Here is a 137,564-nt window from a genome sequence, read left to right as displayed (position 1 = left end):
TTTTTTCCTGTGTGTTGAATGATTTTCTTTGCTGAAAACACAGATGTAGTCATGCAGTATAATTTTTAATTGGAAGAGAATAGAAATATGAACTCATATTAATAGATTTGTTTTGTTTTAATTAATTAATAGACTATTTTTTAGAGCAGTTTTAGATTTACAGTAACGTTCAAGGAAAAGTACCAGAAGTTCTCACATGCTCTGGTTCACCCCCTGCACCCACAGTTTCCCTGTTGTTAGTATCTTGCATTGTCGTGGTGTACTTGTTACAATTGATCCAACTTTGATGCATTATTATTCACTGAAGGGTTCACATTATTTACATTAGGGTTCACTCTTCTTGTCGTACATTCTATGGATTTTGACAAATGGATCCATCATTATAGTATTACACAGAATAATTTCACTGCCCTAAAAATCCCCTGTGTTCCACCTATTGTACATAGATTTTTTAAAGGAAGATTTTAGATTTAAGTGATTTTCTCCTCCACGTTCTTCTAGAAAGTAGAAGTTATATTGTGTCCCTTCCCACGCCATGTCCATCCCCTCCCCATTCTAAGAAGCAGGTCAAATTGGTTCCTCACTGACAGCCTCAGAAGAGGTGGCCAGGATATGCTCAGCCCCTCAAGTCCGTATGGCCACAGGGTGGCCCCTGAGGAACTGAGAGGATATTCACATGATCGCCCTCTGATGTTGTAATGGGAGATAGTCACCCACCCACAGTCCCAGCTCAGGGGCTCCTGGTCGGACTCCACTCAGCTCATCTACATGCTGGTGTCGCTTTTGGTTGAAAGCAACAGAAACCCAACCCAAACCAACTTAAGCAGCAGAAGAAATTTAAGTACCACGCCATGGACAGGACTTAGAGCTGGTTCTGCACCGGGTAAACTCTCAGTGGTGTCAGACACTTAGGGATCCATCTCCCAATGGCCCCTTGATCTTGCTGAGGTGATACTGCCTTTTATCTTTCATGATTTGGGGGGTTTGTCTTAACCTAGGAGAGCTGCATGTCTCTCTAGTCGGGTTTGCCTTGAGGTAGCAAAGTCAGGTTCTCACGTCCCTCCTTCCTTCTGTACCTTTTCTAGTTGAAGATGCAGTTCCCTTACCTAATCTCTGTTAAATGGCAGCTGCGTTGTCTTGCAGGGAACGGCTGGCTCAGTATGCTATCTCCAAGAGCCCTGGTGGCCTTTGACCCAAGGGCCTCATACTTGCCACAGAGATACATTTAACTGTCCCTGTTAAGCTGAATAAGCAGGTCTCCTAAGGAACAGTCCTTCTAAAGCAGCTTTACTGTGGTTTCCCACCGCCTCTCAATCCTCCCAGGCTAGCTCTACCCGCCTTGGCTGAAAACCAACTCTGACAACTCTGGTCATCCTTTCTCCACTCCCTTCAAGTCACAAAACTGTCACTTTAGTCACTAAAAGGTCAAATTCCACAAAATAGTGGACACATCAGTCTTTCTTCTAAGGAGACTTCTCTCCAAGCTGGGGTGAAATCTGTGTCGGGAGAGAAGCAGGGCCACTGGCTTCTGCTTCAAGCAAGGACTCGCTGCCCCTGCTGCTTGGCGCCCTGTCACCTCCCTCAGTGTTCGCCTCGCTGCCCAGTGCTGCCTCACCAGGAGCAGCCCCCACGCCTGATGTCTGTAGACTTGGGACTGGAAGGACTGGCCATGGGCCAGCTGAGAGGCACCACGCCCACCCAGCCCCTCTGCCCACTCTTGCTCCCTCCCCTTCCCTTATTCAGGTGTAGGCCAAACTCCACCTCAGTAATAAATGCTGGAGAGGGTGTGGAGAAAAGGGAACCCTCCTGCACTTTTGGTGGGAATGTAAATTGGTGCAGCCACAATGGAGAATAGTATGGAGGTTCCTTAAAAAACTAAAAGTAGGGGACTTCCCTGGTGGTCCAGTGGTTAAGACTCCGTGCTCCCAACGCAGGGGGCCTGGGTTTGATCCCTGGTTGGGGAACTAAAATCCCACATACCGCAACTAAGCCCACACACCACAACTAGAGAAGCCCGCGTGCCGCAACTAGAGAGCCTGTACACTGGAACTAGAGAAGCCCACGCACCACAACAAAGACCCAGCACAGCCAAAATAAATAGATTAATTAATTAATTAAAACAACGAAAAAAACTAAAACTAAAACTAGAGTTACCATATGATCCAGCAATCCCACTCCTGGATATCTACCTGGAAAAGACAAAAACTCTAATTCGAAGATACATGCACCCCAGTGTTCATAGTGGCACTATTTACAATAACCAAGACGTGGAAACAACCCAAGTGCCCATCAACAGATGATTCGTTTAAGATATATATATGTGATGGAATACTACTCAGCTGTAAAAAAGAATGAAATATTACCACTTGCAGCAACATGGATGGACCTAGAGAATATCATACTAAGTGATGACAGAGAAAGACAAATATTATATGATATCACTTATACGTGGACTCTAAAAGACAATACAAATGAACCTGTATACAAAATAGGAACAGACTCACAGATACAGAAAACAAACTTATGGTTACCAAAGGGGAAAGAGAGTGGCGAGGGATAAATTAGGAGTATGGGATTAACAGATACAAACTACTATACATAAACTAGATAAGCAACAAGGATTTGTTGTATAGCACAAAGAACTATATTCAATATCTTTTTTTAAATTAATTAATTAATTTTATTTTAGGTTGTGTTAGGTCTTAGTTGTGGCACGCGGGATCCTCTGCTGTGGCGTGCAGGCTCCTCATTGTGGTGTGCAGGCTTCTCTCTAGTTGTGGCTCGCATGCTCAGTAGTTGTGGTGTGTGGGCTTAGTTGCCCCGTGGCATGTGGGATCTCAGTTCCCCAACCAGGGGTCGAATCTGCGTCCCCTGAATTGGAAGGCAGATTCTTTTTCTTTTTTTAAAAAATTTATTTATTTAATTTATTTATTTTTGGCTGTGTTGGGTCTTCATTGCTGTGCATGGGCTTTCCCTAGTTGTGGTGAGCAGGGGCTACTCTTCGTTGAGGTGCGCAGGCTTCTCATTGCGGTGGCTTCTCTTGTTGCGGAGCACGGGCTCTAGGCGCGTGAGCTTCAGTAGTTGTGGCACGCGGGTTTAGTAGTTGTGGCTCGTGGACTCTAGAGCGCAGGCTCAGTAGTTGTGGCGCACTGGCTTAGTTGCTCCGCGGCATGTGGGATCTTCCTGGACCAGGGCTCGAACCCGTGTCCCCCACATTGGCAGGCGGATTCTTAACCACTGTGCCACCAGGGAAGCCCCGGAAGGCAGATTCCTTTTTTTTTTTTAATTATTAGCACCTTTAATTATTATTTATGTATTTATTTGGCTGTGTTGGGTCTTCGTTTCTGTGCGAGGGCTTCCTCTAGTTGTGGCAAGTGGGGGCCACTCTTCATCGCGGTGCGTGGGCCTCTCACTATCGTGGCCTCTCTTGTTGCGGAGCACAGGCTCCACACGTGCAGGCTCAGTAGTTGTGGCTCACGGGCCTAGTTGCTCCGCAGCACGTGGGATCTTCCCAGACCAGGGCTCGAACCCGTGTCCCCTGCTTTAGCAGGCAGATTCTCAACCACTGTGCCACCAGGGAAATCCCTTGATATCTTGTAATAACCTATAATGGAAAATAATTTTTAAATATATATATATCTGAATCACTTTGCTGTATACTTGAAATTAACACAATATTGTAAATCAGCTATACCTCAAAAAAAAAATTCACTTACGAGACTATTTGCCTATGGCGGGAATGGGGTAGGGAAGGGTGGGCGGTGGCAAATTGCAAAGGGGAATGTGGATAAAAGGGAATAAACAGATGCTTAAAAACAGAAAAGGGGCCTGGCATGGACTAATGATGATAGAGTGCCATGAACAATAGCATATGATTAACTCAAATTTCTGCACCTGAAGTTTAAAAACGGGGGAAAACAAAAGCAAAGGAGGGAGGAAGGAGGCAAGGAAGGAAGAAAGCTGGTCCAGGAAGGGAACAAGTTGGTGTGTGAGCCGGAGCTGCCCAAGAGTGCCCAGTCTCTGGTCCAGGGGGGCCCAGCCCAGATCGGGAAGGAGTCATCTCAGGGGGCTTCTCAGAACCCTCCTCATATTTTTATGAAAATGAGAGATATGTCAAAAGAATGTACAAGGTCCTCATTTCCCAAAAGGATTCCAGAATTTTAAGGCCACTAAACTTGACACCTTTGATTTTGGAATGAATTCAAGTCCAAAGACCCAAACCAAACCCAGACTTTGCATCCAGCTGGGCGTGAATCATCCAACAGATGGTGAGTGCACATTTAGAAATGAGTCCGGTGAGCCCTCGGAGCTACAGAGGCTCTAAGATGAGCCCTGCCAAGCTGAGCTGCCATCCTCTTTCGGGAGTGGCTGAGGGACTGGGGAATGTGTGGGTTCCACTCTTTCTGGCTGCAGGGAGAAGATGTGACTCTGCAAATTCAAGTAATATTGGGGGAAGGTGGGTTAATGCAACTGTCAGAATATTAAAGCAGACACTGGGGTCTAACTCTGCTTTTCTTCCCCTTCCTGGGTCCCTCATAGTCTTCCCAAGCACCCTCTTTTTGTGTCTCTGCTTCTCACCTTTGACCTTCTCAAAGAGAGGCTGTCACAGGATAGCTCAGTTAACATCCACAGTATGGCGGCTCCTGATGGAATTAGCTTTTGGCTCAGCCATTGTTGGCTCATCCAGGCAAATCATTGAAGCACATGGTTCTTTTCTTTTCTTTTTTTAAAATTAATTAATTAATTAATTAATTTATTTATTTATTTATGGCTGCATTGGGTCTTTGTTGCTGCACGTGGGCTTTCTGTAGTTGCGGCGAGCAGAGGCTACTCTTCGTTGCAGTGCACAGGCTTCTCATTGTGGTGGCTTCTCTTGTTGCGGAGCACGGGCTCTAGGCGTGCAGGCTTCAGTAGTTGTGGCTCTCGGGCTCTAGAGCGTAGGCTCAGTAGTTGTGGCGCACGGGCTTAGTTGCTCCGTGGCATGTGGGATCTTCCTGGACTTGGGCTCGAACCTGTGTTCCCTGCATTGGCAGGCGGATTCTTAACCACTGCGCCACCAGGGAAGCCCGCACATGGCTACTTTCTTATGCATGGATGTCTGGCACTGGGGCTTCGCGGTCTGCTCACGAGATACGTGATAGATATGATGGGTCTTAATTTACTAGGCATCTCTCTGTATTAGTCTTGTGCCAGATGCTGGGACACCACCTAACCGATGTTGCCCAAGCCAAATGCCTCTGGAGCTCCAGTTAGTACGAGATGAACATAAACACTTGCCCCATGGCTCTGCCCCAAGATGGCCATGTGTCATCGCCTCCTGCCTCTGGCCTGTCTCAGAGGGGAAGGCTCTCAAGTGCATCTACCTCCTGGTCCCCACTTGCGGGCAGAACTTTAGTGGCCAGGCCCTTCTACTTTAACCCCCTCTGGACTGAACCAGACTGTTCAATCTAATGTCTCATATTAGTAAGTGTTCAGGTTTTATTGATCTCCAATACTCCCTTCTGATCCCCTAAGGGAAGGAGAAAAGTAGAATAAGACACAGATGATGGAACCAGTGCTGGTGATAATTTTGCCCAACAAAGTCCAGAATAACTTGGCAACCAGTGACCTTCTGACTGGTCTCCCTCATGGGTACAAGCATGGGGTGGGGGGAAGGCAGATCTTCCCTAGAGGGCCTTGGGGCTTGATGAGGCTTTCTAACCCTGCCAAATGTGTCACCCTCCTAAGGACAAAGGATAGGACTTCCAGGACCATGTTAAATCACAACAGGGAAAATGTCCCCTTTGAATAGGTTTTCAAAGGGATGAGATTTAGAATGTTGAGGAGGGGGCCTTCTGCTTTTTTTTTTTTTTGGCCACACCACTTGAGGGATTTTAGTTCCCCAACCAGGGGTTGAACCCGGGCCCTCGGCAGGGAGAGCATGGAGTCCTAATCACTGGATAGGCCAGGGAATTCCCTTTATTTTGTGACTGTTAGAGGTTACTGCATCCACGTCAGCTGTCCTATGTAATCTCTGTCGTTGCCCCCATGCCAATCTTGCATTCTCTTGCATTAGTGAGCAACGTGGATTTTCCTGAATACTTCACAGAGAAAACCGAGCAGGAGGTTTTCACATTACTCGCTCCATAGCAAACTCTTCAGATTCTTCCTCTGCCATGTCTTCTTCCCAGGCTCTCATCAGTGGGTCCCCAGGATTCTCTTCTGAGCCTCCTCAGGCAGCCCGCAGCAGTGCTCAGCCCCCCAACCCTGCTGCCTTGGTCCTGACTCTCGCTGCATCTCTCTCCATTGCTCGTCTTCCTTCTGTGGGATGGTCTGGCTTCTCTCTGGGTTTCTGACCACAATCCTCTGCTTTCCATGGCAATGCTTAGGAAACTCCACCTACCAAGACTGGCCCTTGGACCCACCCCTTAAGCCTTCAGAAAGAAGGCCTCTGATTGGCCAGTCTTTTTCACTTATCCACCTCTTGGAACAATCACTGGATCCAGGAGGATATACTGCTAAGTTGGGCCCAGCCTGAGTCACATGCCCAGCCCGTTGCAGGAGTGGGATGGGCTCTGTGACTGACAGTACTCCCACCAGGACTACAGGGAACAGGGTGCATTTGCTCCAAAAGAAAGGGGTACCGATTGGCACACAAAATCAATAGTTACCCCAGCCCTCAAGGGTCCCCTTGGAAGTGGGAATAGGATATGGGGGAGGGGGGGAAGAATTTCCCTTCTAATTTTGTACAAAAACAAACATTTTTGGTTATTTCAATCCTGCAGTGTCCTCTATGCTGGATTTCTATCACATGCAATCAAAAGAATCCCGACTGTTATAGAAGCATTGCAGAAAAAGGCATTTATTTTTAATATCCATGTGCTTTGCTAAAACTGTTTTTAAGAATTTTAAACTATTTTAAGGTTGTTCAAGTTGACCCTTAAACAACACGGGTTTGAACTGCGTGGGTCCACTTATACACAGATTTTTTTTCCATAAGTATGTGCTACAGTACCACATGGTATGGAACAACGGCTACAGGGCCCACTGTGGGACTTGAGCATCCCTGGATTTTGGCATTTGGGGACAGGTCCTGGAGCCAACCCCCCCACAGATACTGAGAGTTGATGGTACTTGTTTTGAAATTTAACAGGTTAACTCTTAATTTGACATGCATTTAAAGAGATGCTTTCGGACTTCCCTGGTGGTCCAGTGGTTAAGACTCCACGGTCCCAATGCAGGGGGCACAGGTTCGATCCCTGGTCGGGGAAATAAGATCCTGCACACCACCAGGTGCAGCCAAGAAAATAAATAAATAAATAGATGCTTTCAGTGGTTTATATTTTATCTCTTCCACATAAAACTTTTGAATTACTTATTGGTAAATGTGACTTGTTTAATGAGTTAAGTTAGTGGTTTTTCAGGATGCAGATGGGGCATGACAGCCTGCCAACAGAGAGCCGGAGAATTTAGGTCCTTGTCACTCTGACAAACACGTCCTGGCCCGGTTCCCACAAGGAAACTTCTCATTTCATCTGATGACCTTGCTTCTATAGTTTCTTTTTAGCTTCACGTACTTGTCTGAGCAAGCCTGTTTTTTCATAGATGACTAAAAACACTCTATGAAGAGGTACCGTTCACAAGAGTTAATAACAGAAAGCACTGTGTCAAAATCCAAGACATGAATATAATTAAAATCACATTGTATTTCCCGTTGGTCGCTGAAGCAGACATTTAGAAAGTCTTATCTTCAATAGGACATTTAGAATGCCTGTCATAGAAAATTATCTTTAAATGATAGCTCAGAAAAGAAATACAAAAAGCTCTCGTGCCATTTATTATTAATCTGATTTATGTTAAGCGTCTCAGTGGAAAGCTGAAAATGTGCCAATAAATTAGTTCAAGAAATGATGCAAAATTAAATATTAATGAAGTGCTCAAACAAGCACCAATTAAACTGCAGTATAAGCTTGTAAATATTTCCATAAGTAATTCCCACTCCATATTCAGGTAGCATTGAAGTTCAAAAAAAAGAATCATCATTAATTTATACAGAAACCTTTTTTTATTAATAAATTTTCCAATTCACAAATTTAAACCTAGCTTCTGGTTTTTAAAAAGGCAATAAATTGTTAATATTTGTGCTTGGATTCATAGATCATGGATATTTGTTATGTTGCAAGTGATAGAAAGCCCAACTCACCTGGCTTAAACAAAAAGGAGAATCTGCCTGCATGCGTAACTGAAAAGTACAAAGGAATGTCGCTGCAGGCAAGGTTCCAGCCAGCAGCTCAAAACATAGCACAAAAAACCTGGTATCTTTCTGCCTCTCCTCTCTGCCTTCTACTGCATCGACCTCTTCCTCGGGGTGATGGATACTGGAGGGCACTACCCTTCTCTCCCCTTCAGGACCAAAGCACTTCATTCCCCCAGCTGTCGGGAGGACTGGTTGTTGATGGCTCGCAGCTGAGTCCTTCAGGCATCAGCTCATATTAGTAAATGCTCAGCCTCTATTTATTCCCCTCCAAATACTATCCTCTGTCTCTCCCAAGGGTACATGGCCTCCCAGTGACTGCTTAGTACAGGGGTACAAAGGCCAAGTCCTCTTGCCTAAGTTAGAGACGACTCTGAAGGGTCGCCTCAGCTTGAGCTCCCTGTGGGACAAGCTGTGGCCTCTGGTACAACTGCATCGCTGTTCACCTCCCTCTGCTCCATCCTGCTTCATTTACCCTCTTACCGTTTTTCTGAGACCACCATCTTTCTGAGACCACGCCCCAATAAATTTCTCATGTGTAAGTCTCCACCACAGAATCTATTTCCAGGGACCCAGGCCTATGACGGTTGGGGCTAGGAGTGATTTTAGGGAGCGGATTCTAAAAACAGGAGTTTGAAGCTGGAAGTGGAGCCCCAGGAGCCCCTGGCATGCTGAAGTGGTGCAATTGGTCAAACTTTCACTGGGGATGTGCTGGGATGGGAGACTGATGGAAGGGAAGGCACTGGTGGAAGCAAATTCCCTTGTATGTGAGAGGTTCAAGGGAAGTAGTGATATAAGGACTGTGGAATCACACGGCTGGGGCTATCAACACTTGAAGAAAGACAATGAAAGTTTGAGGATGCTTAATCACCAGTTTAAGGCAAAGCGTGAAAGTCTCCTTGGCAGCATGTAAAGAGAGACTCTCATCTTCTGCAGCTGGAGGGCAGAAAAAGCTGGGGTCAGGACCATTCCTCTTAACTATAAGAGGAATGGAGCGAAGGAGGTCAAATTCTCCATCAAGACAAGTCTGCTCTGCCAAGGTCATGCCCTGATAGAGAAGGAGCAGGACTCAGACTTGGAATGGGAACATCTGGGTCAATGCACTCAGAAATCTTGAATCTCCAGGTTCCACTGAATCCTCTGGACCTGCAGAAGTGCCCCCTCCTCCCTGTTAAGGGCTAAAGCTCCCTCTTGCTTGAAAGTGATGCAGGATCCTCTGCTTTGTAAGACAGGAGACATCCCCCTCCTGCCCACAACACAAAGAACTAGAGTCAAGTCACAACAACATCCAGCCCGGGAAGTGTTACAGGAACTTGCCGGCAGGTGCCAGCAGGAGTCAGAGAGCAAATATGGGACTGGATCCTGAGGATGAAGATCAAGGGGGCAGAATATAAAGTTTGATTAGAGAGAACTTATTAATATGGAGCAGTCTCCTATGATACAGGATTTCAATCCCTGGCAAGAACCCCAGGAGAAGGTGCTAGGATAGCTAGCTCTTGGAAGCCTGTGAACAGCAATGCCCCACACTAAGTGAAGTAAAAAAGCCCCAACTGCCGTGGCTGGTGGTAGAACAAGGGGTCAAACGGCTCAAAGGAGAGGGCCTGCTAGACAGGGTTATCCTGCGGGGGTCTGCAGACTCCCCAGCTGACTGTGTTCTCTGGGAGAGCACACAGGACACTCTTAGCCAAGCTGGTAGAAGGAGCCCCAGTATCACTGAAAGTTCATGCTGGCTGTATCCTCCATAGGCCAGGGCTGAGGGTGGGAGATGCTGTTATAGATTGGGGCTCCCTGATAGTAATGGGGATAAGAGGAATCTAGAACAATAGAGGCCAGACGGTAGTACTTACCTGTCAGAAGTGGCCATGATTCTCATAATGAGCAGCAAGGTCAGAGAGGCAGCCGGAGGCCCTGACTCTCAGAGAGCCGTAGAAATGGTTAATAGGACGTGGTATTCCTAGAGACAAGATAGACGTACAGCCAGAAAGAGCATTGTTTACCTTATTTTTTTTTTAAATCAGCCACCCCAGTAAAAAGCCATAATCCCTTGTCCAGCTCCCAACTTAAGCTAAGACCTAGAAGCTGCTGAACAAAGAAGGACCCTCATCTCCTGGCAAATGTGCAGAGTAAGGTTCCCCTAGCCCTTCCCCAGGAAGACCTTGGGTGATTACTTTAGTGATCATGCACTGGGGAAAGAGGACGACCTGGACCTTTTTTGAGAACTGTTGGACACAAAGTCCAAGTTGACATTGATACCCAGGGATCTGAAGCATCATCATGGCCCCCTGTTGGAGTGAGGACATATGGGGTCAGGTAATGAGTGTGGTCCTCACCCATGGCCAGCTTTACAGTGGTTCCTCCAGGTCCACAGACCCCCCTGTAGTCATTCTCCTGGTCTCTTAATCTATAATTGGGACAGGCACAGCTGAGAGTTGGCAGAATCCTTGAACCGGTTCCTTGCCCTGTGAGTTAAGGGCCATGATAATGAGGCAGAAGAAAGGGAAACCTCTCAAACTGCCTCCACCCAGCCAACCAAAAACCATATCTTACCCTGGGGAGAATGGCAGAGATTAATGCCACCAGGAAAGACCTAAGGGGCGGTCTTCATCATTTCTCCCATTTAGTACCCTAGTCTGACCCCTCTGTCACCTGCCACTGCTGAGTTGTACCTCCCCCTTAGATGGCATCTATAGCCACCTTGGGGTGGAGGCTGGGGCGCTTATAACCAGCTGATGGAGGAAGAAAAAGACCAAGTTTGGTTCGTGGGTGAGTTGGCTTGTTATGTGGGTGAATGGACCACTGCTGCCCTATAGCTGCAGGCAGGAGTGGCCCTGGAAGAGCAAGGGGGAGAAATCTCAGCTTCAGGGGTAAATCTAGTCGTCCACTTTGTGTACAAACAGAGTGACCTGAAGTAAGAATGTACATGGACTCAAGGGTAGTGGCAAGTGGTCAAGGACCTAGAAGGAGAAACATTGTAAAATTAGGGAAAAAGGAAGTCTGGGGGAAAGACCTGTGGATGGACCCAAGGAGGGGGCACAAAGTGTGAAAATTTTGTATCACATGTTAATGTGATCAGTGAGACCCCCCCACCCCCACCCCAGGGGGTGGGGTGCAGCCGATCCCACCCAGGCCAGAGGGAGCTCAACAGCAGAAACAGCAGATGTCCACTAGAGTGACAAAGTTATTTTTGGAAACCAGTAACCCAGAAAAATTTCCCTAGATTTGTACTTCTAAGACAGAGTTGAGAGATCATTTTGTCCAGGTTCTCACCAGAAAGGTAATTAACCAGCCTTCACTGAACACTTTCAAACAGGTTGCTCGTTAACTCTCTGGGTGACCTGCCTCCCTTTAGGACAGTGCAGTGCTCAGCAGTTTCTCCTTCTGTGACAAGTTGGGGTTTTCTCCTCCTACCCTCCAAGGAAGGGCACCGCGCCTCCCCATCTTTGGCTCCATGCCAAGCTAGGATCTAAAAGAAAGTATTTTGGTAAGAGAAGTGACATACGCTTTGTTAGCAGAATAACCCAGGGAACTTATGCTGCAAGAAATGATTCATTTTAGGACTTCCCTGGTGGCGCAGTGGTTACGAATCCTCCTGTCAATGCAGGGGACACGGGTTCGAGCCCTGGTCAGGGAAGATCTCACATGCCACGGAGCAACTGAGCCCATGCACCACAGCTAGTGAGCCTGCACTCTAGAGCCCGCAAGCCACAACTACTGAGCCTGCCTGCCACAACTACTGAAGCCCGTGTGCCTAGAGCCCGTGCTCCGCAACAAGAGAAGCCACTGCGATGAGAAGCCTGTGCACTGCAACGAAGAGTAGCCCCCGCTCTCCGCAACTAGAGAAAGCCTGCGCGCAGCAACAAAGACCCAACACAGCCAAAAATAAGTAGATAAATAATTTTTTTAAAGAAAGAAATGATCCATTTTAATAAGAGAAAGAATTGTTTGACTGGTCAATGTTTCCCTTGGAGGGAAGTAAAACCCTCTCCCTTACACACAAAACACCTCCACTACCATTGAGAGAATAATCAGAAGCAAATGACCCAGAGGCTGGCTGGGGACAGACGGTGGAGGGAGAGGAAGAAAACAAGGAGAAACCAGAGAGGGCGAGATTTCGGATGCCCACAGGTTTGGCTTCAGTGGAAAAAGGAGTAAATTTTTCTATAACATTCTGGAGGTTCTGACTGTAGGGTTGATTGTCTAATGACAGTTTTACCTTCCCACCCTTTCAAATTTGAAGGGTTATACTTACCTTTAGCTTAAACCAGCACTAATTATTTCCGAGTATAACCCAAACATCTCTTGGTAGAGCCAGATTAAGAGGAAGGCCAGCACGGCAGTTGCCTGGGGTAAACCCTTGGCATTAATAAGAAAAGTGATACCAGTTAACTCAGTTTTCTGTAAGTGATGCCTTACATAAGAGGCAAGATGTAAATTATCCCCACTCCTGCCAGAGTGGGCAATGCCCTTGGGTGCAAATTTTAAAATACTGTTCATCAGCCCCAAACAGTTTCTATTTTTTTTTTTGAATTTTATTTAACTTATTTTTTTTATATAGCAGGTTCTTATTAGTTATCCATTTTATACATATTAGTGTATATATGTCAATCTCATTCTCCCAATTCATCCCACCACCACCACCGCCCCCCCCCACCCCGCTGCTTTCCCCCCTTGGTGTCCATACGTTTTCTCTCTACATCTGTGTCTCTATTTCTTCCCTGCAAATCAGTTCATCTGTACCATTTTTCCAGGTTCCACATCTATGCGTTAATATACGATATTTGTTTTTCTCTTTCTGACTTACTTCACTCCGTATGATAGTCTCTAGATCCATCCACGTCTCTACAAATGACCCAATTTCGTTCCTTTTTATGGCTGAGTAATATTCCATTGTATATACGTACCACATCTTCTTTATCCATTCATCTGTTGATGGGCACTTAGGTTGCTTCCATGACCCGGCTATTGTTAATAGTGCTGCAGTGAACACTGGGGTGCATGTGTCTTTTTGAATTATGGTTTTCTCAGGGTATATGCCCAGTAGTGGGATTGCTGGGTCATGTGGTAATTCTATTTTTAGTTTTTTAAGGAACCTCCTTAGTGTTCTCCATAGTGGCTGTACCAATTTACATTCCCACCAACAGTGCAAGAGGGTTCCGTTTTCTCCACACCCTCTCCAGCATTTGTTGTTTGTAGATCTTCTGATGATGCCCATTCTAACTGGTGTGAGGTGATACCTCATTGCAGTTTTGATTTGCATTTCTCTAATAATTAGTGATGTTGAGCAGCTTTTCATGTGCTTCTTGGCCATCTGTATGTCTTCTTTGGAGAAATGTCTATTTAGGTCTTCTGCCCATTTTTGGATTGGGTTGTTTGTTTTTTTAATATTGAGCTGCTTGAGCTGTTTATATATTTTGGAGATTAATCCTTTGTCCGTTGATTCGTTTGCAAATATTTTCTCCCATTCTGAGGGTTGTCTCTTCGTCTTGTTTGTAGTTTCCTTTGCTTTGCAAAAGCTTTTGAAGTTTCATTAGGTCCCATTTGTTTATTTTTGTTTTTATTTCCATTACTCTAGGAGGTGGATCAAAAAGATCTTGCTGTGATTTACGTCAAAGAGTGTTCTTCCTGTGTTTTCCTCTAAGAGTTTTATAGTGTCCGGTCTTACATTTAGGTCTCTAATACATTTTTAGTTTATTTTTGTGTATGGTGTTAGGGAGTGTTCTAATTTCGTTCTTTTCCATGTAGCTGTCCAGTTTTCCCAGCACCACTTATTGAAGAGGTTGTCTTTTCTCCATTGTATATCCTTGCCTCCTTTGTCATAGATTAGTTGACCATAGGTGAGTGGGTTTATCTCTGGGCTTTCTATCCTGTTCCACTGATCTATATTTCTGTTTTTGTGCCAGTACCATATTGTCTTGATGACTGTAGCTTTGTAGTATAGTCTGAAGTCAGGGAGTCTGACTCCTCCAGCTCCGTTTTTTTCCCTCAAGACTGCTTTGGCTATTCGGGGTCTTTTGTGTCTCCATACAAATTTTAAGATTTTTTGTTCTAGTTCTGTAAAACATGCCATTGGTAATTTGATAGGGATTGCATTGAATCTGTAGATTGCTTTGGGTAGTATAGTCATTTTCACAATATTGATTCTTCCAATCCAAGAACATGGATTGGAAGAATCCAATCTCTCCATCTGTTTGTATCATCTTTAATTTCTTTCATCAACGTCTTATAGTTTTCTGCATACAGGTCTTTTGTCTCCCTAGGTAGGTTTATTCCTAGATATTTTGTTCTTTTTGTTGCAATGGTACATGGGAGTGTTTCCTTAATATCTCTTTCAGATTTTTCATCATTAGTGTATAGGAATGCAAGAGATTTCTGTGCATTAATTTTGTATCCTGCAACTTTACCAAATTCATTAATTAGCTCTAGTAGTTTTCTGGTGGCATCTTTAGGATTCTCTATGTATAGTATCATGTCATCTGCAAACAGTGACAGTTTTACTTCTTCTTTTCCAATTTGTATTCCTTTTATTTCTTTTTCTTCTCTGATTGCCATGGCTAGGACTTCCAAAACTATGTTGAATGATAGTGGTGAGAGTGGACATCCTTGTTTTGTTCCTGATCTTAGAGGAAATGCTTTCAGTTTTTCACCATTGAGAATAATTTTTGCTGTGGGTTTGTCGTATATGGCTTTTATTATGTTGAGGTAGGTTCCCTCTATGCCCACTTTCTGGAGAGTTTTTATCATAACTGGGTGTTGAATTTTGTCAAAAGCTTTTTCTGCATCTATTGAGATGATCATGTGGTTTTTATTCTTCAGTTTGTTAATATGGTGTATCACCTTGATTGATTTGCATATATTGAAGAATCCTTGCATCCCTGGGATAAATCCCACTTGATCATGATGTATGATGATGTGTTGTTTAATGTGTTGTTGGACTCTGTTTGCTAGGATTTTGTTGAGGATTTTTGCATCTATATTCGTCAGTGATATTGGTCTGTAATTTTCACTTTTTGTAGTATCTTTGTCTGGTTTTGGTCTCAGGGTGATGGTGGCCTCATAGAATGAGTTTGGGAGTGTCCCTTCCTCTGCAATTTTTTGGAAGAGTTTGAGAAGGGTGGGTGTTAGCTCTTCTCTAAATGTGTGATAGAATTCACCTGTGAAGCCATCTGGTCCTGGACTTTTGTTTGCTGGAAGTTTTGTGTTTCTTTTAACATCTTTATTGGAGTATAATTGCTTTACAATGGTGTGTTAGTTTCTGCTTTATAACAAAGTGAATCAGCTATACATATACATATGTTCCCATATCTCTTCCCTCTTGCATCTCCCTCCCTCCCACCCTCCCTATCCCGCCCCTCTAGGTGGTCACAAAGCACAGAGCTGATCTCCCTGTTGCTTCCCACTAGCTATCTATTTTATGTTTGGTAGTGTATATATGTCCATGCCACTCTCTCATTTTGTTACATCTTACCCTTCCCCCTCCCCATATCCTCAAGTCCATTCTCTAGTTGGTTGGAAGATTTTTAATCACAGTTCCAATTTCATTACTTGTGATTGGTCTGTTCATATTTTCTATTTCTTCCTGGTTCAGTCTTGGAAGTTTATACCTTTCTAAGAATTTGTCCATTTCTTCCAGGTTGTACATTTTATGGGCACAGAGTTGCTTGTAGTTGTCTCTTAGGATGCTTTGTATTCCTGTGGTGTCTGTTGTAACTTCTCCTTTTTCATATCTAATTTTAATGATTTGAGTCCTCTCCCTCTTTTTCTTGATGAGTCTGGCTAATGGTTTATCTATTTTGTTTATCTTCTCGAAGAACCAGCTTTTAGTTTTATTGATTTTTGCTATTGTTTTCTTTGTTTCTATTTCATTTATTTCTGCTCTGATCTTTATGATTTCTTTCCTTCTACTGACTTTGGGTTTTGTTTGTTCTTCTTTCTCTAGTTCCTTTAGGTGTAAGGTTAGATTGTTTATTTGAGATTTTCCTTGTTTCTTGAGGTAGGCTTGTATTGCTATAAACTTCTCTCTTAGAACTGCTTTTGCTGCATCCCATAAGTTTTGGATCATTGTTTTTTCATTGTCATCTCTCTCTAGGTTTTGGGTTTTTTTTAATTTTTATTTATTTATTTATTTATTTATTTATGGCTGTGTTGGGTCTTCGTTTCTGTGCAAGGGCTTTCCTAGTTGTGGCAAGTGGGGGCCACTCTTCATCGTGGTGCATGGGCCTCTCATTATCGCAGCCTCTCTTGTTGCGGAGCACAGGCTCCAGACGCACAGGCTCAGTAATTGTGGCTCACGGGCCTAGTTGCTCCGCGGCATGTGGGATCTTCCCAGACTAGGGCTCGAACCCATGTCCCCTGCATTGGCAGGCAGATTCTCAACCACTGCGCCGCCAGGGAAGCCCTCTACGTATTTTTTGATTTCCTCTTTGATTTCTTCAGTGATCTCTTGGTTATTTAGTAATATATTGTTTAGCCTCCATGTGTTTGTGTTTTCTACGTTTTTTTCCCTGTAATTCATTTCTAATCTCATAGCTTTGTGGTCAGAAAAGATGCTTGATATGATTTCAATTTTCTTAAATTTACTGAGGCTTGATTTGTGACCCAAGATGTGATCTATCCTGGAGAATGTTCCGTGCGCACTTGAGAAGAAAGTGTAATCTGCTGTTTTTGGATGGAATGTCCTATAAATATCAATTAAATCTATCTGGTCTATTGTGTCATTTAAAGCTTGTGCTTCCTTATTAATTTTCTGTTTGGATGATCTGTCCATTGGTGTAAGTGAGGCGTTAAAGGCCCCCACTATTATTGTGTTACTGTCGATTTCCTCTTTTATAGCTGTTAGCAGTTGCCTTATGTATTGAGGTGCTCCTATGTTGGGTGCATATATATTTATAATTGTTATATCTTCTTCTTGGGTTGATCCCTTGATCATTATGTAGTGTCCTTCCTTGTCTCTTGTAGCATTCTTTATTTTAAGGTCTATTTTATCTGATATGAGTATTGCTACTCCAGCTTTCTTTTGATTTCCATTTCCATGGAATATCTTTTTCCATCCCCTCACTTTCAGTCTGTATGTGTCCCTAGGTCTGAAGTGGGTCTCTTGTAGACAGCATATATATGGGTCTTGTTTTTGTATCCATTCAGCAAGCCTGTGTCTTTTGGTTGGAGCATTTAATCCATTCATGTTTAAGGTAATTATCAATATGTATGTTCCTATTACCATTTTCTTAATTGTTATGGGCTTGTTTTTGTAGGTCCTTTTCTTCTCTTGTGTTTCCCACTTAGAGAAGTTCCTTTAGCATTTGGTGTAGAGCTGGTTTGATGGTGCTGAATTCTCTTAGCTTTTGCTTGTCTGTAAAGCTTTTGATTTCTCCATCGAATCTGTATGAGAGCCTTGCTGGGTAGAGTAATCTTGGTTGTAGGTTCTTCCCTTTCATCACTTTAACAATATCATGCCACTCCTTTCTGGCTTGTAGAGTTTCAGCTGTTAACCTTATGGGAGTTCCCTTGTATGTTATTTGTCATTTTTCCCCTGCTGCTTTCAATAATTTTTCTTTGTCTTTAATTTTTGTCAATTTTAATACTATGTGTCTCAGTGTGTTTCTCCTTGGGTTTATCCTGCCTGGGACTCTCTGAGCTTCCTGGACTTGGGTGGCTATTTCCTTTCCCATGTTAGGGAAAATTTTGACTATAATCTCTTCAAATATTTTCTTGGGTCCTTTCTCTCTCTCTTCTCCTTCTGGGACCCCTATAATGCAAATGTTGTTGCATTTAATGTTGTCCCAGAGGTCTCTTAGGCTGTCTTCATTTCTTTTCATTCTTTTTTCTTTTCTGTTCTGCGACAGTGAATTCCATCATTCTGTCTTCCAGGTCACTTATTCGTTCTTCTGCCTCAGTTATTCTGCTATTGATTCCTTCTAGTGTATTTTTCATTTCAATTATTGTATTGTTCATCTCTGTTTGTTTGTTCTTTAATTCTTCTAAGTGTTTGTTCTTTAATGCTTCTAGGTCTTTGTTAAACATTTCTTGCATCTTCTCAGTCTTTGCCTCCATTCTTTTTCTGAGGCCCTGGATCATCTTCACTATCATTATTCTGAATTCTTTTTCTGGAAGGTTGCCTATCTCCATTTAGTTGTTTTTCTGGGGTTTTATCTTCTTCCTTCATCTGGTACAAAGTCCTCTGCCTTTTCATTTTGTCTATCTTTCTGTGAATCCAAACAGTTTCCATTGAGTGTTTCTGCAAACATGTAAATCACAAGATGCAGCCACAGCCATGACACCAGCTCAAAACCAGCCGGCAACTCTGATATGCTTCCCTGAAGTCAGCAGCTGCAGTCAGCTGAAATTGTGAAACCAAATCACAGCAGGGGAAGACTGCTTACCCAGAAGGAGAGATTTATTTTATTGTCTAATATTTAAACAGTTTAATATGCTCCCCAATAAATTGTTTGAATGGTTCAGAAGAGAGCATGTAACAAATATATGCAATAAATCCCTCATTTTAACATAAAGGAATATGTATAACAGAGCATCTGTTTCTCTCCATCTATAATTAGCAAGTGTTTAGAGGATCCTGGTTTGAAGGGGCATCCACATCTCTCAGTCCCCAGGCCCCTGGCCTCAATAGCCTGTGGGTACGAATGAGGCCACATTATCATTAATGCCCAAACCACAAAAGCTCTTTGCTCTGCCCAGCAGCACCTCAGAGGCTTGCCCCCCCCTTCCCCAGAGTCTCTGAATGAGGGGCCTCTCTGTGCCCAAGGACAAGCCTCCCTCTCAGGCCTCCTCCGCAGCCAGCCACTGCCCACATGCCTCCTCACTGGGGGCCCAGAACTGCACTGCTTCTGGGCTCTGTGGTGACTGAGGCCTTTCCTGATGCCCTCAGCCAGCTGGTCTTTGCTGGGGTCCCCAGAGCCCTCAGGCCATGAAAGTTGGAAGCCAGGGGATGGAGGAGCAGAGGGAGAATGACCCCCTCCATCTCCACACCATGTCCTGTCACCTGGACTTCAGAGGGGCAGAGAGGTATCCAGAGTCTCCCCACATCCTTGAGCTTCTGGCCCTGCACCTGTCTCCACCAAGGTCCCAGACCAGTTCCTCCTGCTGGGCTGGGACACATGGCCACTCCATTCCTTCTCCTCTCCTCCTCCCTCACTTCCTCCCTCTCCTGGATTTTCATGTGTGTGTGTGTGTGTGTGTGTGTGTGTGTTCCATGAGGGCAGGGATTTTTTGCCTGTTTCATTCACCATTGTATTTTTATTGCCCAGAAGAGTACCCAGCAAATAATAGACGCTCAAGAAACTTTGTAGACTGAATGGGAAAAAAGTGAATCTAAGAAACCCTCCTGCCTCCTCCTTCAGCACAAAAGCCCATGCCCCCATGTGTATCCTTTCAGACAGAGCTCACAGGGATGAGAGTCCACCAATTTTACAGCTCAGCTAGGCTCAGCCAGGACATGCACTGCATGAGGATGTGGGATCATAGCTGTGTTATGAGCATGCACTGGCCTCAGCAGCCTGGGCCCACAAAATGGGCACATGTCACAGGGGCTCCAGTTCCTGTTTCACTTAACAATAGGAGGTCCATCCTTCCCAAATACTCCGGGGATCCACAGGGGATGTTGAGTGTTTCCTTATGCCATCCTGTGCCCCTTGCGGCCTCACCTGGCCTTCTGCCCCTATGTCTCCTCTGCTCTCTCTACCCACCTACTGCCTGCTCTGTCGCAGCCTGTCCCTAGCCTCCCTCAAGCTAACCCTCCTAGTGCCCAGCACTGGCAGGGCAGCTGCCCTCAGGTACATGGCCTGACCTTGGCCACCACTCCTGCCTCATTTCCTCTTTTTTGCTCATCAACCTGCAGCCCCTTGAGCCTTCATTCTGTTCCAACAATGAAGCAGGCTCATTCCCGCCGCAGGATTTTGCTTATCCTGAGACACTCACCTTCAGGATCTTTGTTGCCTGGCTGGCTTCTTCTGATCTTTACTGCCTTTCCTAATGTTGCTCCAGGAGACCTTCTTTAAACACACCATCTACAGGAGGCCCCAGCTCCTCACTGTCACCTCAGCCTGTTTTATGGTCCTTATAAGATCTATCACTATCTGAATTGCTCTTGTTCATTTATTTTTGCTTGTGTATCCTGTATCTCTCTTCAGTAGACTGTAAGCCCCATGAGAACAAGGGCTTTGTTCCATTCACCACTGTATCCCAACTTTTAGAATGTTGGTGCTCAATTAAAATCCACTGGATGACTACTGGGTGTATACCCAGAGAAAACGATAATTCAAAAAGACACATGCACCCCAATGTTCATTGCAGCACTATTTACAATATCCAAGTCATGGAAGCAACCTAAATGCCCATCGACAGATGAATGGATAAAGAAGATGTGGTACATATATACAATGGAGTATTACTCAACCATAAAAAGGAACAAAATTGAGTCATTTGTTGAGACGTGGATGGATCTAGAGACTGTCATACAGAGTGAAGTAAGTCAGAAAGAGAAAAACAAATATCGTATATTAACGCATGTACGTGGAACCTAGAAAAATGGTACAGATGAGCCGGTTTGCAGGGCAGAAGTTGAGACACAGATGTAGAGAACAGACATATGGACACCAAGGGGGGAAAACTGCGGTGGGGTGGGGATGGTGGTGTGATGAATTGGGCGATTGGGATTGACATGTATACACTGATGTGTATAAAATTGATGACTAATAAGAACCTGCAGTATAAAAAAACAAACAAAACAACTAATACTAAACTTTCATTGGGTTATTTGTATGGAAATATGTTAATATAAATGTTTCAGACATTAAAAAAAAAAAAATCCACTGGATGTTAAATGTTGAATATCCTCCCTACTTGGAGTCCAGGTACAACAACCACCAACCCCAGACAGGAGAGGTTTCCCTCCTCCCAGCTTTAGGCCTAACTCTGAGGCTGTGGTATTCTATGATGGGATCTGGCTCTTCCCAGCCTGCCTGATGGTAGAACTGTTGACCTCCTCAGGGGAGACCCCCACAGAGGTATGGTCTAGCCCTTAGCCCCAGCCAACCCAGACAGAATTCTCCAACTTCAGGACATTTCCTAGTGATGGTCATTAGGGTTGAAGACTGCTCTGTGAGGACATTAGCAGTCTGGTCAAAGTCAAGCCCTTCCAAATCCAGGCCAGTTTCTTTTCAGTCAGTCAGAGTGAAGACAGGGCCAGACCTGTGAGCTTCCTCAGAGTGTCAGTGACCTGATCTGTGGGCGTATGAACCACACACACACACACACACACACACACACACATACACAAGACACAGACCATCAAAATCCATTCTGAGAAACTGAGGTTCAGCTCTACGCAAACATGCACCTCATTAACATTTGGAAGCAGACCACCTACTTCACTCTGGGCATGGATTGGTCAGTGACTCACGGGGCCTCCCCTGGAAGGACAAGTGGAAATTTGCTGGTCATCCATGGTCATCCATGTAACTCATATCTCCTCTCGGTGTTTTGCCCAGAATATCAATCAGCCTTGGCACAAAGGTGAATTCAAGTGTCCAACTCAACTGCTTCTACTTTTCAAAAGGCGATGTTTTCAGGTCTGGCCATCAAGGTTTCACAAGGCCTCCAGGCCTCCACGACACCCCGTTACAGTCCTGCCCTGGGCCTTCCTGTTGTGAAGTGCTGCATCATCTCCTCTGGTGCACAAACATCGGGGACACTTGATGACCTGGGAATAATGGCTTTAGCTGTTTTAGCCTCTCTATGATAATTATTAAAATGTTATCAATAAAAGCACAGACGATGACTCTTTAAGTGTTTTCACAGTCAGAAATCAAAGGGGAGAAGGAAACCTTTTAAAATCAGAGCAGACCAAGAGTGGATCACATGCCGACAAATGAGTGAGGAATGCAGGCTGGGTGCGGGGGCCCTGCAGGTGGAGGGGGGACATACGATCACTTCTGCCTGCAGAGGGGAGGGCCCGGGTAGTGTTCACCAGTTACCCAGGCCTGTGTCTCTTCCATCTGACACTATTTTCAGTGTCTTTAATCATCAGGAAATTGTATCATGGTAATTGGGGAAAAAGGGATCCAAAAAGCCTGGAATGTAGAATGAATAGGAAAAAATTGAGTTTCCTTGTTTTCAAGTATTAAGGTAGACACAAGAATTGTGAATAAATGAGAAGAACTTAGCTGGAAATTCCTGCAGGAGGGTGGCATACACAGTGCTATCTGGATAACATTCTTGGCCTCCCCTCCCTCCTGTGAACAGAACACCCCTGAGACGGCCATCAGCAAAGGCGAAAACTCGCATCAGCCCCAGATATCAGCCATCCACACCAAGGGAACTTGAGGACTTTCTGCCAGACTGCGCTCTGTGGGGCCAAACAGAAGGCGTCATTGAGAAAAGGCAGGCTGCTACCCCATCCGTTAGGGACCATGGGTTTGGGACAAAGTAAGAGATGCTGGCTGCCCAGGGAGTCGTCCCCCCGCCCCCGCCACTCAGCAGGCAAGGGCTGGAGGCCAGGGTGACCCAAGGGATGATGGAGTGAGAGTGCTTCCCTGCAGTTTTCACACCACCCTAAGTGCACACCTGGGCTCAGCCACCCAGAAGCCCTGAGAAGCAGCTGGTGGTTCCATGAAGCAGAAAAGTATGCCAGCACCCTGCCAGGAATTCCCTAGAGCCTTTTTTTTTTTTTTTAACTTATTTTATTTATTTATTTATTTTTGGCTGCACTGGGTCTTTGTTGCTGCACACGGGCTTTCTCTAGTTTCATCGAGCGGGGGCTACTCTTCCTTGCGGTGCGCGGGCTTCTCATTGCAGTGGCTTCTCTTGTTGTGGAGCATGGGCTCTAGGTGCGCGGGCTTCAGTAGTTGTGGCACACGGGCTCAGTAGTTGTGGCTCGCGGGCTCTAGAGCGCAGGCTCAGTAGTTGTGGTGCATGGGCTTAGTTGCTCCGTGGCATATGGGATCCTCCCGGACCAGGGCTCGAACCCGTGTTCCCTGAATTGGCAGGCGGATTCTTAACCACTGTGCCACCAGGGAAGTCCCCCTAAAGTCTTTTATTAACTTATTTGCAGTGGTTATGTCCTCCTGAGAATTTAAAAACAATAAGACTCCATTTTTCCCCTTTTCTAAAAATCCATCAATGGAGGAGGCACTGAGTCTCCAGGAGTGGGAGCTCAGCTCCTGCTTTCTCCCACTCCTCCAGAGCTTCTGACGTCTGAAATGATCATTCCCACTGTGTGCCCTGTCTATTTTCCTTCATTCCTTTGATCTGAGCCTGAATGACCCTCTGGGAAAGATTCAGGCAGGAACTCTTCCACATAACGTGATTCATTGTTGGATAGGCAAAAAAAATGGTATCCATTTCCTCCCCTCCTGAGTACAAGGTCATTTGAGGAAAAGGTCACAGGAATTAAGCAAGTGGGTATGAAACGGTCAGGTTTCTCACTGACAAAGAGGACCGGAGAAGGTGGCGTTAGCTCCTTAGGCAAACGGGCTCCCCAGTCATTCACACCCGAGCTAGACTTTGCCATCAGGCCCTGACACACTGCTCCCTGCAGGGCCAAGCCGATTATTGCCAGGCAAAGAGCAGCCCAGAAAACACTCTGAGAAGGAGCTGAGCCACATTTACCCATCAGATTCCTCTGAGAATGAGTGGCAGACACTGCCCCCCCTCACCACCTAATATCATCCCACATGGAAAAATGAAACAAGGGAAATCAAGATTCCACCCTCACAGCCACACTGGGCAGACAGACTTTCCTCTGTAAGGATGAGGCAAAGAAACCCCGTAGGATCTGGGTCGATTCTGCAGCTCAAAAGCTAAACATCCCCCAAAGGTTCTGAGGAAACTGCCTCCCCTGGGGGAAAAAAAAAAGATTTACTGCAGCGCAAGTTTTTTTTTAAAACATCTGAATATCTGGTTCAAATTCTCAATAAGATTCCAGGGGACTCTGGAAAAGATCTAGAAAGTAGAAAAGATCAGAATAAAGAGGCAGAAATCTGAGAGCAGGAAGTACAGCAGGGAGACAGAAACCACAATAGCTGGGTTAAAACCCATGATGAAGGCTGTAAATAGCAGACAAGACACTGGAGAAAATAAAATTAACATGGTCAAGGGTAAAATGGTAAAGAGATGAAAAGGAAAGGGGCAGGCAGTCAGACACAGGGGATATAACCTGGGGGTAATAGGAATTCTGGAGAGAAAAGAATAGATATAGCAAAAGCAGTAATCAAAGACATGGGAAGAGGAACATTTCTCTGGTACACAGAAAGAATTCAGTTGGAAATGAGAGCATGTTCTGAGTCCTGAGGAAAGTTTATGAAAAGAGGACCACATTTAGACACACCATGGTGGAATTCTCAAGGTAAAAAAAGTTAAGAAAATTTCTGGAACACACACACACACACACACACACACACACATACACAAACACACCCTTGGAACAGGAAATTTCTGAAGGGAGAGAGAGAGATTTTACTTTTCATATCCTTAGCTCTGTTGTTTGTTTGTTTGTTTGTTTTTTAAAACACCATGTCCATTTAAAAATAATTTTTAAAAGAAGTTTAAATTGGGGAGAGGGGTGGTAAATAAGGATCTTATAGACAAATGGGAAATAAAAACAAAGAGCCTAAATTAAAATGATCTCAGATTTCTTACAACATCCAGAGAAATATTGATAAATGTCAATTTTTTAACCTCAACTTGTTAGAAATACATTTTATTTTGTTAATATATATAAATATTATATATAATATTTTAACAGGATAAAGGATATAAAATATTTAAATTTTCTTAGATCTTCAGACATTCATGATGCATGATAATTACCTTTACTACATTCAATGCACTCTAATGTTTTCTATCCTTGTCTATATCATTTTATATATTTTTAAAAATGCACTCACAATCTATTAAATGGAGTGGGTTGTGACCTGTAGTTTGAAATCACTGATCTAGAAAAACCTAAAGGAAAAGCCATGTTGTCATTCATGACGAAGGCAACGAAGAGACCTTCTCAGATGTGGAAGTTGTTAAAAAAATAATCCCTTCCGAGTACTCTTCTTGAATAAATCACATACTCTTCTTGAAAATGTATGCTAGGACACAGGAAAAAAATCAGATGTAAAAACTCATAAATGAGAAAAAACAAATCCAACTTGAAGCACCTGCTTAGAGGTTTAGGGAAAAAACTTTCATATATTCTCCAAAACAATGTGAAAATGTGAATCTACCATCTTTTTTGGCAATATCTTTAAAAATTTAAAATGTGCATACTCACCTCAATCTTGGAAATCCAAAAACAAAGACACCAGTATATAAAGATATATGAACTATGATGCTTCCTGCAACAATATGTATAGTGGCAGAATAACTAACAATGACTGACATGTCCAACAACAAGTTAATGGTTTAATAAATTATGGTGCATCTATGCTAAAGTAATAACCATATGTAGCTATTTCTAATAAATTAGCTATCATCCCATTTCTGTAAAGCATAGAGGGGGAACTTATTAAAGGGTTCACATCTGCATGTATTTATGTGAGCAGAGAGAAAGATGTGGAAGGAAAAAAGCAAATTGCCAAGGCTGGTTAATTCTAAGGGGTGGGAGCAGTAAGGAAAGAAAGGGCGTTCACTGGCTGCTCTGAAACACTTTTCAACTGACTTGTTGCAGTAAATATGCCTTACTTTGAAATTTTTAATCCAATTTAAAAAATTATCCTCTTGTTAAAGGGCATTAAACTTAACCTAAAACTTAACGTTATAAGTTTAGTTATATAACTTAAAGTTAATACATATGCATTACTCTAAATAATTATTTTTTAATAGTTTCAAATTGAAGATTCAAAAAAGGTATTTTTCCTTCAAAGATATCAGCTATTATAGATAAAAATGATGATGTTTACAATCCCAGATAAAATTAAGAAAAAGTGGGAATGGGTGGGGGCAAATTTATTTTCCACAACAGGGAGCAAAAAATATAGTTCTATATGGACTCTGATCATTGACTATCATATCAAAAACCTCTGAAAACCTTTAAGGTAAATAAGAGTAGAATTAATAAAGAATTCTAATTCTTGCTTTCTAAATTATTAAGGATTACAGACTAAAAAGAAAATTAAGAGCAAAATGTGTTAGGCCTAAAACTAAGCCCCAATATTTTTTTAAATTAATTAATTAATTAATTTATTTTTTGGCTGCGTTGGGTCTTCGTTGCTGCGCGCGGGCTTTCTCTAGTTGCAGCGAGCAGGGGCTACTCTTTGTTGCGGTGTGCGAGCTTCTCATTGCGGCGGCTTCTCTTTGTTGCGGAGCACAGGCTCTAGGCACGCGGGCTGCAGTAGTTGTGGCTTGCTGGCTCTAGAGCTCAGGCTCAGTAGTTGTGGTGCACGGGCTTTGTTGCTCCACGGCACGTGGGATCTTCCCAGACCAGGGCTCGAACCTGTGTCCCCTGCATTGGCAGGCAGATTCTTAACCACTGCACCACCAGAGAAGTTGTAAGGCCCAATATTAAGTGTTGCTTTGATACGTGGTGAAACTGGGAGGGCCTTGAATGGCCTAACTATAAGTTCTCCTCCCCACTCTCCTCCCTCCAGTAATGTCCCCTAGCCGAACAACCCTCTTTATCAAGGGGACCAGGAGAAGGTCCTTGGGTTTCAGTTCCCTCTAACCTGCACGATTATTCAAATAAGCCAATAACATCCTCCCATGAAAACCAGGGTTTATCTCACCCTTTTGATACTATAATGCTTGCCTCCCACAGCCCCTGGTTGTTCGCTCTGAGTGTAACCCCCATATGGCCCTGCATAGTGTGCTGTGCCCTCCTCCCCTGGACAGTAGGCATATGTGACTAATAAACTGCCCAGAATTGGGTGTCATGTGTTCAGCCATGAATGGTAATCCTTCCCTCACCAATGGGGCGAACAGGAGGTGATTAAAACACAAGAAGATATAAAAAAGCAGAAGGCATCAAATAAGTTGACAAGAGCTGTGCCAACCCTTGTACTGCAGAGAGAAACAGAAAATAGAAGATTTTATCAATTCAACAGAAGGTAGAAAAGGAGAAAAAAAGTGGAGAAAAAGGATGATGAGCAGAAAATATAGCATAATAGTAAAAGAAAGGCCAAATAAATAATTAATAGCAATAAATGTGAACTGCTTAAACACACTTAGGAAGACACACATTATCATATTGGGTAAAAACTAAAAACTCTATTGTATGTTATTAATTTTTTCTGTAATTCTGGAATAATCTCAGCTATCATATCTTCAATGTTACTTCCCTGACATTTTCTTTATTCTTTTCTTCTGCAAGTCCTATTGGACATATTTCAGGGTCTCTCAAGCTATTCTCCTGCTCTTTGAACTGCTTTCTCTTATTTTTAATCTCTTTATTTCTCCTTGCTGCATTCTGTGTAGATTCTTTAGAACTATCTTCCAGTTCACTACTTTTATCTTCAACTATATCCAGTCTAAAATTCATCCCATCTTTTGAGATATTTTTTATTTCATGACTATATTTTTATTTCTGAGATTTATAATTGCTTATATTTTGTATCTATATGTTCATTTCATTTTCATCTGCATTGACTCATAATTTCTTGTTTGTCAAATGTTGTCTTCATTTATCTCTTTGAGCATCCTTATTTTCAAATCTTTGCTAGGTTAGTCCAAAAAATAAATTTCATCTGTGAGCTCATTTGTTGAGTTGGTTGTCTTTTTTGGTATTTGATTTCTTCATTTGCTCATATGCTTTGGGATTTTGGTTTACAGGCTCATTATGGCTGGGAGTTTTTGATTTTGCTTTGTGCTCTGTTTTTCTTTCTTCTTTCTTTTCTGGTGGATTTAGTTTTATGGTCATATCCACAAGATTAGTCCAGAACTGGTCTTTTGATGGCCACTGTGAACTTGTGCTCTTCATTGATTTGGGGGTCTTGCAGACTCAGTCACAGGGTTGACTCACTTCTTGGTTGTGAGGCTGTCATTCCTCTGCTGCCTCCTTAGGCTTACAGTTTTGGCCATAGCTCCTTAGAGCTGGTCAGTTGTCCTTTTTTTCAGTCTCCTTTCACAAGTAAGGTGGCCTCACTCCAGTCCCTGGTTTCAGCCAGAGAGTCTGGCTCTATCCTCTATTCCATGTGCAACATTTTAGCTCCCACTAACCCACAGGCTTTTGGCTTTGGCCTTAACACCAGTTAGTTTTCCTTCTTGTCTGCTGAAATGTTTATCCTGTTTTTTGGCCTGTTTATGTCTTATTAATGTCTTTTGAAACTTTTTCTCTCATTGTTATATGTTTGGAGCATACAGAGGGTATGTCAAAACATGAACTTTCCAGCCTTCTTCTTGGAGATGGAGTTTCTACTTACAACGGAAACATACCCGCAGATACAGTTTGGGGGTGAAAGAGCAGAGCACTGAGACTGCAACCCTGGGAGTCCAAGTAATGGGCATTTTGTCTGGGCTTAGGGGGCTGGGCAGGGATGTGGACCAGACCAGTAAAACCCCATCTGGACAACTTCTATTTACAGACCAGCTTCCTACGGAGACCCCATGTGGCAGTAAGATGGTTTGCAGGAGCAGAATGTTCTACCCAAAGTGCTTTCCTACTCCCCTGCTCGGAGCCGGGAGCCTAACTGACACCTCCTTTGTGAACTGCATGTGTCCACCCCAGGCTTTTTAGACAACTCAGAGGACCAAAGAGAAAGATAATACTGCATATGGGCTCTCAGCTGGCTAAATAGAAAAATGAAAGAGCTATGGCTTTTTCATTTTGGAATAATCCATACTGTTGACACACAATATACACAAAATAATGGAGAAAGAAAAATAAGAAAGATATAGTGGAGCATTTAAATTCTTCTCCAGAAAAAGATTCATAAATTTCAATATTGACCCAAAAAAGAAGCACAAAATTCTGAATAGATCAATAACCAAAAAGAAAAGAAAAAAAAAAAAGTTACTGAAGAAAGCTCCCTAAAGGACCCTTGGGTTCTGTGCTTTTGTTGACAAGACTTTTCTAATGGTTAAGGAACAGCAGTGTCAATTGTTGTTACGTACAACAATTCCTACTGTTGTATAAATTATTTCAAAACACAGAATAAAGAAATAATGCTCCTCAATTTGTGATGTAAACTCTGATTCTTAAGTCTACAAAAAAAAAACTAAAGAAAGCCATAGACCAGGGGTTGCAAACTCAAGTGTCTGTAAGCGCCAGAAACTAATATAAATGGGTGAAGTTGACTGGTGTGTGAAATGACTGGGGAAAGTGGGAGCTACAGGAACAGGAGAGTGTGCACCTCTTATTCAAGAATTCAAAATCAAATGCTTCAAAATCCTGTGCTTGTCGCATAAACAAGTCCCATGAGTCACCAGTTTGCAGCCTCTGGTATAGGTTGATCTTTGTTATAAAATAGATGTAAAAATCCTAAATAAAATACTAGCAAGTTAAATTCAACCTACACTACAATTTTTTAAAAACCTACTAAGACCAAGTTATATTTACTCTAAGGGATGCAAAAACGTTTTAATATGTGGAAATTATTTAAAAAATAATCCATCATCTCACATTGGAAAAACCTATATGATCATTTCAATAGATGTTGGAACTTAATACCTGACAAGGGGAGGCCCGGGAATCCAGAGCTGGGTTGGGTGTGAGCTGGCAAAGGATGTCCCAAATGTAGCATCTAGGGGTAAAGCCAGGACCAGGCCCAGCAGACAGACGGCCCAGTGAAGTGTCGATCCAAAGAACTGGACACAGAAGCAGAAATTAGATAAAGGCAAGAAGACAGGGCCTGCAGAGATGCTTGGGAAGCACAGCCTGGGGACTTTACTGCAGGAGCCTCTCTGTCATCTGGTCCTGAGCCAAGTTTGGACTCTAGCTGCTGAAAACACATTTGAAAACATTCAGCATTCACATATCATAATATTTCTCCTAAAACTAAGGCCTAAGGATAACGCTGTCACATGAGAAAGGACACATCACAGAAGCAGCCCACTTAAAACTAAAAAATGCCTTCCCGCTCTGATTTTCTGAGGAGCCATTTTGTATTTTCAAGACTTCCTACAATAAAAGAAAAAGAAGCACAATGGAAGTTATAGGGGAACCTGAGGGAAGAGGAGACAGCGGGGATCAATGAACCTTGCATTTTATATGGTCAAATCTAAATCAATCAAGGCAGGTTATACCTCAATAACCAATTTATTCTACTTTTTTAATTTTTAATTTTTTAATTTTTTTGGCTGCACTGCGTGGCTTGTGGAATCTTAGTTCCCTGGGCCCCCCCTGCAGTGAAAACATGGAGTCCTAACCACTGGACCACCAGGGAATTCCCAATAACCAACTCATTTTAAAAAATAGTAAAATCTAAGTGGGTACTGATAGAGTGACAGGGAATAAGTGCTAAGTCAGGACTCCACACCTCTGCCTCATACCATACACACAAAAAATTTCAGATGGATTAAAGACTTAAATGTAAGATGTAAAATAAATATAGTAGGAGAAAATATATGAGACCATATACCTCATCAAGGATCAGGGAGCTCTACCTAACCAGAAGAGAAAATGAGAAGACATAAAACAAGAGGAACATAATTGATTCCAAAAAAAGTTTTAAATTTTTAAAAGACCTTAAAAAGTCAAAATGCCGTGATAAATTGAAGAAAACTTTCAATTTCAAAAGGATGAAAAAAAGTCTTAAAATTGATAAGAAAAAGACAAATAATGCAATAGCAATAGATAAACTCATGAAGATTATGAAGAGGCAATTCTGGGAAAAGAAAACCCAGTCAGGAAACCAACTGAGACACTCTCCAGCAGAAAATCACAAATTGAAAACCAAGGCATTCACTTCTCACCTATCAGATTAGCAGAAATGCAACAGTGGTAACTGCTGTTGGAAGGGATGCAGGAGAACCATACTCTCATACATTGCTGTCAGAAAAGTTGAATTGTCTTTGAAAACACAATCTGGCAATAGCTATTAACATTTAAAATTCCCCTTTCCCCAGTAATCCCATTCCTGGGAAACTCTACAACAGAAATGAACACATTAATGCATAGGGATAAGGGTCAAACCACATTATTATAGCCTTGTGGTAGTCACAAAAACTGGAAACCAAGTGAATGCCCATTCAAGAAAGGAGTGGCATATTATGCAGCCATTAAAAAAGAATGGGTTAGACCTGTCCCATCCATTCTGGGGGAATTTCTACTATGTGTTTATGTTCAAGGGAGAAAAGCAAGATACAAAGTGTATGTAAATAAAAAACCCGTGTGTGTGTGTGTGTGTGTGTGTGTGAAAATTGTTACAAAGGTGGAAGGAAGGAAGGAAAGAAGGGAGGTAGGAAGGAAGCCAGACTGTTAACATGGAGGAGAAGGGGAGAGAAATACTTAAAAGTAAGTTTCTATATTTAAAAACCATGTGTGTAATGTGATGCCGTCCATGCAAAATCTATACACATAAAGAGATGGGGAAAGGATCATCACCAAAATATTAATGATGATTATCTCAGGGAGTGGGATTGCAGGTGACTTTTTCTTTTTTCCTTATTTTTTCCCTATGTTTTAAATGTTATATAATGAGTATAGATTATTTATACAATCAGTGGAAAATAAAGTTATTTTCATTGTTGGGTACAGGGGAGTATGGGCAGGTAGACAGTCCCTAGGGGACCTGATTTAATGACACACAAGGTCAATATTTAATTAACATATCAATTGCTGGCATGCCAACTGATGTTTTCCAAAATCTTGAAGTGTAGTTTCTCTTAAGTAGCCAAACTGTCATCTGAAACATTGTTTATAATTCTCCCACTTAACTAATGCTGAGGAATAGAATGATTACAAATACCAAAGGGGCAGGAGATGATTAAAGGAGGTTTTATTTAAGTGCCATCAAATAACTGCATCTCCTGTACTCATCACAGCTTAGAATTTCCTCATCAAGCTTATCTCTAGGCAACTTCCAAACCCTTTTATCATCACTTTCAAGCTTTTTCTTTTCTCTTTTTTTTTTTTAACCATTTTTTTCCAGACGTCTGTGTAGTGATTCTTAACATCTTCATTATAAATTTTCAACCTTCGCTTTGCTCTTCTTATTGCTTCCTTCTCACGGAGCTTGGCTTCACTGCTGGGGATGCCCCTGGCTATGCTGGGCACTGCTCTCCCTCTTCTCCCCTTCCCTCTCTCAGTAGACCTGCCAGGTTCAGGGGAGGGCTGCAGGGGTTCAGGCCTCGTCTATGTGGTGCTTGAATACACCAGCCTCTCCAAAAATGTTAGGATCAATTGATGGAACAGGAAGTTGGGCTTCATTTGATCTTTCTTTCGCAACATTTATTGAGCATTGCTGGGTGTCCATTGCCGGCCTAAGGATTCAAAGGTGAAGAAGGCATGATTCCAGAGAAATCACAACCAGATATGCAGACAGTGCTGAGTAAGCACTTGGGAGGATGCCACCGATGGGAAGGGGGAGAGGAGCAGGGGAGCAACTGCTAGGGCTGGGCACAGCGAACGGCACGCGCAAAAGTCTGGTGGTTCTCCAAGTGTGTTCCCAGACTAGTAGCATCTGCATTACCTGGGCACTTGTTGAAAATTCTAATTCTCGGGCCCCACTCTTGACCCACCAAGCAGAAACTCTGAGAGTAGGGACCAGCAATCTGTTTTATCAAGGCCTGCGGGTGATTCTGACATACCCTAGAGTTCGGTAACCACGGCTCTAGTTGAGGTCTGAGGATGCCTAGGATAAGAGAGAGAAGAGAGAGGAAACAAGGCTTTGTGAAGCGCCTCAGATGCCAGTCAAAGGAGTTAGACTTTGCCCCGTAGGTGAGGCCTCCATGGTTTTCAAGCAGGGCTTGTGGCACTTAGACAATCTCTCCCAACTCGGCGTTTCTGGGAGCTCTAGCATTCTCTGCTTGCACGAGGGCGGAGAGCCAGCTGATCTCTGCGGGGCTGAGTCCCCCACCCCTACCCCCGACCCCAGGCGGCGAGCCAGAGAGAGGTCGGCTGCAGACCTCTCTGCACACTGGTTCCATGGGCTTGCCGTCCAGGAGGAGGTGAGCACACGCAGAAGCTGGGGCACTGACCAAGACGGGGAAGGGACCACCCGGGAAGCGGACCCGGCGCGAAAGGCCCGCAGTCCGCCCGACGCGCTGGGCAGCGGAGGCCCACCGCTCTGTAGGCCCAGGCTCCGCCCCTGGCCCACAGGGCGCAGCGTTTCGGGCCTGCGGGCCCCGCCCCCGCCCCGCCCCGGCGCGCGCCAGGCGCTCCTTGCTTGGGGGAAGCCGGCTCGGCCCGAGCCCGTGCGCGCGCCCGCGGCCGGGTTGCAGGGCTGGGCGCGCGCCCCTCGGCCCGGGCAGGAAGATGGTGGCGAGCGTGCGGGTGCAGAAGCTTGTGCGGCGCTACAAGCTGGCGATTGCCACGGCGCTGGCCATTCTGCTGCTGCAGGGCCTGGTGGTGTGGAGCTTCAGCGTCCTGGAGGACGACGAGCCGGGCGAGGTGCTACGACGGCCGGGCGGGCAGGCGGGCAGGCCGGGCGCGGGGGCGCGCGGGGTCCTGGCGGGGATGCGGGCGGCCCCGGCCGGGGAAGTGGGGCACGGGCCGCTTGCGTGTCGCGCGCGGGCGGCCGCCTGGGTCGGGGCCTCGGACCCCTGGAGCCCGGTTCCCAGGCGGGCCCGGGGGCCTACGCGCGGCGGCTGTGCGTGACCCGGAGGACCGGGCCGCGGGCCGGCAGGGGCCCGGGGCGGAAGGAGCGGGTCTTGGTGGGGTGGTCTGCAGCCCGGGGAGCAGTGAAGGTCAGGCGCGGGTGCGGGGGGAGCGGGGCCGGGAGGCGGGGCTGGGCCCGAGCTTGCTCGGAGGTGGGGAGCCCCAGGACAAACTTTCTGAAGTTGGGAGGGGGCGGGAGTGTGCGCGCCGTGGTCGGAGGACCGGGGCCGAGGGACCCCGGGCAACCGCGCCCAGCAGCCCCTCAGGGGCAGTAGCCAGTGAAGAAGTGGAGCCTGGGGGTGGAACTCAGTGTGGCAACTGAGGAGAGAGGGAGTGACCCCGAGGGAGAGAACTGGAGTGTCCCTGAGACGTGGCTTCCTCAGCCAAGGGTCTGAAGAACCTGCATGGGTCTTCAGGAGAGGATGGCAGGGGAATTGAGCTGGTGAGGGGGCCTCAGGACATTAGGGAATTGGGGACTCGCCCCCTCTGACTCTAAGGGAATGGGGACAGCAGCAGCTGGTTTAGCAGAACCCCAGGCCCTGGAGCAGGGGCAAACCCCATCTTGCTTAATCCCCAGGTCCTTGCTCTGAGGGTCTCACTCACTCTTGGCTGATGTGGTTTCAGCTGGAGGCCCAGACATGTCTTCCCCAGTGTGGTCAGGAGGGTCCAGTGGTGTCTGAGACCATCCTGGAAGGTTGGAGAGGATAGGCCAAACCCTGGCCCTAAGCTGTGGGCCAGATGACAGGGCTTCCCTGCCCCCACCCCTTGGTTCTGGTGCCTCTAGGGCTCTGAGCCAGACACTCTGCTTGCCCCGTCCTCTTGGGCCTCTCCACCTGGCAGGGTGAAGGCCAAGGGAGCCCTGATGTCCTCCTCCCCTTCCTGCATATGGGCGGTCTGGAAGGCCTGGTGTGGAGACTGGGAGAATTGCTGCTTTTGCCTTTTTTTGGGAGAACCAAGAGACTCGGATGGTGAAGGGAGCTGGGACAGAGTCACATGAGACCATAACTCCAAAAGGAGCTGAGGTTGGGGTTGGGGGAGGCTGGCTCTGTGACATCCGAAGGGCGTGAGCTTGTTCTTTGTGGTCCAGTAAGTAGCAGGAAGGGGAAGAGAGTGTATGAAGATTTTTTGGGCAGATGAGACATTCTAAGATGGAGAGGGCTGCCAAGGAGTTAGGGAGCCCTCTGACCCTGGAATATGTGAGCAGAGGCCAGTGAGCACTTTGGGGAGGGGCATGGCAAAGCATCAGAGGCTTCCCAGAAACAAATCTCTGGATGGGATGAGAGATTGTCCAGGCCTCAAGGTCCCTGCTGCCCTGCCTCCAGCCTGGGGTGGAGAACTGGTGCAGTAGAGTGCTTAGGATCCTGCCTCCGCACCTCCTCCTCCAGCTTCCTAGCAGAACCTGATAGGGGAATCCCTGGACTAGAATGGGAAAAAGATCCTTGATGACCTAAAGGCTGTGTAGTCCAAGCAGCCATTGGGGCTTGGACCCCTTCAGCAGCCACCTCAGTTGGACCATCCCACTTCACCATCCTATGTCCTATTCCAGCGCTGCTACTGGTAAGTGGTGTGACCACTGGCAAATCGCCTAACCTCTTTTGCATCCTCATCAGTATCCGCGCCCCAAGGATGGGGGCAATAATAGCACCTCTCTCGTTGGGTGATGCCTGTGAAGTATTTGCAGGAGTTGCTGGCCCATGCTAAATCATCAGTAAATAACTCTTATTATTATTTCAATACTGCACAGTGGTAACAGGGATTCATTCATTCAGTCAGTCAGTCATTCATTCAACAAATATTTATTAAGTCCTCCTTCATACCAGGCACTGTGCTAATACTGGGGATACAGAAATAAATATACCAGACGAGGTCTCGGCCCTCGTGGGCAGACAAGGAGAGACTGACAGTGAAAAGGAAACTCAATAACAAGAGGGCTGGTTTAGATAGGTGGTTGGGGAAGGCTTCTGCAGGAATGGGCCTGTGAGTTGAAAGACCCAGTCAGCCTGGGGAAGAGGTAGGCAGAGTTCAGGCAGAAGGCCCTGAGGAGAATGGGCTTAGCTGGGTGCCTTCAAGGAATGGAAAGGAGGGTATGGTGCGATCCCTGGAAGAAGGTTCAAGAGTTAGTCCAGGGCACATCCTAGAGCCCGCAGTAAGGGGCTGGGGTTTTATTCTAAGTGGCTCTAAACTAAAGGGGTCTAAGCAGCGATGGGTGAGATGTGCATTTAAGAGGAACACTCTGCCCATCTGTGAGGGCTAGACTGGAGACCAGAGATGACCATTAACATCCAAAGAGCCATTTTATGGTTTTCAAAGCTTTCACAAACATTGTCTCACCGCTTACTTTAAACGCAGTCTGAGAAGTCCAAAGTGGTGGGGTGTGGGATAAGCATTGCTGTATTCTCTGTCTCCATGGCCCAGAGAAGGATTCCAAGGAGAAGCTGCAGAGCCAGGAAATGGCAGAGAACTTTGAATTCCTCCTCAGTGGGGAGAGGGGGCCTCGGAGGCCAGACTTCCTCCAGGCAGGTGTCTTAGGGCCAGTCCCCATCCTCAGTAATTAGAGGGGACTCTGACCTCAGGGGTGACTGGGGGCAGCTCCTCTAGGGGCACAAATATGGGACCTGCTGCTGCACATATAAACACTCTTGGGGTGTTTATATGTGGTGGGGGCTGGCCGACCACCAGGAGCCCCCCTCCCAGTTCCTCACTGCTGCCTTCTGGTCCCCCAGCCCCCTCTGGGATTGTCCTTCTCAGGGTCAGCCAGCTCCCTGCTGCAGTGCAGGGCACCAACATGCCCATCTCTTCCCACATCCTATCCTCCACCACAGCGGGCCTGGCCCTGTGCCCTGCCCTCCTGACCAGCTTCCTCACTCGCTGATTCTGACTTCCATCTTGAGAGCCCACAGCTCCTCTGCCATCTCCACCCACCTAAGCGTGAGAATGTCTTCCTCTGCCCGCTGTGTGGCCAGGTCCGACATCACCAGGCTGATGTATGCTCAGTTCAGTGGGGCTGCAGCCACTTTTCCTGAGGGCTTTCCAGTCCAGGGTGCCCTCCCCAATGTGGGTAACAGATTGGGATCTGCTGGTTCCTCCCCACCTGCCCTCGCCTTTGCAGATATCTCTTCTCAGATGGAGATAGACACCCCTGGCTCTCACTGGGCACCTCCCAAGAGGGCTGGTTGGGTGCCAGGCACAGAAGGCTGGGGTGCCAGGGTAGGGGTGGGGCCCTGGCCCTAAGGCACTTGCCGTGCTCTGACAGAGGAGGAGAGGGAGGTCCTAGGGAGGGGAGGGACAGGGAAAATTCAAACCGATGGTCCAAAGTATCTGAAGGCCTTTGCTTCTCTCCTGACTTCACGTTTGACTCTTTCCTATTCTCCTTCCATTAATAATAATAGTAAGGATGACAGCATTTACTGAATGCTGAGCCTATGCCAAGAGCTTTTCATTCATTCACTCATTCATAAATTCATTCATTCAACAAATATTTATTGAGGGAATTCCCTGGCGGTCCAGTGGTTAGGACTCTGCACTTCCACTGCTGAGGGCACAGGTTTCATCCCTGGTAGGGGAACTAGGATCCCACAAGCTGCACGGCGCTGCCAAAAATTTTTTAAAAAGAAAATATACATATATATATATCGTGTCTCCCATTGCCAGACATTCTTCTGGGCTCTAGGAATACATCACTGAACAAAACCACAAAAAGCTTTGTCCTCGTGGACATTACATTCTTGTAACGGGAGAGACATAGAATAACACAATATACATTTATACATGTAAATACATTATAGGATGAGAGAAGGTAATAAGTGCTATGGGAGAAACAAAGTGGAGGCTGAGGGAGAGCTGGAGTTGTAAATACAGTGGACAGGGGGGGCCTTCCGGAGAAGATGCCACCTGAGCAAGGAATTGGAGGCAGGGGCTGTGGGGACATCTAGGGGAGAGCATTCCAGGCACAGGGGACAGTGAATGCCAGGTGGGATGGAGAGACGTGGAGAAGGCCATTAAGGCTGGAGGAGAGTGAGCCTGAGGAGAGGGTAGTAGGTGAGGTCAGAGGAGGGAGGAGCAGAGGCGGGGGAGCCAGACACAGCTCACATCGCCTTTGTAGGTTCATGGGCTTTGTCCTCAGAGGGGGAACTGTGGGTGGTTTCAAGCAGAGGAGTGGGGAGATGGGACTTGTTTTAAAGGAAACACTGGCTGCTGTGATGAGAGTGGACCCTAGGAAACCAGAGTAAGAGCAGGGCTTCCAGGCAGGGGTGGTAATGATGGAGGCAGTGAGAAGTGGTCAAATTCTGGATGTGCTTTGAAGGGAGCCCCAACAGGAGGTACTGATGGTGGAGTGTGAGGGAAACAAGAGTCGAAGTGACGCCCCTAAGTTTTTGGCCTGAGAGACTTGAAGGATGGAGAGGTCATTAACTGATATGGGGAAGACTGAAGAAGGAGCCTATCGGGGGAAGATCAGGAGTTCGCTTTTGGATTTGTGGGTTGATAGGTCTGTCAAGCTCCCAAGGGAGGCATCAAGAAGGCTGACATTTAGACATTTGAAGGTTCAAGGGAGCGCTCCAGAACAGAGAGAGAAATCTGGGAGTGGATGGAGTTAGGAGACTGAATGAGGTCACCTGGGGACCTAGGACAAGGCAAGGCCCCAGGGTGGCCTTGGGAGATAAGGAAGGGTCGGCCAAGAAGACTGATAAGGAGTGGCCACGGAGGCCACACCAGGGAAACACCAGGAGGGCATCCTGGAAGCTGAGGGAGGAGGGTGCTTCAGAGGCTGTGGGCCAGTGAGTCATGCTGCTGGAAGGCCAGGCCAGAAGAGGACTTGCACAGAGAGTGTTGAGAGAGGAAGGGGACAGCTGGTGGCGCCAGCTCTTTCTAGCTGCACTATCTCATGCTCTATCTCATTGGACACTCACACTTCCCTCCTGTATTTTAAAGCTGAGGGAACCTGCTCAGAGAAGGTAGGTAACTGTGGGGGAGTGGCAGAGCTGGGCAGGGAGCTCTGGTGACTTCAGAGTAGTCACACAGTGCCTTTCACTCCTCCATCCTTTCCGTGTTTCATCCACCTGACACCAACCAGACATCCTATGTGCCAGCTACTCCGCCGGGCACTGGGGTAATGGGGCTGAAATGACAGCCTCTCCCCAAGGAGTTGGTTGGGTAGAAGAACGTCCCACCCTGGAGCAAATGGGATGGCTTCACACAAGGAGACTCAGGGCTGGATCTTGAAAGATGGATGGGATTTGGTCAGGCAGGGAAGTTGGGGGGGGGGGCGTCACAAAAGGGGAACAGGGAGAGCTGGGAAGAGGGTGGGTATACACACTTTCAAGTGTGACCGGACCGTTAGGGAAGTGCCTGGGTTTGAGAAGAGGCTGTAGGAGCCAGGAAGCAGGGGTGGAGATACTGAGGCGCAGCACTCAGCTTTCCCTTCGAGAGAGACCCTGCCACAAGGAGCAGTGAGTTGCCAGCCTGCAGCTGCAGGTGCCTTCAGGCTCTGCCTCAGCCGTCCAGCCATGGCCAGGCACCTCCTGGGCCACCCCCAGCAGTGGTACCACGGCTCCCATCTCTAGGCTGTCTTTGCCCTGGAGCTTCCCACTAGATGGGAAGCCGAGCTGTCGTCTCAAGCTCTTCCTTCCCCCTCTTTGCACAGATGTCAGGCCGGCTTGGCTATCTGAAGGCTTTCCCTGCTGCTTCCTGCTCCTGCTTCCTCATCATCCAGGGGTGACCCCCCACCCCCCAGTGAATCTCTTGCACTCTGACTCTCTCTTGGTCTCTGCTTCCCAGAGAACCTGACCAGTAATGGGGTCTCAGATTTCACCTCTTCCCTCCCCACCAGGCAAGACCCCTTTGCTCTGTTGTGGCCTCAGCACTCCCACGCAGTAATACTGTAGTCAGTAGAATGCTTTCCTTCTGAAGAGCACCGTCTCTTCCCAGTCAGGCCCGGGTGGGAGTGCTAGGTGGACACTCTTGTCTGCAGGGTCTTTGCATGTTTCTCTTATGATATATGTGGATATTCATTTTCATAGTTGCTGAAAAAGAAAGTGGTATCTGAATCCAAAGCACAAAAGAGATTCAGTGCCCTGTGATCTGTGTGATCGTGGGGACGTGGGTGCGATGGTGCCTTGCGGGAGGGCGACATTTCCTCCGCTGGCTGGTCAGGGAGGCCTCCCAGCAGAAGTGCTGTTTGTGCAGAGTCCTCAGGCAAACAGTGCTTTTCTAGATCAAGGGTGGCAGGGGCTTCTAGGCCTGAGGCCCAGCAGGAAGCTGAAGGAGCTGGAGGAGAGTGACTGTCCCAGTGACTTGTGTCTGCCTATCTTTTACAGAAAGGAAGGCAGAAGAAGCCACGGCCGCTAGACCCCGGTGAGGGCTCCAAGGACACAGACAGTTCAGCTGGGCGGCGGGGCGGCGCGGGCAGAAAGCATGGGCGCTGGCGGGGCCGTGCTGAGAGCCCCGGCATGCCCGTGGCCAAGGTGGTACGGGCAGTAACCAGCCGGCACAGAATCAGCCGGCGGATCCCCCCCACCCCGCCCCCAGAGGCCCCAGGCCGCCAGAACCTGAGTGGGGCAGCGGCCGGGGAGGCGCTGGTTGGGGTGGCTGGCTTCCCACATGGAGACACAGGGAGTGTGGAGGGCGCCCCCCAGCCCACAGACAACAGCTTCACACCCAAGTGCGAGATCGTGGGCAAGGACGCTCTGTCTGCACTGGCCCGGGCCAGCTCCAAGCAGTGCCAGCAGGAGATTGCCAACGTGGTGTGCCTGCACCAGGCCGGGAGCCTCATGCCCAAGGCTGTGCCCCGGCACTGCCAGCGGCCTGGTAAGAGACAGGCATGGGCAGAGAGGTGGCAGCCCGGGAGGGGGCATGGCGTGGATCCTCACCTCCATTTCTCAGGGATGAAAGCTCAGAGGGGCTCACCTTGCTGCCCAAGTTGGGTGACGAGTGCACTAAGTGGCAGAGGTGGAGCTGGGGCCTAGGAGCAGCGGGCTCTAAGTGCAGGGTTCCTCCTTTGGAAGGCAGGCAGCCCCCTCTTCCCGTCTTGCCTCCACCCTGTGACCTGGGGCCAGACCTTACCGATGCCCCTGTTCTCTGCTCTCAGGGAAGATGAGCCCCGGCATCCAGTGGGACGACGTTCAGGCCCAGCAGCCCGCGGATGGCCCCCCAGTACGAATCGCCTACATGCTGGTGGTCCATGGCCGCGCCGTCCGCCAGCTGAAGCGTCTCCTCAAGGCTGTCTACCACGAGCAGCACTTCTTCTATATCCACGTGGACAAGGTACCTACTGTGGCCGGGGAGACCAAGGGCATCTGAGCAAGTAGAGCAGAGACTCAGAAGGTCATAGACAGACAGTGTCTCAGACCTGCTCGGGTGCCCAGAGGTAGGGGAACAGGATGGGGGAGCAGCCAGCACCAGGTGACATGGCTGCTTCAGAGCTGGAGCCCTGGCCTGTGCTCTCTCCATTCTGTGACACTTGTACTGTGCTCTGGGGTGGGGCGGAGTGGGAAGGTTGTCATGCTGGGGGTCCATCTTCCACTGCTGAGTTTCCACCACCACCTGCCCACTTCCCACAGCGCTCCAACTACCTGCACCGAGAGGTGGTAGAGCTGGCCCGGCAGTATGATAACGTGCGGGTGACGCCCTGGCGCATGGTCACCATCTGGGGCGGGGCCAGCCTGCTGAGGATGTATCTGCGGAGCATGCAGGACCTGCTGGAGGTGCCCGACTGGGCCTGGGACTTCTTCATCAACCTCAGTGCCACTGACTACCCGACCAGGTGTGGGGTGGTGCTATGAGCCCTGAAGATGGGAGGGGGGCACGTCAAGGCACTCGGGGTTCAAGGGTCCTGATGGACTCCTTCCCTCCCCCAAGCCTCATTCTGGGATCTGCATAGCTCAGGCGTGGTCCCTTGGCCCCAGCAATGTTTTAGGGGAGGAGTTGGTGAAAGATGATGTGAGGATTGAGAGTGACAAGAGATGGGGAGGAGGAGGAGCCAGAGGTCTGTACTGGGGGTCATGGGTCAGACAGCAAGGGGTGGAAGAAGGATGGGGAGGTCTTCCTCAGGGGCCTCAGATGCCCACCACCCCAGAGCATCAACCTGGAGTAGGTCACTTGGTCAGGACGACTCTCGGTGAGAAAGGAAGGGGCCAAGGAGTAAAGTCACTCTGGGCCAGTGACTGAGCCACTGTCACACACACTACCCACATCCCATTTCCTCTCCAGGACCAATGAGGAGCTGGTAGCTTTCCTGTCCAAGAACCGGGACAAGAATTTCCTCAAGTCGCATGGCCGGGACAACTCCAGGTGAGGGGGTGGAGGAGGAGGCCCTGGTCCTGGGGTCTTGCCACAAGCCCTCCCACACAGGGGGGCTCTGTGGCCCCAGCCTTGGGTTGCAAAACCTCCAAACCAATCACAGATTAAGGAGCGCTAGTTCCTGGAAGGATGAGAGCCTGGATCCCACCCTGCAAAACCCTCAGCCACGGGCCCATCTGCCTGCCACAGGTTCATCAAGAAACAGGGCCTGGACCGGCTCTTCCATGAGTGCGATTCGCACATGTGGCGTCTGGGCGAGCGGCAGATCCCAGCGGGCATCGTGGTGGATGGCGGCTCTGACTGGTTCGTGCTAACGCGCAGCTTTGTGGAGTATGTGGTGTACACAGACGACCCGCTTGTGGCCCAGCTACGTCAGTTCTACACGTACACGCTGCTCCCAGCCGAGGTGGGTGACCGGGCCCGCACCCAGGCCAAGAGGGCGCGTGGTGGGTGCCCCAGCTCACCCTCCACCCTGCCCTGCCACCCGCAGTCCTTCTTCCACACGGTGCTGGAGAACAGCCCAGCCTGCGAGAGCCTCGTGGACAACAACCTGCGGGTCACCAACTGGAACCGCAAGCTGGGCTGCAAGTGCCAGTACAAGCACATCGTGGACTGGTGCGGCTGCTCCCCCAACGACTTCAAGCCACAGGACTTCCTGCGGCTGCAGGTGCTTCCCTGTGACCCCCAATCTCTGCCCCGTGATAGGGCCTCACCCCAGCTTTCGCCAGGTGCTTTCCAGTCAGAAATGATCCAAGGTGGTCCAAGCAGAGAATCGGGGGGCCCCTCGCTGGGAGCAGCCCTCAGGGGTCGGGGGCTACACTGGCAGCAGGAAAGGCCCTGGGAGGCTGATCTCCAGGCAGTGCCGGGAAGGGCGCCTCCCCTGCTGTGCTCTCTGGGACCTCCAGACCCCTTCACCCTCCTTCCCTCTTCGCTCCAGCAAGTCTCCAGACCCACCTTCTTCGCCAGGAAGTTTGAGTCGACTGTGAACCAGGAGGTACTGGAAATCCTGGACTTCCACCTATATGGCAGCTACCCCCCCGGCACTCCAGCCCTCAAGGCCTACTGGGAGAACACCTATGACGTGGCCGATGGCCCCAGTGGGCTCAGTGATGTCATGCTCACTGCTTACACCGCTTTCGCCCGCCTCAGCCTGCGCCACGCCGCCACCGCTGCGTCCCCACAGGCCAGCCCACTCTGCAGGTGAGACCTCCTTCTGACATTTTGCAGACCCCCAGTGTGTAGTGCCTTACGAGGAGGCCAATCAGAAAGAGACAGCCCCTGCCGCCAGGGAGCCCCCAGTCTGAGGCAGGGAAAAATGCAAACAAAACAAAGGCGGCAAAAGCCAGGCACATAGGCTCTGTGGGTATGAGATCTGGGGCAAAGAAAGCACCTGGGGATGGGACACCCCAGCGCCCCCTCCCTGGGACTCCAGGCCAAGTCAGGTGTGCTGATGGCATCTCCCTTTCTCCCTGCTGGAACCTTCTTAGGTTTGAGCCCAGGGGCTTGCCGACCAGCGTGCACCTGTATTTCTATGACGACCATTTCCAGGGCTACTTGGTGACGCAGGCGGTGCAGCCCTCAGCCCAGGGGCCGGCAGAGACGCTTGAGATGTGGCTGATGCCCCAGGGGTCGCTGAAGCTGTTGGGGCGCAGTGACCAGGCCAGCCGGCTCCAGAGTTTGGAGGTGGGACAGGTCCTCCCCTTGCTTTCTCCTGTCCCCCAGCAAGACTCGGGGTAGTGGGGAGAGAGGGACAGACACTAAGGGAGGGCTAAGGACTGGGTTAGGCCTTTCAGAAATGGATTCACGGGTCCTCTTTCCCAGTGATGGCAGCCTTGGGATGCACAGAGGACATGCAGTCAGCAGGGAGGGGACTTTGGTTCCACTACAATGCAAGCCCAGTCTTCTAAACTCCAGGGATTCTCTGCTAAAGGGACTTGGACATTCCATTCGGGCCAGAAGATTAGGCTTCTGAGTGTCTCCTTAGCGCGGGGATGGTCTCTGGGCAGGGCTTCGAACCTCATCTCTGCCTTACTGCCCCCAAAACTTCAGAGCAGGTCAGAACAGGAGCCTAGAACGAATCTCAGAGCTTAGTAAAGAAATCCTAGTCTGAGCCCATCATTTTGCAGAGAGGGAAACTGAGGACCAGAAAGAGACAGTGACTGGCCTGAGGTCACACAGGAATTAGAGGTAGCAGCAGGTAGAGAGGACTTTACCTCGGCTCCTGCCCAGCTGCCTCCTTTCCTACAGGTTGGCACCGAGTGGGACCCCAAAGAGCGTCTTTTCCGGAACTTTGGGGGGTTGCTGGGGCCGCTGGACGAGCCTGTGGCCATGCAGCGCTGGGCCCGAGGCCCCAACCTCACAGCCACTGTGGTGTGGATCGATCCCACCTATGTGGTGGCTACATCTTACGACATCGTGGTAGACGCGGAAACCGAGGTCACGCAGTACAAGCCCCCACTGAGCCGGCCCCTGCGGCCAGGGGCCTGGACTGTTCGACTGCTTCATTTCTGGGAACCCCTGGGTGAGACCCGCTTCCTCGTGCTGCCCTTGACCTTCAACCGCAAACTACCTCTCAGGAAAGGTAAGGATCTAGTTTCCAAATGATGCCCAGGAGCCAGGCCGAATAGGATTTGCCAGACAGGTGACCCCAAGAAGCTGACCATCAGAGTAGGGGAAGGGGACGGGTTGTGGCCTTGATCATTCATCGGTAAGCATCCCAGGGCCTTGCACTGTGGTATGGTGCTTTGGAGTTAGGCAGACTTGGCTCTTGAACACAGCTCTGACACTTTAATTAGGCTTTTATCCTTGGCAAATTACTTGGCCTTCCTGAGCCTCAGTCTTATTACATGTAAAGTAAGAGTAATACAACTGTTAGAGGCCTCCTGGGTGCATGGAACACAGATCCACTCAAACTAGCTCCAGTGAAAAAGGGGAAATTATTGGAAAAATGCAGGGCTCTCCCCCACAGAACCTAGGAAATGACTCAGGTCCCAATGGGACCCAGAGGTGCTTTCTGTCTCTCTGGGGCCACCTTGTCCCTCATCCTGTGCTCTGTGTATCAGCCTCAGGTTCTGGTTTCTCAGTATATTGATACATGGCCTCTCAGTACAACAGAGACTGACCAGGGTCTCTTGGTCTACAGGTTCCACATTCTTAGGACAGCAAATCTGATTGGCCATCCTCCCAGTCCATCGGTAGCCAGGTGGGCAGGGTCACATGGCCCTCCACCCACTTGGCTGAGGATAAGAGAGCAGACTCTGAACACAGGCATAGGCTGCAGGCTCCTGCAAGGGGGCCCTAGTACAAGTAACTACCCCCTGGGAGATATTAGGAATGAGTATGTGGGTAAAAGTGGCTGGTATATAGTAGGCGCTCAATAAGTAGGTAGATGTTTCCTTCTTCCAGCCACATCCTATCACAGAGAAGGTGGGTCAGAGCAGAGGTAACCCAGAGGAGGACGGGGTGCAAGGGTGGGGCAGCGGCTGGGGCGGATCAGAACAGGCAAGCTGTGCCCTGCTCTCCTAGGACTCATAGCCTGATGGAGGAGACGGGGCGGGAGAGGCAAGCTTGACAGCAGGAGGGTATTGGAGCTGAGCCTTGAAGGAGCTGGATTTTTATAGACAGAGAGAAGGGTATTCTAAACTGAGGGAACAAAGTTAGCAGGTGTCTGGTGCGTGAGGGGAACAGAGGGTGGAGGGTAGTAAGATGCCAGGGGGTGGTGGGAAGGAAGGCTGGCAAAGTAAGCAGGGCGCCACAGCTGGAGAGCCTGAGTACTAGGCTTCTGAGGGCTCTGGGAACCACTAGAGGTGGTTGAGAAGGGGCATGGGTGACACAAACCAGACCATTACCAGAAAGTAACCTTACTTTCTAAGGTGCCTTGAACCCACTGTTTTATTTAATCCTCAAGTCAGGAATTCAGGGATTACTGTCTTGATTTTATAAAACTAAGTTTTACAGGCACAGAAAATTCTGTGGATTAGCCCAAAGTCACTCAGCAAGATGCGACTCAGTGGTAGAGTTGGGACAGGAACTGGGGTGCCCAGACCTGACTCCCAGGGTCTGGCCTTCATGGAATCATTTGGGCGGGGCATGCTTACTCCTGCTCTATACCCCCAGATGATGCCAGCTGGCTGCACGCTGGGCCGCCCCACAACGAGTATATGGAGCAGAGTTTCCAGGGACTCAGCGGCATCCTGAACCTGCCTCAGCCAGAGCCCGCAGAGGAGGCTGCCCGGCTGCATGCGGAGCTCACGGGCCCTGCGCTGGAGGCCTGGACAGATGGGGAACTAGGTGGCTTCTGGTCTGTGGCCGGACTGTGTGCCATGGGCCCCTCTACCTGTTCCTCCCTGGAGCTCTGCAGACTGACCAGCTGGAGCTCTCTATTCCCTGACCCCAAATCAGAGCTGGGGCCTGTCAAAGCAGATGGACGACTCAGGTAGCAGGGTCCCGGCCAGCGCCTCCGGAAGACCCAGGGAATTGCACCTTACAGACGATGGAGGGATGTCCCCTTCATATGCAAGAACCAGAGGCCCAGGCAGTACACCTGTGTCAGCCATCAAGAACCTGTAGACGGCAGGGAAGGTGGGCTTAGTATTTACCACCGCAAATGGCTCTGCTGGGGACCAGGATGTTGGCAGGAACATGGGGCGAAGGGCTCCAGCTTCCACAGGCCACTCTTCCTCACCTTCCCCTCTAATTTTTTTTTTTTTTTTTTTAAGAAAAATGGGTAGTGGGGGGATGAACTGGAAACAAAAGATGTGCAATAGGGCTCGGAGCAGCCCCAGGAAGTGGGCCATGGCTCTGGGGAGCAGGGGCCTGACGAGCCCATCTGCTGCTGCTCTGGAGGAGGCTGGGCCTGCCTCGCTCTCCAGGGCCTCATCCCCCAGCCTTGGCCTGTGCTGCTCACTGCTGAGGCTCTGCAGGGGTCCAAGTGCTATGCCAGGCTCTGAGGCCTGGAGAACAGGTGATTTAGGGGAGCACTGCAGAGCTGGAATCTAATGGGTCAGCCTCTCCTCTTGTAGCCAGGGGACCATAGAAAAGGGGGTGGGGTTGGCTCTAGGGCTTTCCAGCATCCCCTGCCCCTTGATGGGAAAGCAGGGCACCAGGGCCTACTGAGACCATTGCGGAGTCTCCCAGGTACCCAGAACTGCAAGCAGGGCCTGGGGCGAGCCCTCCTGAGCAGCATGGGAAGAAGACTCTGCCAGGGCTCTCAGAAGAACCTGGAGTAGCATTGTGCCTGAAGCTCAGTGTGAAGTCTGAAATATGCAACAGAAGAAATATATCTCTATCTCTCTCAACTGAGCCTCTGTGTTTTTCCTCCTGGGTGTCAGAGAGCCATCACTGTTAGGCCCTCTTCTCCTAAAAGTCTTGGCTGGTACTTTGGCAGAAGGTGGAGGTCTCATTCCCCCAGAGTGGGAACAGTTTAGAATCCATCAAAGAGCTAGAAGGGACACAAGAACCCATCTAATCCAGATCCCTCTTTTTCTGAGGGGTAAACAGGCCCAGAGAGGCTCAGAGACTTCCTCATTGTCACCCAGTGGGCCAGCAGGAGACAGTTCTTCAGAGTCCTGACCCGGCACTTCCTCCCTTGCTGCCAGGCCAAGGCAGAGGCTTGCTTCTCCGTCTTTGGAGTCACCAGGGCCCATCCCAGAAGCCCTCGCTGTTTCCTGCCCGGTTCTGAGTTACGGGGCAGCCTCAAGAAGGAGGCAATCCCAGCCAGGGCCTGGTAGTTACCATTGCCCCATTTACGAGCAGGAGCAGTGCTGGCGTGGGTTCCTAGCCGCTGCCTTAGGACCTGGGAGGGCCACGTTGGAAAGGTTTGTCCAGCCTCCCTCCATTTCTCAAGGCCTTTCTCCCCTCCCACTTTTCCGCCGTTGTCAGCCATGGCTCAGTATCAGTCCTTCACACCTTACTTAATGTGGGAGCAAAGGTAAAGGTTTCTCAGACCTTTAAAGTCACCCTATCAGCCAGTCACGCTGGCCCGGTCAGCTCAGCTTGGGAAACAAAGGGCTCAGTTCCAGCCCAGGCTGCCATGTGTCAAGTTTTTCAAGTTGCCAGGAGAGGGCACCCCTGACCACCAGTGGCAGCGTTGGGGTTTCGGTTTGTTCAGCCACTGTGCTGACCTTGCATGGAGTATCTCATTTAATCCTCACAGCCCTTTGAGGCAGGCAATTTTATTATTTTCCTTTAGCACACCAGGAAACTGAAATGATGAACCCAAAGTCAAAGCTGTTAGTTGGTGGCTGCAGGCTTCAGGTGGAGGCAGGAGGACTCCACGCCACTCTCACTACGTTCTCCTGCTCTCCTAAGGCAGGTAACGAGGAAGGAGCTAACAGCAAGCACTCCAAGGAAATAGTGTTTGGGTTCAGCAAGCACTCCAAGGAAATAGTGTTTGGGTTCAAGGGCTGAGATGATTGCTTTTTTCTGGCTCCTATTTTATAGAACATCTGAAGTTCTAATCTGGCTCTCTAAAAGTTTTTTGTTTTGTTTTACATCAGCCTTTAGATCGATTAAAAAAAAATTAATAACTGGGTTTAGCATATCAGGCACAGGCAGTAAATAGAGCATTTAGACTCTGGTGACTAAGGATTCACAGACCAGCCAGCAGGTTTAACCCAGGCTGTGGCTATGCTGTTGTTGGGCTAGCACGACTGTTTCCAAAGTCTTATTTTTGGAACTTAGGTGGGACATGCCCTCTGTTTCAGCCCCTGCCACTCCCATCCTATTATACCAGGTCCCAGTCACCTGCTGTGACCATTTTGAGCTTAGCCCAGTGGATGGGGATCCAGACTGAGGGTTCTGAGTTAATTGCTCTGAGGTGGCAACCCAACACTGGTGTGGGTTCAGAGCTCCCTCAGGCAATTCTAATTTGCAGGCTGGCAGGAAAACTAAAGTCCAGCCCCAGCCCCACTGCTCTGGCTGGTTTGTCTTGGCCCCATGAGTTAGAAGCAACGTGGGACCAGGAGTAGGCTTCACGACTCCATCCTCTTCCCTGTCCAGGTCCTGAGGCAAGTGTGAGTGCAGCTACTCGGACTGAATTCCTGGCTGACAGTGTCCCCTACCCTCATCTCTCTTTAGGGTTAGCTCAACCTGGAGGCTTGAGCTTTTTGAGGCTTTGAAATCCTCCCATGGCTGGGCCCCTGGGGTCAAAACCGGGATAACAGCCAGGCGGAAGTGGGGTGGGGGCAGGGGGCCTGGGCCCCCAGAGCTGCCCAAGAATTCCTTTGGAGGGAGGGGAAGAGCCTGGGGAGAGAGGCTTTTGTATTTTGTGCCTGGTTTCCAGGACAACCAGGGACACCTCAGTTCCGTTAGAGATGGGAGCAAAGACCAGAGGACAGTTGGCACTCGGAGTCCTGTCACCTGGGAGCCCCCCTGGCTGTCTTCTGGGTTTAGCAGAAGCCTAGCCTGTTCCCGCCAACCCCTTCTCCTGCAGGTTGTTGAGGGACCCTCGTGGCTGCCAGGCCTGCAGAGTGGAGTGCCATCTGTGGGACACTAGGTCCTGGCATGGTACTGGCCAGGACAAGCAGGGGCAGAAGCTGAGAATCTGGAGAGCTGCTCACAGATACCATGGCTCTGAATGAAGCTGCTCCTCTGGGCCAGGGATCCTGGGTTGAGGGTTGGCCCTGTGGGGATGGTGGGTGGGGCCGGCAGAGGGGGTGGGAGCCCCTCCTGTGGCTGTCTTCAAGGTCATTTAAGGCCACTGCCCTTTCTTGGCACCGCTCTGCCACTGCTGTTCCCTGTGCAGAGATCACCGCAGAGAACAGCCTCCTAGACATAGTTGTGGCCACTGGTGAGTACCCACTGCTGTCCCAAGTTCAGAGTTGGGGCAGATGCACACTTGGCTCCTCACCAGAGGCCAGAAGTCCAGCTTCTTCATCTATAGGGTCACCTAAAGCAAGCCACTTGGGGAGAATGCTGTGTTTGGCTGGTATATGAACCCTGAGGTCCCTTCCCTGCTGTGTTCTATGATGCTACAGTCTACGATAGCAGAACAGAGTCTGGGCACCAGGAGTCTGACTTCAGACTCGAGTCCTCCCTCCCCTGCCTCCTCAGATCCAGTTTCTAAGGGTGTCTGCCCCGCCACAAGCTCCTTCTCCTCCCTGAGTCTGTCCCTCTGTAAACTCCCTTACACACATCACTCCTTCCCTGGGCTGAAGGAAGATAGGATATAGCTGCTCTGTCCTCCCTCACAAATCTCTGCCACAGGGAATTGATGCAGCAGCAAAAAGGGAGCTCCCTGCCCCCGTTTCTCCTGCATGTCAAGCTGATACTAGTCCCAGCCAGGTCATTCCTGCTCAACTTCTGGAGTGGAATTTCAGTCTGGGGAGGTGAGATGGGTCTGTGCCTGCCAGGCCCAGGCTGAACCTCTGATGCCTGGTGCCTCTGGGGGGAGGAGAGTTTCATGCTGGTTTTTATCATGGCCATCCTGTTGTGCTGCTGTACCAGCGAAGCCCCAGTGCTGCCACGTCCTCTGCTCTCTGCTCAGTATGGAAGGGGCCTTTGGATCTACTCTATGGACCCGCAGCTTCCAGTCTGGGTTCCCTCTGGACCAAGGAAGTAGTGTGGAAAGGGTGAGCAACATCCTGGCCAGCCTCCTCTCTGGCCATTGTGAAACAGGACCCAGTACTGGGAGCTGCTGGTGAAGACAATGGTCTTCCCAGCTCTCCAAGCAAGGCCCACAAGCTCCTAGCTCCCAGGGGAAAGCCCAGAGCCAACTTCTGTGGGTGGTGACTACCGTACTGTCAGTCCTCTTCCCAGGGACGGGGTACCACATGGGATGCTGGGTACAAAAAGCAAAAGAAATCTTCAGACCTGCAGCCTCCCCAGGCTCCAACCCCAACTCTGAGCACCAGACAGAGGATGGAGAGGTGGGGACAGAAGGTGTTCTCTGACTCTCCCACAAGGGTCATCAGAGCTGGCTGCCAGATTGTGAAAGAATGAGCTAGTGGCCAGAAAGGGGTGGAATTTCTTTATACCCGAGTGCATTTCAGAAATGCTAAGGGTCTGGGCTTTGTGCCTTGGACTGGTGGAGGGAGAGAACAAGATGGGGAGAGGAGGACATGGGGACAAGAAAGGTTTGGGTTCTGCTCTCTTGCTCGCTGACCCTAAACCCTGAGCTTCACTCTGAGTCATCCTTCATGATCCCCAGGACTGCCCCTCTCCCTGCTTCAGCACCATGGGATGCCCCACCGAGGTCCAGGCAGTGGAAAGGTGCTGAGAGTCCCAGGGGATGCGGGTGAGGGAGGACCGTGGGGGAGAGGTGTGTGCCAGGGCCTAGTGTGGCTAGGGGAAGAAGGCGAGGAAGCCTAGAGAGACTCCTTGGAGAGAAGTCTGTGTGGTACCCTGATCTTAGGCTCATCCTGGTGGAAAGGGTCCAGACGGAAGCTGGAGAACAGCTGCACAAGCCTGCCTGGCTCCCTTAGTCACAGGGCTATCCCCAGGGGGGTGAGGTATTGTGTGGGGCTACGCAGCAGCCGCCAGCTATCCCTATGGGAGCCAGCTTGCCTGCCCAGCTATGAAAGTGCTCAAAAGAAGGACCGGCGGCAGCAGATGCACCAGCTGACTGCACAGCGCTTCTGGCTCTGGGCCTGCAGAGAGGTAGGTGAATGTTCAGCCCTCCCAGCCTTGAGTGGGAGAACTGAGTTTTTTTCCTTATTACTTTTTTTACTGTATGTAAATGCCTAATCAGAGCCTCTGGGACAAGGAAAGGACTACGGATGGCGAGCCCCAGGATTTGGCTAGAGGCCTCACTTCACCTCTTTGGGTAGAGGAAAGGATGGCAGACCCCAGTCCAGGGAAGCGATTTAGACTGGGCAGAAGAGCTTCCATGGAACCAACAGCTCTAAGATTCAACTTGTCTCCAGGAAGGACCATCACTGGGGGAGAGGACACACAGAAAGCAAAGTCCAAAGAAAGAGCATGGGGGGGGGGGGATGGGGGGGGGTTGTGTGTAAGGGAATGGGTAATGTCTTCGCTCTACCTCTCCCAGCTGCCATCCAGCTATGAGGAGGCCCTAAGGTCACTGCCTGCACTACCACCCAACCATGGCTCTGCTCACCCACCCCAGGAAGCAGCCACCTGCCTGCTCAGGGAAACACTATAGGAGGGAACACGCTCTTCCATCTTGCCCTTTCCGCCTTCTCCAGGGGACTGGCGGGGACTGGCGGGGACTGGCAGGGACAGCGCTTAGCCTATGGAGACGCTTCCAACAATCTCCCCGAGCTGGGCCTTGGTATAAGACCCTACGGGAAGGAAGCCAAAGTGCACCTCAACAAACCCTGGGCCACCTTTGCAGGAGGTGGGAAATCTGGGGCCATGCCCTGAGAATCAAGGTGACAAATTCAAGGCAGACCTCCATAATTAGACTTCTCTGCCCTCAACCCCTGGAGCTCCTGCTTTCAGGGCAAAGAAGAGTGCTTGGGAGGAAGGCACTAACTCTGTAAGCCCTCTCTGGGGCTGCAGCCAGCATCGCCTACCTCCAACAGCCAGGATGTCTGTCCACTCCTGCTGAGACTTCCTTCCTCGCCCTTGCACTCGAAGCCAAGCTTCTAAAGGTCTTGGGTTGACAATGAAGGCCTGCCCCCAGCCCACTCTAGGCCCAGACTGAGTACTCCTGAAGCCAGATTCTTTGCTGCAGTTTACGGTTTGAGATAAACCAAGAATCGGGAAAGAATGCGAGCTAGGTGTCTCCCTGGGTAACAGGAAGAAGCCCATCTGTCACCCATTCTGCCTCATCATTGGAAGGACCCTGGTATTCCAGGCCAGATGGGGCCTCTCTGCTCTGGACCCACAGAGGCAGGAAGGGGTCTGCCATGTGGCCATTTCTGGGGCTGTCGCCCCAGCTCCCTCTGAATGTGGCTCCAAGAGAGGAACATGACGACGCTGGCTTCCTCTATTGGCCCCTTGGTCGCCCCCCGCCCACTCTTCCCCAGCGACTTCTGTGGGATCCAGGAGGGGAAGGAGCAGGAACACCCTCAAGCACAAGCACTCCTCTTCCTTCCCCTTTGGGGGATGGTGCTAAAGGGATCCCCTCCTCAAAATGAAGTCCCCTCTTCTCATTTCCTCACTCTGACAGGCCTCTTTCCTGCTTTGAGGCTCCCCCTTATGTGCACCTGAGAACATGGGTAACAGATCAGTAAGCCACTCCATCCCAGTTTGTCCCCAAATAGCAGAGACTCACGACTCCAGCTAACTTTATTTTTGGCCCCAGGTCAGGTCTCCCAAAGGGCTTCCCAGCCAGTCACTTCATAGTCTCCTGCAGTCACCACCAAGCAGACTTCTTCCTTGGGAGGCCTTGTCGTCACTCCAACCCTTGATGACGTCTGGTACCACCCTCTCCTGTCACCTGGGCTCCAGTCTCTGTCCAAAGGCCTCAACCAGGAGGTCAAAGCATAGCTACCAGTTTGAAGGTGCCCTCAGGCTTGGCAGGAACCACGTGGACAAAAGTCTTGTAGAGCACAGCCCCCTCGGGCAGCCTGGTGACCAGATCCACAGCCTCCGAGTTGCTGGGACTGGGCACGTAGACCTCCTTAGTGTAGCGGACTATCCCCTCCTCCAGAGCATACAGGTACTTCTTCTTCCCCAGCCCCACCTGCAACACACAGACCTGGTCAGCTGGACAGTCAGGGGGCCCATCCCAGGGCTCTAGGATAGACTCTTCACAAGGATTCAGGCCCTGGGGCCAAAGGGGAGGATTCAGAAAGCTCCATCTCAGGTTCCCTTTCCCACTGCTTGGTAATTACTCCATCACAAAGGCGGGAAAAGAAAACTCCAACAGCCAATCCTGGTGGTTACTCAGTTCCTGAGGGCTGATACCCGGACCCATATCTGTGCAGCTGGCCAGAGGCTACACTGGATAGATGCCCAAACCAGGCCCAGGAAAATGTCACTGCTCCTGGGAGTTTGCTTCACTGAGGCTTAACACAACACTAGTTTGACATACATTTTCATCTATATGGTGATCTATAAAGTTTAGGCTCAAAGCTATATGGATAATGCATACGCTAATTAAACAAAATGATATCAGCTAATACTTATGTCACGCTTACTGTGTGTAAGCACTGTTCCAAGCCCTATTATATACATTAACTCACTTGATTCTCACCTTGTGAAGTAGGTACTATCGCTAACCCTGATGTTCAGGTGAGAAATATGAGCAAAGAGATTAAATAAACTGTGTATTATATATTTATTTTCTTTATTTTTTTTAAACTATACATATCATAGCTTTTTTCTTTTAGAACTTGAGATTGCATGTGTGGCAATTTTTACACAGCATTATTCAATATCTCTCTGATTAAAAGAACAGACTGGTTCAAATCCCAGCACTACTACTTACTATTGTGTGATCTGGGCAAGTTAATTTACTTCACTGTATCTCACTTTTTTCATCTGCAAAATGGAGATAAATATTAACTATTTCATAGGGTCATCTTGAGGATTAAATGAGTTAATAATCAGAAAGAGCTTAGAATACTGCCCAGGTCACAACATATTAGCTTTTATTATTGTTGTCATTATTTTATTAAGTCTGAAGAATTAACACAGCCACATACTGAATGTCTCGAGTTCTAAAAAAATATTGTACTACACATACAATCAATTCACATACAAATTAGCATTTTTGAAATAATTATAGGTTACTATCAGTCTTTCTGTGCCTACTAAAATTGCCAAAAAAGAGGTAAGAAGGCAGGAGGAAACTGATTACAGAGGAAACTAATATTTTAAATAATGTAAAGAATATAGTATAGATCTGTGTTAAAGAACTTTCCTACCTCAGCAAGTAATACCAACTTGCTGAAACTGAAATCCCTGCCTGGTATGGACCTAATTTCTGGCCCACAAACTGAATTCTATTTTATTAAATTCAAGTTATCTTTCAGCCATCTAGTAATAACTTTAATCAAAGGAGGAATTCTTAAAAATAAGGAAAAAAATGAATAAATTGAAATTAGTTTCCCAAGATTAAAAAAATATCTTAAATCACTAGAAATATCTTCTTCCAAGAACTGGGGGTTAGAAAGGAGACCCCAGAGAACCAAGCTAATGCTATTACCAAAGCGAAAAAGTGATTTGGGAGTCAAGCAGACCTGGTTCAAATCCCAGCTCTGTCACTACCCACCCCGCCTTCTAAGTTTCTGGCATCCTACCTGTAAAACAGAGATGACACCTACCTACCCTAGGGATGGGGGTAAGGATGAAATGAGATAATGCAGGCCCAGGAATCAGCATGACACCTGGCATTTGGTAAGCACCCAATAACTGCAACTGTTATAATTACTATGCTCAGGAGCACGGAGAGGTGAAGAAAAAACGGCGGGGGGGTGGGGGTGGGGGTGGGTGGGACACAGAGCAACTCACATGGGCACCTGGGTGCCAGCGGAAGTGGCGCTGAGTCGCAAGGATGTTGCCAGCATGAACATAGTGACCTAGAAGAGAAGTCCATAGGTGTGCTACCTTTGGGCCCCCACGATGAGGCAACACAGCGAACTGCTAAGAAACCACGGCAGCCCTCGCTTTCCTGGCCCAAATGCTACATACCAACCTCTAAGCCTGCCCCTGGATAAGACCAACTCCCGGTCTGACACAATGAGCCCCCTGTCCCCCACCCGGCAGCCTCCTCTGCAGTCGCATGGCCAAGGTTCCCACCTATCTGCTCTTCCTCACCCCCTCCACCCTGCCTCAGGTCTTATCTGTTTCTTTAATTTGGAACTAAATGTTCTGGTGAGCAAAATGGAGAGTACAGGACAGGGCACTTGTGTGGTTTGCCCGCTCTTCAAAGGAACGCCGGGACAGCAGGGTAGGGTGCTAAGTGGAAAGTGGAAGCCAGGCCACATCCTTACCCTCCATTCTCTTGATGCCAAAGCGTTTGCCTGGTGACTTTCCACCGAGGTTCTTAGAGCTGCCACCTGTCTTTTTGGATGCATATCTGACGGCAAAAGCTGTAGCCTGAGGGGGGCTCAGCAGGGCTGTAACTGCAGAGAGAACAGAAATGTTGTTCAAACAGAGCAGCTCCCCATCAGACTCCTTCTCTGCCTCAATGGGTCACTTGCTAAGCTGAGAGGTGGCAGGGGGCAGTGTCAGGGGAGGTGAGGAAGGTGTGTGAGCAGAAATGCCACTTGACTTCGTGGGTTGTCAGGGAGTGTCTGAGGTCCTTGGTCTTCCCCCACGACAGGGGATAAGTCATTCTTGTATTGTCCATGGTGTAAGCACTACATGAGCTGTCTGTGTGTGGCCTAGGGTTGAGGGGAGGGAGTAAAATATTAATGGAAAAAAAATAAACACCATGTGCCCTTGGTCCTGACACATCCAGTCCTATTGAAGGGAAACAAAACCACAGAAACAGAAGCCAGCAAGAGGACACCACAGAGCTGCCTGTTTCAGCCTCACTCACCATTATGCCCTCAAGGCTCAATGCACTGTGGAGGGGCCAGACCGCAGAGCCCAGCAACGGGACACCCAGAGAGAGGCTCCTGCTTTGACCTCACCCACCACCTTCTTAGCCATCACCCATCCACTGCACATCAGATACTTGTAAACAAAAAGGGCAGCTTCTGTGAGGGTGACTCCCACAGGCTCCTGTCCATTCCAGAAGGCTGGACCCTTCCTTTGTTCGGCAAGTCCATCAAGCACAGGTCCAACCAAGAAGACTGACACCCTGCCCTTGTTAATCTGACCTCTCCATACTCATTCCAAACTGCTCAATGGCATTTATTTTAAAAAGGAAAGTGAACTAAAATTCATACTGACCAGGATGGAAGCCCTGTGCTATATGACAAGCCCAGGAATGGCAGTCCCGGCATTCAGGTCTCCAGATACAGCTATGGTTAATCAGGGTCATGCCAGAGTCTTTAGAGAAGGCTTGTGGGTCCTGGAGTCTATAAGTTCAGAGTTCCTAAAACCTAGGTTTCTGAAGTTTTAATGAGAACAGAGACTAGCTGGGGCAAAGGACCAGAGATAAGGACTTCGAGAGACAACATGTTAAATGGCCAGCACCAGGATCTACCTACCTTTAAACACCTATTCATTTATTCACTCAATTTCAGGAACTGGACTTTGCTTTACCTAACTTATCTCACTCACGAATCTTTGCCCTTCACCCTATTCCCCATCCTCCTCAAAGTAAATGATGCTACCACTTACACAGTTGCTCAGGCAGAAATCAAAGAGTCACTGCAGATTCCTTCCCTTTGCTGATCTCACATATCCAGTTCACCAGTAAGCTCTGTGGATCCTATTTCCAAAACGGATTTCAAATCCTCCCATTGCCCTCCAAAGTTCACTGACACTAACATCCTGACTAAATCATCTCTCCTCAGGGCTACTATTACTGCTTCCCATCTGGTTTCCTCATTTCCACTCCTACTCCCTTTAAATTCACACAAGAGCAATAGTTTGCTTCTCAAAATGGAAAATTGGGTCAAGTCATTCTCTTGCCCCTCACTCTCTTACAAAGCCAGGCCTCCTGTCATCCTTTAGGTCTTAACTTACATGTTACCTCCTCAGAGGGCTTCCCTGACCACCCAACCTAAAAAAAAGACACAGACACATTTTTCCCTTTCTGTCACAGTAGTTGCAACAATTCACAACTATTTTATTTACGTGCTTATGTACTGGCTTATCTATTAGAAGTAACCGTCCTGGGGGTAGAGACTATGTCTTCATCTTCTCTGCTGAGATCCTCAACACCTACCACAGTGTCTGGCACAAAGACCTCAATCTGCTGAATGAATAGATTAACTTTTTGAGCGCCTATGTGCCAAAAGCAGTAACCCATTTTTGTAGATAATGGGATCCAAACAAACCTAGACAGGGGAAGCGGAGAACCGTCACCCACCCCTAGGGAAGCTGTATTTGCACGCCTGGCAGGGAAAGGTCACGTGCTCCGCGCCCTAGGTGTCACACGACCAGCGACTACCGCCCCTCAAACCTCGTGGGCCCCACACACTCCCCCCAGTCCCCTCCCGCCCGCAGGGTCATCCGTGGGGGAACGACCTCCAAGCCCCCAGATCCCTGCAAGGTCTCCACTCCGCCTCCACCCCTCGCCCGGCGACTGCCACGGCGTCCGTTTACCAGCTGTCCGCGTCCTCAGCGCCAGCACCGCTAACGCCATGTTGGCCTCACACTCGCTTCCGGTCTGAGAAATCTGCTTCCGCTACCGGAGATCTATTTCCGGGTCCTGCGTGGCGGATGAAAGCGTGACGCGAGAAGTTGCTGGTGAGCGTTGCCGGGCGGGCGGACGGGGTAGGGCTTTCTTCCTGAGCTCAGCTCCGCAGAGGCTTGGTGGCCGGGGCGTCCGGCGCTTCTGCCGCGGTGTGTGGGCGAGCCGCCCGCCCTGGTGTCGGCGGGAGAGGCTTGGAGCCCGCTCAGCAGGGGCCCGCTTGTCCGACCCCCGCATTTTGCCAGACTCTACCGAGGCCCGTGCAGGGACAGGGATGAGGTCTGTCCCTATTCGTTCAGCTTACCTTACTGAGCTCTGTAGATGCATGATTTTTTTTTTTAAAACTTCTTACAATCTTGTAAAGTAGGTAATGTTACTATCCCTATTTTACTAAAAAAGAAAGCGAGGCTCATCTTGGGTCACACCTATAGAGTTAGTGAATATTTGTTCAAAGAATGACTCTTGTGCACGACCCAGCAATTGGCAATCCTAGGTCTGTCTGCAAGAGAATTGAAAACATCCCCACAAAAACTAGGACATGAATGTTCATGGCAGCATTATTCATTCAAAATAGCCAAAAATGGAATCAAACAAAGTCCACCAGATGATGAATGGACAAACAAAATGTGGCGTATCTAAACAGTGAGGTGTTATTCAATCATAAAAAGCAATGAAGTACTGACACATGCTACAACATAAATGAACCTTGAAAATATTATGCTGAGAAGCCAGTCACAAAAGTTCACATACTCAGTTAAAAAAGAGTGACTCTTGGTATCTCCATTTTACATGCAGAGATCAGCAAAGAGGTTGTGTTGAGTCTTGTTCGTACCTCATTAACATTTTTTAATAGTAATCTCCACTTTGTTTATACCTCACCTTGACCTAGAAAGGATTTGAGAAGGTTTCCTGTTAGACTACAGACATAGCTGTTCTGAGTTCCAGATTGACTGTGTTGGGACCATATCCTATTTCTCTGTGTATCATTTATTTCCTTAAAGCTTGGCCATAGAACACATCAAGTGGACTGAATTCAGTGCTACAGTCTGTGTCTCATGTCTCTTTTCTTTTTAGGGAATTAATCTGATAGCACATATTGATGGCTGTAGAGAAGTTATCACTCTCACTGGAATCCAGTGAGAGTGACTCTGAGGAGTTGCCAACATTTGCCTTTCTGAAGAAGGAACCGTCTTCAACAGAGAGGAGGCAGCCTCAGAAGGAGGAGAAGATTGTAGTGGTTGACACCTCAGATTCTGAGGCCTCCTGTCCTCCATCACAAAAACTGAAAGATCCACCACCTGTTCCAGAGGCAGCTGAAACTGTCCCACAAACAGAGCCAGTCAGGGTGCTAAGCAGTGGAAGTGAGGATGAGGAAGAATTTGCTCCCCTGGCTGAGAGACTTACTTGTAAGTTTTTGACCCACAAGCAGCTGAGCCCTGAGGACTCCAGCTCCCCAGTTAAAAGGGTTTTAGATCATCAAAATAATGAAGGAGCATCACGTGACTGGCAAAACCAGCCCTTTACAAAGATCCGTGATATTGCTCTCTGTGACACCTCAGAGAGGCATGCATCAAATAATAAGGACCCTATGGTAGACAGTCCATGCCATCAGCTGCCAGCCTACCAAACTACCTGCTCTGTCCAGAGCAACAGCTTGACAGTAACTAAAACAAATGCTGAGGTACCCCCACCTCAGAAGAGGACCAAGCATAATCAGAAGGTCCAGAAGAGAGGCTCACAGGGATGCCAGCAGCGGGGACAAGCAAGCCAAAAGGAAAGCACCGAGAGGCAACAGGAAAGGAAGAAGAAGGCAGCCCTGGTTAACAGGCTGAAAGCTCAGAGGCCAGAGGAGTGCTTAAAGCATATCGCTGTGCTGCTGGATCCAGGTCCTGCAGGCATCTTTCTTTACCTCATGCTGGGTGAACTGCTTTCTGGGCCCCACTGACAGCCCCTCTCCCATCTGTTGCAGTGCTCTTGCAGATGGAAGGTGGGGGCCAGCTCCTCGGAGCACTACAGTCCATGGAGTGCTGCTGTGTGATTGAGGCGCCGGCCGTGCCTTGCAGCATCACGTGGCGGAGAAGGGCTGGGTCCACTGAGGTAGGGGTTTTCTGGCTGCTGTCTCTCCTCCTTAGAGTTACAGGATAAATGTGCTTTTACTCTAAAGGATACATTATCAGTCAAGGCTCCATCAGGAAAGCAGATAGCACACTCAGCTTAGTATAATTTGAGGAGGATTTAATAAAGGGGCTGTTTTCCCAGGTGTGGGCAGGGTGCAAGGAAACTACAAGGGACAGCGCAGTACCTCAGGATAATAACAGCTTTGACTTGGTTTCTCCACCTCGGGTACTGCTGCCATTTTGGATTGGTTAATTCCCTGTTGTGCTGGGCTGTCCTGTGCCTTGTAGGATGTTTAACATCTACCTGGTAGATGCCAGTAGTTCCTGTCCCAGTTGTGACAATTGAAAATGTCTCCAGATATTGCCAAACGTCCCTCAGGGGGTGGGAAATCGCCCGTTTCTGTCGCAGTTATCCTATAAGGAAGAAATTCTTATCCCCACATCACAGGTGGGGAAACTGAGGCCCTGAGAAGTTGAAAGCCTTGTTAAGGATCACAGCTGAGTAGTGGCTGGGGGGTGGGAGGGACTAGAACCCAGAGCTCCTCCCACCTGTGCTTTGCAATATTATGGGTCTTGGCTTTTGCTTATAGGGACCTAATCAGAAAACTCCGCACAAGTCCTGCTCATGGTTACTCTGTAATACTGTACTGCTGTAGGATTGTGGACCATGACGTGGCCTTGGCTTTGTTTGATTATGCCCTAGTATGGCGAAGAAGAGGTGCTCTCACAGACTGAAGTTTCCTTGGTGATTCTTTGTCACACAAAACCTGTGTAAGGGCCACTCAGCTTAGCATCTACCCTCAAAGCCCAAGTTACTTATTTGTTCCAAATCCTTTGGAAGAGTTTCCTTCACTCCATTCCCCTATTCAGAATACACAGAAATACTGGCATTTACTTCTCAGTCCGTTTCAACTCACTGATGCTCCTTTCTTATTCACTGCCTCAGAGGTGCAGTACACCGAGGTTGAACAGTTGAGGACTGGGAAGGACAGGATTATGGGTTACTATTTCTTGCCACCATGACTTCATTCCAGAAGGAAAAGGATAATGCAAAGTGGACTAGGCTGATGGGGATGAAGTCATTCACCCGGAAGGCCTGGGTCTCTCTCGCAGGTGCTAAGCACCTGCTGACCTGCCTCCCTCTGCTGGGCTCCGCGCCCTTTGACAGGATGGAGAGGAGGGCTGGGTGGAGGAGCCGACGATTCTGGTGCTGCTCCTGGCAGAGGCGTTTGTGTCCATGATCTACAACTTCAAGCAGGTGGGCACAGCAGAGGGGTAGGCGCTGAGGCTGGGACAGAGGGCTGACTGCCGGGAGCAGGCATTCATGCATTTCTGCCCCTTCACGTAGGGAAGTCTGGGCAGCGCCGAGCAAGGGAAGGAAACGCTTCGGAGCTTTGTAACTGACATCACAGCAAGGACAGCTGGGAAAGCTCTGTCACTGGTGATTGTGGATCTGGAGAAATGCTTCAGGTTTGGATTTGTCCTCGAGACTTAGCATTAAAAGGAGCAGCTCTTAGGCCAACAGGGGTGAATTTATTCATCCCAGATCTGGGTCCCTCTGCAAAATAGCATCCCTCCTAGCCCTGTGGGACTCTCTGGTCCAGTCTTCTCACACCTCTTCTGCCCGAGCTCGGCCTGGAGCTGCCGCTCTTTGATTTCCTCCCCTGCTCCAGTGCTCCGAATCCTCCAAGGAGAAGGAAACAGGGAGTGGCAAATGGAGAACAGGCCAAGGAGAAGAAGAAGCAGAGACAACCGGAGGCCAACACAGCGGCTGTGGTGACCAGAGTAGACATGGAAGAGGTAAGAACTTCTGTTGCCTGAGTCATCGTGGGTGCCCACTCTCATCTAACCCGATTCACCATTGATAAAGAGTAAAATGCCTGCTGGACGCTACTTTCTACCTTGGCACTAAGTAGGAGAGAAGGGGCCAAACGGGGAGCCAAGGGGCTGGGGTGCAGCTTCAGTGAACAGTGAGAGGAGAGAACAGTTTCAAACTAGCCTCTGCATACCCTTCCAGTGCATCTGCTTTGGGGTTTCTAGGCATTGGTAGATCTGCAGCTACACACAGAAGCCCAGGCTCAAATTGTGCAGAGCTGGAAAGAGCTGGCTGACTTGGCGTGCACATTCACAAAGGCTGTGGCTGAGGCGCCCTTCAAGTGAGTGCCCCCGTCAAGTCCTGGCTCGGTTGCTTGGCCTTGTCTTTTACAGTGATTCTGGTACCCAAAGAAGATGTCCCTTTCCCCTAAACTCTGCTGCTAGTCTGTTGTCACTCAAGTTTGAGGCAGAAGGAGTTGACCTAACCCTGGGAATTCTTGGAAAGAGCCCCCAAGCTCAGTCCCTTTAAAATGTTCTCCTGTAGCTTATGTGTAAGTTTGTGTTCTGCAGGTTGGTACTGGGTTATCAGTGGGCCAACTTACCAGAATTCATTGCAGGTCAGGTCACAATGAAACAAGCCCTTGTAAAACAATTTTTTAGCCTACTTAGCTCAAGGGCTGTTCATAGTCAGAATTTAAAATCAGTGATTCCTCAGAGACAATCCAGTCCAAGTCCCTCATTTTATACCTGAGGGAACTGAGGCCTAAAGAGACCGACTTGTCAAAGTTCCTAGCGAATCAGAAGAACCAGAACTGGACTCCAAATTGCCTGATACCCAGTGCTCTGCGCTAACCCCCAGCACACTGCCTCCCCGATCAAGACACCCCAATCTCATTGCAAGCAAGAGTCTCGTACTTTTCTGTTAACTTCTTTTTTGATGAAAAGGAACAGATGTCGTTTTTACGGGAATTGGCAACTAGCACTGCTAGGGGACAGAAGGAGCATTCAAATTGGCCAGGTAGAACATCATGCCCACCTCTTCCGATGTCAGTGGAGGGTTTTTAAGTTCCTAGTTAAGGGGACAGGTGCAGCACAGTAACACACGACTCGCAGCTCAACTGTGCTGTTTGCAGGAAGCTCCGAGATCAAGCTAGTTTCTCCTTCTGCCTGGAGAGTGACTGGGCTGGAGGGGCAAAGGTGGACCGCTCTGGCAGGGGGCTTGCAGTGGTCTGGAGGAGACAGATTCAGCAGCTGAACCGAGTCAGCCTGGAAATGGCCAGTGCCGTTGTGGACGCCTACCCCTCCCCACAGCTCCTGATCCAGGTATGCCGTTCCAGGGGTCACTGCCCAGTGCACTGTGGCCTTAGTGGACTCCCAGTTTCCATGGACAGCACTGGTGAGGGCCCAGGAATGCCTTGTAAGTCAACAGTGCGGGTCTGAGATCAGAGTCAACACTGACCAGGGAGGGAGGACGGTTCTCATCCCTCAACCCAAGCTTCCTGTCCCTTATTCACGGATGAGGAATGACCGTGGGTGGTATGGTATTAACAGGTCATTTACCACTTTCAGGCTTATAAGCGGTGTTTTTCTGAGCAAGAACGCCAGAATTTGCTTGCAGACATACAGGTGCGCCGTGGGGAAGGCGTGACAGCCACCTCCCGCCGTCTTGGACCAGAGCTCTCCAGGCGTATCTACCTTCAGATGACAGCTTTGCAGCCAGATCTCTCTTTAGACAGTGCAGACTGATGCCAGCCCTCAGGGACAGGGATGAAAAGCTGATTTCCACCCCAGCCCCCCGACCTCAGAGCATGACTACAGTGCAGGGATTAGAAGCACCTCCTGCAGCACAAGCCTGGGTCCTGCCCACAACAGGCTTTCCTCGGTGTCGCTGTTTGCGATAGTGTCCCTACCTGTCAACATGGGGCAGAGGCTGAGATGCTCACATTTGCCTTCCTCTCCTAGCAAGTCAACTGCCACGTACAAACCACCCCGACCCCTGCCCCAGCCAGCCCTCAAAATACAAAGGAACAAAGACAGACCACTCAGACACGTATTTAATAATTGTAAAAATCCAGAAGAACCTCAGCGTCAAATCTCGAGGTCACAAGTGAACTGCCCTCGGCGGGTTGCTTGACAAGGCTGGGTGTGCTCCTGCCTTCCTCCCATCCACTGAAGCTGCCTCAAGCAGCCAAGGAACGGGGGGAGGTCCGATCACTATGCTGACTTCTGTATTCTCTTAATCTCATTTTATGTACTATGTGTTTAGTTTCAATAAAGCATTTGTACCAATGGCTCTGGAGCTTGGAGGAAGACTAAAGGAATGTGTAGTGATTCTGAGTAAGGTGTGGGCCTACGCAGCAGAGCTCTCCCTGAGGGAGAAAAGAAGAAGTCTTTTCTTCCACTATCAGGACGGTCACAAGTGTCAGTGTTATCCATGGGCCACTAGTGCTGAAAAGATGGACTCCACTCTGTCTCTGAACATGGCAGGTTCTTGCTCTCCCTGGGGAGAGGCAGGAACTTTCAGTCGGGAGTCTTCTGTGAATGAGCACCGTGACGGCCATTTCTGACCCCTTCATCCAACTGCTGTGAAAGGAGGCAAAGGAGGCCACAGAGCAAGAAAAGGCTGAGTCTGGCAGACAAGAGAATGGACAGTTCTGCCTTTATTCATGCTAGTCGTTAATGTACCACTTTTAAACTCCATGATGCTACTTATTTCCCTTCATTGTGTAGGTGTAGTTATGTCTAGAATCAATTCTAAACCTCAGTCTCTTATGAAGCTTTAGTTTTCAGGTTGCCTATGAGGTATTTAGTCACACCGATTATGTAAGAGAGCTGTCATAGACAATGTGGCTTTGCAAGGGTCCACCTTCTTGTTTATTGGCAATCGGAATTAATGCTCTCAAATTGAAGCAAGGAGCCTGGACCATCCCCATTTTATAGAAGCCACATAAATTGCCGCAGGACTCTACAAGAGCTGCCCAAGACCCTCATGGCTATGCGATTTCTATTTGTGGGTCATGAATCTGTTTCCCATGAAAGAGTCTATACTCCAGCCAAGAGACAATTCTGGTGTAAGTTTTGTTCTCTCAGTACATTATAAAGGAGGCAAAATGATGGAAAGAAAGGATACGAGCGTGGGAATCCAGTTCTGCCTCAAACCAGCTAGGAGACCATAGGCAAGTCATGGAAGGCCTCAGTTTCCCTGTCTACAAGTGTTACATTGGACTGGATGGTCTGGAAGTCCTGTCACAGCCTGAGATCTTGTATGACTGTTAAAATATCTGAATGTCTGAGGTCCTTAAGAAATAGGTATGCCCCTCCCCCCCAATTTAGACTAGATTTGCTGAGTATGGTGTTCCCCTAGTCCCCACTAACACACTGCCTCCTGATCTGCCCTGGCTCCCCAGGGAGGAATGAAAGAAAGGGTTTGTGACATACAAAAGTATAAATGTAGTGACAGCTGACCTTTAGTAGAAATGACTCTTGCCTTTATACAGCTTTGTATAACAACTAGAAAAGGCTATGTTTTTTCCTCTCCCCACCCCAAGCCTATTCTTTTAAGCATGCAGGTAACTGGCCCCACCTCCTATTTCTCCTTATTCCACCAGGGAACCCTGACTAAGGAACAAAGAAGTCTTACAAAGAGGAGGTCTCAAGTACCAAACGGCAGCCATGTGATGATGGCAGGTAGGTCTGACACTAAAAAGAGGTTGTGTCCAACAGAACCCAATTCCATAGGAATCCAAGCTCCAAGGCTGGGAGGCAGCAGGCGTGGAGGACAAGCTCACTGCTGAGAATCGGTCTGCAGGACCCACCGGAGGATGTCGTGGCTGCGCAGGCCCCGGAGCGCGCTGTCGTAGAGGGCGTTCACGCTGGTGCAGAGGGGCTGCTGCTGCAGCTCCGTCACCCGACAGGCGACCAGCCCGCCAGCCACACACAGCAGCAGCAGCAGCAGCAGCCTCAGCACAGCCCAGGAGCGAGTGTGTTTCCGGGGTGGTGGCTTCCGGGCCCGAGAGCCGGACTTAGATTCTGGAGGGACAAAGTCACAGTAGGCAAAAAGTCCAGTCAGTTTAAGGACGCACACTCTGCAGTCGGTGCTAGTCTCCATGCACGTCCACTTACACCCCTCTGCTCTGATGAAGACTCCCCCGGCCCTGAGGAGAACACATTTTCTAGAACATCTGAGCTCTTAAAAAACTTTGCTATGCAGAGATTGAAACATGAACTCTTTCTCCCTTGGATCTCAGGGAGTAGAGTCAAAACTGGATCTCATTCTGGATGTTTCACTTAGCACACAGTCCCCAGGGTCCTAAGTTCTCCATAACATGCTGATGATCCGGGCCCCTTAGGACCACGGGGAGGGGCTCATCAGGAGGCATCAAGCGTGGGTAGAGTGCTGCCCATTTGGGGAAACAGGTTCAAAATTTATGAATATTGTTAATGTTTTTATTATAAAAAGAAAGCCTGGAAGAAAGTATACCATATTGGTAACAGTGATTACTGCTGGGAACAGGGGATTACAGGTGATTGCCATTTTCCGATATATATAAAGAAATTGTCTGCAGTGAATATAATTATTGAAGAAAAAAAATGGTTTTGAGATTTTTAGGCAAATTTTTAAAAAACCTGAGTGAACACCCACATTCCAAGAACTACATGATCCTGTCATAGGTTTTTCTCACTTAATCCTATCACTAATCTGTAAGGAGGTATGATCCTCATTTATACGAGGGAACAGAAAGGTGGTGAGGTTGGGCGACTTGCTCAAGGCTAGCGGGGGCAAGCAGGGACAGGCCCTGCAGGCCTCCCTCCCCACAGAGCTTCCCTGCTCAGGTTCCTCTCCCTCAGGTGTCCCGTTTGGCCCAGAGGATATACGGTCCTCCCTTATATATGGAGCCACATTGCTGCACAAATCCAACGGGACATATTCAGGCAAAACACTAACGTGTTTTACATACGACATGGCTCCACGAATGCAGGCCAAGTGATTCCCCTGGTGTTCACCAAACAGAGTGATCGGGTCCAACTGGGAAAGAAAATCACAGGCAGTGCTGGCACCACTGAGACGGCACCACACACTCAAAAGTTCAGTCCACTTCCTGGATGATCAGGGACTTTTAAGAGTAATGTGACCATATGCAATCTTCACCTTTCTGGGTGATTTTAGAATCTAACCCTTACAAAAAGTGCAACTCCCTGTTCTGGAAATGTTCTAAGCTACATCTGACCCAAATACCTGCATATAAGCATGTGACACTGGGGAAACAAACCATTCGGGGCAGTAGGAGGGTCCCCATTCCCCGTAAGTGGACCCTCTGAGTTACTCCCAGGCCTTAAGAGTATACTGTACCTGACGAGGTCTGCAAGCTTGTTTGCTCGCTCACTCACTCAGCCATGCCTGGAAACCTAAGCCATCTCCCCACCACACCCTCCTGGAACCCTGCAACTGAGAGAAAAACATACTCGGGGCCTGATTTGTTTCCTTCTTAGGTTTCTTCTCCTGCTCCCGCTTGGCTGCTTTGAGGGCGTCATACTCCTTTCTCCGGCGCTCCTTCTCTTCCGCCTTCTCCCGCTTCCGCAGTTCCCGCTCCTGAGCCTCCTTAGCTCGCTGCTTGGCCTCCCACTTCTTCTCGGCCTCTGTGAGAAAGTATACGCAAAAGTGGCTTCTCTCCCACAGACCTCCAGTGTGCTTTCTCAAGTGATTAATATGGATTCAGGCTCCCTTCCCTTATGCTGTGGATCACATAAGATATATTAAAAAGCAACAGCTGTCTTTCTGCTCTCTGGGAAGTAAGCCCTCCCTAAAATACAATAAGCTCCTCTCAGGGTTTGCTCAGTGGATTCTTATTAAGGGGTTCCTAGCCACAAGCAGCAGAGATTAGGGTGATATAACAAGGGGGGGCATAAGAAAGGCATGGGTGATGAGTCTGGTGCTCCTTTAGAATTAGGTACTAATTCAGAAGACACAGCCACTGACAGCCTTGCACAACTCAACTATGAGAAGAGGAAACAAGGGAGGTGTTGATTCAGTGGGAGTCCCATCTTCCCAAGCTTTGGAAAGGAATGTGGCATGGGGAGGGCAGAAAGAAAAAGGGAGCGCTTAGGTTCAGGGTTACAGAAGATGGAAATGTTTTCCTGAAAAAACAAGACTACTAGTTTGTCAGAGGGTACTCTAGACTTCAACTCAGGAGTCTATGTAACATTCCGATTTATTCCACAGCTCAAGTATGTTTACATACAGCACCCACCTTACAAATTACTGGTTTCTAAAAATGCATTCCCAAATTAGTTGGAAGACTGAAGCACATTTTTCCAAAGCCAGAATGCCACAAATGGTGGTTAAATGTCCTTTTAGGGCTCAAAAGCCTATTTGAACTATCATGTAGCTGAATAGTACTATTCTTATCACTGTAGCTTTCCACTGCTTTGCTACATACAAACAAGCTCCAAGTTCCAGCTAAGCACCAAGAATGCCAAGAACACACTCTGCCCAGCCTCAGGAGAACTCATGTGCCATCCAGAGGCGAAAGCAGCAGTGGTCACAGTAAACATGGGCAGCACAGCGGCCATGCGTGTACAAGGAATGGTCACAACTCAGGGGTTCCAATCTCAGGGGCCGCCTGTAATCAGTACTACACGTGTCCCTCTAACCATGGGAGTCCTCCAGCAAGCGGGCTCAGAAGTCAGCCGGCTCGTCAACAGAGCACCTACTGTGTGCCGGGCCTTGTTCCAAGTGCTCGGATACAGCACTGAAGAAAAGTCAAGCTCTAGTGCCTAAGTCATCTGCTTTCTACAGAAGGAGACAAACAGTAAACAAGTGAACAAATAGTGAAAAAGACAGTGATGTGTGCCATAAAGGAAATAACTGAGGATGTGACAGAGAGTGGCAGGTGGGTTGGCTCTTCTGGTTTGAGTGGTTCTGAAACGGTTAAGGTTAACCTAAGGCAACAGATGAGGACCACACAAAGCCAGTCGGCAGCCAGTCGGCAGCCACATAAAGATCTGAGGGAAAAGGAAACCAACAAAGCCCTTAAGATGAGACAGTTCTTGGTGTGTTCAAGCAACAGAGAGGATCGTGTGGCTGAGCGTAACTGCACTCTCTCCCTGGTGTGTGGGACGAGGCCGGAGAAGCAGGCCTGGGTCATGGCGGGCCTTGTTGGCCATGTTACTGAGTTTGAATTTCATTCTAAGTTCAGTTGGAAGCCATGAGAGGGTTTTAAGCAAATAGCGGCAGAACTGATTTGTGTTTTGAAAAGATCTCCCTGGCTGCTGTGTGGAGAGGGCACAAGTGTGGAGCCAGGACATGGCGCTAGGAGGTACTGTGGCAGTCCACCGGCTGGAGGCTTGACTGCGGTGGTGGCACTGGAGTTGCCACTGCTGATAAACTAGACATGGGAGTAACACAAGAAAGCAATCACGGACATCTTCCCAATTTTACGCTTGAATCCATAGGGATGGTGATTTCCCATTATGGGGGGACAGCGGAAGGTGCTGAAGGGGATCTGGTTAGGCACGTTTAATTTGAGATACTTATTAACCCTCCAAGCAGACAGAAAGATAAGCAGTTGACTATGACTGTGGGGCTCAGTGGAGAAGCCAGGACTGGAGAGATGCTGCCATCTACCACCACGCTGTTCCCCACTGCTCTGCACGGCTCCTATCCTGGATCCTAGCTCCTCAAGCATGAGACGGGTGGCCACCTACCTCGGTCTATTTCCAGCCGTCGCTGCCTCTCTCGCTCCTGATCCACCTGCACAGCCTTCATGTGCTGTAACACCTGCAAAGGGAGAGGAGGGTGCTGAACGGCTCAACGCAGCTGTCTTCACTGCGGGGAGTCTCAAAAAAGAGACTGCTCTTTTCAGGAGCCCTGATCACCAGAGGCCCTGGAAGCTGTGCAGAGCTAATGAAGTTAACCTTATGCTGTGTCCTCACTGCACCAACCTTAGCCAGAGAAGAGCCATATAAGCCCAGTTCACTAAAGCTGTCAGGAAAGAAGTCTGTGAAACACAATGCCAACTGGAATCGAAAAAGTCCTGCCATTTACAATCGCTTCATGTAATTCTCCCAGCAACTTTTGTGTTAAACAGGGACAGCACTTCCTCTAAGACACTTTCCTGACCTCTTTTGGCTGCCTCAGGCTCCCCTCCTCCCACTCGTGGGGAGTTTTCTTATCCATCTCAGTCCTAGACTGTAAGCTCCCTAAGGGTTAGGGACTACTGTCCTTAGCTCTGCAGGTGAGAACAGCGCTTAGCTAGTCATAGCACTCAATACAGGTGTGACGAGCAACTGACTGGATGCCCATTGTAAAAATAAGGAAGAAAACCCAGGCTCTGATGTCACATGGCTAGAAAGTAGCACAGCTGAGAGTGTAGGTCTCCTGAGCTCCTAGGCCAGAGTTTGTTCCTCTTACATATAGTGCACAGAGGCAGGAGGGCTGTAAGAGAAAGGCATTTTATGTGCTCAATGAACACTGTTGCTTGACTGCATTAATAAGAAAAGAAAACCTCAAGTATTCTAAATGAAGACAGCAAATTGTCTTAATTTTCTGTTTTGCTACTGCACTAGACAACCTGTAGGACAGACATGTATTCAAATGTAATTATTTTACTTCATGGAAACTTCAGACATGCCCACATCTATCATAAGAGGGACACAGGAGCAGGTCTGCAAAAGCCATTCCCTCCAAGAGCCTGGCTTAAAGCCACAAGGAACCCTGTCCTGAGTAACCCAGGACCTGCACCAGCTGGCACCTCTCCAAAGGAGTCAAGCTTACTAAAAAATGGCTGCTAAACAAGGGGCTGCAGGATCTGGAGGAAGGTCAAGCATGATGTGGAGAGGGGGCCCAAGTTCAAAGTCCCTGTCTCACCCTGAACTCTGAATTTTATATAAGCACCAACCATTCAGTTGGCTTTAGGGGGTAAAAACTGGCTAAATAAAGAACCTGGACGTTTAAGAGCCACCCCTCTTAGCTTGGCTACAATACATCAGGAGTTAGTTATCTGACAACACAGCCCAGTCAGAAATGGGAGAGGCTCTTCTAGAGCCTCTAGAGGGTTGCTTTTGTCTACCTATCCCAGTCCACAGCATGTAGTAAGCACCTGATGATTACTGTTGAACTAAAATTATTTTTAAAAGGTGCTTTACTATGTGCCAAGCTGATTAGTTACTATGCACCCACAAGGTCAGAACTGACGAGACCTAAACTAACTCCTGGAGACAAGTGACCTCCTTCTGACTGGCCCACGCCACTCCTGTACGTGCCTAAAGGTGTGCGCAGGAGACAGCTCTGGGCGGCGGTGCCGGAGCATGGCCTCTCACCACATCCCCAACGCACCGTGCTCCCCAGAGCTTTGTCCGGAAAATATCTGTGAATACTAAAGACCTTTACACTCAACAAAAGTTATTTTTGTAGGTCAAAAACTAGAATATCAGCAACTTTGGTTTAATATAGTATTAGTTGAATGAATAAATGGATAAATGAAAGGTGTTGCATACTGAGGCTTTCTCGGGTCAGAGATACAGAAGTAATACCTACTTCCCAGGTTTATGAGGGTTATGAGATGAAACATGCAAAGCATGCACAACAGAGGAAGAGCAGTCAATGGTAGCTACTGTTAGTCTTCAGAACAGACAACATTCTTAAAGCACCAAGTTTTCAGAACAGGAGTCACTGATCACTTGTACTGTTCCCAGCTGAGGGCAAACTGTTGCCTTGGCTTCTTGGATGCACTGATGCTGTGCTTGGTTTCTTGTAACAGTGGGTGACACAGATGATGAGACTATCTAAGAAGCCCTGAGCTAATGATAAGAAAAGAAAGGCCATTACTCCCAAGATTCACAGAGACCCATCATACACACATTTCGCTGAATCTAGAGTTTAAAGTTAACTCTTTTGTGTTCACAACACCCCCTAAACATAGCCAAGTAAGTCATCTGGTGCTCAGCTGAAGCAGCAGCAATCTGTTCTAAAGCTGGAGGGAAAAAATGACTATAGCTAGAGTTTTTGAGAGATGGGTACAGTGCTGTTCTTAAGAAACAATGTAAAGCACCTTCAAGGTTATTGGCAATATTTGCCTTCCATGCTGCCAGTTAGTTCCTTCCTCCTATGTCAGATGACTCAACTGAAATCAAATGCCAGATGTGCCCAGGATGTGTCTGTTTATAGGTATAAACTTACAAATACTAACAACACCTTTATCATCAAAATTCAGTAACTGTGACTCAGAAAGGCTACAGTGCCTAATCCTCTTGTTCCATATAAACAACTGTCAACAGTGCAGTGTTGGATCATGCAAGGTCCTGGTTTCTAAGAACAGAAGTAGTGCAGTAGAGCAGAAGACAGTATTGTTCTACTGCTTGTAAAGTAAAGAGAGAAACAAAGCTGCCTTTGCCTGACAGGTTCAGAGTAGACATTTTCAGAGACCTTCATGCTTTAAAAGACACAGCTATGGGTGCCCTGGGAGGGGAAAACAAGAGGCGACAGAGGCAAGTCCCAGGGGAATGTGTGAAGGAGCCACTGGGGAGCCTCGTGCTTACCTTGTTGGCGCACTGCTTACACTGCTTCTCATCCAAGCAATCCCCTGCCACCTTGGCCAGGACAGGATCCAGGGGGTTATCCTTCAGGTCCAGCCACTTCAGACTCTAAACAGATGGGGCAGAGAGTCTGGTAAGCCCGAGTTCACATAAAGAGCCCCTCAAAGTGGAACGAAACGAGCAGGAAGAAAGCCCTTCTCTGTTCCAGCCACAGGGAAAGCCATCTGAGGCTGTGACAACAAGGTGGTGTTCCTGTCGGCCTCTCTCACAGCCGCACTCCCTCAGTCCCCGAGCCCTCTGCCACACCTGGCCATGAAACATTGGGTCATGAATTGTTACCTTGAGCTGAGCAAAGCTGACAGGCAGGGTGACCAGCCTGTTGTTGAGGAGGTCCAGGTGCTGGAGGTTGACCAGGCGGCCGAAGTCTGCTGGCAGCTGCCGCAGTTTGTTCTTACTCAGGTCCAGCTTCACCAGGTGTGTGAGGCCACAGAAATCCGACTAGGACCGAAAGAGAGAACACCTTGGCCTTGGGCTCACACACTGTGATGTAACAGTCCAGGAGGCCCCAAGTCAGAGGCACCTATGCGCAAATCCTGACTCTACCTTTTACTAGCTGTTCCAGCTCGAATGAAAATGGAGATAGCAGGCATAGCTCCTGGTGGTGAGCAGTGAGACGTGTGTGCAAAAGGGCTTAGCCCTTTTTAGTGGTATCCTGCCTGCAGGCCTATCCTGAAATTATGCCTTATGACACCACTCCCCCAGACAGGAAGGAGAAGCATCAGGGCTCTAGAAGGAATCAGGCTTGCTTGCCAGTCTTACCGGTAAAGCAGTCAGTTTATTGCAGGACAGATCCAGTATGGTGGCCTTTGGGAGGGCAGCCTAGGAAAGGGAATGAGAACAAAATGTCAGATCAACACATGGAACAATTCAGTGACATCTGCTAATGAAGCATTTTCCACAGAAAGTTCCCATGATTAGAAAAGGCCTTTAACATGGACATATATACACTACCAAATGTAAAATAGCTAGCTAGTGGGAAGCAGCTGCATAGCACAGGGAGATCAGCTCGGTGCTTTGTGACCACCTAGAGGGGTGGGATAGGGAGGATGGCAGGGAGATGCAAGAGGGAGGAGATATGGGAACATATGTATATGTATAGCTGATTCACTTTGTTATAAAGCAGAAACTAACACACCATTGTAAAGCAATTATACTCCAATAAAGATGTTAAAAAATTTTTTTCAACAAAGGAAAAAAAAAAGAAAAGGCCTTTAAAAAAAAAAAAAAGCACTGAAGTATAATGTTCCTGGAGACACAAAAGGAAAAATGAGCCAGTCAACCACAACCTACAGAAGAATGCAGAGTAGATTTGGCTGTGGAACATCCAAGGAAAAAAAACCAGATTCTTAGAAATTCTCCATAGCACTTTTAATATTCTCTCTAGCACTGCTCCTTATTAGGTTTCAGGGCAGGGACTGTGTCTAATATAGCTTTGTGATTTCCATATTCTCCAGTTCAGGGTCTTCCAGGCACTCAATATACCCGTTGGCTGATTCGTAACTGAATGAATGAGTAAATGAGTGAATGCAGAGTGAAATCAAGGCCCTACCAACCCAGCTCTGTTTTCCCATGGGGTTTGGGATGGAGAGGCTCAGCAAAACTGACCTTTCCGTTCTCCTTTCCCTCTCCTGAAATGGCCCTGCCTTCTCCACCCACCTTCTCTCCCTAGCTAATTCCTAGTCCTTCGGGGCAATGCTGCACCAACCGGATGCCTGGGGTAAAAGGTTTTGGACAGCAGTTCTAGGGCCAGGCTGAAACATGGGGCGGGGAAGAAGGCAAATATTCAGTTAAGGACACTGGGCCAACGTGGACTTTCCAAATGTCAAAGTCCCAAGCATGAAGTTTGACCACCTAAAGTTTGAGATATCATAGTGGGAAGCACACCGTGGTAATAATTACATGCATCAACATTTGCTACCTGCCAAGTATTTTACATTACAATCTTATTTAATCCTCCCAACAACCCTATGCGACGGGAATAATTACCACCATTTTATACATGAGGAAATCTAGGCTTAAAGGATAACTAAGCTTGTCAAGGGCACTCAGCTATTAAGCAATAAAGCTGATATATGAACTGGGAATCCCATTCTAACCTCCATACTACACAGCCAAGGCAGAGGGAAGACTGGGCCAAGTGCCAAACGCAAATATAATTCGTTGAAGGCGGTGACGAAAGTACAGGTCATCCAAAGGGAGGCTACTGTGGGGGATGCGGGTGGGGAACCAGGTGGGCAAAGCAGGGATGTACCATCTAACTCCACTTTGGCAACAAACTAGTCTTGTAACGTCCCTGGGGCCTCAGGCTTGTTTCCCCGGTTGGGGGTATGGGAGTAGGTGGGTGGAGGGGTGGGCCATGATGGTGCGGATTCCCACCAGTTTCAGAGTTGGGAAGAGACTTTGCCAACCAAGCAGTGAGATTTCACATTCTTCAAGGAAGCACGCCTCAGGGCTGGGGCAGCCAGCTGGGATTTCAGGCTTCCAAGAAAAGCCAGGTCTGGGCCACACCCAGGTCTAACAGGAGGCCTACTTGGACCAAGTCATTCATTCATCTGTTCATTCATTCTCTGAATACACCCAGCAACCGCGCTCCGAGGGCTCCTACTTTGGGTCGGGCAAGGAGCTGAGCGCTGTGAAAGCCCCTGAAACGGGGGGGGGGGGGGGGGGGGGGGAGGAGATTCACTCCTGACCCGTAAAAAGCCCATAGCCAGAGAAGCAGCTCCTTCCCATCTTCTGGAACTGTGCCAAAGTGACACGTGTACATCCCAAGAAGAAAACTGGGGCCGGACGCGGCCTCCCCCGGGGAGTTAGTCCCACTCCCCCCACCTCATTTTAAGCCATGGAGACTGAGGCATGGGAAAGAAGGCGACCAACGCAGGGGCCAGCGCCAGTCGCGGGTGGGCGCCTGGGCCTTGAGGGACTGTACTAACCAACTCCTTGACCGGGACCTCATTTAGGTCGCTGAGGCTCAGATCCAGCTCGTGGCCATCCAGCTTGTCGCGGAGGTTCCCGCCCTTGCTACCGGCCTTGGTCATGGTGACGCCGGCTGAACGAGTCCCGGCTCCGACGGGCAAGAGAAGGGCTGAGAAGCAGCTCGTCGGCTCAGCGGACTCGCACCCAACCTACAAAGGCTGCGTCCCCGGCCGCCGCAGGTGCGAGACCGCCGCCGTCCGTCCGCCCGCCGGCCGCCCTCTGAGCCCTGAGCCCCGAGCCCCGTTCCCACCGGTGCAGCCGCGACGACGACCACTTCCGTGTCCACGTCACCTTCCGCGGCCACTGAGACGGGCTGGGCCAGAGCGGCCTGAGCGTGTGCGGGAGCGCCCTCTGTCGCCCGCCACCGCCGGGAGCGTGAGGTTCCGTCTCTGAGTTCCGTCGCCGGCCGAGCAGCTGTGTTCCCTGGTGCCGGGAGGGCACGCCCGCGGGCAGTCGTCGCTAGCAGCGCCAGGAGGCGAAAAGACTGGGGGCCAGAAGACCTGGGCTCCATCCAAAACTGACCTCATCAGATCTCCCCCATCCCCCTGGATTAGCAGCAGAAACGGTGTCCTTCAAAATTGCTCTCTGTCCTCTAACAATCCCCAAACCATCATGATCCGGAAAACTTTGCCTCTCTCTCTCATCTCCTCCTCACTGCCCCAAGCCCTGGTCCAGGCGACCATCAACTTGAGCCTGGATTACTATTCTGAGTCTCTCTCCCTTCCATCCACCTCCACCCAGCTGCCCAGATGATCTTTCTAAAAATCTAGCCAAGTCTCTCCTCTGCTTAAAACCCTTCAAATAGCTACCTGTAGGATATGGACCACTCTCTTTTCTACACTGAGCCCTGCGTGCTCCTGCAGCCTCCTGACCAGCCCCTGCCTGGGACGCTGTGGAGGCTTCCAATAAGTGGCCTCCAAACCTTTCCCTCTCCTGAAATGGCCCTGCCTTCTCCACCCACCTTCTCTGCCTAGCTAATTCCTAGTCTTTCAGGAAAACTTCCCTGAGGTTTATGAATCCTTAAGCAATCACCATGCTTCATCTATGGATACATGAGAAACATGCATAATAATGGTACCTGGCTGATAGAGTTTGGGGAGGATGGAAGGAGTAAAACACATGAAGAGCTTACAGCTGTGTCTGGCACTTAGTAAGTACCCAGTAAATACTAGCTATCACTTGTAATCCACCTTGTGTTATACTTACCTTTATGTCTCTTTCCTCCATTCTGGCTTGTGATGGCAGGGATTTCCTTTTTGTATCCCCAGAATCTGCTGCAGGGTAGTTGCTCATTCAGGGGTCTGTTGAATGAATGAATGAGGCACTTTACCCACTCCAAGCTTCAGTTTGCTTATCTTTGAAATGGGGATATTAAAACTTCTCTCAGAGGGGAATTATGAAGACCAAAAGAAGTCAGTGCCATGGCCTACTCATTTAAAAAATCATTGTGTGCACCCCTCCCCATCCCCCGCAAGGCACTGTGCTCTAGGCTTCTGGGAAATAGACAAGAGCAATTGGGTAACAATACATTAGCACTTGGCAATCTCTAAAGCCCTTGACCATCCTTTTTTTTTTTTTTTAACATCTTTATTGGAGTATAATTGCTTTACAATGGTGTGTTAGTTTCTGCTTGATAACAAACTGAATCAGCTATACATATACACCAGTCTTATTTTGATAATGTATTGATACATGAAGAGACTACGAAGCACATTTTTTTGTTATCTCTCTTTTATGAAGGAAGAAACTCAGGGAGGAGAAGTAAACTTGACCTCAGTCACACAGCTGGTTGAGGGGAACACCCAAATTTTTTATTCCAAATCCTGTTTCTTTTCACTACACCCTATTTCCCTACTCCCACCCCAGGAACCTACACACATAATTATTATAGGAGGTAGAAAGAATAAGGGTCCTAACACATACACAGAAAATCTGCATGTGAATGTGCAGGGCTGTGCGGGTGTACATTTGAGTGTGATGACACCAGACTAACATATGTAAGAGCATTCTGTGTGCCTAGGACTGTGACTTATGTATATTATTTCTTTTAACTCATAACAGCCAGATATAAAAGGCAGATATTATTTCAGTTTTAGAAAGGAAGTAGTTAAGGCTCAGAGAAGTCAACTATTTAACTCTTTAAGGACAGTCACAGCAAATGAGTGTATTTGGAAGAAGGTGGGTCATACCCAGCATGGCAGGGAGGAGGAGCCTGGGAGGAAGGAAAAAATCAGAAAAGGCTCCATGGAGGAAGTGGCATTTAAGTTGGGCTTTGAAGAATGGGTCAGGTTCAGACAGGCAGAGATGCAGCCCAGGGAAGCAGGGCAGCAGAGTGAGGAATTGACAGCAGCTCTTCACTTTGAGAAAGAGTTTTTCACTCCCTGAGGCTGGAAAACCACAGCTTCATGAGAAAGTGAAGCCTGTTATCTGTTGACAGCTTTTTCCTCAGGAACGATAGACCAGCCCTGCGCTGCAGCTCCTCAAACGAAGTGCCACCTTGTGTCAGGATACCGAGGTTGTTTGAGCAGCTGCCAAAGAGAACACAGGTAGCATAGCCCTTGACAAGACAAAGCTCAGGACCAGGACAGGAGGCGGCAGCTTCCTGGAAAAACCTTGGGCATCAGGCCAGCGCTGCCACTGCTAGGTCCAGTGCGATCCTGGCAAGTTGATCCAGCACTCCAGGCTTCTGTTTCGCCTTCTGTCGAATGGGGATAATAAAATGGGAAAGTGTGTCAAGGACCCACAGAGAGATACATGCAGGAAAGAGCTGAATGGCACTATGCAGTGACGTCAACCTTTCTGAGGGCAGTTGGCCCCTTTCATGCTTCAACCCACAGCCAGAGGTGGACTGAAAAAAAGTCAGACTCAGAGAGTCCTTGAAAAAGGCCCCAAAGAGCTTTTTTAAGGCACATGATCTCTGTATATATAGCTTATTTATTTACATAAATTTGCTTTAAATACTTCCACATGTAGAGAGATAAACCATGTTCCTATAAATGAGTCCGTCCCAAAGTAAACTTCAAATTTAAAGTAATTGCAATTAGAAATCCCAAAAAGATTTTTGTTTTGTTTTTAGAACTAGGTAAAAGTGATCTTAAAATGCATATAAGATGGAAAAAATCTAATTCATATGGGAGGGTAAGTGTATGAGAATTGCCAAGAACACTTCATGAAATTAAAAAATAGCCATGAGGGTCCGGTCCAACCAGATATTTGATTTTATAAGAAAACTCAAAACAGTATAGCATTGTCATGGGCAGTTATCAATGGAACAACGTAGAGAGTGTGGAAACAGATACAAACTTACAGGAGTCCTTAATATATAATTAACATTGTATTTAAAGTCAAATCCATCAAAAGGGGAGTAGTTGAACAAATTAGAATGTATTTACACAATGGAACCTCACTGTGGAACATTATGCAGCCATTAAAGAGAATGCATAGAACTACATGTATTTTTTTTTTTTATGTTTTGCTTATCTCTTTTAAATTTTATTTATTTATTTATTTATGGCTGTGTTGGATCTTCGTTTCTGTGCGAGGGCTTTCTCCAGTTGTGGCAAGTGGGGGCCACTCTTCATCGCGGTGCGCGGGCCTCTCACCATCGCGGCCTCTCTTGTTGCAGAGCACAGGCTCCAGACGCGCAGGCTCAGTAATTGTGGCTCACGGGCCCAGCTGCTCCGCGGCATGTGGGATCTTCCGGGACCAGGGCTCGAACCCGTGTCCCCTGCATTGGCAGGCGGATTCTTAACCACTGCGCCACCAGGGAAGCCCGAACTACATGTATTGACCTGGAAAAAAAAATGTTTGTTGTATATGCTCAAGAAAAAATGCAAGTCACTGAGTAAGATACATGGCATGATCTCATTTTTAAAAAATTTAAAATTTTGACCTTATTTCAGACTTCAAGAAAAGTTGCAAGGATAGAAGGAAGAATTCCTGGATACCCTTCACCCAAATTTCCCAACTGTTAACATTTTACTACAGAAATATATACATATTTCTGAACTATTTAAGAGTGTGTTGCAGACATGATATCCCTTCATCCATAAATACAACAGTGTGTCTCTCCCAAGTACAAGTAAAACTCTTATATAACCGCAGGATATTTATAAAACTCAACAAGTTAATACTGATCAATACTATTATCAATCTATGGACCTTATTCAGATTTCATCAATTTTCCAGGATGATTTCATTTTTTGGAAAAAATACATAAAGGGAGAGGTGAAGAAACATTTACATATGTCTATATGTGTATAAGAGCTTGGGAAAGGTATGGAATACCCACACTTTTAACCTTGCTTACCTTGAACATCGGTTACAAGGCACATGTATTATAATTTTGTAATAAATTATAATGGAGAAAAGTTTAATATAAATAAACAATGAATGAATGAATGAATAAAATCACCGTAGGCTGGAGACAACTTGAGATCAAGTGCTGGTTCTGCCAACTTTGGACACATCACAGAATCTCTCCAATCCTGGATTTCCTCAATCATAAATTTCCACCTATAGAGGAAGCTATATTTTGAATAAGGATTAAATGGGAAAAAATACACAAAGTTCTCAGTCCCTAGAAGGCACTTTAAAAAATAATTCCTGTAAAACCAATCAACTCTTTTTTTTTCTTTAATTTTTATTTATTTACTTATTTATTTATTTATTTTTGGCTGCATTGGGTCTTCATTGCTGCGCGCGGACTTTCTCTAGTTGCAGAGAGCGGGCGCTACTCTTCCTTGTGGTGCGTGGGCTTCTCATTGCGGTGGCTTCTCTTGTTGCGGAGCACGGGCTCTAGGCGCGCGGGCTTCAGTAGTTGCGGCTCCCGAGCTCTAGAGCGCAGGCTCAGTAGTTGTGGCGCACGGGCTTTGTTGCTCCGCGGCAGGTGGGATCTTCCCAGACCAGGGATCGAACCCGTGTCCCCTGCATTGGCAGGCAGATTCTTATCCACTGCGCCACCAGGGAAGCCCTTTTTTTTTAAAATTTTTATTTATTTATTTATTTATGGCTGTGTTGGGTCTTCGTTTCTGTGCGAGGGCTTTCTCTAGTTGCGACAAGCGGGGGCCACTCTTCATCGCGGTGCGCGGGCCTCTCACTATCGCGGCCTCGCTTGTTGCGGAGCACAGGCTCCAGACGCGCAGGCTCAGTAATTGTGGCTCACAGGCCTAGTTGCTCCGCGGCATGTGGGATCTTCCCAGACCAGGGCTCGAACCCGTGTCCCCTGCATTGGCAGGCAGATTCTCAACCACTGCGCCACCAGGGAAGCCCACCAATCAACTCTTGTATGTTTCGACCTCCTCCTCTTTGTTCATGCCATTCAGCTTAGAATGCCCTTTCCTCCCTCTCCACTGTCACCATCCTTTTCATCCTTCAAGGCACAGTCTAGATGCCACCTCCTCCAGAAATACTTGCCTGATCACCCTGACCACAAGTGAGCTCTTTCCACTGATGCCCTATGGCTACCCCATGCCCTGGTTGCATTAGAAATGTTGGCAGGGATAACAATGATTGAACCCCAGGGAGTTTGCTGGGGAGCTCAAGAGAAAGGCTTTCCTTGCTAATCAAAGGCTGCTATGCTTCTCTGCTGATTCTGTCTGTGTGTGATGCCTGGAACTGCCATGGTGAGACCATCAGGGAAGAAGACATTGTCTGTACACTGAGAGTGGCAGAGTGGCAAGATGGATTAGCTTAGGTCATGGTACCAGCATCTGGAAGCATCCTGACATACTGCCTAGGCCTTGAAAGGCCTCACTTATTGGTCATAGGGTTTGAATACCACCAAATGGAGATTCTTTTTCTATTTATACCTCCAACAAATATATAGTAGGCATTCTAAGAATATAACTTGTTTGAGTCATTCATTTGACTCAAATCTCCCAAAATATATTGAGTACCTACCACATACCACCTGCCAGCTAAGGGCATGCTGGAAATAAAATCCGTAATCATTATACACTTTGCCTGCCTCTCTCCTAAGGCCCTGCCTTGCCTCCCACTACTCCCAAAAAAGCACTCCCATAACAATACTAGTAACTTCCAGAATGTATGTGCTCCCTGCCTTCACGTATACTTTCTCCACACTCCCATTTATATATTCTCCCCCTATAAACATCCCATTGGCCGTCCACAGTTTCCCCTCCCAATCCTATCTGGGGTGGGCTGCATAATGGCTCCCAAAGTTATCCATGTCCTAATCCCTGGAATCTGTGAATATGTTACCTTATATGGCAAAAGGGACTTTTCAGATGTAATCAAATTAAAGAGCTTGCGATGGAGAGATTTTTTAGGATTAACCATGTGGGCCCTAAATGTAATCACAAGTGTCCTTATAAGAAAGGCAGAGGGAGATTGGACATAGAAGAGGAGGAGGCAATGTGACCAAGGAGGCAGAGATGAGTGTGATGCCTGGAGCCACCAGAAGCTGGAAGCAACAAGGAACAAGTCTCTCCAGAGCCTCTGGAAAGCACTAGCGCTGCAAACACCTTGATTTTAGTCCCATAAGACTCAGTTCAGACTTCTGGCCTCCAGAGCTGTAAGAGAATAAATTTCTGTTGTTTTAAACCGTTAAACTTGTGTAATTTATTCCAGCAGTGTTAGGAAACTAATACACTACTCACTCAGCTCAGACCTCTAAGAGACCTTCGGTGACACACCTAGGGTAGGTGCCTATCCCGTCCCCCTTCTCCCATGGCACTGGCCACACCACATGCCCCCATCAGTCTCAGGGTTGGTGTTCTCTACTAGACAGTGAGCTCCCTGAGAGCAGACACCTGTCTTATTCATATCTTCAGCCTGAGAGCCCAGCCTTGTGCCTGGTACCTAGTGGGCACTCAGGGAATGTCTGTTGAACCAATGATTGAGTAAAGGAAGATAAATTAGATTTGGTCTGATAACACTGGGTCTTATTCAAGTCTTGACAGATGACTTTAGCTCTTGACTTTGACCCAAGAAAAGTTTAAAATTACATCGTCTAAAGAAAGATTTTTGTACTACACTCTTTATGAAAGCAAGGCTTTCACAACTTTTGGCAGCTGCTGAGATTGCAGTTTCTTTAGTTTTTTCAATTTTGAGTTGTCAGCAAGAAAATACTGATTGTTTAAGATCATGACTGTCTGTGTCTGCCATCATTAGTTGTGATCAAATAATTTTACTTTACACAGCAGTTCAGAACGAGTTCCTTATTTTCACGTTCAGCTTGAAAATCAGAAACATCGTTTTCAGAACAATTTTTATCAGCCTTGTTTTTTTGTTTGTTTTGTTTTGTTTTTGATACTGGCTACTGGATCTGATTGACAGAGTATAGGCATCATGTATCAAGTCACTGTCATCTCTTCTTTCAAAATTAAAACTCCCTTCCTCATCCTCCTTTTTCTTCTTTATGTGGCTGCCAGCAGTGTCTTTTTTCCCACCTTTCCTTCATGACTACTGCATCTCTTATTAGACAGCTCCCTTCTCAGACTTACAGTGAAGAAATTTCTTTGAAAGAGACATTTTTCATATACTATTTGGAAACAGTCATTTACAACAGAGAGCTTTGAAAAATTACACCAGAGAAAAGAACTTTGCTCAGGGTCATTGAGAGGAAAAGCAGCAGAGCTGGATTCTTCCCAGACCTGACTCCGAGGCCGACTGCAGGCCTATGTAACCCCTTGGCACTCATTGAGAACCTCATGAAACATGCTAGTCTCTGTAAATGATCAGTGGCACTAGTCAGGATGCCTCCCTTGGGCTGTTAATAAAAAAATTTATTAAGAGAAAACATGTACACCATCTTAGGAAAATAAAACAAGAAAAAGGCTTTTTAACAAAAAGTAGTAGTACATTCACATTGTTTGTAACCATCACCACCACCCATCTCCAGAACTTTTCCATCTTCCCAAACTAAAATCCTGTACCCTACAACAATAAGTCCCTATTCCCCCCTCCCTGCAGCCCCTGGCAACCATCATTCTACTTCCTGTCTCTATGAATTTGACTACTGTAGATTCCTCATATAAGTGAAATCATATAGTATTTGTCCTTATCATACTTAGCATACCTTAAATGTTGCTACAAGGTTGACCCTTGTAGCGTGAGTCAGAATTTCCTTCCTTTATAAGGCTGAATAATATTCTGTTGTATACACCACATCTTGTTTATCCATCCATCCATCCATCCATCCATGGACATTTGGGTTGTTTCTGCCTTTGGCTATTGTGAATAATGTTTCAATGAACATTGATGTACAAATGTCTACTCAAGTCCCTACTTTCAATTCTTTTGGGTGCATACCCAGAAGTGGAATTGTTGGATCATGTGGTAATTGTTCTTAATTTTTTGAGGAACTGCCATACTGTTTTCCACAGCCGCTGCACCATTTTACATTCCCTCCAGCAATGCACAAGTGTTCCAATTTCCCCACATCTTCGCCAACACTTGTTCTCTGTTTTTTTGATAGTAGTCATCCTAAAGCATGTGAGGTAGTAACTTATTGCGGTTTTGATTTGTATTTCCCTAATGACCAGTGATGTTGAGCACCTTTTCATGTGTCTGTGGGCCATTCATACATCTTCTTTGGAGAAATGTCTATTCAAGTCCAAAGGGAATCCTTTCCATCCCCAGCCCGGCAGGATGGCTCCTGCAAAGTGCAGCGAGAAGAAGAAGGGCCAGTCAGCCATCAACGAGGTGGTGACCAGAGTATACACTATCAACGTTCACAAGCGCATCCCTGGAGTGGGTTTCAAGAAGCGTGCCCCTCAGGCACTCAAAGAAATCTGGAAATTTGCCATGAAGGAGATGGGCACTCCAGATGCACGCATTGACACTAGGCTCAACAAAACTGTCTGGGCCAAAGGAATAAGGAATGTCCCATACCGTATCCGTGTGCGGTTGTCCAGAAAACATAATAAAGATGAAGATTCACCAAACAAGCTCTATACGTTGGTTACCAATTTACCTGTCACCACTTTCAAAAATCTGCAGACAGTTAATGTGGATGAGAACTAACTGCTGATTGTCAAATAAAGTTATAGAAATGCCAGAAGAAAAAAAAAAAAGTCCAAAGGGAACCATTTGAATTACTTTAACTGTTTCTGTTTTATCTTCTGTTATTTACCTCTAAACAATATACTTATTCAGACATTTCTTGATTTTCTGTTTAAAAGGCAAGGATTCGCACTCCCATCTTTCCCCCTCATGTCCTTCTAATATAGTTTTATTGCTATTTTTGTACGTACACTGGTTGTTTTGTAACTTTAAATGACACATTCCTTTATTTCATGTTCCATCATCAATAAACAGGATCTCTTGACACCTCAATTTGTAAGGTAAGAGTATCTGCCTCCACTCTCATCTCCTGTCCCTTACCTCTCAACACTACTGTCAAGTGTGACTTCCAAGGTTTGTAGCATTTTCATTCTGTTCCCTAACTTCAGTTAAGTCTTCTGGACTTTTTCATAGGTTGATGCTAAGAAGTTTATGAAAAATCAATAAATGATGTTTACAGTATGAGACCGGTTTTGAAGCACAGGAAGGGAAGGAAATTGGCAAAGGGGAAGGCCTAAGGGTTTTCTCAGGGTAGCCAAAGGCATGAGCAAAATCACAGGGGACATAAATCATGCAAGTCATGTGCAGCACAAGCAGATATGCTCGGATCAGGCAGAAAGCCCCTTGGGGAGCTATGAGGAACTGAGTTGGTTGACGGAAGAGGGAGGAAAGCTGGAGGACATGGATGGCCAATGTGCCCAGCTACCTAATCCCTCAAAGTGACCCAAGAATTCTGGTCACCATGATCTGCTACCCGGACTCAGGAACTCTCACATCAGGCATTTCCATTTGTCTTTCTCCCAGCCGTCCTCACCTTCCTTGGAACCAGTGCCTACCACAGCTCTCAAGGCTTTGCAGAGATGAAAAGTAATTCTTCTTACTAAAAAAAAAAAGAAAAAAAAAAAAAAGGTTTGTAATACCTAACGCAGAGGAAGGTCTCAGAGTGTAGACACAGGAGGAAGAAGAGGATGGAAAAAGAAACTAACCATCACTGAAAACTGGTCGAGTACCAGTTCTGTGCTACTGTACTCAGTGATTACCCCAGCCCTCTGTGTGAGCTAGTATTATTCCCATTTTAAAGATGATTGAGGCTGGAAAGGCCCCGTGACTTGCCCAAAGCCACAAACTGAGTATAGACAGAGCCTTGGCCTGTGTTCACTGAGCCCACCTTGACCTTGGGCAAGTAGCTGAACCGCTTTGGGTCTCAATTTCTTTATCCATAAAAACAGAGACACATTCCAAGGCATGCCTGTTACTTGCAGGTTGATTGTGAGGGCAGAGATAACGTCCTTGAAGAGCTTGGCATGAAGAGCCTGGCATGGGGGAGATATCTTGAAACTGGTGGCTGTGATTCCACAATATCTATGTCTGAGAAGTCAGGAAAGCCCAGTTTGTGGAAAGCTGAGTCTGGAGCAAAGTTCAGGGAGGAACTCATCCCACCCTTCCCCCTCCAGGATCTTCAAACTAGCAAGGAAAGTGCAAGGGCCTCCAAGATCAGTATCCACTCCTCACTTCACAGGCCCAGAGAGGAGAAAAGACTTACCCAGGGTCACCCAGCAAGCTAGTAGCAGAGCCTGCCAAGCAGGGCTTGGTACCCAGACTTGGGATACTCCCGTGCGCCCCACATTCCCTGGGCTGGGCTATCAGAGTCTGCGAGCTAGTCTGTTAGGAAGGCAGGCCCTTGCAAACCCAGCTTCTTATAATCTGTGCTCCTCTGTCTTCCTTCCTGTCCCACCCCCACACAACTGAAGTGTGGGGACCCTCCCCAGGAGCCAGGGTTTCAGAGGATCGAGGTCACTCTCAGGATCATGAAGAGGAGCAGCGCTGTCTCCTTCTCACAAGCTCGGTTGAGCCAAAACTCCCAGATAAAGGCGAAGATCTTCTCAGGCCAAGCCCCGCCCTCAGCCACCCCTTCTTCCTGGCCCAGTGTGTATCACTGCCTCTGGGTCAGGAGAGGGGAGGCCACCCTGGCAGGGTCTTTCCCGTATTGCTCTCCCCCTTCTCCTCTGGAAGAAGGGCCATGGCTACACCGAGACACTGCGGACCTGGCACATGTGCCACACTGCTGTCCAGTGCCTCTTTTCCTAGCTAGGTCCAGAGATGGGCAGTCACCTTCTCTCCATCCTGCAACCACCCCTGGGCCTCAGGGGACCACAGGAAGGGTCTGGAGAGAGAGAGGTTTACTTTTCATTCACTCCTCAGCCTCAGGAATTGTGCCTGGGGCGCGGGGATGGGGGTGGTGGACAGGTTCCAACGCCTGAGGCCACCTTAGGGTGCACTGCAGGTCAAGGCTGAAGTCCGGGGGAGGGATGCGAGGCTGACGCTTGGGACGTGGGGGTCCCCTCCATTTGTTAATGGAGTCCCTTCTGAAGCTGACGTCTGTCTTCACCCAGTACTCAGGCCGCAGCGGTCTCAGCCGCGCCACGCTTTGTCCCAGCTGCCTCTCCTCCCCCGCGGGCTCTCTGCTCCAGCCGGCATGGTTGGGGGCGCTTCGCGCGGGGTTCCCTGGCCTCTGGCCGGCAACCCGCGGTGGGGGTGGGGGCAGCACGTGACCCGCGCGCCAACACGGCTCGGTGGATGGCCGCGTCTGGTGTCGCCGCGCCGCGCCGCTGGCTCCCCCTCTACGAAATCAACACGCTCTTGCGCCCCCAAACCCAAGCCCCTGGTGGTTGGGAAGGGAGACCTGCCTTGGGCTGCGGGCCGGGGAAGTCGGATCCAGAAGGAAACCAGGGCCATTTTAAGAGGGTGGGAGGGGGAGGGCGGCGGGTCCAGGGGAAGGTCACCCGCGCGCTTTCTCTTCCTCCAAGCCTCTCAGGCCTCGCCCCGCCCCGCCGCGCCCGCCCGCCCGGCACCTAGTCCTCCGCAACCCATAGGCAGAGGCGACCCTCCCGCCTCCGCGCCCGCTCCGCGCTCGCCCCGCCTCAGCACACTAAAAGTTTACTCGGGCCCGGACGCGGGCGTCGCGAGCCAAGGCTGTCTGCGTCGGGATGCTGCGCGTCGGGAGGCTGTGCGCCCGGAGCCCGGGGGTGCTGGGGGCCCGGGTCGGCCTCTCCCGGGTTTGGCAGGAAGTGGGGTTGTGGGGCGTCCGTCCCCTCAGGTACGCGGCCTGGGAAGAGAGGGACGGGCCCCGTCCCCCGGAGGGGATCTTGGGGGTCCTGCGGAACCTCTCTGGGGGCCGATCGCGCTCGGGCTGGGAGGCCTGCGGCTGCCCCACCTCCGGGCGGCACACGCGGGAGAGTAGGTACCCTGCACCTGGCACCTAGGCAACAGGAAATGCTGGCCTGGCCCACGCAGACTGGGGCTGCGGCTGGTGGCTGGCAGGGACCCTGCACTGACTCTGGGCTCTGGTCTGGGACTTTAGGTTCGTCCATTCGCGGGCACACTGATGGCCAGAAGTGGGAGCCTTTAGCAGTCTGCCCCGAGGGGGAGGGGCAGGGGCAAGGCCTGTACTCTGTCCCCAGGACACTGCCTCTGAGCTGGACCCCTTGCAGGGATAAACTTGAGGATCTTCCACCCGGTGTTGACCACCCTAGGCCACTAAGCTCAGCAGTCTCCCCTCTCCTCATCAGCTGCTGACAAACACCGCTTGGCTCCTTGCTACTTACCGGGTCTGTTTTCTTCTGTCCTCAATGCAGAGGGTGGGATGGGGGCTGGCAGGTGGAGGATGTGAGTTTCCAGTAGTTTTGCTGTCTCTACAGCAACACAGTAAGTAATGTTACCTCCCTGTAAGATTACAGATGTGAAAGTGTGTTGATTAAGCAGAGCTGTGCTCCCGCTGATGTTATCAGTGGTGGCTTTCATCTTCAGCACCCAGCAGCGGGAGGCCTGGGCACCACTGAGCCTGCCCTGCCAGCCAGCTAGGCCAGGTACTAGGTCTGGGGTCAGGACACGGTTTTGGATACCAGGTGGAGTGTAGGCCTGGACATGGAAAAGTGACGAAAAGCCGGAAGTTCTCTGAGAGAACTGCTCGGTTAAAATAAAAAGAAAGAGAAAAAAAAAGGAATGAAGTTGGAGGGAGATGCAAACTCTTCCTCTTTGGCTAGAACTCCAAGATCACAACGTTTTGAACTTGCTGATTTCTGAAGATAGAAAGCATGCAGTGCTTTCAGATCACTAGGCTTAATTTTCTGGGAAAACCCAGTGGCTCATGGCAGGTCAGCAGATGGGATTCTGATGAAGAAAACTGTTCTCACTGTTTCCCCACCAGGGAAGTCCCCTGACCTTTGACTTTTTATGTGTAAACAAAGCAGGTCTCTTACCTGCTACAGGCCTACAATTGCAGAGTAGGGGCACCAGGCCTCAGAGAAATTCTGACTCTGTCAGGAGGAGATCCATGTGTCCAGAGAAAGATTTCCTGAGCATTTGGCCTAATTCCCTCCCATTCCTGCCACGCCCTTGTGCTTGAGGCCTTACTTACTGACTATGGTGGTTTGACCTGATTTTGCTCCTACTTTGTCCTTAAGAAGCCCTCAAGAGTCTCAAGCATTCAACAGATATTCCTGAGAACGTCACCGACACGTCAAGCACGGGGTGGGTATTGTGGTTATGAAAGCCAGAAAACGCAGCCCTCCGGGAACTTGTAGTCTAGTGAGGGAGAAGATAAGTCAAGATGATCACTACTCAGTGTTCTGGGTGCATTGGTGTGGAAAGCTCCTGGACTTCTGTCCTCTGCTCTTTCTGACCTGGTCACATACAGCCTGCTTTCTTGCTGACAAACACCCCATGCCTGTTACCTGTCAGATCCCCAGTTCTGCCTGTTAAGAAAAAGCAAGAACTTTGAAGCCAGACTGCTTTGGGTTATAGCCCTCCACCTACCTGCTGCGTGACCTTGAGTGTGTTACCTAACCTTGGAGCCTGTGTGGAGTTTGTCACTAATGCTACCTACATGCTGGATTGACAAAGGCTTGCTCTTCTCAGCCTTTGCTTTGGGGCAGAGTTGGTACCTGAGAACCTCCAAATGGGGTCTGGGTAGGAATTTCAAGTGATTTGAAGGTAGGAGAGGATTTCCTCCTCAGTGGCCTCTTTATTGCACCTGGTTCTCTCTTCTGGCCAGTTACCAAGGTGTCAGCCTCTGCCCAGCCCTAAATCTAGCCCCTGGATCTTCTGGACATTCCGCTATCCATCAAAGTTAGGGCTGTCCACAGCCTTTTCCCCAGAAGGAAAGAAGAAGCTGTCCATTGCTCTACAGACCTCCTGAACCACCAACCCCTTCCCCTTGTCCACATAACCCCATCCCCAGGGAAGGCAGGTGGTCTAGTTTGGAGCTTCAGGGAGCCTAGGAAGGCAGAATCCAATGCTGATTCCTGATGAACCTCCAATAAGCAGGCTTCCTTCAGACCTCTAACGCTGGCTTGGGGCTGCCAGTGAGGCAGCTGAACCCAGGGTGTTGGGAGCACTCAGAGCTGGGAAAGACAGAGAGAGCCGTGGCTCAAGCCTCTCAGAATCAGATGTGACCCTCAGAGCGGGGGCTCCAGTGACTCAGTGCTGATGGTTGGTGCAAGGGCATGAGTGGGCTTCATGGACCACCCTCCAGGGGGATGCCTATAATCAGGTGGGACCAGTATTGGAAACTAAAATGATGTCCCTATATGAGGGGATTATATTAAGCTAGGAAGTGTTTTGGGTAGAAATCACAATAGAAAAATAGACCCTTCCCATAATCTACCAAAGATGATTAACAAGGGATTTGGTAATGATATCCTTACTCACTACTCCAGTCTAAATGTAATAATAGAAAATAAACTATAAATTTGGACATTGTAATCAGTGACTGACTGGTACACATCGGTTTTAGTTACCTCTCCTGCCTTGCACACAGTAGGTATGCAATCTACTGTAGAGGGTGCAGTGGGGGATACAAGGATGAATGAACTTGTTTCCAGTGGCTTCTTTGCCAAAAAAGGATCTGCAGGGGAGGATCATAGACCCACTGATTCAAGGCAGTAAGGATGCTATACCAGGAGAGTGTCAATCAAAGCAGGGAAGAATCTGATAGGTGGGAATGGGATTAGGTAAGACTTCCTAAAGAAGCTGGAATTTGAGCCTGATTCCTCCAATGATAGGTCTGTGGTTTGAAGGATGAAGGCCGTATACTTGTATTGATATAAACTCTTGCTTGTGCTTGAACTCTTTTGAACCCTGCGTATGAAGCCCTCCTAACATCTCCCACATTATTTATTTATTCAATCTACAGACAAAGACTTTGGAGCCAGACAGATCTGAGTTCAAAAGAACCACTTTCTAGCTGGTAGCTTTGGGACTAAGTTAAACTTGAGACTTTTGTTATGTGTAAATAGTGTTGTCGTGAGAGTTAAATGAGGTCGGTCGCGTAAGAAAATTCTTACCCACAGCCTGGTGCTAATGAGTTATGAGACAGAAAGTACTTATGTAACAATGGCTTTGCACATTGCTACAATGACCCCAAGACCCACAGTTTAGAGCCTTGTCTGGAGAGTAGGAGGAAGACCGTTCTGGCAGAGGCAACTGCTTAAACCAAGCTGGGGCTGCTCTGGTTGAGTTGACAGACCCATCCATAATAACGCTGAGTGTTGGGATAAAGGACTGCTTTTGTTTCCCCCCTGATCAAACCAAAGTACAGGATGTAATTTCATCTCTTAAAGGGGCCTTGCTAGAGGAGTGTCCTGATAAATGACAGGAACCAATAATCCTGCCAGGGGCCTCTCCTTTCAGAAATAAACAAGCTGTTTTTCTACCTTAGGAATCATGTTCTGTGAATCTCATTGGCATGCATGTATTTCTCAGTTTGGGAGTTAGATGACAGGAAAGCAAGCCCAGCCCGACCAGTATGGCTTTAGGCAAGTCCCTCAACCTCTCTGGACCTTGGTTTCTTTGTAAAATAGGCCACTTGGACAAGAAGCACTCTGCAGTATTTCTGTGGACTTTCTGTGATTCCTAAGGAGGCTGGACTTTGAGACTTGGATCCCTGAATCCAAGAGGGCTGTGGTAGAAGTAGGAAGCCTTCATACTTGTATGAAATCTTACTTATGCTTAAACCCTTATGAACTCTTCCTAACCTCTGGACTCTCTGGTTTTCTCTAGTCCTCTGTGAGTGAACAGAAAACATTGAGGGTTTTGACCCTAGAAAGCTAAGATCTAAACCTTGTATGTACCTTAGTGATGCAGGTGTTCTGAATCAGCCTCCACCCCTGACTCCTATGTGCTTTCCCCATGAGCCCCGAACAGTGGCCCAAGGGAAAATCTGCAGGATGGATGCCTTCTAACCCCAAGTATTTCAGGCCCTCTGTCTTCTTGAGTTTACTGGACTCGAATAATAATTTCCTGTTTACTTTCTCTACATGTACAAAAACACATATACACCATCAGTTTTATTCGAGCTAAAAATGGAAGTTTCCACCAATACAGAGTGCCTTGCTCAAAATCTTCATTGTAGCTCTTACCACTTGGGGGTTCTTTGTAGTCTGTGTTCTTTGTAAGCTGTGGACTCCTTCAGGAAGGTTATGTTGGGTGGTGGAAAGATCATGGGACTTTATGGTATAATTACAGACAGTAAAATGCACAAATCTTAGGTGTGCAGTTTGATGAATGTTAACCAATGTATTCACCCATTACTCAACACCCCAAGATACAGAACTTGTCCAGCGCTCTAAAACAGTGCTGTTCAGTAGAAATATACTGTGAGCCACATGTGGAATTTTATGTTTTCTAGTAGCCATATTAAAAAAGTAATAAGAAATAGGCAATAAGTTTAATGATATATTTTCTTTAACTTAGTATAGCCAAAATATCATTTCAGCATGTAATCAATCTTTTAAAAATTGCTAAGGAGGTATTTTATATTCTTTATTTCATAAAGTCTTCGAAATGTGGTGTGTATTTAACACCCACAGAACACTTCAATTCAGACTAGCCATGCTTCAAGTGTTCTAGAGCCACATTTGACTAGGCTACCATATAGACAGCACAGCTCTAGAAATTTCTCTAGTGCCCCTTTCCAGTCAATTCCCTTCCCCAACCAGAGACTATCACTGTTCTGATTTCTAATCTCCATAGATTAATTTTGTCTATTCTTGAATCTCAGAGTATATACTCTTGTGTCTATCTTCTTTTGCTCAAAAACCAAGGGTTGCTTTTGGAAGGAGTGACCTATTAATCTTGACAAAAAATTCATGAAAGTGTGTGTTATACATTAAACAGTTTAGCTTTCCTTGATAACCATGGGGAAAAGGACATGATCTCCTATGCTCAATATTTCACCTCTTGGGTGTGGCAGCATAAAGGCAAGCTGAGAAGTGGGGGCCTCAGAATAGGTCTAACAAATATGTCAAGGGGCTATCCCAGCAGAGAGTGATGGAGACGGTGTGGCTTCTAGGCCCACTGAACTGGGAAGCCCAGTTACACCTTGTGGTCCCCAATATTATATCATCTAAGAACTGATTTTGGTTTTTTTTTTAATAGATTTATTTTATTTATTTTTGGCTGCGTTGGGTCTTCGTTGCTGCGTGCGGGCTTTCTCTAGTTGTGGCGAGCGGGCTTTCTCTAGTTGTGGCGAGCGGGGACTACTCTTTGCTGCAGTGTGCGGGCTTCTCATTGCGGTGGATTCTCCTGCTGCAGAACATGGGCTCTAGGCGCATGGGCTTCAGTAGTTGTGGCTCGCGGGCTTCAGTAGTTGTGGCTCACAGGCTCTAGAGCACAGGCTCAGTAGTTGTGGCTCACGGGCTTAGTTGCTCCGCGGCATGTGGGATCTTCCCGGACCAGGGCTCGAACCCGTGTCCCGTGCATTGGCAGGTAGATTCCTAACCACGGCGCCACCAGGGAAGTCCCTTGAATAACATCATGTGCTTATCTGCCACCTGTATATCCTCTTTGGTGACGTATCTCTTTATGTCTTTTGCTCATTTTCTAGTTGATTTTTTTTTTTTTTTAACTGTTGAGTTTTCAGAGTTCTTTGTGCAATCTGGATACTAGTCCTTTGTCAGATATGTGGTTTGCAAATATTTTCTCCCACTCTGTATCTCATCTTTTTGTCCTCTTAATAGGGTCTTTTGCAGAGCAAAAAGTTTTAATTTTGTTGAGGTCAGTTTATTAATTTTATAGATTGTGCTTGTAGTGTCAAGTTTAAAAACTTTGCCTAGCCCTAGATCCTGAAGATTTTCTCCCATGTTGTTTTCTAAATGTTTTTAATGTTTTACATGCAGTCTGTGATCTATTTTGAGGCTGTTGTTTTTTTCCCTAAGAGACTTAGGTCGAAATTCTTATTTTTTGCTGAGGACCTTTTAACATCATAGTCATTCTTGTGCTCTTGGTGGCCACTGCACATTAAAATGGCCATCAGTTAAGAAAATGACCATTCACTAGTGCTCTTTGGATTTTATTTGTCAAAACAGCTCCTTCATTTTCTTAAACACTAGTTGTATATTGTAGCTGGTATAAATGTGTCACTCATCTTTGTGGGTACATAAAAATAACTTTATTTCAGGATAAAACAGTTATTACAGGTTAAAAGTTGTCCCCTCCAGCCCAAGCATCTGCCATCTCTACTCCCAGATCGAACACTAGCCTAGTGTCTTTGTGAAAATTAGGGAAAGGAGCCCCCCGACCCCTGCAAGAATGCAGCCCCATGGTGCGTGGATCAGTGAGCAGTACTTGGGCTGCTGGGTTGAATAATGAATCTTGGGGTGATGTGCAAGGGAGATGGAAGAGGAGAGCCTGCCTCTCATCTGCCATGAGCTAGAAGATGCATTGGCACATTTAGCTGGAGCTGTGTCTCACACAAGGGTGAGTATGTTGACTGAGGACTGAGGCTTGCCCAAGAGGACAGCACATGAACTTCATGGGCAGCCTGCAGCCCTTCCTTATTGCATAAAAGTTAGTCTTGTTCTGGCCCTTAACACGACAGGTCCAGTGGGTCATTCTGTCTGTGCCAGGAAGTTGCTCTGTCTTTTGAACGTTGAAGTACCCTTCTTAGGAGATCATCAAGCCTCTTGTATTTTTCTTCTTAAAAATTTCATATGGAAAAACAATTTTTTAATACAATCACATGATCAAGTAACAAGCACCTGTGTACCTACTGCTCCAAATTAAAATATAGTCATACTTGTTACAGAAAATGATAAATAAAAGTAATCAAATATTACGGATCAAGCTGATGTCCCTTTTTTAAGTCTCCTCCAACCCACCCCTCACCAGAGAGCCACTGTCATAAATTTAATGTATGTTGTGTCAGAGCAAGTTTTTTGCTTTTAACATGTCTCTGAATCCATAAACAGAATATCATATAATTTGTAAAATGCTTAGAATCCTATCAAGCAGGTAATAAGCACTCTTAGTTTTTTTTGTATGTCCATAAACAATACTTATGCTTTTATAATTTTAGCAAAAATTATATCACTGTGCCCTTCTTTTTTCACCCAACAGTATATTTTTGAGATCTATTTATGTTGACACCTATAGATCTAGATTATTCTTTTCACCTGCTGTATAGAAATCCTTCATGTGACTATGTCTCCAGCAGTGCAATCGCCGTATTAAAGGGTTGACATTTTCAGCTTTTCTAGAAATTGCCCTGGAGAGGCTGTGCTGCTATGACCACCAGCAGGGACTGAGAGTTGCCGTTTCCCCACAACCTCGCAAATACTCAGGATTGCTGAAGGATAAAGTGTTTGCCACTCTGGTGGGGGGCTAAAGGGTATCTTATTGTGGGTTGGTTTACATTTCACTGATTACCAGGGAGATTAGGTGTCTTTTGAAATGTCTTTTGTGAATACTCATGTTCTTTGCGTATTTATTGTGTTAGATTGCTTGTCTTTATTGATTTGTGGGGTTTTTTTCCCCCCTTTAATACAGACTAAATACTAATCCTTTGTCTCATATATAAAATGAAATTTGTAAAACCAGGCAGTTGCTGTCTTTTAGCTTTGGTGATGATTTATCTTCTTCTTAGAGCCCAGGGCATAGCCTGGCATCAAATGCCTATAGAGGGGGGGCAGAGGCCAGTCCATGACTTGGAACAAAAGCGGGCTATTGCTTTCGATTTCCTTTCTAAAGCTTTCTTGCTGGTGGCTGCTGTGGCACATTGCCCAGGGGAGCAGTGGTTGGCCTCAGTGTGGGGGCCGTTCCTGCAGTTCCATGGGCCCCTCGCATCTATTCACGTCCCTCCCTTGTGGCTTCTGAAAGGATTAAGAGGCCTTGCCCAAGACCTGGGGTAATTCCAGCCTCTGACAGGGGCAGGGTCCACCTGCAAACCCCTGACCCAGGTCCCAGGAACCTCCTCCCAGCAGGTAATATGTAACAGGAGGCAAAACAAATAGCTTCTCCCCCAAGTAGATTCTCAGACCTGTGTGCTCAGGTGGCGCGGTCGTCCCTGCTTCCCATGGCTTCTTCAGGGTCCAGCTCTGCCTGTGGTCTCTGCCTGACCCTGTCAGGACCTGTGATCCTTGGTGCTCACAGAGTCTCTAGCCCTGACTTTAGTCACCAGCCCTAGAATGTCACAGAATGCTACAACTGCTCACAGGAGTTCCCTGAGCCAGGCAGCCCATGTATTTTGTTCAGGTCCTGCCGGAAGGCTAGGCTGCACTGAGCAGGGCTGACACCGGGGCACAAGGCTTTCCAGGTGGCTGTAACCAGGGGACTAGGCAGTTAGGGTGCAGAGCCATTGTAGTTGGTGCTAGGAGAGGTGAGCTGGAACCATGGGATCAGAGGCAGCAGAGAAGATGAATCAGATACCACAAATAAATCGTGGAAAAGGGCCAGTGTGGCTTGAGGGCCTGGAAGGTGAGAGCCAAGTGAGGGTGGTTCTCCATGGGCCTGTGGCACCATCAGCTTCAGGTTTGCTGCTCCAGCCCCTGTGCGACCCCCAGAGGAGGCTGTGGATGGGCTGCATTGTAAAGAGCTGTACATGCAGAAAGGGCCCCAGCATTGCCACCCACCAGACTGGGAAACTTAAGAAAATGAACCTCTTGCTTCATCTATAAAAATGAATAATCCTTTTTACAGATACCCTTTTATAAACACACACACATATTTTTGGCCACCATTTGCAAATAAGTTGCAGACATCATGCTATCAATATTTTCCATCTTTGCTGATCTCTTATGGTTATTTTGCTTTGATTAGTGACATGGACATCTTTTCCTATGCTTACTGGCCACCTGTCTTCCTTCTTCTGTCAGTTTGCAGGGTTTTTTTGTGTCTCATGTGTCAATGTCACTCGTCTGTTTTCGTGGAAAGCTGTTTGTTATTGAATAATGAGGATGTTTTTACCGACTTTTATGGTGGCATCCTGGACAAGTTGCTTAAATTCTCTCTCGGTTGTCTCCATTTGTAAGACAGGGATAAGAGCACTTGGGATGATTTGCCTGGGAAAACCTGCAAGACAGCGTTACAGGGGAGATGCTCACTGTTCTCTCTCTTTCTTCAGTTCACTACCCTGCAGGAGATTTATCCATCTCTGCCCTTCCCCACTGAGCGTGCCCATCTTTTTTCATAAATCATAATCATTACATTCCTGACTTGTCATTAAACGTCTCTACAGACATTATTGGAAATTACACTGTCAAGTAGTTATCAGGTGGATCCTAGTTTCCTGCTGAAGCAAGGCCAAAGCCTTGCCTCCAGTAAGCCATATTCTAAATAGTAAGCAATGTGCCCTGAGATGCTCTGTGCTCCTGTACATGGGGATCATGCACCCATGTAGGAAACGGGTTGGCTGGGCCAGCAGTCACAGGGTACCAGGAACTGCACAGAGGGCACAAAACTGCTTTCTCATATTGGAACTCCCAGAAAGGAAAATTCTGCTACACTCAAAATTGAGCTTATTTCTTTTCTTGAGAAATTTCTAAGATGGAGATCACAAACAGATGTGTTTGCTTGGCTTTCCCAGCATTATTTATTAATGTATGCATGTATTTTGCACAGAAGCTGCTTTTATTTTTCGACAGGATGGTAAATAGATGCCACAGTCGGTTGCTAAATTTAGTTTATGAATTGTTTCTACCAACACTGGCTTAAGCCCTAGAAGGGTCTTCTTTTTAACTTTGTATTGAAGTATAACATAGATTCAGGAAAGTACATATATTTTATATGCTCGCTTGATAAATTTTTGATAAGCTGAACACACCCATACAACCAGCACCCGGCTGGCCGCTCTCTTGATTTCTAACAGCATAGCTAGGTTTTGCCTGTTTTGTACATATAAACGGAATCAGACAGTGTATACCTTTTTCTCTCTGGCTTCTTTCATTTAACATTTTTTAATGAGTTTCATTCCTATTGTTGGGTGTAGTCATAGTTCATTTGCTCTCATTGCTGTATAATATTGCAAATAATAAATCACTGTTTATTCTACTGTTTATGAGTATTTGGGTAGTTTTCATATTGGAAATAATGCAAATATCCTGTCTTTTTGGTGAGCACATGTATGATTTCTGTTGGCTGTATACCTAGGAATAGAATTTTGTGCATTATTTTTTAAAATGTACAATTTGATCATTTTTAGTGTGTTCATGAATATGTGCAACCCCTACCCTTAGCTATCACCTCTCTATCCTCCCATCCCCTCTACCCGAACAACCACTTACTCTACTTTCTGTCTCTACAGATGTGCCTAACCGTAACACTTCACATAACTGGAATTAAGCAATATGTGATTTTCTGTGTCTGGCTTCTTTCACTTACCACAATGTTTTTAAGGTTCATCCATGTTGTAGCATGTATCAGTACTTCATTCCTTTTTATGGTCAAATAATATTCCATTGTAGAGATAGTCCCCATTTTGTTTATTTATTTATCTATTACTGAATATTTGTGTTGTTTTCACCTTTTGGCTATTGTGAGTAGTACTGCTATGAACATTTGTGTACAAATTTTTTTTTTAAAGAATTACCATTGATTTTTGTTTTTAATTAAGAAAAATTTTTATTTATTTATTTATTTTTGGCTGCATTGTGTCTTCGTTGCTGCGCGCGGGCTTTCTCTAGTTGCATCGAGTGGGGGCTACTCTTCATTGCAGCACGTGGGCTTCTCATTGTAGTGGCTTCTCTTGTTGCAGAGCACGGGCTCTAGGCACCCGGGCTTCAGTAGTTGTGGCACGCAGGCTCAGTAGTTGTGGCACAGGGACTTAGTTGCTCTGTGGCATGTGGGATCTTCCCGGACCAGGGATCAACCCCGTGTCCCCTGCATTGGCAGGTGGATTCTTAACCACTGAGCCACCAGGGAAGTCCCTGTGTACAAATCTTTGAACACTTGTTTTCACTTCTTTAGGGTATATGTCTAGGAGTAGAATTGCCAGGTCAAATGTTAACTCTATGTTTAACTCTTTGGAGAACCACCAAACTGTTTTCCACAGCAACTGCACCATTTTACATTCCCATCAGCAGTGCATAAGAGTTTCAGTTTCTCCACATGCTTACCAACACTTGATATTTTGGTTTTTTGTTTACAGCCTTCCTAGTGGGCATGAAGTGGTATTTCATTGTGGTTTTAATTTGCATTTCATGTGCTTGTTGGCCATTCATATATCTTCTTTGGAAAAAAGTCTATTCAAGTTGTTTGCATATTTTTAATTGGGTTATGCGCATTATTTATAATTCATTCATTTGGTCATTCATTTGAACACTTTTTACATTCCAGGTCCTGTGAAGCAGTGAGGGTAAAACAGTGAACATATTAGTTGCCAAAGATGAAAGGTCAAAAGAATTATTTTTATTTATTTTTTAAAATTAATTAATTAATTAATTTTTATTTTTGGCTGTGTTGGGTCTTCGTTTCTGTGTGAGGGCTTTCTCTAGTTGCGGCGACCGGGGGCCACTCTTCATCGCGGTGCGCGGGCCTCTCACTATCGCGGCCTCTCTTGTTGCGGAGCACAGGCTCCAGACATGCAGGCTCAGTAGTTGTGGCTCACGGGCCTAGTTGCTCCGCGGCATGTGGGATCTTTCCAGACCAGGGCTCGAACCTGTGTCCCCTGCATTGGCAGGCAGATTCTCAACCACTGCGCCACCAGGGAAGCCCAAAAGAATTATTTTTTTAAAAAATCCTTGTTTGGGCTTCCCTGGTGGTGCAGTGGTTAAGAATCTGCCTGCTAATGCAGGGGACGAGGGTTCGAGCCCTGCTCTGGGAAGATCCCACATGCCGTGGAGCAACTAAGCCTGTGAGCCACAACTACTGAGCCTGCACTCTAGAGCCCACGAGCCACAACTACTGAGCCCACGTGCTGCATCTACTGAAGGCTGCGTGCTCTAGAGCCTGTGCTCAGCAACAAGAGAAGCCACCGCAATGAGAAGCCCACGCACCGCAGCGAAGAGTAGCCCCCCCTCTCCGCAACTAGAGAAAGCCTGCGTGCAGCAACGAAGACCCAACACAGCCCAAAATAATAAATTAAAATAAATAAATTAAAAAAAAAAAAAAAATCCTTGTTTCCTGACTTCTCTTATGAAATCAGATCTGGCAGCAGATCCGGGCCTGAATTTTCACAGGCCCGTTCTCTGTGGACACCTTTAGGTGGGGCTGTGCCTTGTCTCCAGTTCCCTCCCAGCTCCCTCCTGGCTGACTCACTCCCACCTGGCGTTTTACAATACCCGGTCCAAGTAGCTAAAGGCTTACTCTAGTTGTTTGAGTTGGTAGCAGCTGGGACTCCTGGCGGTCCTGCTCCAACTCCTTAAACTTTCCACAAACAAGCAAACAACTTTTCCTGAAACCAAATCTCTTTATTGTCTTTTTCAGGTTTAAATGGGGTATCTGCCACTTTGTTTAAGAATAGAAAAAAGAGAGGCCACCCTTCTTGACCAAGGTGTTTGGGTGTGTCTGAGGAAGGAGGGAAGTAGAATCAGTGGTGTTTGCACTTGGTCTTTTGAAACGATGCATGGTTCTTAAGTTTATGAGCAAATTGCATTGATATGTGTTTCTAGAACTCTTCAATCCTTTGAAGGAGCAACCTGTTTCCACCACAACCCTGCCCTACGCAGTCCCAGTTTCTTGGGTTCAATTAGTAAACAATTGTGGAAAAATAAAATTGAGATTAGACAATCTCTGTTGATCAGATAGGGACTAAATCCAGAGCCTAAAGAAGAGAATTACCCATCCCATCCTTTCTCCCTGGATTGGTCAGGCAAGGCTGTAATGCTGGGCAGTGGTACTGAACTCTCCACTTCGGGCTCAGCTATTTACCAGCTGGGCAGCCCACTTGGCCTCTTTGCACTTCAGTTTCCTTACCTGTACAATGAGAGTTCATAATTCCCACCTGTTTTTTTTAGAATTGGCTTAGTGTGTATCACAAAAATCCCCTCTCACCGTGGTTTTAGGAGATGGGAGTTTCTTCTTCTGGGAGATGGCCAGTCTGTGGCCGGCATGGTACAGCTTGCTGTCAGGCTCCAGCCCCTTCTGTCTGTTGCTCTGTGGTGCCCAAGCTCACCATGTGGTCCAAGAGAACTGTCATGGGCAGCATTACAGCCAGTGGGAAAGAAAAAAAGATGTGCTTCTCTTTAAGGGTTCTTCGCAGAACCTGCACACATGACCTCTCCTTAAATCCCATTGGCCAGAACTTTATTCTTGGACCAGACCACCTGCTGGGGAAGCTTGGAAATGTGGTCTCTATTCCACTTGGCCATAGCCAGGTGAACATCCGAGGGTGTATTATTAAGGGAGAAGGGGGGTCTCTCTCATACCACCTATCAGAGCCACCATGAAGATAAAGGAGATAATACACAGGGCAATTGAACTGCATTTGGGGAAGGCACATTAATCAACCTGTTGATTTGCCAACTAGACACTCCAAGAAGCCACTGAAAACCATGGTGAATGTGTAGAAAATCAGATTCCAAACAAAATAGGACTCCGGGTCATTTTGAGAATAAGAGGGTCTGTGTTGTCAGGCAGATCCCCCCGCCTTTAATGATTTGTTGACAATGTGACCATTAAACTGGCTGAGATCTGTATTTCTCTGCCTTCTAATCCAGATGCTGGGCTGTTGGGAAGTGGCCTGCCAGGCTTTGAAGGGCAGTGGTAAGCCACTGAACGCAAAAAAGGTATATAGTTAGGATTCACCAGTTGTAAGCAACAGAAACCGAACTCAGACTGGCTTAAATTTGTTTGTTTGTTCATATTTTAGATTACACATATAAGTGAGATCATGCAGTATTAATCTTTCTGTGTCTGGCTTATTTCCCTTAAGCATAATGTCCCTTAGGTTCATCCATGTTGTTGCAAATGGAGTTCAGCTTTCCCCTCCCCCACCCCCAGACTGGCTTAAATTGAAAGAGGGAATTTATTGACTGTTGACAGTGAAAAGTCCAGAGGTAGGTAGGCTTAACACGTGACTGGGTCTAGGTATTCGACAATCTCAAGATTAAGTCTGTCACTGGGTCTTCCTGTCTCTGTTTCTGTCTCTCTTTGTCTCTCTGTCTCTTTCTGTCTCTCCTACTTTCCTCTGTGTTGGCTTTCTTCTTAAGCAGGTTTTCTCCACATGCTTGCTCTTGCAACTATCACTTTGGCAAACCCAAAGAAAAGAGCATATCTGTTTCCCAGGGGGCAGAAATGGATGCCCTCTACAGTATGCCCGTGAGTGAAGGATTTGGGTACACAGTCTCTCTTGAGGGGTGTCATGGTGACCACAGGGAACTACCTTAGTAGTAGTTCTTTAGGTTAGTCAACCTGAGTGTGGGCTGCTGGCCGGGCTTCAGAGGCCTGTGACACCTGGTTGTTTTCTGCTCCAGCACACCTGAGGGAACCACCTGGCTTAGGTGGCTCGCCACAACCCTTTGAGAAGACTGCCCAGGTAGGTAAATAGCATCCCCTTGAGGATAACCACTGATCCAAGTCCTCAAACTTTATAGGTGGGGAAGCTGAGGCCTAGAGAGACGAAGACACAGGTATCTTAACTTGGATTCTCTTGAGAGCAAAGACTTGGGTGCTGGTGGTTTATATGTGATCCTAGGAAGTTGGAGTGAGGGAGTGCGGAGAGGAGACAAGAAGAGAAGTCAGGGGGCTTCCCTGGTGGCGCAGTGGATGAGAATCTGCCTGCCAATGCAGGGGACACGGGTTCGAACCCTGGTCTGGGAGGATCCCACATGCCACGGAGAGACTAGGCCCGTGAGCCACAATTGCTGAGCCTGCACGTCTGGAGCCTGTGCTCCATAACGAGAGGCCCGCGCACCGCGATGAAGAGTGGCCCCCGCTTGCCGCAGCTAGAGAAAGCTCTCACACAGAAACGAAGACCCAACACAGCCATAAATAAATAAATTAAATAAATAAATAAATAAATAAAATTTAAAAAAAAAAAAAAGAAGAGAAGTCAGTATGGGGTGTGTGCAGGCAACCAGGGTCTTCCCCCCAGGACTTGATGCCCCCCAGAACTGTCCAGCTAAGAAGGGGAGACTTGAGGGAGTCCCTGAGCAGACAGAACCACAAGGAACTGTCCCAGCAGCTGAAACCAGAGGTGCACTGAGGAGACATGTCAAGGGACACCAAAGGTGTCTGTGACAGCCACCCACCCAGCTGGGGGTACACCTGGGATGAGACCTCAAGCCCCCAACTCCAGCCCAGTGCTCGCTCGCTTCCCAATGTGTGGCTCAGCCTCGTTGAAGTCAGGACAGCCTCCTCATCAGCCCACACTGGGACCCACCCTCCTGTGAGATGAGGTCTCCTCTCTCATTTACAGGGAAAACCAGTTTTGCTCCCCTCTGCCCTGCATACCTTGTTCTTCCCAGAAATTCTCCCCCATAAGCCATAAGCGGCCAATCAGTGAAAGCTAGGCTCGGTCTTTTCAGCTCAGCAGCTGCAGGACTGAATCATCAGGAAGGGTCCCTGGGGCCCACACCACCCAGTGGTGGCCCAGAGGAGGCCTGGAAGGGTCCTGGAGCATGCCCCCTCTGATGAGAACAGGGTCTGAGAGCTACCACACCCCCACCTGGGCCTGGGTGGGAGCCCAGCAGCTGTCACCCAGGGCAGCGAAGTGGGCACTAGCAGGCCTAGGCTTGTGATACTTGGACTGCTGGGGACCTTTTTTCGTTTTTGTTTTAAAATAATTGATAGACTTTAGTTTTAATAATTAATAGACAGTTTTAGTTTTTAATTTTTTTTAATGTAGATTTATTTAATTTATTTATTTGGTTGCACTGGGTCTCAGTTGCAGCAGGCGTGCTCCTTAGTTGCGGCTCGCGGGCTCCTTAGCTGTGGGTCGCCGGCTCCTTAGTTGTGGCATGTGTGCTCCTTAGTTGAGGCTGGCATGCTCCTTAGTTGTGGCATGTGAATTCTTAGTTGCGACATGCGTGTGGGATCTAGTTCCCTGACCAGGGATCAAACCTGGGCCCCCTGCATTGGGAGCACGGAGTCTTAACCACTGCGCCACCAGAGAAGTCCCCCTAGACAGTTTTAGAGTTACAGAATAACTGAGCAGATCGAACATAGAGTTCCTTATACCCACCCCCCACCCAACCCCGGCACAGTTTCCCTGATATTAACATCTGCATTAGTGTGGTACATTTGTTAAAATTAGGGAACTAGTATGGTACATTATTATTGACTATAGTCCATAGTACATTAAGGTTTAGTCCTTGTGTTAGACTATTCTGTGGGTTTTGACAAATACCCAAGGGCCTTTTTACTAGAAGGAAGCAGTGCCTAGGATGAGGCCATTCCTAGCCCACACAGGCTACCTCCCTGCTTAGTCAAATTAGCGTGATTGACTTTAGTTTCCCTTTCCAGGGTTTTGGCACCAAGGCTCCAGGCCCCTGGCACTGAGTGGAAACTAGGGAGTAGGTTGGGGAAAAGAACCTTCTCTCTGATTAACGACAGGAAGTCAGCCTCCAGGTTTGATCTCCCAAGGGCGAAGCAGGTCCTAAGTTAAATGATGATGGTCCCTGGGGATGGGGCGGATCAGACAGTTTCTGGAGTATCCCGCACACATTGTAAGCAGCCTACCTCCCAGCGGGGTGTGCCAGCCTTTGTTGCCAGGGACGCCTGGGTTGGTGCAGTTGAGCCCATAGCCCCTCTCCCCACAGTTCTGGAGAGATGGATTGCACCGCCACCCTGCCCGTCGGAGGCCTCAGCTATGTCCAGGGCCATACCACATTGCACCTTATTAACAAGACTGTGGGGCAGTGCCTGGATGCCACAGCGCAGAGGGTCCCGGACCGAGAGGCCTTGGTTGTCCACCACGAAAACATCAGGTTGACCTTTGCCCAGCTCAAGGAGGAGGTGGGTCCTGACTTCGAACCCTCAAAGTGGGCAGGTGCTGGCCCCCAGGCTGCCCTGGCTGGGTGGAGCAGCAAGGGTGGTGCCTAGCCGTGGGGCAGGGTGCTGGGGCTGCCTGAGAGCCCCAAGGGATGTCAGGAGAGGAGGGCAGGGCTGAGGCAGAGGTGGCCCAGGTGCCTCCTGCATCAGTCATTCTTGGGACACTGGTTAACTATGCATGTTCCCAAGCCCCCTCCAGATCTGCTGAGGCCTAGGTATCTGCCTGTCCCTTGTTCCCGGGTGGTTCTGATGTGAACCCCTGGGCCAAAGGTTAAGGGGCGAGTCATGGGCCCCTTTCTGCTCACCTGCATCTCACCCTTTTGTGCCCTGTCTGTTTATACCAGGTGGACAAAGCTGCTTCTGGGCTCCTGAGTATTGGCCTCTGCAAGGGTGACCGTCTGGGCATGTGGGGACCCAACTCCTACGCATGGGTACTCATGCAGCTGGCCACGGCCCAGGCAGGCATCATTCTGGTGAGGAGGGGCTTGCCTGGCACAGCTGGCTGTGAGGGGGTGGGGCATCATTCAGGGGAACCCCCTGGACCCTTGGCCCCAGAATCATACCAGTGCCTGGCTGGTTTCACACCAGCTAGTGCTTTCTCCTGAAGCCCACCAAGGTAGCCTGAAGGTACAGGGTGCTGCCTCTGAGGGTGGAGGGGCAGTGAGAGGGACAGAGTCTGCCCAGGACACATGATGTACCCTCGCTGTCTCCACCAGGTGTCTGTGAACCCAGCCTACCAGGCTATGGAGGTGGAGTATGCCCTCAGGAAGGTAGGCCCATCCCTTGCCTTGGTGGGGGCGGGGGAGCCAGCTGGTGCCTGGCACAGGGGGCTTCCAGTTGTCACAGAGGGCTGACTGGGCTGGGGGGCCATGCACAAGTGAGTGACCCCCAGAGTCTGTCCTTCCTCAGCCGGTGGGTGGGCAGAGCGGGTTGTTGGTCAGACAGGCTAGTGTGCGTGTTGGGGGTGGTGCATGTGTGTGTTGTGGTGGTGGTGTGCGTGGGCAAGAGAGCAACAGTTAGGACGCCGCCACATCCCCAGGCTGGGGCTTCCTGCTGACCGTGGTGGGGCGCTCCCCTTCTACAGGTGGGCTGCAAAGCCCTCGTGTTCCCCAGGCAATTCAAGACCCAGCATTACTACAACATCCTGAAGCAGATCTGTCCAGAGGTGGAGAAGGCCCAGCCAGGGGACTTGAAGAGTCAGAGGTGGGGGTGTCCCAGATTGGGAGGGGTGCCTCATGCAGCCTCCTGGCCCCCTCATCCCTTACCCATCTCTGTGGGCCCCGCCTCAGCCCCCGACTCTCACCATGCTCCCTTACCCCCAGGCTCCCAGATCTGACCACAGTCATCTCGGTGGACGCCCCTCTGCCAGGGACGCTGCTCCTGGATGAGGTGGTGGCAGCTGGCAGTCAAGAGCAGAATCTGGCCCGGCTCCGGCTCACCCAGCAGCTCCTGTCCTGCCATGACCCCATCAACATCCAGTTCACCTCGGTAGGGCAGAGGTCTCCTGTCCCGAGCCCAGGCTGGCACACTAACCCTTGCCCGCCATGTGACCCTCCCCTGAGAAGCAGGAGGCAGCAGAGGAGATCAGGGGAGAGCAAACACTCTTCTAGTGGGGCCGGCCCTAGCTGTCTGCTCTGCCCTGGAAAACACCAGCAACTGGTATCCTTGTCACATGCCCTCCTCCCCTGGCCCTCTTGTCCCCAGCACAGGGGCAGATGCACTGAGCCACCACAGGTCAGAGCCCCTCATTTAGCAGATGGGGAAACTGAGGCCCAGAGAGGGCATCTGCTGGTGAGCCACAGAGTTCTCTGAGCCACCTCATGAGCGGCATAAGGACAGACCTTATTTGCCACCTTTGAGGATCCTAACACCTGGCACCGTGTGGGCATGTGGCAAATCCTTGTGAATACGTATCGAGTGAATGAATGGATCTGGGGCAGCCGTCTCGGTCTCCTGACTCCCAGTCCAGTGCTCTTCCATGCACTGGCCCAGGGTGGGAAGGAGATGGGATGAAAGAGGCCAAGCCATCACCTGCTTGTCTTGTCAGGGGACAACCGGCAGCCCCAAGGGGGCCACGCTCTCCCACTACAACATTGTCAACAACTCCAACATGATAGGAGAGCGCCTGAGACTGCACCAGAAGGTGAGGGGGTGCTGGCCCCCAGCAAGGGCTTCCCTGGCACCGTGCTGGCGGTGGGGGGGGGGCTTGCTGGGCTCCCCCGCTGGCTAGAGGAACTGGCTTCCGGGGGCCCCGCAATAGACCCAGCCTCCTGCTTCCATCTCCAGCCACCAGACAAGTCACGGGTGGTCCTGCCCAACCCCCTGTACCACTGCCTGGGTTCCGTGGGAGGCACAATGGTGAGCTTGATGCACGGGGTCACCCTCATCCTGTCCTCTCCGGTCTTTGATGGCAAGAAAGCGCTGGAGGCCATCAGCAGAGAGAGGTGGGCATCAGTGGACAGCCATCTGCGGGCTGATAAGACCCTCCTATTCCTCACTCCTGGGCCCTGATCCCTTTCCAAGATGTCTCTTCCCTCCAACCAGGAGCAATGGAGGCGGGGTAGTGGGAGACCCCCAGGAGAGGACCAGTTCCTCCCTCCAAGGAGCTTCTCCTGCCTGTTCCCCACAGTTGCAGCCTTGGCCCTTACTGTAGGGTCAGGGTGGGGTGGTGAGAAGAGGAAGTTCCCTTCTACTTCCAAGCCTGATTCTGAGATGTACCTCCCTCATACAGAGGCTCCTTGCTATATGGAACTCCCACAATGTTCGTGGACATTCTGAACCAACCAGACTTCTCAAGTTATGACATCTCAGCCATGTGTGGAGGTGGGATGGGGCCAAGGGTGGCAGGCCAGGATTGGCCCAGTGAGCTACATATGTGCCCAAGCTTTCATTTAGGGGCAAGAAGGCCACTGTAGAAACATGGGTGGGAGGGAGGCAAATCCCCAGTGTCCCTAGACTCCAGCCCAAGGCCAGCTGCCTGGTCTAGGAATAGGTCCAGGGTTGGGGAGAGAAGGGAATGTTATTTCCTAAAAAGGGCCGTAGGTGAAGGGGGGGGGGTCCACTGGGCCTGGAGAAGGTGGGAGCTGTGTCAGCCCTCTCTCTGATTCAGGTGTGATTGGTGGGTCCCCTGCATCCCCAGAGCTGATCCGAGCCATCATCAACAAGCTGAACATGAAGGAACTGGTGGTGAGTGGAGGACGGGGCTGGGCGAGAAGAGATTGCTGGGAGTGGGGAGGAGCCCAGCCTGGGTCTCCAAGGAAGACCCTCCGGCTGGCCCTCATTCCAGAAAGCAGATGTGAGAAAAAGCAATCTTACCTAATCAGCAGCTCTCAAGTCACAGAGATAGGTGACAGGGGAGTAAATATTACACATACATAAATTTATATTTATAGAAATCTGGGGAAGAAATGCAGCATGGGAGGATGTGTGGCAAAGCACCAGTGTCCGGCTAGAGTGTCCTGGCAGGCGGGGGCTGGCAAAGTTGGGGGTAGGGGCTTGAGACCCTTCCTGGAGGCAAGGGGTGGGGCAAGGATCTGATGTTTGTTTCCAAATGGCAGGGAAAGGGGAGCAGAGACGAGGATTCCGGAAGAGTGGCCATCCTGATGGCCACCGTGTTCCGGTTCTAAAGGACTTGGGGGTCTCAGCAACAGCTTCTCTGAGAGGAGCCATAGCCGCGGGGCCAGGCGTCATGAAGCTCTCACCGTCAGGCGGAGCTGGGTTTGTGCTGCAGTGCCCGAGTCCCCTGCCAGGACATGTCTAGGTGTGGACAGCTTTGTGCATCAGCAAAGGCTGTGGGGAGAAGGTGGGGGTCGGAGGTGGGAGGATCAGTAGTTTTTCCGGCAGAAGGCAGAGACCAGTCACCAGGACCGGCTGGGTCAGGACCTGAGGTGAGGCAAGGATTGGTGTCAGGACTCCAACAACCTAGACAGTGTTTGGAGAGAATGGTGGTGGTCCTGGGCAGTATCATTTTCCCCCTTAGAGGGGGAGCCCCAGTCCTCCCCTCCTCTCCCTGCAAAAATGGAGGGTCTGCATGACCTTCCATGGTGGGGAAGTATCCTGGGACACCCTCCTCACTTCCAGAATCTCCAGAGAGGGAATGGGGGAGCTGCCCACCGGGCCCCACCTGTTTAATGGCGGCCGGCTTTCTTGGACCTCTTAGTGGGGAACTTGCAGCCGCGGAAGGCGTCCGTGTCACGAATGTGCTGGCCCCTGAACTTGGCGGGCGACACGCAAGTGGCATCAGGGCGGGAGGTCTTGGCTTCCAGCCACCTGGAGAGACAGAGAATTGCTGGGGTAGGGGAAGAGATGTAAGAGTACTGGAGGAAGGGTCAGTGAGCCATGGGGCCAGGGTGACTTGGCTTTAGGGTAGTCTGGAACTGTCATCTTCATGCAAATCGGGAAATGCCCAGGGTTCCACACCTATTAGGTAGCAGATCTAGGACATATGCCCAGGATGTCTTAGTGCAGGGCCAGTGTGTCTCTACTTCATCACATGAGCGTGTTCTGGGGGTACCATGGGGGTCCTCTCACCTCCGCAGTCCCCGGAGCTGGCAGGTACATTTCCAGGGGTTGTTGGTGAGGGTGAGGGTCTCCAGGCTGTCAAAGGGGAAGCTGGAAGGCAGCTGGTTCAGGCGATTGTTCTCCAGATGGACATGTTTCAGCGTGGTCACACCCAGGAAGGCACCATCAGAGAACTAGGGAGGGAGGTGGGCACGAGTGAGCACCCAGCCCGTGTTCGGCCTCTCCCATCTCTATGGCCCCAGAGGGGCAGGGTCCTTCCCTGGACGTAAGCAGTGGCACCTTGAGGAGTTTCACAGTATGACTAAGTTGTCTCAGATGACCTAATCCATACAACCACCGTTTGAGATAGGTAGTGTTATTTCCAATATGTAAACTGGCGGGGGCGGGGGGGCGGGGAGGGGGCAGGGTTAAGTCCCTTGCCCAGGGAGTCAACAGTAGCTGCAGGACCACATCCAGCTCCTCCTCCCCTGGCACCATGCTTCCTGCACAAACACTGGGGCTGGGGAGGCAGCCAGAGTTGGCCCCAGTGGCCCAAGCTGGCACACAGTGAAGCTGGTCAGTGTTTGGTGGGATGGGCAGTGGGCCCAGGTTCCCCACAGCCCCCAGGGTCCTGGGATGTCCCCCAGCTCTATCCTCACTGCTCCCTCACTGCCTGCCAGACTCTATTTGTGGAGCCACCTCGGTGGAGTCTTGGGCCAGGTTGGCTGGCTCCAGAGGAAACATTCTATTGGTGCCCATATCTTGGCCCAGACGTCACAGTTCCTGCCTGGCCTCCCGTGCCCCAAATGAGCCCCTGCTGCCCTGCTCTGCTTCCCACTGAAAGGCCACGCTGGCAGTGGTGGGCCACAGGGGACTCTGACTTCTGCTGGGGGGTGGCTGGGGCTGAAGAAGGGCAGGCTCTGTCAGACTCTGTCCACCCAGATGAAGGCTGGTCGCCATCCAGGTATTATTCTGCCCTCATCTCTGTGCCTGTGGCCCAGGGAAGGGTGTGAAGTTCCCTGGTAATCAGACTGCTCTGATGACCATCTCCCCCACCTTGCCCTGGTCCCTGCCCAAACCTCCTGGCCGGAGCCCCGACACCAGAGCGATTTTCTAGTCCCAAGGAAGGATTCCACTCCGACCCAAGGCAGCCCCACCTGGCCAGGTGCTGGGCATCACAGAGGAGGAAGGACTGAGTGAGGACGCAGCCAGGAGATGGGACTGGTGACCGGGGTGGGCAAAGGGCAGTGAGTTGTCTAGGACACAGTGAGGCATGGCCAGTCTTTCCTATGGGGAGACACCTAGGGTCCTTGTGCCAAAGGTTAACAGTGGTGAGTGGTTCTTGCCTTTGCCCCTTCACGGAACCCATGGGTGCATGTCTGCAACCTGGGTCAGGCCCCCTGTCCCCACTCAGCTGAAATGGACCTGAGAATGCAGTGGAATGTAGGTGTGTGGACTGGGGGTGGGGATGAGGGATCCATCAGGGCCTCTGGGAGGCAAGGAGGAGGTCTTCCTCAGGTATGTCCTCCCCCTCACTCCCCAGCCCCCCACCCCACCTTAGCACACTCCCCACCAGGAACAGGGTGTCTTTGTGGGCCTGATTTGCCCAGCTCCTCTGGAAGGCTCCTCAGTAAACAAACCTCCCTTTATGGGGTGGTAGTTTTACTGGAGACGGGGAAAAAAACAGCATAGGAGGGGTGGAAGGCCCAACAGGAAGGGGTGGCTGCTGCACACAGCAGGGGGTTCGGGAGCCCTGGACATGCCTCCTGGGGGCCATTGGTGGGGCCAGGGCAGCCCCAGCTCTGTTTATAAGTAGGAATCCTAGGAGGGCAGTGGCCGAGACTAGGGACAGGGGCAGCAGGGCAGGATTCTGGGTGAGAATATGACAAGATGAGGACAGAGGTAGCAGAGCTCCTCACCTTGGAGACAGCCCTAGGAAGAGGCAATCTTAGGGGAGAGGGGATGGTGCCCAGCTGTGGCCCTGGATCCCTGGGCCTCCTGGCAGTGAAGGCGGAGCCGGGGCAGAGCCCTGCAGCCAGGAGCTCACCTTCTCCAGGTTGGTGTTGTCCAGCCAGAGGGTCTCCAGATATCTGCCGAAAGACTGGAAGGCATTGTCGGGAATGCTTTTCAGGGGATTGTGGGACAGCTTCAGATCCTCCACCACCCGCAGCTTGCTCAGAGCAGCCAAGGGGTAGCTGGACAGCTGGTTCCTATCCAGGTAGAACTTGGCGAGGTTCTCCACGTCATCCAGAGTGCCGGGGTGCAGGGAACTGAGTGAGTTTTCCGACAGGTAGAGCCAGCGCAGGTCCTTGGCGCCGTGGAAGGCGCCTGAGCGCAGCTCGCGGATCTTGTTGTTGTTGAGCTGCAGGATGAAGAGGTTGACCAGTGGAGAGAGCAGCCCCCGGGGCAGCTCGGTCACCTTGTTGTGGTCCAGGTAGAGGTAGGTGAGCTCGCTCAGGTCGTCGAAGGCGCCGGTGCGCAGCACGCGGATGTCATTGTGGGACAGGTACAGGTAGATGAGCTGCTTGAGGCCGCGGAAGGCGCCCGCGGCCACCTCGCGGATCTGGCAGTGCTGCAGGTGCAGCGACACGAGGTTCGGCATGGCCCGAAACGAGTTGGCAGCCAGCACTGGGAAGTTGTTGCGCTGTAGGTTGAGCAGCTTGGTCTTCTCTGACACCTTGGGGATCTTCTGCAGCCCCACCTTGTCGCAGATGACGTGCTGCAGGTCACCGTGGCAGTGGCAGTTCTGGGGGCAGGCGGCCAGCGCCGGCAGCAGGCCGGCCAGGAGGCCGAGGCTGAGCAAGAGCATCGGGCGGGCCATGGCCGGGACGCCTGGGGCCGGGGCTGGGGGCAGCGGCAAGTCCTCGGTGCTCGGTCTCCCGCCCTATTTATACGATGGCCCTGACCGCAGCCGGCACCCGGAGCCAGCTCCTACGTGGAGCCGCGAGGCCACCGGGTTAACTCCCTCCCGCCCGGAGCTGCGCCCCCGCCCTCGAAGGGGAGGGACCCTCCCACCCTGGGGACCGTGTGGTCCCCTATCTCCCTGCCCTCGGATTCTGCTCCCTCCCCACCCCACCCCCTTCCCCACCCCCACCCCCGCAGGGGAGGGTATGGGTTTGTCCAGGGCCTGGAGTTTACACCAAAGAGAGGGAGGCGTTCCCTGAACTTATTTGTTTGCTCAAGTCTGAGCCTCCACGCCTCCCCCCTTCTGCGCTCGGCTGTGTGCCCTGGACCCAGCGAGGGAGGAAGTGGGGACGGACAGCCGGACGCGAGTCTCGCCGCAGTCGCCGGCCGGCGGCGCTTTAATGGGGCTCTCTGGCGTCGGGCTCCCCTTCCAGCTGCACCCGCAGCCAGCCCTCAGGAGTTGGGAGCTCTTCCCTGCCCTGGACTGGCCTCTGGCCCCTCTCTGCCAGCCCCGGGCTTGAGTTTCTGTCCCCTGCACCGCCTATGCCCCTTTGCCACGACTGAAGGTAACCAGAAAAGTGGGAACTGGGGGCAAGGGGAATGACCCACAGGGCTCGGCAAACACCTGAAGACCACAGGCACAGTCACACCATCTCCCCCCTCCTTAATCTCCCTGAAATGTCCCCACCTCCTCATCCCCACCCCCAGCGGTCAGGACCCCTTGGTTGGGGGTGTTCTCCCAGGGTGGCGGCCAGAGAGGTGTCAAGGTGTACTTGACAGAAGCCACACCTGGGCAGTGGCCCAGGACTGTGAGGGCGGATGAGGGGGCTGGGTCCTGGCCACAAGGGACCAGCCCTAGACAGCTTGGGCTTCTCGACCCTAGGTCCTGTGGGCAGCCCTGCCCCAGCTGACCAGGTCTCTGTGTGTCCACGTGCCAGCCACGGTGTCCAGATTTTTGTCGAAAGGGGAGAGTGGGCAGGCAGAGTCTCAGCTCTGGCCCCAAAGCGAGCTCTGGGCTGATGGTAGGGGTTCTTGTCTGTGTTGGGGGGTGAGGGGAGGAACCAGACCCCAGGTCTCTCCAAACCCCAGCTATGCCTGAGTCATTTCCACTAACACAGAGGAAATGGGGGGTAGGGTGGGGTTGAAGGATGAAAAAAGGTCTGGTGTCTTTGCTGGCTGGAAGGAACCTAGAACAGAGGGTAGCCAGCCCCTCTCCCTTCACCCAGCACTCAGGTGTGGAGGCCTGCCCTCTCCTAAGCCCCTTTCACCTGTCGCCTCTGGATGGGGGTCATAGTTGGCCGAGAACACTGCCTGGTGATGTTCCTCCAAGGCTGGCTGCTGGTTTTCTGTTGCTTAGGATGTTCTGACCACTAGAAGGGGGGGTGTGGGGGGGGGTGTGCCACTGGCTTTTTAAATCCTTGCTTTGGCTGTATTTTTAGTTTGAGGAAAATAAATTTACAGGAAACTCTCCAGAACTTGGGGGGCACCTACCCCAAGGCTAGGCACTTGTACCGGGTTTCGGGTGGGTTGTGCCTGTGTAGTTCCCAGCTGGCCAAGGCAGGGTGGCTTTCTCATCAAGTTTATGGGTCCTTCAGCTTGGAAGGGTGGGGCAGGGGATGTTGTGGCCCGAAATCAGGAAGGGTGTGCTAAGACAGCCGGGGGAGGAGGTGGAGAAGGCTGGGACATTGGTAACGCTGGGAGCCACAGGGTACAGCATGTGGCTGCTCCAGGAAAGAACAAAGACTGAGAGCCCGGCCGGAAGAGAATGGCTTCCCTGCTCTCAATTTTATTTCAGACCTGGGGCCCCTGCTAGTTGAGCTAGTCTGCAATACATCCAGTGCCACTGCCTCCTGACTTCTGCCGAATATGCCTCTTTTCCCACCATTCAACTGCCTTCCACTCTCCCCATTCCCCGCCCCCCCCCCCACCCGGTTCCTTCCCTCAGGGTAACTTCCCCATCCTGCTGCAGTCCTGGGCTCTGTTCCAAACACCCTTTCTGGACCCTCTAGGTGGTTTATGGATCCACAGAGAACAGTCCCGTGACCTTCATGAACTTCACCGAGGACACAGTGGCGCAAAAGGCAGAAAGTGTGGGCAGGATCATGCCTCACACAGAGGTGGGCCCCAGACCCCACCTCCCACCACTCGCCGGGGGTTCACCCCCTGGGATGTTTATTGCTTTCAATTAGAGATCCAAACAGCTCACTCAAGACGCCGAGAGCCCCCAGCAGCAAGGTCTTCCCGGGCCTGGGGCTTTCTCTGTGGGCTGAGGCCTGAGCGGGGAAGAGCTGGAACAGTGGCCAGCCGCAGCTGAACTTCTCTGCCTCCCTTCCTGTCTGAGGTGTGTTTTTGCCAAGCCCACTGTCTGTTTTGGGGCAGCCAGAACAGCCTCAAAGAGGATCCAGGGCACAGAGATTTTTCCTACATGGCTCTTTCTCTCCCATAGCCCTGCCCTCCCCCCACCCCCCGCCCCCACTCACTTCGGCAGAGGTCCTCTTTTCGCTTGGCATAAACAGTTTCCCAAGCAGCTTCTTCCTCTGGGGGTCCCTTGCACCTTGAAGGCTGACCCAGAGCACCTTTTGCTCTCAAATTCCCAGCCTCTAACACTGGTGCTTTATGCCAGCCTGTACCTGGTTTCCCCTCCCCCCTTGTGCCCTTGCCCCTCTGGGGTCACTGCCAGAGTGCTTCCCCTGGGGCCAACTGCCCTTCTCCCTGAAGTGAGTGTGCAGTGACATCAGCCCCCTCCCATGTATCTGACAGCCTCACTGCCACTCGCTGGGATGCCCACCTGTGAGGTAGACAGGGCAAGTGTAGTTCTCCCCATTTCACAGATGCAGACACGAGGCACACAGGCTAAGCTTTCCTTGCACGTTGGCTGTGGCTCATTTCTCAACTAGGCTTTCAGATTCTGCCTGTTTGCCACCTCTTCTGTTCACATGGCCCTGCTGTGCCACCCTCTTTGGCTTCTTTATTTACTGCTTAATGGGAAGTAAGAGGAGACTCCCCTTTCTTGTGCATTGTTTATAATTCTTCAGCTGGTCTGGCTTCCCCGCAGGCGGCCTCCTCTGAGCAGCTCCTGGCCTGGGCCTCAACTATTCTTTCATGCCCAGCTCCAGTGTCGGACTGGTGATGGATCTACTCCAGCCTTTGTCTCCTTTCCCTGGGGATGGGCAGAGCCAGGGGGCTTCATTACTAGGGGGAAGGAAGGCAAAGCTCCCCCCATCCTGAGGGCCCCCCATCCTGAAGTGAGTGGGTGGGAGGCCCCAGCCTGAAGCTGCCTGGTCCCAGGCCCAGATCGTGAACGTGGGGACAGGGACACTGGCAGAGCTGAACACACCTGGAGAGCTGTGCATCCGAGGGTACTGCGTCATGCTGGGCTACTGGGGTGAGCCCTGGAAGACCGAGGAAGCAACTGGACAGGACAAGTGGTACCAGACAGGGTGAGAAGGCAGGGCAGTGTGGAGAGTTGGGCTGCCGAGGGGAGGCTGGGGGTCCTGAGGCTGAGCTGGCAACATTGAGCTAGAACAGGGAGAACATGTGTGTCAAGATGGCCCCTTCACATCTCTGAGACTTAGTTTCCAAAATGTATAAAATGGGGATGACCATAGTCTCCAAATAGGGCTCCCAGAAGGACCAAATGCAGCACAGATGAGAGCACCCGGGACAGTGCCTGCAAAATCTGAGCCAAGATTCAGTCACTCATTTAATTCAACAAATTCCAATTATGCACCTGCCATGTGCCAGCACTATTCTAAACACCGGTGGTCCAGTGGAAGGCACAATGGGAAGGATCCTGCTCTTACTTCCCACATATCTGGTGGAGGGAGACAGATACAAACAAGATCATTTCAGACATTTATAAACATCACGAAGAAAATAAAATAGGGTCATAAGAGAGAGAGTGGCTGTGGTGGGGAGGGGAGCTTCCCTTTATGGGGTGATCAGAGAAGGCTTCTCTAAGGTGGAAACGTTTGAGCTGAAACCTGAATGATAAGAAGAAGCCAGCCATGAAAATCATATGTATAGATATGTTTAGAGAGAGAGAAAATATGCCATAGGTATGGGTTTACTTGGTTTTATCTGCCTCCTACATTAGACTATACTATCCAAGTAATGTCTTATTCATGCCATATGCCCCAGAGTCTACAGTAGTGCAAGACATATAGTAGGTGCTTGATAAATGTTTGCTGAATGAGTGAGCGAGCCAGCCAGATGAGGCAGAGATGAGAGGCGGCTCCTGGGTTTTCCTTGCAGAGACATTGCCATGATGGACGAGCAGGGCTTCTGCAAGATCCTGGGCCGCTCCAAGGATATGATCATCCGCGGCGGTGAGAACATCTACCCCGCTGAGCTCGAGAACTTCTTTCACACACACCCACAGGTGCAGGAAGTGCAGGTGAGGCGCCCAGCCCAGGTGAGCCCAGGTGAGACCCCAAGAGCAGGGGACACGGATGGGGATGGGGATGTCTGATATCTATCTCTGACTCTGGAAGGTGGTGGGAGTGAAGGATGACCGGATGGGGGAGGAAATCTGTGCCTGCATTCAGCTCAAGAAAGGGGAGAAGACCACAGCGGAGGAGATCAAGGCTTTCTGCAAAGGGAAGGTGGGACCCTCAACCCGCCCCAAGCATCACGGTGTTGCTCAGTTCTCCAACACCCTCTGCCTGCCAACCTGTCAGCCCACTGTCCCCTACACCCAACTGTGGGACCCCGCCCAGCCTCATGCTTTATCTCCCTCTGGTCTGCAGATCTCCCACTTCAAGATTCCCCGATACATCGTGTTTGTCACAAACTACCCCCTCACCGTCTCAGGAAAGGTGTGTAAGGAGACCGGGGAGGGGTAGGGGAGCCCGGGGCCCAGGTGCAGAAGGTCAGGCGGCCTGCCTATACCTCCCTGAGTGGTGGGCCAGATTCTGTTGAGAGGCTGGCAGTAGGGTAACCAACTAGTCAGCTCATCCTGGTTTGCCCCAAACTTTCCTGGCTTTAACCTGAGAAACTCCTCAGTCCTAGGCAAACCAGCTGGGCTTGGTCACCCTAGCTGGCAGAGGCCCACGCCTGGTTCTCACTCCTTTCCCTTTCCTCTAGGTCCAGAAATTCAAACTTCGAGAGCAGATGGAACAACATCTAAACCTGTGAATAAAGGAGTGGGGAGGATCCTTCCTCCCTGCCCTTCCCCCACATTCCCCTTGCCGGCTCTGTGATTTGGCATAAAGAGCTTCTCTGTTTACTTTGGCTGATCTCTTGCTGGCGTGCTCTCTTGGCAGCTGCTACAGGATGGAAAAGGGAAGAGACCAAAGCACTTTCAGATCTCCTATTCCTTGTCAACGATGGTACTAAGCACTTTGGCGTGCAGTATCTACTTCATTTAATCCTCACTCGATTCCTTTGAGATACCAACACAATATTTTTTAGGGCTATACTCATTTCTTTTTCACATTGTTGCTAGATTAGTACAGCAAGAAGTATTCTTTTTTTTAAAAAAAAAAAAAAAGCTTTATTGAGTTATAATTCACATACCACCCAATTCACCCATTTAAAGTGTTACATCAGTGGTTTTTAGTATATTCACAGATATGTGCACCCATCACCAAAGTCAATTTAAAAAATGTTCATCACCTTTTAAAAAGAAACTCCATACTCTTTAGCTATCATCCTACATCCCTCTACTCCCCCATCCCTCCCAACCAACCCAATTTTCAGTGAACCTGGGGCTTCCTTGATGGGCAGATAAAGCAGGAGAAAGCAGGCTGTAGCTTGACCCAAGAAAGAAAAACAGCTGAACACAGCGATTTCCAGTTCACAGAGACAGAAAGAAAAGTTCCTTCTGCTTGCAAGCCTTACCTCCCAGTGTGTCTGCCCCCAGCAGCAGCAGCCTCCTCTTTACTTTTTAGAAAATGAACATAAATTTAGGGTATTCTGAGTGCCAGGCACTATACACATACAGGTGCATCCATGTACATTTCCTGTTGAAATTTTCCCACTGACACAGTCAAGTAGGCATTAGCCCCATTTCACAAACTATGAAACTGAAACTCAAGAAGTTCAATGATTTGCCCAAGGTCACACAACTGGAATTAGGGAACCCAGCTGACTGATTCCAAAGCCCATGATCCTTCCACTTTCTGGGACAGTTCTTCAGGTGCCTGCTTGTCCAGCCCTTCACCTGAACCCTGTCTGTCCCACACACAGCATCTCTGACTCTCCTCACAGCAGGTGCCTGGGGTTGGCCTGACCCCGGAGATGACAGCCTACTCTCCTGGCCAAGTCCATTCCCCCTGGGATTTTCTGCTCTTGCAACATTCACTCCAAGTGCCCTGTCCTGCCCCACTGATTCCACGTCCCTTGTAACAGACCCGCCTCGCGGCACGGAGCGCACCGGCCTGGTATCCAGCAAGTGCTGAATTAAAATCTGTTGCCTGTTGTCTCTTGTTGGTTTACGTCCTGTCTCATGCACCTGTACTGTGCCCTGGTCTTATGCATCTGGATGTCCCCAGCGCCCAGCTCTGAACCAGGCACATAAAATGTGCAGGAACCCATTGAACGAACTAAGAGTTCCTGGATTGATCCAGGAACTCGCCCTCGACGGGGTGCCAAAAGCTGCGGAGCTCCCCGCACCCCTCCCGCCGCCAGAGAAAGGACGGCCGGGCGGCTGCGGTGAGCGCACCGGTGCCCAGCAGGTGGCGCTGCGGCCCGGAGCCCTCCCGGTGGCGCTGCGGCCCGGAGCCCTCCCGGCGGCGCTCCGACACAGGGCGCGGCCACGCAGCCCCTTTCCTTCCGCCCGGGCGGCCCACCCGGCCCGGCTCTGCGCACACAGGACGCTTTGCCCTGGGTTCGTCTCGATCTCGGGTCCTGGCCCGCGCACCGGGCCGCCCCGCCACAGCGGGCGGCACGGCGCTCCCCGGGGTTCGGGTCCGCGGCTGGGTGAAGGCCGCCAAGATGGCCCAGAGGCGCCGCCTCGCGGAGGACGCGGGAGGACCCCGGGGTCCTACGCCCGGGAGCCAGCGCGCAGCACTTTACGTCCACGTGAGTGGGGAGGGGAGGCGGAGATTCGGGCGCGGAGGGCCGGAGATGAGGAGGCGCTTGTCGCGCTGCGAGCCCACCTGCCGTCTTTCCCCGCTCCCAGACGAGGTCTGTGACCCTTTCTCTGGCAGGGAAGTGTCTTGGTCCGGAGACCTGAAGTCTCTGGTGCTCACCATCTCGTTGACCTTGACCAAGTGATTTCCCTTCTGAACCTCAATGTCCTCCTATGGAAGTGGGCTTACTAATAATCCCCTTGGGGAGTTGCGTGGCTTAGATGCGGTAGCCACTGTTGACTGACCTCGGAATGGGGATGGGGATGTGTGCGACTGAACCCTGGAAGTGGCCAGGGCAGCCCCGGGGTCATCTCTCGTCCTGTTCACACTCCCCCTGCCCCCAGTGGCCCTACTGCGAGAAGCGCTGCAGTTACTGCAACTTCAACAAGTATATCCCCCGCGGCGTGGACGAGGCTGCTATGAGACGCTGTCTGGTGACCGAGACTCAGACGCTGCTGCAACTCAGTGGGGTGCGGCGGTGGGTACTGGGGGCTGTAGGCGGGGTCTTGGGAATTATGTGGCCGGTGCATAGGACAGGTGTAGGCATCCCGTAGGGCTCCCCCACGTCTCATCTTCTCCATCCTCTTTCCCTAGAGTGGAGTCTGTGTTCTTTGGTGGGGGTACCCCCAGTCTGGCCAGCCCCCATACTGTGGCAGCTGTCCTGGAGGCAGTGGCCCAGGCAACTCACTTGCCTGCAGACTCTGAAGTCACACTGGAGGCCAACCCCACTTCGGCCCCAAGCTCCAGGCTGGCAGCATTCCGGGCAGCAGGAGTCAACAGGTTGTCCATTGGCCTCCAGGTAACCCATCTCACCCACCTCATTCTAGGGCACCCAGGATGTCTGTCCTGGGTGATCACGTTCATTCATTGGGCAAACATTTATTGAGCTCTATCTGGGTGCCAGGAACCTGTAGGCACTAAACAGTGTATGGTGACGCTTTTGTAAGTACTTAATTGTCTGTTTCTGTGGTAGACCACAAGCCCTGTGAGGCAGGGATCATGTATGCCTTTGTTTTCATCACAGTGTTCCAAGCACTATGTGCCTGGCACATAGTAGATGCTTGAAAAACATTTGTTACATGATTGGAGACCCAGGAGGAGGCCGACAGGTGGTCAGATCACTGCAGCATGATAAAGTCTGCTTATAAATGGGGTCTCTACAAAATGCTCTCAGAGTACAGCCTGAAGGCCATCTCAGTCTGACAAGATCATAGAAACCTTCCTGAAGGACATGATGTTTGAATGAGGAAGAGGAGTCCACCAGAGATGAGGGTGTGGGAGGAAAAGACACAGGATTTGGAAGAGCTTGCATGTTTTGGGGGACCTGTGAGCCATTCCTTGTGACTGGAGAGGCTGGGGACAAGGCTGCAAGCTAGGGCCCAGAAGTCTTCAGCACCATACTAGGAAGTTTGGGGTTTTGCTTAGTGGTGACAAGGGAGTCACTGAAGGTTTTTAAGTGGGGGGAGAAACATGTTCCTCGCAGGTTGGCCCGTGATATTTCCATAGCCAGTATTGTCTCCCTCCTTCAAATATATGTACCATTTACCATAGAGTTTGGGGTCAGGGCTTTGTCCTGATGAGACATATTGAGAGGGACACACCATTTCTGAGATACTCTGGCCCCAAATGCTTACATATCTTGAATCTAATTGTGAGGAAACACCTAAATTAAGAGACTTTGTGTGTGTATCGTAAGAACAGGTAACATGAGATCGAAGTACCATCTTAACAGTTTTTTAGTGTACAGTACAGTATTGCTAACTATAAACACAATGATGTACAGGAGAGCTCTAGGACTTACTAAGAGACATTTTAATTAATTTATTTATTTAGGCCGCGCCATGCAGCTTCCTTCCCTAAGAGACATTTTTAAAAAGAACTAGCCTGGGGACTTCCCTGGTGGTCCAGTGGGTAAGACTCCACACTCCCAGTGCACGGGTCCCGGGTTCAGTCCCTGGTTGGGGAACTAGATTGCGCATGCAACTAAGAGTTCGTATGCCACAACTAAAGATCCCATGTGCCGCAACTAAGAACCGGCGCAGCCAAAATAAATAAATAATTTAAAAAATAATAATAAAATAGAAAATTAAAACAACTAGCCTGTACTCTTCAAAAATGTCAATGTCATAAAAGACAAAGGCAGGATGAGGATCTCAACTAAAGGAAACTAAAGAGACAATGATAGCTGAATGCAATGTGTGACCCCTGATTGGATCCTGGATTGGGGTGGGAAGAGGAAATTACTACAGCAGACATTTAGGGACAATTGGCCAACTTTGAATAAGACTGTGTCTTAGATAACGGGATTGTATCAGTGTTACATTTCCTGAACTCTATAATTAGATTGTGGTTGTGTAAGAGAATGTCCTTGTTCTTAGGAAATACACATTTAATTATTTAGGGGTACAGGAGTACAATATTTAAGTTTTTTACATTTAAATAACCACATTGCAAGTGCTCACTAGCCTGTGGCCAATGGCTACCGTATTATACTAAAATGTTCTATATCTGCACTGACCAATATAGTAGCCACTGACCACATGCTAGGAAGCACCTAGAATGTGATTATTTAAATTTAATTAACTTAAAATTTAAATAGCCACACGTGATTAGTATCTACTGTATTGGACAATGCAGATACAGAACGTTTCCATCATTGCAGATAGTTGTTTTAGACAGCCCTGGTCTATAACTTACCCTCAAATGATTCAACATAATATATGTGTATATTTAGAGAGAGAGAGACAAAGCAAATGTGGCAAAACGTTAATTGGTGAATCTGGATGAAGGTGTTTGTTGAGCTTTTCTTGCAACTTTTCTATAGGTTCGAAATATTTCAAAGTAAAAAGTAAAATCAAAAAAGAATGGTTGGCTTTGGCGTCAGACAGTCCTAAATTCCAGGTCTGACTTCGCCATTGTATGACTTTGGGCAAGCTGCTTAACATCTCTGAACTTGTTTTGTCATCTGTAAAATGGAGCTAATGTTGGAGGGTTATAACGATAAATTGGACACTGTGTAGAAGTGCTTTGCACATAGTGACTCTTCAGTGAATGGTACCCCTGCTACTGGCTTGACCTTCCACCTTCCAGCCCCCTGCAATGTCCTGTGTTTTCCCCTGTATCTGTGTCTGCAGTAAGGTCAGTCAGGTGTTTCTGTCTCCCTCTGAGCTAGCCTGCGTGCTTACACCTGACCCTCTCTCTCCAGTCCCTAGATGACACTGAGCTCCAGCTGCTGGGGAGGACACACTCGGCCAGTGAGGCTCTGCAGATGCTGGCGGAGGCCCGGCGCCACTTCCCGGGGCGGGTTTCTGTGGACCTGATGCTGGGGCTGCCGGCACAGCACGTGGGGCCGTGGCTTGGGCAGCTGCGGAAACTGCTGCGCCTCTGTGATGACCATGTGTCCCTCTACCAGCTGTCCCTGGAGCGGGGCACCGCCCTCTTCACCCAGGTGCAGCAGGGCGCCCTTCCTGCCCCTGACCCCGAACTTGCCGCTGAGATGTACCAGGAGGGACGGGCAGTCCTTCGGGAGGCTGGCTTCCGCCAGTATGAGGTCTCCAACTTCGCCCGGAATGTAAGTCCTGTGGCTGAAGGTGGGGCATGGGCAGGCTGAGGCGTGACCAGGCAGCTGTGGCTCTTTGGGGAGAAGGGTGCTTCCGAAGCCTGAGATGGTGGGACATTCTAACCAGGTGCCCTTACCTGAGCAGAGACAGACCCACCCGCTTCTCTCTGCACCGACTGTTCCCTCCCTTCCCACAGGGGGCGCTTAGTACCCACAACTGGACTTACTGGCAGTGCGGTCAGTACCTTGGCGTTGGACCTGGTGAGTCCCCTGTGAACCTTAGGTGGGATGACTCAGGAGAGCAGTGTCATGGCTGTGTACTCTTGGGCCACTTATTAAGCCCTCCAAGCCTCTGTTTCCTCATAAGTAAAGTGTGGCAAAAAATACTATCTATTTTGTAGAGCTGTTACGTATGTATTTTGAGGCACTTGGTATAGTGCCTGGCACTGTGGTTCTTGATCTTTAGTGTGCATCAGAGTTATCTGGACTGCTTGTTAAAACCCAACTGGGCCCCAACCAAATTCTAGAATTTCTGGAATTGGACAGGGCCTGAGAATTTACATTTCTGGCATCTGAGATGCTGTTGGTCCAGGGGCCACACTCTGAGAACCACTGATTGAACATCTGGCAAGCACACAGTGTTAGCTGCTATTAAAGTGGGGGTGGTTGTTGATGTTGTCAGGAGCCCATGGGCGATTTATACCCCAGGGGGCTGGGGGCCACACCCGAGAGGCTCGGATCCAGACCCTGGAGCCGGACAGCTGGATGAAGGAGGTGACGCTGTTTGGTCACGGCACCCGGAGGCGTGTCCCCCTGGGCGAGCTGGCGCTGTGAGCACCCGAGGGCTCTTCCCTCAGGCTTCCCCTCTACCCCAAGAACCACCTACCTGCACATCTTTGTTTCCCGCCTTGCCCTGCCCCCTCCCCGCCCCATACTGCGTGATCCCCATAAACCCCCCATACGCACATCCCAGCATAGGGTGTGAAGAATGGGAGAAGCACAAGTCTCCTCTCCAAGACCCCTTATTGGTGTTTCTTTCAGTCTGGAGGAAGTCTTGGCCATGGGACTACGCACAGACGTGGGGATCACTCACCAGGTAAGAGGTCAAGGGGTCTGGCACGCTGCTTTCTCCTCCTAGGCCTCGCAGAATCACTCTATCTCACTCTTTCTTCTACACACACACACACACACACACACACACACACACACACACCCTCCCATTCCTCTGGGACTGGCAGCTAGAGGGAGGGCCTTGGTCCAGCAGAGGCCTGATGGGCAGGAGCAATGAGCAGCGTAGGGCAATGGTGAGAACCCTAGACTAGGGCTGCAGAGACCCGGGCTCTAGTCCCCATCTACTGCAACCTTAGGCACATGTCCTTTCACCTCTGAATTTCAACTTTCTCAGTCATCTAAGGGAATAGACTAGATTAAGAGTTTTCAAATATTTTTAAAGCAGAGCTGAAAGCTCAGATAGGAAGTGCAGTAGATAAAGATCAGTCAAGCTCAGAAGTGCTCTGGATGAAGTCAGAGCCATAGAGCTCTGGCTGGGGCTGACCATACTCTGACCAGAACAGGGAGAGGGGAGGAGCAAAGGGAGACCTGGCTTGGCTGGGAGCTGGGTTTGGCCTGAACATGGAATAGGACTGAAGGTGCCCACCTCCCTGCTGGTCCATTGGCCTGGTCCTGGTGTGCATGACAGTCAGTTTTGAGATCCCTGTGTGGGATTGGACCCACCTCTCATCCCTCACTGCACCCCCAGACAGGTGGCCTAGAATAGCCCCGCCAGCTCCCCACCTTGTGGTCCCTGCATCTCTGCCCCTTCTGGTCTCCCCAGCACTGGCAGCAGTTTGAGCCCCAGCTGACCCTGTGGGACCTGTTTGTAGCGGACGAGGAGGTGCAGGAGCTGCTGGAGCAGGGCCTCTTGCTGCTGGATCACAGGTGTGTTGAGTGGGGGGAGGTGGTTTGGGGACCCAGGGAACCCTGACTACACATCCACAGACCAGAGAGAGGTGAGAAAGACTGACAAGGAGGGGCCTGTGGGTGCCAGGGCCTTGGCACTGGTGGAGGGTGATGATTGAAACTGGTAAGAGGGCACAGTCACAGCCTGGCCTCTTTGTTTTTCCAGGGGTCTTCGGTGTTCCTGGGAGGGGCTGGCCGTGCTGGACTCTATGTTGCCAACCCTTCTATCTCGGCTCCAAGAGGCCTGGCAGCAGAGAACTCCCTCCCCTGTACCGGGAGGATAACCACATGTTCCTGTGTCCCAGTGACACTGCCATCTCCACTGGCAGGTGCTGTCCCGGCTCTGGTCACTGCCCGGCCCTGGCATCCCCAGGGGAATGGCTACAGTGAGGCAGATGGGAGGACATTTGTGATCCGGGAACTGGCATCAAGTGTACCCACCACTGCCAGAGAAGGAGTAATGGTCTCTGTGGGTGCCTCTCATCAGTAGACTCTAAACAAATCCTGGCTGGCAAGAGATTCTGGGAAATAGAGCTCTCGGGCTTCCTGCTCCTGCAGTACAGGACGGGATGAGAAATAGAGCTCTCGGGCTTCCTGCTCCTGCAGGTACAGGACGGGACATGTATGTCCAGCACAGCAGCCTGCTGGACTCTGAGAACAGTGGGAGAGATCACAGCAAGCCTTGCCTCTTCTCTTTCGGCAGCCAGGATATGTTTGGGTGTCAGGAGCCTCACGGTACTTCCAGAGTGGCCCCCAGTCCCCTCCCCACTGCAGCCTTTTCCCCTGAGAAAGTGAAGGTGGGGGGAGCCAAGAGGGAAAGGGGAGGGGAGAATTCAGGAAAGATCAGAGCCTGGTAATTCTCCCCTGGCCTTAATAAACCCATCTGGAGCCTGCCTTGACTGTGGTCTTATCCTTTGTCTGGGCTTTTTCCTGGAGTGTGGGATCCTGATTTGGGGGCTTGAGCCTTAGTCTAGGGCTGAGATTCCTTCCTGACAGTCATTTTCCCAGTGATCTTAGCATTCATCAATGATCCTTGCCTAAATCAATGATTAGATTGGGGGTTGCAAAATGTTAATTTCTGACTCTGTCGTTCCATCTATGTTCATTATCTGGCATGCGTCCATTAAGAAAAGAGCTTCCCCCTTTTTTTTAAGGTCTGATACCCTTAACCTATAAATTCTGTGCAGGGTTTGGGGGGCGGTGGGGAGGGAGGCATTTTCCTGTGAAGAGGCTCCATAACTTATCGTATCAAAGGGTGCCCTGATGTCAAAGGTAATTTAGTACCCTTGCAAATCAGGGCGTGCTAAGCTCAGTCTCTAGCTGGGTGACTTAGGATAGGGTTCCCCCCACCCCTCAGAGGTGAGCACGTGCATTTCGCATGTGCCTGGTGGGTGTGAATATCAGTCCTTCTTTGACCTGTGGTAACATGGTAAGTGTTAACTCCCTCTCGTTTATTTATGAAATATTCAGCAAGCACTAATAGTGTGCCAGGCTCTGAGCGGCCTGCAGAGAAGAGTAAGACCTGTCCCAGCCCTCGAGGAACTCACCACCATGTTGATAGATGTGTGAAGAGATAAACTCCAGGGTTATCAGTAAAGGTGTGTAGATGGGCTGTGGAAGCCTGCAGTGCATTTGGTTCTGAGGGACTGGGAGCAGGAAAGGGGAAATGCTTTTTTCTTACTACCTCCTTTGGCCCCGACGCAGCTTACAGGGTGACCTGTGCTGCCTGGGGAGCCTCTTCTTGAGCCTTCCCCTGATCTTGATATTCAAGATGTGAGCACGGGGCCGGAGCAGGTGCGCCATCAGATAACCTGGGCCCACTCAGGTTTCTCCCAGCTGTCAGGGCTCGTGCCACCTGAGATGCCTGGGCCCTCCCTGCTGGGGCGCCACACGAGGCCTGTGCAGAGGGGCTGGATGGGAGCCAGGTGGGGATGGCACAGGTCACCTTCTGTGACTCAGCCTCCCACCCTCACCAGGTGAATCAGAGTCTCTGGAAGGTGGAGCCCAGGAATCTAGTGTTTAAATGTTTCCTAAGTGACTGTAGTGGTCAGGCCAGTTTGAGAAGCCCTGTCACCTTCCGTCCTGAGAGGCTGGGATCAGGAGAAAAAAGGGGAACAAGGCTAATTCCAGACCTGACCAAGTGGAGTGAGGTCCTTCCCTCTGCGTCCAGACCATCCTGGGCTCATCCATCAAAGGGGTTCTCCTCCTCCATATGGAGACTTCTGTTGTCATCTTTTCACCTGTCCTGTTGAAAAGCATACGGACACAAATGAGAGCGGTGAACAAGCTACGCTGATGATGAGGTGATGAGAGGATTTGGGGAAATGTAGTGTATGTGAGTGTGTGGTTACAGCTTGAAGGCCCAAACCTTCCCCACCTAGAGTGCTGACAATTTTACGGCTGACGACTGAGCCACCCCCACCCCCATGCCCAACCAAGTAGAGTAAAGTAAGCAGGACAGCTATTTTAATTTGCATTTTACGTATGGGGACATTCAAAGAGGCCCTCTAACTTGACTCAAGTCATATAAGTAGTAAGTAAGAGAACTGGCATAACACTTCTGGACATCTAGAACTTTCTGTCACATTGTTGTTTTATTCTTACCGTGGGGTCAGGTTGATTGACCTGTCTCTTAAAGTAAGCAAAATCCTGACCTCTCTCTGGCCGCTCTGCCTCAGGCTTGAAGCTGCCATCTCTGCCTGGTGCTTGGTCTCGGTGTCTGTATTTTCCCTCCTGGAGAACCCACATGTCCCATCTCCATGAGACCATCCACTTCCTGGGAAAGAACTGCATTCTGCAAAGAAAGGACTTTAAGTAATAGGATTGCTATAAACTGAATGTTTGTGTTCCCCCCAGAATTCATATGTGGAAACTTCATCCCTAGGGGGATGGTATTCAGAGGTGGGGCCTTTGGGAGGTGATTAGGTCATGAAGATGGAGCCCTCATGAATGGGATTAGTGTGCTTATGAAAGAGACCTCAGAGAACTCCCTGGCCCCATCTACCGTGTGAGGACACAGAGGGAAGACAGACAGCTATGAACCAGGAATCAGGCCCTCACCAGACACCAAATCTCCTGGCACCTTGATGTTGGACTTCCCAGCCTTCAGAACTGTGAGAAGTAAATGTTTGTTATTTAAGCTACGCAGGCTGTCGTATTTTTGTTACAGCAGCCTGAATGGACTAAGACAAGGATGAAATAACTTATGTCGTAGCTTGTTTTATTGTTCAAAATGTTTACCATTATATATCCCTGCCCCATTGAACCTGGGAAGGGCCATAAGACTTGCCCAGCACAGATTGTAAGAGCCAGTGAGTGGTCCACCATCTCCTTCCTCCACCACAGAGACCTGCAGGGTTCAAATAGAGGCTGTTCCATCCACCTGGGTCCTAGAGTGAAGAAGTCTTTGGGCAGAGGAGCGGCCGACCACCAGAGACAGGAGCAGGAGTGGGATGGCACACTCACTGCTGTAAACCAGTAGATTTGGGGTTGTTCGTTACTGCAACAATATAATTGAGACTAAACTCCTTGATCCAGTTTGTAATCCCACCATTCAAAGATTAACTTCTTTTAGATCTTGGTCTGTATCTTAGCAGAAGTTCTTACATGCAAATGAACATCTTTAGATAGACACTCTTACAAAAAGGGGAAAATACACATCTTGCTTTGGAGCCTTATTATTCTACCCCAGATGTGGTGGGCATTTTTTCATGTCAAATTTGTATCTACATCCTATTTTTTTAGTGTAGCTTCCTAGTGTACCACTGCATTGTGATCCCAAAATTTAGTTTACCAATTCCTTTTTGGTGAAACAGAAGGTTTACTTTTTTATTTTTATAAACGCTGTAACGAACATCTTATGTAAACATTTTTATGCACTGGCTTGATCATTTTCTTAGGTTTAGGCTAAATCCCAAGGAGTGGGGTTGCTGACTCTTGAGGAGACACACCTCCTTTGTTTGGATACACTGTGCCAAACCGCCCTCCAGGAGGCCTGGCAATTCATGCCCTTGCCAGCCCGCTGGTCGTCAATAGCAAGCATGATCAATTTTTCCAAATGATTCCAATCTGGAGAACACTTTTAACCCTCACTTTATTATCAGCTAACGTACTGTCTCCCTAACTTAGGCAACGATTTTGGTCCACCTGATTACTCTTGAGTCAGAGAACAGAGGGGATGCAGCCTCTGGGGCCACCCAGGTAGAAGATCCAGCTGGGACTGTGCCCATGTGTTCAGATTGCCTCTGAACTCCTCTCATCCAGACCCTGCTTCTGGGAGAATCCACATCTTCTCCCTCCTCTTTTCCTCTTCCTGCTTTCTCTTCTTTTCCCTGAGGGGATTTTTAAAGCCAATTTTTAAAATTATACGAAGAACATTATAGAAACATTAGACAGAATTCTAAGTGAAAAAGAAAAAAAAAATCTACAATTAGTGACCCCAACAAATTCAACTGTTTGTGTTCCCTTCCAGTCCTCATCCAAATGCATGCAGGACTTTTGCCCAGTTGTTCTCCTGACACATCTGATTTTGCGTTCTGCTCCTTTTTCTTCTCAGTCTGTCATATGCATTTTTCCATGTTTTTACATGGTCATCATCTTTCTCATTTTAATTGTTGCACAATATTCCAATGGGTGAATAATAAGTATTACCCTAATATAAGGCACTTAAGTGGTTCCCCATTTTTCTCTATTATAAATCATGCTGCAGTGCATGTTTTTATGGATGTAGCTTCTTCCTTCATTTGAATTATTTCCTCAGGTCAATTCCCAAGAGTGAGATGGTTGGGTCAAAGGGTATGGATGCTTTAATGATTCGTGGTGAGAGTTGTTATATTGTTTTCCAAGGGGCTTTTCCCTTTTTTTTTTTTTTAATTTTCCTGCTCAAAAAATAATAATGCTCTTTTTCAACCATATAGAAGAAAGCAAAGCTTCTACTATCCAGGAATTACCACTACAACATTTGGTCAACCATCCCTCCAGACATCTCTTGATGCATAGATATATATATCTATGTAGAAATAAAAATAATTTTTCACAAAAGGGATCATACTCATGTGCCAGTTTTGCAACCTGTTTTTTGTTTTTTTTTTTAACTCAAAAACATGTCCTGGGTTTTTCTAATTGGTTCTGCCACCACTAGTGCCTATGTGATAGCATAATGTAGTACGGTAATAGCTGTCAGCCAGGCATGGTGCCAAGCATTTTATCTGCATTAATTCATTTAAGCACCACAACAACTCAATGAGTTCTGTTATTATCATGCCCACTTTACAGAGGGGCAAACAGGCTCAGAGAAATTAACTGCCCCAGGTCACATAGATAGGAGGTGATGGGGCTCATACTCAAGCTGAGTTCACTGAGGCTCCAAAACAGATGCTTATATAAATAATACATCAATACATTCTTAATGTAAAAAATAATAATAATAAATGTAAGTAATACCATAGCATAGTCCCTTTTACACCTCCACATAGGTTTGATGTGTGTATCAGTTAAGTTTAGGTTCAACTGCACATGACAGAAAATCAAAGTAACATAAGCTTAAGCAAATAAATGTATTTTTCTTCCACATAAAAGAAGTCTAGACAAAGCATTTCAGGGCTAGCATAGTGGACCCATGGTCATTGGTCATGAAGAACACAGGCTCTGTGCTCTGTATCCTCATTTCATAGCATCCATCCCTAAGATCTCCACATGGTCTAATATAGTCCCTGGAGCTCCAGCCATCATGTCTGTGTTCCAGGTAATTAGCATGTTGCTGCTTCCTCACCATTCCTCATAAAAGAAGGACTTGGTTAATAAAAAAGGGTGAGACTAGATATTGAGGCAATCAGAAAACAACTTCCCAATCCTTTTCTTTTTTTTTCTTTCTTTTTTGTTTTGTTTTTTGGCCACGCTGTGCAGCATTCGGGATCTTAGTTCCCCAACCAGGGATCAAACCCGAGCCCCCTTCACTGGGAGCGCGGAGTTATAACCACTGGACCGCCAGGGAAGTCCCCCCAATCCATTCCTATGAATTTACACATATAAGTACATATATAAAAATATAGTTTAAAAAATAATCTAATGTGTTAATGGTACCTTGTTTCAATTTACATTTTAAAGTTTATCAACCAAATCAAATGTTCTCCATTAAATATTTGTTTACTAACTATTGTGTTCTGTGCACATTTAAGCTCTTTGCTTATTTTCATTTAGCCATTTGCTTATTTAGCCTTAATGATTTCCTGATCAAGTTGAATGAATTGTTTACATAGATAAATAATTACAAGTATATTAACTCTTTGTCTTATTCATTGCAAGTATTGCTTCCAGTATGCTGTCCTTTTTATCTTTCACAGATATTTACTTTTTTGGAAGTGAGTTTTCTAGAAATTTCAAATATTTATATTTTGAGTCCATGTTTTGCCCTGTGACTTTTTCTGTCAGTTCCGGGCTCCAGAAATATGGTCAACTTTCAAGTTGGCTTTCTCCTCCCAGGAGAGGCAGTCTAATGTTGACGGCTGTGTCCACCTGGGACCAAATCTCTACTCTGCTGCTTCCCACCTGTAGGACTTCCCTGAACTGAGATCGGGTTTTCTCTACTGTTTAGTGAAGGGGTTAGACCAGCCCCAGGTTCTCAAACCTGGCTCTGCATCAGAAGTACCAGAGGTTCCATGAAATGTGCATTCCTGGGCCCCGCTAAGATCTATAGAATCCAAATCTCTGTATCCAGGGGTCTGTATTTTTAAACGCTCTCCAGTGAGCCTGATGCTCAGACGTATTTCAGAAACTCTGGACCAGCCAGTGTCAGAGCTGCTTCCTGTGCTGGGCTCTCTGAGAAGTGAATGAGAGAAGGCAGCAGCCCTTGGCCACTGTGTCTGTCGAAACCACTTGGCCCTGCCTCTTCCTTTTGGGTCACAGCCCCCATTTCACAACCAGCCTGAGAAGTAGCCCCTTCTTCCTACTTCCTCGGGGGTGGGCGGTGAGGTTAGGTGGCGGTCAGGCTCCTGGGGTGTGGCCTGAGGGACTGCTACAGCAATGCCTCCGTGAGGGGCCAGTAGCATTACTAGCTGGTAGCCTTATTTAAGTCACTCACCCTGTGTGTCTCCATTTCCTCACCTCTGAAAGCAGGGACCATGCCTTCCTCAGGGTTTTTGTAGGGTTGGAGATGATGGATGGATGAATGGATGGAAAGAGCCGAGTGCAGTTCCTGGCACAAAGTGCACATTTGACAAAGTGGTAGTTATTACTATTAGTGTTTTCATCGTGATTTACAGTTTCCTGGGCATGCTAGCCCTAAGGAAGGAGGCTCCAAGCAAGAATTCCTGGTTCCTGCCAAGACAGAAAGAGACCTGTCATTTCTTTGCGATGCTGAAACTTGTCAGTAGGTAGCCCTGGGCTTCTGGAAAATTCCCACCCTGGCCCAGTGTAGAACTTGCTTCCTTTCAGGTGGGTGTGGGCCACAGGACAGCCTCCAGGCAGTGGCGCCCATAGTAGGAGGAATGTCCCTCACTAGGTGACTCCTCAGACCAGTGCTCCTTGCCCTCCCCCAGCAGGTCAGACTGGAATGGCCCCGTTCCTCAGGTGGCTGACCTATGCAGGTGGGGCTGCCCCTACCTGCCTCCAAGATCCTGACACCCGGGAGACACTCCCACCAGAGTGCGCCTTTCCTTTGCCCCTACCTCTGGATCAGGTCTCTCCTGGTGCCCATTGCTCCTCACCCTCTCCAAGACCTTGGGGCTCCTTACCTCCATTCCTGCTATCCCTGACTGAGCTTGGGGCTTCCCCTTGCCCTTGAACCTGACCCAGCTTACACAGGCCTCACTTTCTTGGCTGACCTTTCTTATTTTGATTAGGACCGAAGTGAGAGGCCAGATCCCCTGTCTGAGGCCTTGGCAGCCATGATGGGAGACAAGGTGGGCAGGGCCTTGGCTCACGGGGGCTGCTTTACATCACTGGGGAAGCTGCCATTGTTCCCCGCTGCCCTCAGTATCCCATCCCCCCCAACCCTGTACTGACCCTTCAGATTAATTCATGAACAATAAAAGGTGAGCTATGAAAACTGTCAGGCAGGCTGTCCTAATCTTGAATAAGGTCTGAAGGTACAGGGACAATTTAAGGATCCTACTCCTTAAATTGAGTTTGAGCGCAGGAGCGGTGAATGATTCCCGCCCGGGTCCCGGAGTGGGAGTGCTTGTGTTCAGCCCTGCCGCTTGTTAGCTGCTTAATCTTGAACAAGGTGCTTCACCTTCTATACCCCAATTTCCTCAACTGTAAAATGGGAGTGCTCTACCTCACATGGTTGTTGTAAACTTTCAAGAACTTAGGACACATAGCTAAAACAACCAGAGAAAATATATAAACTAGATTTCATCAAAATTAAAAAATCTTATGTGTCAAAGGACACTATCAAGAAAGTGAAAAGAAAACCACGGAATAGGAGAAAATATTTGCAAATCGTATATCTCAAAAGGGTCTAATATCCAGAATATATAAAGAACTCCTACAACTCAACAACCAAAAGACAAACAACCCAATTAAAAAATGGGCAAAGGATTTGAATAGACATTTCTCCAAAGGAGATATACAAATGGACAAAAAGCACATGAAAAGCTGCTCAACATTATTAGCCATTAAGGAACTGCAAATCAAAACCGCAATGAGATACCACTTCACACCCACTAAGGTAGTTATAATTTTAAAAAAGGAAAATAAGTGTTGGCAAGTACATGGAAAAATTGGAACCCTCACACGCTGCTGGTGGGAATGCAAAATGATGCAGCTGCTGTGGAAAACAGTCTGGCAGTTCCTCAAAGAGTTAAATATAGAATTACTATGTGACCCGACAATCCTACTCCTAGATATGTACCCAAGAGAGTTAAAAAACATATGTCCACACAAAAACTTATATACAAATAAATGTTCATAGCAGCATTATTCACAATAGTCACAATGTGGAAAGAACTCAAATGCTCATCAACTGATAAATGGATAAATAAAGCATGGTATATTAATACAGTGAAATATTACAATACAGCAATAAAAAGAGACGAAGTACCAATATGTGCTATGTGGATTTAACCTTGAAAACATTATGCTACGTGAAAGAAAGCAGCCACGAAAGGCCACATATTGTATGATTTCCTGTTTGTGAAGTGTCCAGGACAGGCAAATCCATAGAGACAGAAAATAGAGTGGTGTTTGCCAGGGGCTGAAGACAGAAGGGAGTGGGGAGTGACTGTTGAGAGATACAGTTCCTTTTTGGGGTGATGGAAATGTTCTGGAACTAGACAGTGGTGGTGGTGGCACAACCTTGTGAATATAGTAAAAACCACTGAATTGTACACTTTAAAGGGTAAATTTTATGTTATATAAAATTTTATGTTGTGTGAATTATATCTCAATTTTAAAAAACAGAAGTCAGTACATATGAAGTGCTTAGAAGGCTGCCCAGTCCATGATAAACCCCCAGTAAGGTTAGTTGCCATTTAAACTCCGCTGGTCTTATGGGTTGGTCCACATAGGCAAAAGGAAAAAAGTCCTGCAAGGCATGTTAGAGATACATTCACATTCTTAATATACGTTAAAGCATTTTGGCATGCAGTTTCTTCTTTCATTTTTCATACTCAGTGTTGATTTTACACACTTTATACGTATGTACATATATAATAAATATAAGCATTTATTTGTTGTTTTAAATTTTTATTTCATAATCACTTTATATATTTTTAAGATATGAAATGAATTTTCAAAGCTCAAACTTCATTTGTTTTTGAAGCCTTAATTGGGTTGTAAATCCAGGCTACTATGTGGCGAAGCTAATCTGCTCAAAGCCAGGCCTGTGATGGAGCAGGGTGCTTATTGACCTTGGGGTTGAAAGTTCTGAGACTGAGGCTTAGCTCTGTTGCTTACAAGCTATGTGACCTGGAACAAGACTAAGGTTGACAGATTTAGCAAATAAAAATATACCCAGTTATATTTGAATTTCAGATAAAACAATGAATAAGTTTTGAATGAATAAGTTCATAACAACGAAATATTTCATGGAACATAGTTATACTAAAAAACTATTTGTTTTATCTGAAATTCAAATTTAATCGGGCATTTTGTATTTTATCTGGCAACCCTAGATACAACCCTTAACTTCTGTGAAAGGAAAGAGTTTTTGAGTGGAATCATCTTTAATTCTCACAACTCCAGAAGTTAAGTGACCTGGCCCAAGGTCACCCAGCTGGAAAATTATTGAGCAGGGGTTCTAACTTGGGTGTGTCAAGTTTGGCATGCTCTGCTAAAATGGAACTCAGGATAAGCAGTGCTCTAGTTAATGATAACATGGGAGTCCTGAGCTAACTTGGTAACCACAGAAGCTTTCATTGACTGAGAAGGAATATTGAAAAAGAGTTGGAGTATCAGATTTGAAAGTGTTTATATGACTCTATCTATATTAATTTCCTATTGTTGCCATAACAAATTACCACAAACTTAGTGACTTAAAACAACACAAATTTATTATCTTACAGTTCTGGAGGTCAGAAGTCTGAAATGGCTAAAATCAGGTGTGAGCAGAGCTGTGTTCCTCTGGGGGCTCTAGGACAGAATCTGTTCCTTGTCTTTTCCAGCTCCTAAAGGCTGCGGCCTTTCTTGGCTCATGGCCGTGTCACTTCGACCTCTGCTTCCATCATCGCATCTCCTTCTCTGACTCTGACCCTCCTGCCTCCCTCTTAGAAGGACCCTTGTGATTCCATTGGGACCATCTGGATAATTCACGATAATCTCTCCATCTCAAAATCCTTAATCACATCTGCAAAGTCCTTTTTGCCTTGCAAGGTAACAAATTCACAGCTTCTGGCGATAAGGATGTGGACATCTTCGGGGAGCCATTATTCTGCTTACTGCACTAAGAGAGAAATTATCTAGTGGGTTTGAGGGTTCTGGGCCTTAACTAGAATCCCTTTCATCTGTACAGTTTTCAGAGTACTTATACACTTTTTTTTTCTTTTTTTCTCGCATTGATCCTGGGAAGTCAATGAAGACAGTGTTGAGCCCCTTCTGCAAGGGAGTAGATGAGACTCAGAGGGGGAGGCACAGGGCCTGGGTTGCACAGCTTGAAAGAAACTCGGGCCCAGGGCTTTTAATTCGGCCTCCTCCCACCTCATCCTCCAGCAGCCCCAGTTCTAGGCCATGGGCCGCTAGAACAGTGTCCTCACTGGTGGAATGGGGCCATTCTGCAGTTACCCCCACAATCTAGAGGATGAAGGCCCCAAGGTGAGCCATTCCCTGGGCCCGGATCCTGTCCCTAGCAAGCAGCCTTCTCCTGATCAGGACAAGGAGAAAGGATGGGGGCTCGGGCAGAGAACCTTCCTTTTGGCGGAGAGCCTCAGCCCAGAGCCCCAGAACTCGATGTCCATCCATCTCAGACACGTCCTTACCAGCAGCCCAAGCAGATGGTCCCAGGGCCTGCGATGAGACTCCTGCACGAGGAGGGAGCTCTGATTCTTAGGCAAGTCGTGCTGCAAACCTCCCAGGGATGTGTCACTGTGGTTTACGGTTTTGCCTTTGAGCGCTGCTGCTCTGGAGGAGCTAGGCTCTCTTCCTGTCCCACAGGTACTGGAAGGCAGCTACCATGAACCCATTGACGTTTCTCTAGGTTTCCCCCATCCCTATCCTCTACTGATGGCCTGCATGTACCAGACACCACTCCAGGAACTGGGATACATCCCTGAATCTGCCAGGCAAGGCTGCTGCTCCCTTGGACCTTACGCTTTAGTGGGGGCAGACAGACAGACCATACAGAAATTGGGATAAGGATTCTAAGGATAGCAGAACAGGATGAGACATTAGAGGGTGACGGCAACCCTGTGAGACCAGCACTGACCCACCCTAAAGAGGAGACGGATGGCCTAGGATGGGGCAACGTTGAGATGCAAACCCATGTTTTACTCTAAAGACCCCTTGCTTCTAACCCCTATTCTATGTGGCCTCCAAAACATTTCCCCTGCGTCCTTCCCCAGAAGGGAGGAAGAGCAATTTGAGCCTGGAGGTGGTGCCCGGAGTCTGAGCATCATTCCTGAAGCTGAAGTCAGTTCATCCTGGGAAGTGTCCAGCTGTGGCCTGACTTCAGGGCCAAGAAGTATGTGAAACTCCTGCTGCATGTTAGCTGAGCAAGTTTCTAGTAAGAAGGGGAGTGGTGTGATGAGTCATTTAAGGGGGCAGCCAGATTTTAAGGGGAATGAGACAGATGTGGAGAGTGAGCCAGCTGTGTGGGGGGAAGGCCAGATGTAAGGAGGGGGGCGATGCAGATGATAGGGGACAGGGACAGGCGTGTATGTGGAGGTAAGACAAGCTTTAGGATGGACTAGGAGGAGGGAGCCAGACCTGAAGGGGGTGAGCTAGATGCGAGGGTCTTCAGACAGACTGCTGCAGCCTCAGGCTTTGGGAGGGTGGCTGTCCCTGGAAAGGGGTGATGCAGCCTGTGGAAGAAAC

At 48.9% G+C, this 137,564-nt stretch overlaps 8 protein-coding genes and 2 long non-coding RNA genes across 19 annotated transcripts; 5 read left to right on the top strand and 5 right to left on the bottom strand.

Annotated features, from left to right (window-relative positions):
- Positions 1 to 32,113: 32,113 nt before the first annotated feature.
- On the bottom strand, positions 32,114 to 33,393 carry LOC132355515 (uncharacterized). Its single transcript, XR_009499641.1, has 3 exons — positions 33,230 to 33,393; positions 32,912 to 32,955; positions 32,114 to 32,584 (listed from the first exon to the last, which is right to left on the bottom strand). It is a non-coding gene; the product is annotated as an uncharacterized LOC132355515 (long non-coding RNA).
- A 110-nt stretch (positions 33,394 to 33,503) lies between these two features.
- XYLT2 (xylosyltransferase 2) lies at positions 33,504 to 47,512 on the top strand. 2 transcript variants are annotated; one of them, XM_059907580.1, is made up of 11 exons: positions 33,504 to 33,713; positions 40,235 to 40,271; positions 41,005 to 41,180; positions 41,477 to 41,679; positions 42,126 to 42,206; positions 42,405 to 42,621; positions 42,706 to 42,882; positions 43,153 to 43,415; positions 43,703 to 43,898; positions 44,463 to 44,796; positions 46,332 to 47,512. In XM_059907580.1, the coding sequence occupies exons 1-11, from the start codon at positions 33,579 to 33,581 to the stop codon at positions 46,652 to 46,654; spliced, it is 2,142 nt and encodes a 713-aa protein (XP_059763563.1). In that variant the 5' UTR covers positions 33,504 to 33,578; the 3' UTR covers positions 46,655 to 47,512. The 2 variants fall into 2 exon arrangements, with proteins under 2 accessions (XP_059763563.1, XP_059763562.1); XM_059907579.1 differs by having other exon boundaries at positions 33,505 to 33,713; positions 40,235 to 40,724.
- Positions 47,513 to 53,390: 5,878 nt separating this feature from the next.
- MRPL27 (mitochondrial ribosomal protein L27) lies at positions 53,391 to 58,366 on the bottom strand. Of its 2 annotated transcripts, none has more exons than XM_059906988.1 (4): positions 58,290 to 58,366; positions 56,060 to 56,191; positions 55,578 to 55,645; positions 53,391 to 53,805 (listed from the first exon to the last, which is right to left on the bottom strand). In XM_059906988.1, exons 1-4 carry the CDS (start codon positions 58,327 to 58,329, stop codon positions 53,599 to 53,601), a joined length of 447 nt encoding a protein of 148 aa, XP_059762971.1. In that variant the 5' UTR covers positions 58,330 to 58,366; the 3' UTR covers positions 53,391 to 53,598. The 2 variants fall into 2 exon arrangements, with proteins under 2 accessions (XP_059762971.1, XP_059762970.1); XM_059906987.1 differs by having other exon boundaries at positions 58,212 to 58,329.
- A 30-nt stretch (positions 58,367 to 58,396) lies between these two features.
- Positions 58,397 to 64,600, top strand: EME1 (essential meiotic structure-specific endonuclease 1). 4 transcript variants are annotated; one of them, XM_059906802.1, is made up of 9 exons: positions 58,397 to 58,433; positions 59,452 to 60,263; positions 60,347 to 60,474; positions 61,663 to 61,752; positions 61,843 to 61,964; positions 62,168 to 62,294; positions 62,535 to 62,650; positions 63,443 to 63,632; positions 63,879 to 64,600. In XM_059906802.1, the coding sequence occupies exons 2-9, from the start codon at positions 59,477 to 59,479 to the stop codon at positions 64,053 to 64,055; spliced, it is 1,737 nt and encodes a 578-aa protein (XP_059762785.1). In that variant the 5' UTR covers positions 58,397 to 58,433; positions 59,452 to 59,476; the 3' UTR covers positions 64,056 to 64,600. The 4 variants fall into 4 exon arrangements, with proteins under 4 accessions (XP_059762785.1, XP_059762784.1, XP_059762786.1 ...); XM_059906801.1 differs by lacking the exon at positions 58,397 to 58,433 and adding an exon at positions 58,444 to 58,656; XM_059906803.1 differs by lacking the exon at positions 58,397 to 58,433 and adding an exon at positions 58,444 to 58,656 and having other exon boundaries at positions 63,928 to 64,044.
- On the bottom strand, positions 64,346 to 76,035 carry LRRC59 (leucine rich repeat containing 59). Its single transcript, XM_059906805.1, has 7 exons — positions 75,833 to 76,035; positions 73,662 to 73,721; positions 73,182 to 73,340; positions 72,846 to 72,950; positions 70,014 to 70,086; positions 67,773 to 67,946; positions 64,346 to 66,338 (listed from the first exon to the last, which is right to left on the bottom strand). The coding sequence occupies exons 1-7, from the start codon at positions 75,935 to 75,937 to the stop codon at positions 66,094 to 66,096; spliced, it is 921 nt and encodes a 306-aa protein (XP_059762788.1). The 5' UTR covers positions 75,938 to 76,035; the 3' UTR covers positions 64,346 to 66,093.
- A 3,045-nt stretch (positions 76,036 to 79,080) lies between these two features.
- On the bottom strand, positions 79,081 to 85,784 carry LOC132355696 (uncharacterized). The gene is made up of 3 exons (XR_009499679.1): positions 85,717 to 85,784; positions 80,290 to 80,402; positions 79,081 to 79,666 (listed from the first exon to the last, which is right to left on the bottom strand). It is a non-coding gene; the product is annotated as an uncharacterized LOC132355696 (long non-coding RNA).
- On the top strand, positions 84,489 to 84,863 carry LOC132354763 (large ribosomal subunit protein eL31-like). The gene has a single exon (XM_059906800.1). It carries the CDS (start codon positions 84,489 to 84,491, stop codon positions 84,861 to 84,863), a length of 375 nt encoding a protein of 124 aa, XP_059762783.1.
- A 2,015-nt stretch (positions 85,785 to 87,799) lies between the features above and the next one.
- On the top strand, positions 87,800 to 117,740 carry ACSF2 (acyl-CoA synthetase family member 2). Of its 4 annotated transcripts, XM_059908858.1 has the most exons (18): positions 87,920 to 87,999; positions 102,587 to 102,648; positions 104,577 to 104,681; positions 104,873 to 105,068; positions 105,449 to 105,577; positions 105,821 to 105,874; positions 106,189 to 106,307; positions 106,427 to 106,592; positions 107,152 to 107,247; positions 107,391 to 107,548; positions 107,836 to 107,927; positions 108,214 to 108,290; positions 114,518 to 114,625; positions 115,797 to 115,948; positions 116,763 to 116,904; positions 117,002 to 117,112; positions 117,257 to 117,325; positions 117,594 to 117,740. In XM_059908858.1, exons 4-18 carry the CDS (start codon positions 104,883 to 104,885, stop codon positions 117,642 to 117,644), a joined length of 1,710 nt encoding a protein of 569 aa, XP_059764841.1. In that variant the 5' UTR covers positions 87,920 to 87,999; positions 102,587 to 102,648; positions 104,577 to 104,681; positions 104,873 to 104,882; the 3' UTR covers positions 117,645 to 117,740. The 4 variants fall into 4 exon arrangements, with proteins under 4 accessions (XP_059764839.1, XP_059764841.1, XP_059764840.1 ...); XM_059908856.1 differs by lacking the exon at positions 102,587 to 102,648 and having other exon boundaries at positions 87,800 to 87,999; XM_059908857.1 differs by lacking the exon at positions 104,577 to 104,681.
- CHAD (chondroadherin) lies at positions 108,463 to 112,586 on the bottom strand. 2 transcript variants are annotated; one of them, XM_059908861.1, is made up of 4 exons: positions 111,652 to 112,586; positions 109,635 to 109,798; positions 109,228 to 109,373; positions 108,463 to 109,025 (listed from the first exon to the last, which is right to left on the bottom strand). In XM_059908861.1, the coding sequence occupies exons 1-3, from the start codon at positions 112,423 to 112,425 to the stop codon at positions 109,232 to 109,234; spliced, it is 1,080 nt and encodes a 359-aa protein (XP_059764844.1). In that variant the 5' UTR covers positions 112,426 to 112,586; the 3' UTR covers positions 108,463 to 109,025; positions 109,228 to 109,231. The 2 variants fall into 2 exon arrangements, with proteins under 2 accessions (XP_059764844.1, XP_059764843.1); XM_059908860.1 differs by having other exon boundaries at positions 108,463 to 108,986.
- Positions 117,741 to 118,528: 788 nt separating the features above from the next.
- On the top strand, positions 118,529 to 125,992 carry RSAD1 (radical S-adenosyl methionine domain containing 1). The gene is made up of 10 exons (XM_059906415.1): positions 118,529 to 118,567; positions 119,139 to 119,531; positions 119,926 to 120,059; positions 120,176 to 120,380; positions 122,787 to 123,152; positions 123,338 to 123,401; positions 123,823 to 123,970; positions 124,182 to 124,236; positions 124,975 to 125,078; positions 125,266 to 125,992. The coding sequence occupies exons 1-10, from the start codon at positions 118,529 to 118,531 to the stop codon at positions 125,381 to 125,383; spliced, it is 1,626 nt and encodes a 541-aa protein (XP_059762398.1). The 3' UTR covers positions 125,384 to 125,992.
- The last annotated feature ends 11,572 nt before the right edge of the window (positions 125,993 to 137,564 follow it).

Source organism: Balaenoptera ricei, chromosome 20, assembly GCF_028023285.1.
Source record: "Balaenoptera ricei isolate mBalRic1 chromosome 20, mBalRic1.hap2, whole genome shotgun sequence".
Classification (NCBI taxonomy): Eukaryota; Metazoa; Chordata; class Mammalia; order Artiodactyla; family Balaenopteridae; genus Balaenoptera; species Balaenoptera ricei.
Note: the sequence above shows the minus strand (reverse complement) of the source record. Positions and strands in the feature narration are given on the sequence as shown.

Bases quoted from the DNA above. Each gene is read 5' to 3' on its own strand.
- XYLT2 (XM_059907579.1), top strand. From the start codon at position 33,579: ATGGTGGCGAGCGTGCGGGTGCAGAAGCTTGTGCGGCGCTACAAGCTG. The intron at 41,181-41,476 runs GTACCTACTGTG...CACTTCCCACAG, and splicing joins TCTATATCCACGTGGACAAG to CGCTCCAACTACCTGCACCG. The intron at 43,899-44,462 runs GTGGGACAGGTC...CCTTTCCTACAG, and splicing joins GCCGGCTCCAGAGTTTGGAG to GTTGGCACCGAGTGGGACCC.
- MRPL27 (XM_059906987.1), bottom strand. From the start codon at position 58,329: ATGGCGTTAGCGGTGCTGGCGCTGAGGACGCGGACAGCTGGTAAACGG. The intron at 55,646-56,059 runs GTAAGGATGTGG...CTTCTCTTCTAG, and splicing joins TGGCATCAAGAGAATGGAGG to GTCACTATGTTCATGCTGGC. The intron at 53,806-55,577 runs GTGAGTTGCTCT...TGTGTGTTGCAG, and splicing joins GCTGGCACCCAGGTGCCCAT to GTGGGGCTGGGGAAGAAGAA.
- EME1 (XM_059906802.1), top strand. From the start codon at position 59,477: ATGGCTGTAGAGAAGTTATCACTCTCACTGGAATCCAGTGAGAGTGAC. The intron at 60,475-61,662 runs GTAGGGGTTTTC...GCCCTTTGACAG, and splicing joins GAAGGGCTGGGTCCACTGAG to GATGGAGAGGAGGGCTGGGT. The intron at 61,965-62,167 runs GTTTGGATTTGT...CCCCTGCTCCAG, and splicing joins GATCTGGAGAAATGCTTCAG to TGCTCCGAATCCTCCAAGGA.
- LRRC59 (XM_059906805.1), bottom strand. From the start codon at position 75,937: ATGACCAAGGCCGGTAGCAAGGGCGGGAACCTCCGCGACAAGCTGGAT. The intron at 72,951-73,181 runs GTAACAATTCAT...CCATCTGTTTAG, and splicing joins TCAGCTTTGCTCAGCTCAAG to AGTCTGAAGTGGCTGGACCT. The intron at 67,947-70,013 runs GTAGGTGGCCAC...ACTTTCTCACAG, and splicing joins ACGGCTGGAAATAGACCGAG to AGGCCGAGAAGAAGTGGGAG.
- LOC132354763 (XM_059906800.1), top strand. From the start codon at position 84,489: ATGGCTCCTGCAAAGTGCAGCGAGAAGAAGAAGGGCCAGTCAGCCATC.
- ACSF2 (XM_059908856.1), top strand. From the start codon at position 87,890: ATGCTGCGCGTCGGGAGGCTGTGCGCCCGGAGCCCGGGGGTGCTGGGG. The intron at 104,682-104,872 runs GTTTGATCTCCC...CTCTCCCCACAG, and splicing joins GACAGGAAGTCAGCCTCCAG to TTCTGGAGAGATGGATTGCA. The intron at 106,308-106,426 runs GTGGGGGTGTCC...CCTTACCCCCAG, and splicing joins GGGGACTTGAAGAGTCAGAG to GCTCCCAGATCTGACCACAG.
- CHAD (XM_059908861.1), bottom strand. From the start codon at position 112,425: ATGGCCCGCCCGATGCTCTTGCTCAGCCTCGGCCTCCTGGCCGGCCTG. The intron at 109,799-111,651 runs GTGAGCTCCTGG...CTCCCTCCCTAG, and splicing joins ACAACACCAACCTGGAGAAG to TTCTCTGATGGTGCCTTCCT. The intron at 109,374-109,634 runs GTGAGAGGACCC...CTGTCTCTCCAG, and splicing joins CAGCTCCGGGGACTGCGGAG to GTGGCTGGAAGCCAAGACCT.
- RSAD1 (XM_059906415.1), top strand. From the start codon at position 118,529: ATGAAACTGAAACTCAAGAAGTTCAATGATTTGCCCAAG. The intron at 123,153-123,337 runs GTAAGTCCTGTG...CCCTTCCCACAG, and splicing joins TCTCCAACTTCGCCCGGAAT to GGGGCGCTTAGTACCCACAA. The intron at 125,079-125,265 runs GTGTGTTGAGTG...TTGTTTTTCCAG, and splicing joins CTCTTGCTGCTGGATCACAG to GGGTCTTCGGTGTTCCTGGG.